This window comes from Uloborus diversus, chromosome 8 (assembly GCF_026930045.1).
Source record: "Uloborus diversus isolate 005 chromosome 8, Udiv.v.3.1, whole genome shotgun sequence".
NCBI classification, from domain to species: Eukaryota; Metazoa; Arthropoda; class Arachnida; order Araneae; family Uloboridae; genus Uloborus; species Uloborus diversus.
This window is the reverse complement of record NC_072738.1, coordinates 45834761-45953036: the sequence shown is the minus strand read 5'-3', so window position 1 is coordinate 45953036 and position 118276 is coordinate 45834761. Positions and strand designations below refer to the sequence as shown.

At 32.8% G+C, this 118276-nt stretch overlaps 3 protein-coding genes across 3 annotated transcripts; 1 reads left to right on the top strand and 2 right to left on the bottom strand.

The window, feature by feature from the left end:
- Positions 1-2897: 2897 nt before the first annotated feature.
- Positions 2898-26463, bottom strand: LOC129228264 (transmembrane emp24 domain-containing protein bai-like). The gene is made up of 5 exons (XM_054862934.1): positions 26146-26463; positions 14089-14209; positions 9509-9579; positions 7889-8015; positions 2898-3536 (listed from the first exon to the last, which is right to left on the bottom strand). Exons 1-5 carry the CDS (start codon positions 26329-26331, stop codon positions 3415-3417), a joined length of 627 nt encoding a protein of 208 aa, XP_054718909.1. The 5' UTR covers positions 26332-26463; the 3' UTR covers positions 2898-3414.
- Positions 26464-26685: 222 nt separating this feature from the next.
- Positions 26686-55943, top strand: LOC129228263 (uncharacterized). Its single transcript, XM_054862933.1, has 12 exons — positions 26686-26961; positions 29949-30056; positions 33973-34072; positions 35970-36057; positions 36901-37089; positions 41250-41420; positions 44693-44918; positions 46644-47474; positions 49080-49439; positions 50190-50402; positions 51297-51395; positions 55496-55943. The coding sequence occupies exons 1-12, from the start codon at positions 26943-26945 to the stop codon at positions 55549-55551; spliced, it is 2460 nt and encodes an 819-aa protein (XP_054718908.1). The 5' UTR covers positions 26686-26942; the 3' UTR covers positions 55552-55943.
- Positions 55944-90060: 34117 nt separating this feature from the next.
- Positions 90061-116109, bottom strand: LOC129228342 (leucine-rich repeat-containing protein 15-like). Its single transcript, XM_054863021.1, has 4 exons — positions 115335-116109; positions 95926-96117; positions 93238-93367; positions 90061-90109 (listed from the first exon to the last, which is right to left on the bottom strand). Exons 1-4 carry the CDS (start codon positions 116107-116109, stop codon positions 90061-90063), a joined length of 1146 nt encoding a protein of 381 aa, XP_054718996.1.
- Between the last annotated feature and the right edge of the window lie 2167 nt (positions 116110-118276).

Sequence of the window (118276 nt, the reverse complement as noted above, 5' to 3'; positions counted from 1 at the left end):
AATTCATCAGAAAATTGAATTTGATTACATACGCCGATGAAACGATGCAATTCTTCAAATTACAGGAGCACATATTCATCTCTCTTTATTACTTTTTCCAATGAAAAAGTTTTTCTCTCCCCCTTTTTTTGTTTAATTTATGTACTAAAATTTGAGAAAATACTTTTCTGATGCAGACTGAAAAATATATATCAATTTCTGTAACTAAAACTCTCTAGTGAAAAGGGTGGAGTGTATCTCTAAAAAACGTTCTCTATGAATTCCATCAGCGTACTTCCAAGAATGAAATGTACTGAACATAATTAGATTCTGTGAAGTAATGCATAAGACCCCGTTCCCCTATTAAAAATATCTATGTTTGCTTTAACTTGTAAACCTTCCCCATAGTTTATTATTGTTCTGGAGCACAGACCCGTATGAATAGTTCCAGTTTCTGTTCCAAAAGTTCTTACATTTCAAGTTGGTGAAAAAACGAGGAAACTTCAAGAGAAAATAACATTTTGACTCTTTTAGAGAAAATATTTTTTAGAGGCGGATATGAAGAAGAATAAGCAAAAACTTCATCAACATTGGTCAGTAGAATGATACTGTTGAGTCTCGATAACTTGAGTACTATCTCGAAGTTTACAATGCGTCCCAAACTTTTGAGAAGGTTGGGGAAACTTCCCATAACTTGATGATTTAAGCAGGCCACTTGGGACTTCAAGCTTTTGAAAGTTGACTGCACCGAAGCTATTGACATAATAAAATCATTTGGTTAAATCTTGATTAGAATACCATTACTAAAAATAATTTACTAATTTTATATTTATAATTGGACAAAGGTGAAGCATGGAGGAAAAAATATTAAGCTTTAACTTTCAAAAAATCAATCAATATTTTATCACAACAAATTTTTACTGAAGAAAATTGATTTACATAGATGATGTTGCTATTTTGGCATTTTAGAAGCATAAATATGAAAAAAAAAGACAAATTTTATATTTGCATGTGGTATATTTTTCAGTATAAAATTACGTCGTGTTATTCAAAAATAAAGCAATGTGGATGGACAGCCTTATTATAGAGTATTTTGCAAAAATAAGGACTTTACATATGAAGAACAATTTATTTCAGAAATAAAATTGCTTCAGGTTTTGTTGCGCTTTGAATTCACTTCAAATTTATTCCATAAATTGAGGCAGTGAAAAGTAAAGGGATGTAAGTGGACATTTTCAAGTTTTGAGTATAAAATGCGTTTAAAGATAACATCCTAGATAGACTTTCATTAATTTTTTCCTAAATCATGTTGTATAGCAGCAACTACCAATGCTACTAGTACCATCTCTTGCCCCCAAGACAGAGGAGAGGTTCACCTACCATGTGTACTGGTTATCGCCAATTTTTAAATTTTGCCACTTACATCCCTTTGCTTCTCACTGCCTCAATTAATCTCTTGTTTTTGTCATTTTTAAGTCTAAGGAAAACAGTACTTCGATTTTAGTAACCTTTTTTCTACTCCTAGAAACAGAATACTAAGAACATAAGAATCTCAACAATTTTCTGATTTTTTTGGCATTAAAATACATTTAGAGTAACAGCACCAGCAATAGACATGCTTAAGACATTGCTCTCAGGTTAACTAAATTTTCTACGCTTTTTAATGTATTTAGACTTTTTAAACTATTTTGTTTCTCATGAAATTACATCTCATCTAATGTTTGGCTGCATCTGGATCCTCTGAATTTGTCAATTCTATTTTTATTTGTCCAATTTCGAAAAAAGGTCCGACCCCCCCCCCCTCCCAGTGCCCCAGTAAAAGATACTGAAGAATCTAACGATACCCATTAACATGTAGGATGAGGAAAAAATGAGTTACAGATAAAATTCCCTTTTTTCTCCTCAAATGTGCAAAAGTTTCTTATTTTTAGAACTAAAGCCTCATTAAATTCAAATGTACATTAAACACCAGCAGACCTCGTGGTAGCTATTCATAACCTTCCACCACTGCCTTGTAAATACCAACTGGCTCATAACATTCACTCTTATAAAACTTGATGGTTACATCATGTTCATGGGCCACAACAACATCAGTTTTATCCGCTTAAATTCTTATTACTTAAATCCAAACTTATAACCGTGTGTTACTGGTGCCATTACCCTAGATGGTTCTTCTAGATAAAGGTTGGAATTTTCCCCATCCTTTGCACATGTTCTTTGCCAAGAACTTTTTTTTAACCATATTTGTTCAAAGTAGAACGGTATTCAATAGGATTTATGTGTGCAATGTTAAGTTTTCATGTAAGCACTCAAGTTGGAGTTTTCAAGATAGAGTGAAAAATCGCTCACATTTAAGAATGAAATACGGAAATGAAGGCATGTTGAAAAAGATTTTTTGAAGAAAAAAAAAAGCTTGTTTGAACTGGACCAATCCTTTAAGTTTTTTGGAAATACAGATGCACATTTCAACCTTCTCAAAACCCTACTTACAATTTCTTTGGGTATCCAATATTTATTTTATTTTTCAAGTAATTTTGTTTTTTTGTTTTTTTAAGGATACACATTTAGCCTTCTTTTCTACTTAGTTTTACTCTTATAAAAAAAGTTTTAGAAGAAAGCTGAAATGCAAAAGTTCTTTTTGAACCAAACTTAATTTTTGCTTGACATGCTTAATGGAAGACATTACTTAACATTTCGACCTTATTGCTGCTTTTCTCTGCCTCTAATTAGGTAGCATACAATAATTGCAACACATTTCATGATTTTTTGATTTTATTTTGCAACTATTGAACGTTATGCCTGTTTTCTTTTACACTTCTTAATTTCCACTGAGTGGATTATATATAAACCCATCATGCTGATTATCTTATAGCAGTAAAATCATTCGAACCATGAAAATATACAACTAAAACAAAATAGATACAATAAAAGTAACTTTATTCAAATACTTTTGCAACATTTGAGATATGTAGCAAATGATACATGAAATGAGTTTCAAAGTAGTTGTCAAAACTTACTATTGATGGTTTTGGACAAAATGTTAGAATGATGGGGGTAGTGCAGCCATAATGCAAACATACTACCGAAAACAGTTTTACATGATCAAAAAGTCCTTTTTCTCCAATAATTTGAAAAATGATAATAAAAATCTCACTTTATTCCAGAATACTTTTTTAATGGTAAGAAAAAAAAGAAAATAAACAAAAAAAAAAGTTAAAAAAAAAAAAATCAAATACATACATACAATGAGTTATCAATAAGTATCTTCAGTTAAGCTTTACAGAACATGAATTTAAAACCATATACAAGCCTGATATTCATTTTGTAAAAATATTGAATAGTTTTGTGCCATAAGTGTTTAAAAAAGGCTAAAGCAATTCTAGCTGTTTTGAAAAATGACCAACTCCACACAAAAGTTCTATGATAGAAATCACTTCATTCAATAAGTTTCTTTGCTTTGAAAAACCTTCTTAAATACAAGACTTGCCAAGTAGCTAAACCCAGTAGACAACACATGGAAAATATGCTGAAGTAGAGTACCCTAGAATTTGTAGACTCTGTATGGGGAGAAAAAAAAAATACATATCTACAAAACAGAAAAGCAAAAGACACACATTGTGCGAGCATTTAAAGAATGTTTTATGTTCAATAGAACTTAACTGTATACATAAAAAAATAAAACGGTACTTTGAACATCTATTTATAAATCAAAAATATGATTCAACTTGGCACTAGCAACATTGTTATGGAGTAATACGATGAGCATACTTCTTCCTTGTATGAAATAATTGCACCAAAATAGCTCAGCTCCAACAGTCGGGGAGGATAGTACTTTAAAAATTATTAATGTAATAATCCACTCATTTGTGAAGTTGCAATGGTTTTGCAATATTTTTTAAATTTTTTAAGTTTTCTTTTCAAACGGTAGTTAAATTTAGGTGGCATCTCAACTTTATGCAATGAACTAGCCAGTAAAGTGAAAAAAAGCAAGTTGTTAGTATAATGTAGTTGATTTTTAAAGCTTGACACGAAGAGATGGCAGATGACCTTGAAGTGGAAACATCATTTGAGAAGCAAAGGGATGTAAGTGGCAAAATCAAAAATTTAGAGATAACCTCTCCTTTGTCTTGGGTCAAGAGATAGCAGTCGTAAACCCTGGTAGGTGCTACTGTATAGCATGATTTAGAAAAAAAAAAATCAATGAAAGCTTACCTTGAATGTTATCCTTAAACCAGTTTTACTCAAAATTTGGAAAATATCCACTTACATCCCTTTGCTTCTCACTGCTTCATTTGTAATAGTTTGTTTGTTATTATTTTGCAATGCATCTTATACTACTCAGCATTCTCTGGCTGATTCAACCTATTAAAATGATACAAATGATGTTGCCACTTCAAGGTCATCCGCCATCTCTCCGTGGTCAAGCTTTACCTGTGCGTCCTAACCATGGCCCTTCTGTAGAAGCATGGGTTGGGATGTTTTTTTGGCAGTGTTTTTTGAACTGATTAATACGTTTTGTTCTAAATTGCTATGTATCAATTTGATAGCATTAACCACCTTTTGAAAATTTATGGATTGAGCTGTTTCATACTTAATGCCTGATGTATCAAGCTGTTTCATACTTAACGCCTCATACAGTGGTTGGAAAAATTATTTTTTTTGTAGCGAACTACAACTACTTTGTTACAAATGTAGTTAACTACAACTACTTTTTTTAAAATCTAGCAACTGCCAACTACTTTTGAAATGTAGTCGTTACTTCGCTATTTTTGAAAAAATAAGTAAATAAAATACGCACTAAGGTGTCACACAAAAAATGAAAGTTGATTTTTCAAGTTGCACATCCTCTTATATTTTTCCTCTTGTGTCAAAACAATTGTGAAAAAGTTTCTTGTAATTTGATCAATGGCAACCCATGCCGACTTGCGTCTCAAAGTATAAACCAACGCTTGCATGCAAGACCAAATAAAAAAAAAACTTTTTTTAGAAAATCGAAATTTCTGTTGATAAAACATTGCCCCTATACCCCACACTCCATATGTACCATAAAAAGGTTACTCCAATTAAAAAAACATTTAGAAATCCCACACTTGGCATAAAATTTATAATTTTCTTCAAAAAATAAATTTTTTCTATTAATCTTTTTTAAAATTGCATATAAATTTAAATAAAATATTATAAAGTTAAAAAAATATTAGCGAACACATGTTCAGATCAACATTTGCAAATGAATAATAAAAAAATAATATATATATAAAATGAAAAATTTAACTTAACTTGAAAAAATCCATATCTTTGAGTGCAACGTGGGAGATATTGCAGGAGAGCAAAAATTTCTATTTACGGCTAATTACCTACTTTACTGTTTATATTTTATGTTTTGACTTAAAAGGAAGTGTGCGACTTGAAAAATTGGCTTTCGATTTTTTTGCGACACTCTAAAATACACACAACTTGAGAAGATTGAACGAAAAAATGTTTAGATTGATAAATTAGCTCATCTGAACATGGAATACTACTAAGAATTATCTATTATTTCTTTTTTATCTTTTTAAACCCCGACACACAAAGGAAGGGGGTTATAAGTTTGATGTGTCTGCGTGTCTGTCTGTGGAGAGTTGATCGAGAATGTTCTTAGCTTGGTTGCATCTTTGGATGTCATTATTTAACAAAGATATTAAAAACCTCCAAAAGGTTTTTCATGATTTTTGCACTGAAAACATGTTTAAATATTTTAAAATTTAATACCAAAATAAAGAGAATTTTCTTCTGTGTCTGATAGAATGTGTTTGGAACCTCCATGTTTCATAGAATTTGAATCATAGCATTTTTTTAAAGCAGATTTTAATAACCGCTAAACCTTTATTCACATGATCGATCACCGAATTCATTGTTGGCCGACAAGGAAATAAAACGCTACGATTCAAAATTTTTATCTGTTGCCAGTTTCTATTTAATAGCAAATAAAATACTTGACATTGAGTTTTAATAATATAAGGCTTTTAAAAGGATTTTCAATTTTCCCTCTTGATTTTACAGCTGCAACTCAGTCAGGATTTTTTCGAATTTTTAATTTTATCATTGCTTGTTTCCAAAATTGTCTGTAATCATACTCTTATGTAACATTGTAAAGCTCGCATTTGTTGTAAACCGGCAAGGGCAGTTCAATATCAACATCTTCTATAACATTTACAGTAGCTTCTTTATTTAATGAATACTGTAAAAGCACTTATTTTTGCATGACTTTAATTTTTGCGTACCCGTCGCAATAACGAAAATTTAAACCTCGCGAAATATTTTAAATTTTAACTTTCAGTTTCACTGTATAAAATTCACAAAATTTTCTACTGGCAAAATTACCAATAATTCCATTTTTGCGAAAAAAGTGCTTTTACAGTATTGGAACAATAATCTCTTCGAAATCCAAAACCTTCATCCACGGGACATTCTCGGCAGCCAGAAAAAAAAGGAGTTACTAACTTGGCACTTATCGCTAATTCATATACTTTTCTTTTGAAGTGAATCTCTATTCAATACAAAGGTAAGCTAAATATGAAAACTAAGATAGGAAACAAACTAATGGCATAAAATGGATAGAAAGTATTGCCAGGGATGTGCACAGTAATTTTGGGACCTGTCACAAATGACTTTTACCCCTCTCCATATTGTTTACCCATGCGTCTCTGCATATATTTCACCCTTCATTTTGAAAATCTCAGACTCGGACCAACAGGTGTCCCTTCTCTACACCATCCCTCCCCCCTGCGCATGGCATCAAAATGATATGCCTGAGGTCAGCTCATATTTTTACAAGTTTCATTTCTCATTGCATCTGCTGATGTACTTGTGTAAAATTTGCACCAGTCAAATTCATTTGAACCTGGCTTCTTTTTTTTTTAAAAAGTTTATTTATAAGTAGTTACCAGAAATTGCTACAAATGACTTTTTTTTTGTATCGAACTACTAACTACACTACTTTTTCTAAGAAGTAGTGCGCTACACTACAAACTACTAAAAAAATGTAGCTACTACAGTAGCGTCTGTTGGCCCAACAGCGTCGATATTTGTAGCACAATATTTCCAACCACTGACCTCATGATTAAAATGAAAAAATGTTGCAAAAAAAGCCCATTGTCAGGAAAATGCTGCAAATAGCTATTTTAAGGCTATGATGGAGCTTCTTCATCAGTGCAAAAATGCTCAAAACAAATCATAAAGGAACACTTAAGTGTTTACTCTTGACTTATAGTGTGATCTATGGCATAGTAAAATATTTCAAAACAAGACTACTTCTCCAACAGGTTTGAGCAGGATTTTAACAAAAGTTAACCACATTTAAATAATGTACCACATTTTTTCTTCAGCTTTGAAGACATTGTACTGGAACCGTTGCTATTCACGAAAAGAGAAACATAACAAAGCAGCATTATGTGCATGAGAAACAAAAAGCAAAATAAGTGCCAGAGGAGGACGCAGCAAATTCACTTTGTTTCAGAGCAAGAGGAGTGAAAACGCTTATCAGGCGACCAGTTGGTAAAGCCCTCCTTTTCCTCTTAGAGACAGGATTGAAAACAGAAGCTCGAGATTTGACTTGTCTGTACATAGTAATAGAACACAAACACAGTTGCACCAAAGAGTGAATTTTAATACATTGCCTGATAATACCATAAAATTTCAGAACAAATTTGAAGGAATCACAATTTCTGTTCTTTTAATGGAATTCAAGCAACGTAATGGAAAATTAAAAAAGGACTCGTTTATTTTGTTGAAATGGATACTTTGTTGTTTTGGTATTCAGTGTAATGAGATTTTACTATGTTACAGCTTTAAATTTGATTACCGGAACAACAATTATGTAGTGAAAGTTAATAACAATCATTAAAAAGAAAAACTAAAGGTCAGACATTACCATTTGTATCACGCATTTCAGATTCCCTCTGACGCATATAAGCAAAATCTTTCACAATTGATTCAGAAAGATCTTCAAGTTTCTGCAGCTCAACTTCCAATGGCTTTAACTTACCAACTTCAGCTATCTGTAATGAAATAAAAATTACATCACTAGAGATGTAAAATTTCCGAAAATTTTGAAGTGGTGGGAAAAGTCTTTTTTTCTGGAAAAAATGATAATTTTATGAATAGGGTTTATAAATAGCTCTGTTTTTCTTGTTCCTGTCGTTCCTTAAAAAATATATGCAATCCACACATCTTTTTTTTCTGTTTGACAGAAATACACATAACGTTTAATTAGAAAAAAAAAGCCTTTTTTGTTTTATAACTGAGAGCTTTCTTCTTGGTCAAACACCAGATATAAGTCAAATTGTCGTTCAACCAATAAAAAATGGGGTAAGTGTGTCTATGCATTTCTACTAGAAAAATAATTATGACTTCCCTTCCTTGCAATATGACTTCACCGTCTGAAAATGAAAGCTATTAAGTTTTGATTTTTTCCAATCCAGTCTAAGTTCAAATCAAAACTAAATTTGTTTATCTTTATCTTTCCAACAGAAACCCCAAACCAAAACTGCATAATGGTTTCTAAAGTTCAACCAAAACTTAAACTGGAGTTTTAGATAACTCTACGGCCATGCTACCATAGTATATTTCAGTCATGTTTTAATGTGATGAGAGCTAAATGAACACTTTTTTGAAACTTCTTTTTAAATTTTTATTTAAATATTTTTTATTTCAAAGCCCTCTGAATATAATCCTATATGCAGATATGCTTTTGCATGTCAGCGAACTCTAATGGTCATTATAAAACTTTATAATGCCCCAAAATCAGAAAAGGGTTTTCTTGAAATAGAGGGCGAGATTTTACAGTGCAGATGGGATTCAAGTTCTTTAATTTTATAATTTTAATATTTATTTACAACACTTACAACATATTTAAACAGATTAGAACATTGCATTGCACCCTGAAGCTCCCCACGTTTGCGGTTTATTAGTTTTAGATGCCCGAGATGACCTGTACAAATGGGACCTTGGGGACATTTTGATCCCCACCCAATCCCATAAGAAAAGATTTGTGCTTTTGTCAAATGTCTTTTCATCCATAAGCCCACTTATTTTGCATAAAACAAATGTTCCTCGAAACCCCAAAACACGTGTCTGCAGAAATCTGTAATTTAGGCAGCTTAAGGCTGTTATTTCTTATTCTTAAAGCACAAGGGTATTGATTAAACTTTAAGAAAGCTCTTGTTTAGAAAAAATTCTGTGAGATACTATAGGTTGAAATTTGTATAACCAGCTAATTATCATTCATTCATATATATATATATATATATATATATATATATATATATATTTATTTATTTGGGGGGAGGGGGGTGAAATAAAAAATAAAACAAATAAAAATGTTTCATTAAAGTAATAATTCTCTTTAAGAGTCAGGTGTAACAATTTCGAAACCAAAACATCAGTTACTATTAAAAAATACCCTAGCATTTAATGAAAAAGATTAAGATTGATAAATACAAAATCATTCACAGCAAGCAAATAGAAAATTGATTTTTTTAAAAAAACTTACACTGTCATAACTTTTAGCTTCAACACCATGTTTCAAAGTGAGAACTACATCCCTGTCTTGTCCTCTTTGACCTATATAAATGAATAGTATTTTCAATCAACACAAGTCAAGAAAAGGAATACATATATATTTCGACTAGAAAAAAAAAGTACGAAATAAGGCTTCCAATAAACATTTCATTGGCAGACTGTGATTAGGTGATGGGCACTGCTCCTTTGATACATTCTTTGTAAAAACTTCCACAGCAAGTTACTGAGAATATTTGAGTATTAAATATTTCAAATTTAGTAGTGTAGATTAGTGCTAGATGGAATGTCTGGAATACATGCATTATCAAATATACTGCATGTTTTTTTTTTTTTTTTTAACCTTGCCCTGGCTTAAGCGTGGTAACTTGTTTAAAGTTATGAAGATCATAGAGCAAATTTTTTTTTTCTCTACTAAAACAGATTATGATACAAAAAAGAAAAAACATGTTCAGCATTAGGTCTCTTTTGTGTGTGTGTGTGTGTGCTTTTTTAAATAAAAATTCATCAGATTTTTGAAATAGATGTTAGCGAGTTCCTGGTTCAGAAAGGTACTTTCTGACCAATTGTGGATAGATTAGGGATTTCAGTTCTTACCACTTAAAAAAACACTTTTTACTTTAAAATAATGGTTCGATTAAATGTAAATCTGTCTTATTTCACTTTGAGCTGAGAATCCAGCCAAGTCTTCAAATTGTCACACTAGCTTGCAATTTCGTTGATATACATTCGAGTCCCGACTTATGCAAGGGGTGCGTTCCCCTTTTGCGTTGTGTAAAAGGGTATGCATACAATTTCTTTAAATATGCCCGATTATTTCAGGCACTTTTAAACACCACCTCAAAATGTTTTAAAACCATTCCTTAACTATACATTACCCTTTCTTACATAAAGCAATGAATTTTAACTGCATTTTTTTAAAGCTGTTTTAGTGAACATAAAAATACTGTTACGCTGCACGAATGACCAATGGGAAAGAGAGACATAAAATAAACTAGTACAGTACGTACAGTATGTAGTAATCAATTTAATAATGCTTTGTAACAGTAATGTGCAGTAGATTCCAGTAATAATATTTGTAACTTAAAAAAATGCTGAAGATGATTTATGCTGCGTATCAAACCACATTCTTCTAATATATTTCTTAACACAGTTGCTTCGCTAGTTCTTTTATAACCTCTTTATCTATGGTAACATCCCTATTTCTAGTCTCTTTAATCCACAATAAGAGAACAGATTCCATTTTCATATTGTCTTTTTCTTACTCTGCGAACTTTTACGGATTTCCTTTTCTTGACATTTAAATGTACATATAAAAGATTCATTTATACCTAATTGTCATGCTACCTTCGACACATTTTTTAGTTGTTCAAGCTTGTCGAGAATCTTTAGCTTTTCTTTAATTGTCAGAAACTTTCTCTTTTCTTTTTTGTCTCCACAAACTGTAGATGGAACATCATTCTTAGGTATCCTTAAATTTCATCAACGTTTTGCATTTAGAATGAAAAAAAAAGGCAAAATGGGGAATAGCTATTTGTATATATTAACAAAGCAAATGTTCAGACTAATACAATGTGGGAACTTCTGCTGTCAGTGATGCTAAAGGGATGAAGGTCTATTCATGTAAAAAATTTTTTAGTAGCCAATAACAAAACCGAAACTTACATTCTGTGATTACCTTCCAAAAATTTTCGTGTTGTGGGTGAGGAATTCGCGTTATGCCTAAAATTCGGTACTGGTGAAAAACTCGTTTTATAGCCATTTGGCGTAAGTCGAATCGAGTTGTAACGCAAGTCGACTGTACTCTTAAAAACAATTTTGTGTTTGAAAGAGTGGAACAATTATGCTAGAAATATTTTTGACTCTTCTGCTAAATTCGTGCTGATTATTTTCAATGGGTTATTCTTTTTATTTTGTTGCCCTGTCTACTTTAATTTCGTTGAAGAACAATTTGAATCTGATACCAAAAACAGTGGTACCGAGTTGCAGTGTGTAGTGTTTATGGTCTTGAATTGATAAAAATTGAATCTTCGAATTTTGTTCAAGAGTACTTTTCATAACATCTACACCAACCGAGTCTGGATTTACCTAAACATAATTACATAACTTTCTTTTGGAATAACTTCAGAAAATAAATTTTCTTATAGAGAAATTCGGTTTGTTAGTGCTAATTTTGATAAATGTCTATGTGACAGAAAATTATATGATGCAATTCTGTGCTAAATCATTTCCGTTATGAAAAAATTTTTTTCTTCATTTATTTGAGAAACTTCATGAAAACAGTTTCAAAATTTAAACTAATGTTATAATTTTTTAAAAAAATTGCTCCGAATCATTTTTAAAACCATAAAAAATATACAGTAGAAGATCATTATAATGCACACCTTGGGACCAGAGCTTTTGCATTATACAGGTTTTTGCGCTGTACAGATCATTTTACAACTTTTGAAACTAATATTCAGAATATATCTATATATTACCACTTCAGAACAGGGTTGGTAAAAAAAAAAATTTTTTTTTTGGTTTAAACCAGTTTTTTTTGTTTAAACCAGGTTTATTTGGTTTAAACACTACTTCTAAAAAAAAAAAAAAAAAACAATTTTATTTTAGGAAAATCATGAAGATATTATTAATTAATAGTTAAGGAATGTTTAATATTCCTATTTGTACCTTATTTCTTTGTAATTGATTAAATAATTAAGAGTAAAATCTTATAATTTCATTTCCTCATGTGTAGCGATTTCTATAGGAGAATATGGTTTCAAAATAGGAGAAATGGTTTTGAATAAATTAATAAAAGTAAAGTTAAATCACATTCTTAAGCATGGAAAGTATAAGGCATTATCAACAAATGAATCACAAGTCTGATGTACATTACAGAACTTTAAAAATCAATAGATCAACGCATATTGTGTTTAAAGATTTTAAAAAAAGTTACAAATCATGTTATTCATTTACCTAATGTATCAGTGACAGCAGTTATAGAAACAGGATAATTAGGTTTTAAGAAAATCATAATAGTATCCACTGTAGACATTATTTCTCCTGGTTTAATGCATTTAGGAATACTATATTTTTATCAAAGAAAAAAAATCATTTTAATTAAAAGTCTCAGTATGAAAATACGCTTTTGACATACTTTAATAATGAAGACTGTTATAAAAATTAATGTTTTTTGATTTTTCCACCATTCATGCATGAGACTTCTTTTGTTATATTGGGATCAAAAAAGTTCTTTCAAAAGGTAAAAATTTGGCATTATTATTTTTTTTTAATGAGAGCACTGAGTTACATGGATATTTTATGTTTGCATAATTTTATATCTTTTCTTTTCTGGTTCTGACTGCATTGTCTATCGGGGATGCAAAAAATGTGCAGGTATAAGCGAAATTTTACGCATACTCTAATTGGTCTTGGACTTCTTTAGTTATTTTTTCTCTCTAGCCATTTAAATATTTCAGTGTTAAGATTTACGTACACTATGAATTGCTTCAATGGTACATCAATACATCTTAAGTAATCATGCAAATTAGGTAGTAAATGAAGTTTTGGTTGAAATATGCTTTTTAGACTATTTTGAAATGCAAAAGACTTAAAAATAATGATAAGAATAAATAAAAAAAGAGCTGATAGGATGTAAATGTAATGCTCCATGTGATTTTAGAAAAACTTAGTTGGTCTGCCTTGCATATTTCTGTACCAAACAGGAAAGTTGCATTGATTTAAAAAAGAAAAAAAAAAAAAAAAAAGATAAACTACTTAGCCTTGCATTACCTTAAAAGTTTCTAAATTTATTAAATCTGTAATTTATTTACAAAACGTTGCAAGTTACTTTGCATTAATTAGATTTTATTCTTTGCAATGATATGCAAAATTTAAGAAAACATTATGGGGAAAAAACGATGAGGTTTTTCAAAAAAACCATTTTTGAAAAAAACCACACGGTTTTTAAAAAAAAACTGCTTGGTTTAAACCAACGTGGTTAAAACCAAACAAAACCTTGCTTCAGGATGAGTTTTATCTGCAATGAGTATTAAAGCACGAATATTACAGTTAGTCATTTACAAATAAATATGTTTTAAAATCAAAAGAAAGTGATTTATTCTGCACTTTGTCTAGCTTCATGTTTTGCATAACAACATTTTCAAGAAAAAAAAACAGAAGGATTTTTTTAAACTTCAAAACCTATTTACTTCTGAAAAGTTGTGCTGTTTATAGAGAATTGCATTGTACATGTATTCTACTGTATATTGAATTATTAACTACACAAAACTATGCTTTCAATGCAACCTCTGTGCTTTGTTTCTAATAAAAGAAGTTAAATATTCGGCGGCTGAATAGGCGAATATTCGGTCTTGATTGTGGCCGAATATTCGATATTCGTTGCATCACTAATAACTATTATATAAAATCTTATTGAGCTTCGAAAAGATCTTCTTCTGAAGCCAAAAATAACTAGATATTAACCAGAAGAATCCGACTAACAAACATGCATTTTTTATCAATCCTAGGAGTCAAATATATCAACAAATTGTAATCAACAATAGTTCATACCAGCAGGTGATTTTGAGATGAAACAAGCTTCAAAAACATCATAGTCATCTGTAACAAAAGCAAACTTTCCTTTATCAATATTTTCTCTTGATACCAATATGTGTCCTTTTGTATCAGTAAACTAAAAAATAGAGAATAATTATATAAATTAAAAAAAATCTCAAAAAACCACAAATTCATGAAAATTTTATAAAAATATTCTCCTTGATTCGCAGAGCAGTAAAATCCTCTTTTAAGAAATTGATATTTTTTGTTTAATTGCCAGTTTTTTTTAAACATATTTCTAGCCATAAGATAAAAGATTAAAAAAAAGCAAAAAAAAAAAAAACTTTAAGTCTCTTGAAGTAAACAAGGTCTGGAATGAGTGAAAAATTAAGAATATTAGGAAAGCAACTGAAAAGCACAGTCTACAGGAAGTTCAAAATTTCTTTTATATTTTCTTAAGAATTATTACTTAAATATTACCCAAAACTTTGGTTTGTATTTCAGAAGTGACAAAACAGTAAATTTGAAACAATATTTTACTAAGGGGTTCCCCCTCTGCTCCTTTTGCTTGCCAATATTGTTCCCTACCTGTAGTGGGTGACCATTGAGGCCATGAGAAGCAAAGGGACATAAGTGGACTTTATAAAGTTTTGAGGAAAACACATTTAAAGTTCAGATTCCACGTAGGCTTTCATTGGATTTCTTTTCTAAATCATACCATTTATCAGCACCTATTAGAGCTACTAGTACAATCTCTTGCCACAAAAACAGAGGAGAGGTTCTACTACTTGTACTAGTTAATTCAAATTTTTCAATTTTGGCACTTACATCCTTTTGCATCTCCCTGCCTCAATTGATGATTTTTTTTTTTCCCCTGGATGTCTAACCCTCAATGTTTAGAGGGGTGAGACAGGGCGAAGTGGCTTTCCCTGGATGTCCTGCATTCAATGGTAATTAATATTGACCTGGTAGCCCCAAAGCAGAATACTTTATGATGTTCTGCAACGGAAAATCATTTGACTAAAATTGTTCTGCAAGTACTTTAAGCATTGTACGCGAAAAAACGTGATATTTTAAACAAGTTGGGTGGCAAAAATAAAAATCATTTCACATAGTTTTTTTTTAACTGGACTGTTACTATTTATTTTTGTGGAAATGAAATATTTCCGGAAACATCACAGCTTTCAACCAAATGACTAATTAAAGAGCACTGAATTTGGAAAATTAGTTGATCATGAAAACTATAAAATCAAAAAAGCTGGGGATTCTCCAAAAATAGTTTATATGCTTTCCAAAATGCATAGAAAGAGCAAAGATACAAAATTTTATAAAAATCCGAACCTAGGTGTCAAACCACATTTTTTGGTTAATTTTACATGGCATGAAGGAGCAATTAAAATAATGTTACTAAACAAAGAAATTACTGAAATAATAAATAGAATGAGTTGAGTTTGAGTTGCATGTAATAAAACACTTCAAAACAATTAAAATATTTTCTGGATGCAAAAGGATTGAAATCTTAAACAAGACACGCAATTTCCAGCGATGGACATGTTGGCATGTTTCCTAAACATGCATGGCGGAAATTGTAGTGGATGAAGATTGATTGGGAAAAACCTACAAAGGACTAATCGAATTCAACATCACGAGCTTTCCCCCAAATTATCGTAATTTGAGACAATTTTAGATTTTCTACTAATTTTAAGAAATTTGCAAACTCTACAGATTTTCTGCACCGCAGTTTCTGCAGATTTTCTGCACCAGTTTTTGCAGATTTTTGGCACCGCGGTTTCTGCAAATTTTCGCCACCGCGGTTTCTGCAAATTTTCAGCACCGTGGTTTCTGCAGAAATTTCAATGAAATTTGCAGAATTTCTGCAGAAAATTTGTCAGCTTTCCTCTCACATTTGAACAGAATTGTTCTGCAGCTCAGGCATCTGTTCTGCGACGTACGTCGCAAATTTAGTAGTATTCTGCTTTGGGGCCTGGTAGGTTTTGCCATTCCAGAATATAAATTTGTTTGACTGCCAAAAGTTTGCCTTATAATTTACTCGAAGACTTTACTAAAGATAAATCTATATAAAGGAACGCTTTAAAATATTGGCTATATTACTGGAAATGCAACTTATTTTAACTACAAATTACTTCATTATATACATATTAGTTTAAGCCTAAATGTAAAGCTAAATTGTAATGTCAACTTTATTTTTGGCTTTTGAATAAATATATTTCTTTAAATGTTGATTCTATAGTCATAAATCCCTTTTTATAGAATTAACCTAGGGAAAACTCTAATTACCTATCTGCAGAATCGAGGATTTGCCACAAAACAGGATTCGTGATGTTTTTTTTTTTAAATCAAATTTTTTTGATTTAAATTAGATTTTTTTTTAAATCTTCAAAAATTTGTAGATATTAATTACTTTAAATTTATTAACATAATATATTTCATAACATAGATGAAAAAGCAACTTTTTAGCTACTTTCATTCAGGGTTGGCAAAAACCCGAGTTTTTTTAAAAAAGCCCATGGACCCAGGTTTTTTAAAAATAAAACCCAACTAAAGCTGGGTTTTTTAAAAGAAATGTGGTTTTTTTTGTCTTTTTTTAGGGAAAATGTGGGGTACTTGTAGCATATTGTAGCGTAAGTATATGAACAAAGCGCAAAAATTGTCTTGGGGCAAAAAAGGCTGGAAAACTAGTTAAAATTCAGCGGTTTCTGAAGGAAAGTATAAAAGAAGACGAAACCCAAGAATGGTGAAGTTTCAGATTTTTTAGCTTCCATGATTACCAACAGTTAAGGTAAAGTTACTTCTTGAGTGATAAAATCTATTGTTCGTTTTTAATTACTACATTTTTTTTTTGCATTTTACTTTATTGTATTTCATTTTGTTTTGCAAAACTACTGTAGAACCTCAAGTAGTTTAAATTCCTATTTACTGAATTCCAGTTTAATCAAGACATTTCTTTGAATTTTATGTTGCCTGTTTTTATATTTCTGTGTACAGAGTAAGAAATGTTAAACTTTTTCGTAAGATAACGAAAATACTGTACATCCTATTCTGTTTTCTGTCCGACCGTTTGTAAAACCTGTTAATTTCTAAAAAAAATACCTTGTTTATTCGAGATTTGCGACATGTTGGGTTGCAGAAAATAATTCACATGAAAGCCTTTTAACTAGAGTAGTTTCCTCTGTACAATCTACAAATATTCAGAAAATTAGACGTGACTTAGAGACATGACGTTAACTCAAATTATCTTGACTTAGTCAAGATAATTTGAGTTATTTATTGACCACTTAAAGAAAAAAGTTAAATACACTTATTTTAAATCTTTGAAGTATTTTTTTAATGCCCTTAAGAGTTAAGAAAAACTATTGAAGTTCAAAATTCATTTTTTTTGTCCATTATCTGTGGTGAAGAACAAATAAAAAAGAAGTTTAAATTGTGAAAGTATTTAAACTAATTAATTTTTTTTTAAACTTCTCGGAGAATTTAAAAAAACCCAAAAGTGGGCTAAATAATGGGTTTTTTTAAATGGGTTTTTTCAAAAAAACCCATTGGGTCCAATCCGGCCAACCCTGCTTTCATTTCATGGCAGTAACTATTTTTAATAATAGCTTAAGTGGACCAGTTTTAACACATGCATGATTCAAATTAACCCCCCCCCCCCCCCAGCTACAACCATCAGTCCTTTAACTATAATTATAGGAAACAGTAGTACCACTATTTCCTAGAATTATAATTTTCATACCTTTTGGAAAAAAAAAGATTCTTGAAATGTGGCAGTTTTCTATGTCTATCAGCAAATAGCCAACAAAAGTTGGGATGACGAAGGCAAAAAAAAAAAAAAAAAAAAAAAAAAAAAAAAAAACCTTGATAATGAAGCCATCTGAACTAATGAATCCATTCAGCTTACTTTTAAAAATAGGAAAAGTACTTTAAATATTCAATATTTTTCAAAGATATAACGTTTAGATAAGATTTGATTTTGTTTTACCCTTTGCAAAAAGATAACATTTCTATCATAACTTACATTTTTAGTATAAAATAATATGTTGAACAATTACTTTTATCGACTATAACATTTGTCATGGTGCATGAAGAAAACTGCAAATTTTTATTTTGTTCTGAATAACTAATTTTGCAGAAAACGCAATATTGAAAGAGTTGAAAACCTGTTACATACACAGAAAAAGGGATCCATGTAGTTTTGCCAGTTGGAGTTAAGATTGTATAATGAAGTATTGTTAAATTTAGAGCCACACATTCTAAAAATGCAAAATTAATTTATAATAATAAAATAATTGATTTTAATCAATGATTTTGTTAAAAAACTCACTTAATTAAAATACTTTATACACACTGCAGTTTAGTGTTAAAGCTGGGTTCAAAAGTTCATTAGCATAAAAGCTAAAATTGGAGAAAACATTTTACCAAAATGCTAAAATGTTACACATTCTCATATATTCACATATGCCTCAGTGTGTTTTGTCTTCAGTTGAAAATAAAACTCATATTTTATCTGTGACATCTTTGTGCAGCATTTTACAGCAGCTATTTTTTTAAACACAAAATAAAAGAAGAAAACAACATGATTTGTCTTTAGAACATTGCAGTCCCTCCTCCTAATAAAGCAGTTATTGGGGGACATAATGCCAGATAAGACAAAGTTTCATTGAACTTAACAGCTGTTTAATCAACTTAGCTAAGATTTAAAAAGATTAAGTTGATCATGGCCATGTATGCTTCCTCTCTCTAGAATCATACATTTTTTTAATGAATTTTTTATTTCAGTAAAAATGCATTGCTTTGTTTTCGCAATTGAGATGGTGTTTTCGCATTCTGCGAAAAATGCGATCGTAGCGGAAACCCTGCTGCAGTTAACATCCATGTAATACTTGGACAAAAATAAAATTATTCACTGCTTACAATTTTGCAGATTTTCTTCCTTAGAAAATCTGTCAAGACTTACCACTTTTTTTTTTGCAATGAATCACTTCTGCCGTAGTTGGGTAAGACTTTTTTTCACACTCTAAAGACAGAAAACGGTCTTAATCATAAGCGATAAAGCTATGCTGCATCTTATCTTCCTTACACAATAGAGGTTGTCCACAAATGGTTTCACGGTTTAAAGTGAGAAAAGAGTTTAGAAATTGTGATAGTCAAGGCGCCTTGATGGGGACTCAAAAACTTCCTTATTCGTAAAGTTTGAAGGCAGCGCATTGCAAAATTATAATTAAAAAAATATATATATATATATATATATATATATATATATATATATATATATATATATATATATATATATATATATATATATATATATATATATATATATTAGAATGATGCTGTGTTCTTATTTTATCATTCTATAAAATTTAGCTTCATTCAGCAAATTAAAAATTTCAGTTTGAGGAGTCGATGGTTGGGTTTGTGATTAGGGGCAGGGAGGGGAACATATTTTTTAAAATAAGAATCTTATATAATTAAAAACTGAGCGTATGTAAAAATTTTTAGTGTGAAGAAATCATTGAGAAAATTGAGAAAAAAAATTAATTGAATTGCCATTTTTTCTTTCCAATAAGATTAAATAAAATTCTGGCTTTTGTTTTGAGGATTTTCCTGTAGTTAAGAGGATGGATAATTTTTCCTTTTTTGGTTATTTTTCTGCAATCTGCCGCAAAATTGTCCTTTTTTTTTCCGTTGTTGTTGTGGTTCAAGCATGATTGCGGAACACATGTCACTTGTTTTAACTTTTATTTTTGAATTAGAAAGTGCAAAGTCGGGTGACGCAGCTAGTATGATTATGAAAAATAGCATGACGTGTGACAAAAGAGGTCAAAAATATTCAGAAAAAAGTATGACATTCATGGACATAAGTGGTGAAGGGCCATAAGTGATAAGGCCCCTCACCATTTTCTTCATTAGTGATTCTGGTCTGTAAGACCCCTCCCCCCCTCCCATTACTTTTAAAAAAGATTTCCAACACTATTATAGTATGAATGTTAATACTTTCATAAACACTCAGAGCTTGTGTTATTAAGGATAGAAATAGAGAATGGTGAAGGAATTTAGGCTTACAGATAACCCGCTTGCAAACAATGAAGTTTATTGTAAATTTTTTCGCAAAAAGAGGTCATGAATATTGTAGTTGAGTCAATTCATTGTATTTTACCCAAATGTAGAGTGTGCAAAATGACACTTTTTTTTGACATATCTATTTAATTTACTGTTTGACTAGCACATTGTTTTATTTTGAGTTTGTGTGTTGGTGACTAACTCAGAATAAAATTTTGTGCTAATCAAACAGTAAACTAAATAGTTATGGCAAAAAATTTGGACAAAATGCTGTGAAATGGCCCAGTTGCATGCATACAGGGTCATTCCATACAGATTCAACGGATGAGTTCGCTCGACCATTCTTAATTTTTTTGAAACTCATATCCCAAAATGATGCATATGAATGATGTTTAAAACCACTTGTATTTTTTCTCTAACCTTAACCCTTGATTTTTTAGGGGTCATCAAAAGTGATTTTTGCAGTCAAAAATGGGACTTTTAGACCTTTGCATTTTGGCCAAATTTTATTTGAATTACATTTATGGCAGTTAATTTTACGCTTTGATGTTAAAGTGCATAAGATGATAGTCTCACATGCTGAGTTACATGGGTGTAACTTAATAATTAAAATAATGGCAACAGGTTAAAGTTCAAGGTCAAATGTAAAATTTTTGCTCATTTCAAAGGGTCATAATTGCTTAGGGGACGAAAACACAAAATGAAATATGGCAAAAACTAATCACTGGAGTCACACTAATGAGAAAATATAGCTGTAATTGTGTGTTTGTTTACCCTTTACAAATTACAGCCCCTCAAAGATCAGAAAATTGAGAAAAATGACATTTTTAGACCCCTGTAAGGGTAATTCCATATCAAATCAACCAATGGTCAAAACGTCATGTCTTTAGATTTTGCTCATATTTTGTTCCAATGGAGTATTACCACAACAGAGAAAATATAAAGTTTTGGATTTTTGGTACAGATGTGACAACATCCGATTTTTTGCACAAAATTGAAATTTTTTTCTCGCCAATGAGGCGATAATTTTTTAAGCATGGCATCCCTGGTGAAACTAACCTGTGTTTGGCAATGCGAAGGCAATCTTGTTCAAATTCACGCAGAAGAGATACGTGTTGTTTCGTGCAATATACTTTACAGGAAAGCTTATTTTGTGTTAGTTTAAATTCAGTAGTTGTGTTTTGAAGTAAAAACATTAGAAAATGCCAGTTTTTTTTTTTTAAATTGAACATTAATTACAAGTTAACTCCAACGTGGTGCATAATCTGTAACATGCCATTATCATATGATGTTTTGTTTTGGATGACAACACTAACATACGGCATTGAAGAAGGAATGAAAATTTGTACTGCTTGTCGCATACAATTAAGTAAGCAAAAACATTCTTCAGTTCCTGAAACTGATGATGTTATGAATGAGTTCAGCAAAGATCCAAAACCAGGCTCTAATACAGAGGATTCCGAGTTCATGAGCCCTCATAATGGGGATGTACAGTTTGAAGAAATTGTGGGCTATATTGCTTGTGCCTATGACAGCAAATGGTGGATAGGATATGTAATGTCAAAAAATCAGGTAGAAGAAATCTAGGTTTCTTTCCTTCATTCCTAGTGAACCATCATCATCATTCATTTATCCAAGAAAAGCAGACATTTTGACCATTCCTAAAAATTTTGTTCTGTGCAAATTACATCATGTCACTGCTACAAGCAGAACATACCAAGTCTCGAAAGAGGAGATGGCAAAAGCAATTGAAATCTTACATAAGAAGAAAGTATATCTATACTAGGACTTACAAATCAAGTTCTATAGTAGCAAAGTGAGTTACACACATCTCAAACTGCTTCTTAATTCGCTTAAAAATATATTAAATTTTATATTGTAGCAATTAAATTATATATAAATAAAACTTAAATTTGCTTTTAAAATATGGCTAAAAAAGCTTCAGTAACTTTTAAATTAAAGTTTTCAAATTGAAATAAAATTTAGATTTTTTATTCAATAAGAAATATTTTTTCACCGAAAAAATTGTTTGAACTTGTTAATATGCTTGCAATACTGCCAAGTACTTGCTTTTTTACGCAATAGTCCCGGTTTAAACTTTAACTACTTTTCATTAGAACAAATGTTTTTTACAAATAAAATTAAAGTAACTGTTTGAAAGAGAAATTTTTTTTTCTCCATGATTTAACAAAAATGCCATCATGAAATTTTGAATTTATGTTGCTTAAAGAAGACTAAGTACCCTGTTTTTTTTTTTCAAGAAAATTAAAAATTTTGATTTTTAATTTTTACAAAATATTTTTTTTTTTAAATAAATGATTTTTTTTTTTTTTGTAGCTAGGTTTTGTAATATATTTCTTAAAACCTCGTAAAATACTGAACAAAACAGCACAAGTTTTAACCTTTTAAGTCAATTAGTTCTTTGATAATAGCCTTTTGAAGATTACTAAACAATGTAAAATTTATGATGCTTCCAGAGTTAAAAAAATTTATAACTTTGGAAAGAATTGTTGAAATAATTTGAAACTTCAGATTTGTCATCATGGAGGTGTGTATCATAGACAGATAAAAAATCATCACATTCTAAAACATTGACTTTAAAAATTTATTTTTTATTGGTTGATTTGACATGGAATGACCCATTAAAGCAATGTTGAAAGAGGAAAATTTTTTTTTCTGCATGATACCAAAAGAATGCCATCTTGAAATTTTGAATAAATGTTGCTAACAAAAGGCTAAGTAACATATATTTTTTTCAAGAAAATTAAAAATTTCGATTCTGAATTTTTACAAATTAAAAAAAACTTTTTTAATAAAAAAAATTATAAAATTTTTTTTTTAGCAACTGGGCATTGTTATATATTTTTGAAAACCTCATAAAAGAATGAACAAAACAGCACCAATTGTAGACTTCTAAGTCAAGTAGTACTCTAATAATAGCCCTCTTAAGATTTCAATCAATGAAAAATTTCGAATTCCTCCAAAATTTTAAAAATGTATAACTTTGCAAAGAATTGTTAAAAAAATTTGAAACTTCAGTTTTTTCATCCTGGAGGTAAGTATAATAAACAGACAAAAAATCATAACAATCCAAAACATTGACCTTCAAAATTTATTTTTTATTGGTTGATTTGATATGGAATGACCCGTAAACCAAAAGGGGATGGAATTAAAATGAAATTTCTTGGCCAATTGAATATTCCATTCAAGTACTATACATTTTATATATATTGTTTTGTGTATTTGGTTTGTAAAAAAGATACAGGTCTTTGAAATTGAGCAATTTCGATAGTTAATTTACGCACTAAAACAGAAATAAAAAGTGTGAAAACTTCATTGCACTTTCTTAAATGGCCTATATAATATATTATACTGAAAAAACATATTTTAAGTATAAAAAACTATTTTAATTTGATAACTTAGAAATATTTGGACATGAATGAGTTATTCATACTTGATTGACAGCTTAAGTAGTTAATTTATAGACTAACACAAATTTTCAATACACACAATTATATGCTCTGTACATTAACATATCTAAATTGCCTTAAACATATGCAAACTTGTTGGAGTGTAGCTTTGAAAAAATGAACTCACTTAGTAGTCCTATAGTTGTAATGGTGACTCAAGTATATGGCGTTTTAAAATGCTTTACCAAGGCACATTCATAATTTGATACTTCGAAAATGTACTAGGAGCAAGACAATGACCGGGGTTCTAAATTTAGTGATCAACACAAGCTATGTAATAACTTTTTTGACAATAATGGGCATTTTCCTTTGATAGTCTTTTTAGTAACAAACTATTCTTCATACCTTTTGCTAGGGGACAATAATTTTACAGTGATAATATTTAAATACGGTGGCAAAAAGCAGTGATTAAATGTTGTATTGGGAATTTCATTTGCAGAATCAAACCTTTCTTGCAGCATTTTTTCAGCTAGTTTAATATACTGAATGCTCACAAGGATACATGCAATGGTTAGTAGCAAAAATGCAGAAGGTATACATTTCTGTAGGAATTAAAATGTGACTTCTAGTAGTTCTTTGCAAGCTAGTCTTAGTAGTATCAATTCTTTTTATGGTTCTTCTGATTCTGTTACAATGTCCACTACCGTGTGATATTGCATAGAAATGCCATTCAGCTCTCAAGTTGACATCCGTTTCGTGATTACATAAATTAAGAAAGTTCTATTTTTGTTGTGCATTTGAGTAAAGTATTTCAGTACGCCACATGCTGTGTGATCACCAGAACTATAGTACTACTGTGTGATTTCATTTTCTTAAAACTACACTGAAGCAAGAAATGAAAAACTCACCCTTTTTTTCCTTTCAACTATGTAGATAATGCTTTTGCACGTGCTTAGGCAAGTTACATAAGTTAATGTACAGAGCGTATGTTTGTATGTATTAAAAATTTGTGTGTGTAGTTAGTCTATAACTACTTAAGCTGTCAACCATGTATGAACTACTCATTTATGTCCAAATATTTCTAAGTTATCAAATTAAAATAGTTTTTTCTATACTTAAAATACGTTTTTTCAGTATAATATATTATATAGGCCATTTAAGAAAGTGCAATGAAGTTTTCACACTTTTTATTTGTTTTAGTGCGTAAATTAACTAGCAAAATTGCTCAATTTCAAAGACCTGTATCTTTTTTACAAACCAAATACACAAAACAATATATATAAAATGTATAGTACTTGAATGGAATATTCAATTGGCCAAGAAATTTCATTTTTAATTCCATCCCCTTTTGGTTTACAGGGGTCAAAAAATGTCATTTTTCTCAATTTTCTGATCTTTGAGGGGCTGTAATTTGTAAAGTAAAGGTTAAACAAACACACATCTACAGCTATATTTTCTCCATTAGTGTGACTCCAGTGATTAGTTTTTGCCATATTTCATTTTGCGTTTCCGTCCCCTAAGCGAGTTATGACCCTTTGAAATGAGCAAAGATTTTATATTTAACCTTGAACTGTAACCTGTTGCCATTATTTTAATTATTAAGTTACACCCACGTAACTCAGCATGTGAGACTATCATCTTATGCACTTTAACATCAAAGCGTTAAATTAACTGCCATAAATGTAATTCAAATAGATTTTGGCCAAAATGCAAAGGTCTAAAAGTCCCATTTTGGACTGCAAAAATCACTTTTGATGACCCCTAAAAAATCAAGGGTTAAGGTTAGAGAAAAAATAAAAGTGGTTTTAAACATCGTTCATATGCATCTTTTTGGGATATGAGTTTCAAAAAAATTAAAAATGGTCGAGCTAACTCATCTGTTGAATCTGTATGGAATGACCCTACATTGTTTGAAATTCCATCTATTCTGCAAACATGCACCAAAAATCAAATTAAAGCACCTTAGTGATAAGGTGTTTTCCCCCACTATCCAAGAAAAAATATAATAAACACTTTTAGTTTATTTTGATTTTTAGAAACATTTTTAGTGAGTAAAAAAAGTTAATTTTTTTTTTTCGTCTTGAGAAAAAAAGAACTGCCTCATTAAAAACGAGCAACAGCATTCTGGGTTGTTAATTTCACAGTATTTGTTTGTCTTGATATTTGTTCATTTTAAATGTTGTTTTAATGTTCTAAAATTATTACCTTTCTAATAGAGACTATACCTACACGAATTTTAAAATAAAGAGGCGTAACTTTTTTTTTTCAAGTTCATAAGATGAAAAGCATTAAACAGTTAGACCTGAAAGGAATGCTGTCAAAATTAGGACGCCACATGTCAAAATTTACTCGATGAAAATTTCAGAATAACGTAGGACAGCAATATTGAAGAATGGAAAATTAAAGTGTATTAACCATTTGTTGAAGTTGAAAAATGAACAGCAAATTAAGAATGATGTTGATAGCTTACATCAAGACACAAGGGCTTTATGCAGCCCAAATTATGCATGCCGCCGGCATTTACTTACTAACAACTGTTTTAACATTAACTGCAATGGAAAAAGCTATTGAAATACATAATTACCATTAAGTCAGTCTTTTGGCCCGGTGCATCGCTCAAATCATATTCACCGCTGACTAGAACACCTTTATGAACTTCTTCTTTTAAACACCGTCTGCTGTTTGCGGGTAATCGAAACATTAAGCAGTTTGCTACAACTAAAAGACATGACGCAACACAAAAACGCTCAAAAATATGCATTGTCAGCATATTTTTACACTACTTTAGTTATTATAAATCTAAACAAAATGAAATGTGGCCATAAATATAGATAAATAAACAACGAGACGTGGCACAACGCTGTCGGAAAAATAGAGCTGCTAGAATTTAACTTTTAAGTTGAGATGTATTTATTGCTGCTTCTGTCGAACATTAAATTGCAGTATCGTTTTTCAGTTTCCCCTTCTGAGTCTCAGAAAACTAAAATTTAAAGTTATATAAAAACAATATGCAGTAATTTTAAAATTGATAAAACAATGTCGAGATAAATGAGTAGATTTTTTTTTTATTTTCCCAAAATTATAGTTGCCATCTGCAAAAGTAAAATTTGGTAAAAAAAATGTCGAAGGATCGGAGGAGAGGAAACGAAAGCGACTCCCTATTTATGCATTGTATTGATGATAAACCATAGCTTTAAAAGTGGACGAGGGCCTCGCCCGTCTGAACCGATGCGTAAAGAACAAACTCAGTCGTTGACATTAAAGTGGTTAAACTAACCCCTGAAAAATATGGGCAGCATAATGATAGTTGAAAGTAATAAATTGTGTAGGGCGTTAATGTACGATGTGTAAATTGTATTTAACAAATGACTATCAGTTTTGATGGATAAATGTAGTTCAGGTACGATCGATACATAGATCCCTTTTCTGTATTTTAGTATTTGTATTTATAAAATTATCCTTATCATCAATCATATATCAAAATTTTCTATCGATTATTTGTTTGAATCATGTATACAATTTGTTGCGAGCTTGAGTTGAAATAAACAGAGATAAATCATGACATCGCTAGTGATATTTGTTTATATTCATGCAATATTAGTTGATTTCATGTTAAAAACAATATGATTCCTAAACTTTTTAGTCCTTTAGTTTGTTTGATTACATATGGCCATGTCAGCCTGGCATCTACTTTAGTGTGAATTTTTATGTCAACATTATGAAGTGTTTACTATTTCAACTTATGATACAAGTTGATAATTGATCTTGCATTTTAGCAGTATGATTCTTACCTGGAGTTTGAGAAAGAATTTATGTTTAAATGAACAGTTGTCAAATAAAGATCTTTGCTAACTCTTAGCAAGTGAAGAAACATTTAGTCTGAATATATTATTTTGTCTGTTCTTTAGATTCAACCTACTTAGTCTTTTCTTTTAGTTTATTTTTGCTTGTTTCCGGAGAAATGCTGAGAATTTTATTTCTATTGGAAAATACTGCAGAAATCACATTTTATATTGTCAATATGATTACATGGATTTGTGTGTAAAATGATTCATTTCAGTTAAAAAAACATTTGTCAATGCAGTTTAATGAATTTAATGCTGAAATTCAACACAACTATGTAATTTTTCTTTTATTATTATTGATATATTTTAATTTTTGCATATTTACTTATGCACCAAAATGATTACTCAATAATTACCAGAACTGGATAAAATTTACTTTATTAGACAAGCTTAGAAGTCTGAATCAGTGAGAAACATTTATTAGACAGTGCTACCAAATTTTTTAAATTTCTGAAGCGCAGGCCATAACTCGAATAAAAGAAAGAAAATAAAGCAGTAAAAATGGCAGAAAATTTAGATTTAAAGGTGTTTAACTGAGTTCCTCGCATGCTAAAATCATGTCTTTATCTGCGTTAATTTATAAATTTTTCTAAAAAAGTTGTTTCCTCAAAATTCCACTTGTAAAAACAATAATGTCCTCACAAGATTTTAAATGCTATTTAATCTCAAATAAATATAAATTAAAATGAAAACTAAATAGATTTTTCAAAACAAAAAATGCAAGTTTATAAAAGTTCCACTGTAAAAGGGGAGCAATTCTCAACCAGGTAGTCTGGAAGACTGGCACCGGTTCTCAGCGATTTTTGCTTATCCTATGCTAAACAATTTTCCAAAAAAGAAAACAGCATAATAAAAATTAAAACACCAAATGCAAGATCTTCTACTCAAATTTTGTGATTAACTTTCTTTTTTAGCACTATTTATTTCTTCTTTTTATAATTATTACTTTTATTTTTAACATCCTAATTATTTTTTGCAACAATTCCTTAGCACTTAGTATAGTTTTAGTTATGCATTTATTAATTCATTGTTTAATATTATTATTTTGCAAAAAAATTAAAACAAACCACTGCCATTTGCAAAATGTTTGAAACTTTTAGTCCTAAAAAATTTTTTTTTTTTTGTTTATTTGTAAAGAAAAAGAGATAGAAAAAACATACAAAAATTCATACGTCTTTAATGGTCCACAAATGCAAGTTTTATTATTTTGTTTTGCATAAAATAAAGAAGAAAAGAAGGGAAGAAAAACAGCACTGCTCGGTGAATTTTTTTTTTCCAAAAAAACTTGCCTGGCCATGGATTAAAAAACATTGAGAAACACTGGTATAGAGAATGTTATTTCTTTTGACATTTTTTCTTTGTGTCTGATACAATCTTTTAAAACGCATTTTTTCATTTGTCTATATCTCCCTTATGATTCTTATCAGGCGTGGCTCTTGGGGTAGGCGACCTGTGCCACCGCCTAGGGCGGCAGATTTTAGGGGCATCAAATTTCATGATGACAAAATTGTAAGGAGGCAAAAAAACGAAGTTGCAGCTCAAATTGCAGCAACGAGTAAGAGTATGCTCAATGATTAAAAAACTACAATATTAAGAAGAGGGGGCGGCACTTGTCAGCATCACCTGCTGTGGCAAAACTTGAAAACGGCCCTGATTCTTTTCATATATCGCATATACTCTCATATTAGTCAACATCGCGCATAAGTCAACCCCCCTACTTTTCAGAGGAAAATCGGGAAAAAATCGAACCCGCTTATATGTCGAACTGCTCTTCGAAAAAATCGGGAATGTTTTGCTACTAATTTTGGACGTAAACATTATGAAAAGGGGGAAATTGAAATTTAATGAATATTTTTATATTAAAAAATGTCTGATTGTGCACAAAAAGGGATCTCTTCTGCGATTGTGATTTTTGTAAAGGATTCGATTTCGCTGTTATGATTTCTGTTATTTTTATTTTGAATAAATATCAGTTAATTATGTGCTGTAGTCATATTGTATTATTTTTAAAAAGATGAGCATTAGTTTGCGACTATCGGAAAAATTTGCAAATATGGCGACTCCCGCACTTTTCGCATAGTCCGCCATTTACTGTAATTATTTAGCCTTTATTTCACAGTCAGACCATGAAAAATTATAGCAGAATGTGTAAGTATTTACTTCTATAGCATCAGCTTTAAAGGGTTGGTCTAAAATGGGGTTTTATGTTCACGTTTTCGAGTGTTTTTCCCCCCCAAGAATTGTTTGGAAAAAATTTCCGGAAGTTCTTTCCCACGTATAAATCGAGTCCCTAACTTTTAATCTGATTTTATGTACTAAATTTCTCAACTTATACGTTAGTATATACAATATATATTATGTCAATGGAGCAATTGTTGTATTTATTGACTGAGCAAGTGTTCTTTTTTTCTTTTATTTGTTCATAATTTTTTTTATCAATGTTGTTTTTCTCAAACATTAAGCATTTTTGTATTTATAAAACATTGAAGGAATAAAGTATTTTTATGAAAAATATTTTTAATATGTTTACTCCCTTTTTTAGATGCTGAATTTGATTCATATTGGGATTATGAGGCTAAAAATAAAAATAGAAATAGAATAAGAGTTGGACGGCAATATCAGGCCTCGATTCCTCCTCTTTTAAAACCAGGTAAATGTTTAATAATTTAATATTGTGAAATATTTATTTTTGCAAATAAATTAGTATTTATGTGTTTATGTATATATATATATATATATATATATATATATATGTGTGTGTGTGTGTGTGTGTTGATGTCATCAGATCATGTATGACTCATGTTCAAGTTCATGTCACATGATGATTCAAAATCAATATTGTTAAGAGTTCGTGATACAACTTCAAACTTTCTTTGAATGACGACACAGTTCTTGAGAAAACACAGGAGATTTATTTATAACTATGTACAGGAAGCATAGTTACAACTGCTAAATTAACCATAGCAATTAGGCAAATATCGATTAACACCGTAAACTCAACGGTCAACCAGTATTTACATCAAAATATGCAAAAAACACAGCGCAAGGCCAAAACGCACTTTTCAAAGCAAGAACTAAAACGAGACGGACTCCCGCCGTTGGCCGTGGCTATTTATAAATCTGGAAAGAGAAGTTTCCACAAAATTCAAAATGCTTCTTGATTTTCTTTTCTATTCATTCATGAATCTTATCAATGAAAAATAGAGAAACCGTATACTTCAGTCAAATGTTAGAGGGTTGTATGTACATTACAAGAAACTATTTACAGGTTATGTTACTACAATAATTTTAGATGAAAGATAATGGAATAAACATCCAATTTAGCCAGATTCCAACAAATTAATCATAAAAATAATTACTATTTACAGAATTTGTAACAATATATTGTTTGACAACCATTTTTTTCTTCTTATTTTCCTTTGCCTATCCTTGAAATGCAATATAAAAAATTTACTAATCTGAGTAAAAAAAATTTAAAAAAAACAATTGCTTCGTAAAAATTGTTCTTGATCTTGAGTAATACTGTAATTTAAGAAAAAAAGGGGGTGGGGAGAGGGCAGGAACATTTATTAATTTTCTCTCCTTCAAACCTTATTAGTTATATTTAACTTTCTATCACACAAAAAAGCAGATTCTTTTGTTTTTTTGATTTGAAATAATACAATAAAAAAAGGCATGTAGTGCAATCCAATGTATTTGTCGGGTTTTGAATTTTTTTATGAAGTAGATTCTGTTTCATTGGGAGTAAGGGTACGCCACGTGACTGACAAATCCAGATATGGGGCAGTTCCGCTTACTACCCGCTCTAACAAATGTATAAAAACATATATTTTTAGACAAATGATTAATGATAATGTAAAAAAGCCCTTGAATTATTTTTTATTATTGAACTATACAAATAAGAAACATAAGACTATAAAGAGCCGAAATGTGCAGCTTTTGCTTTGAGACAAAGTTTTTAGTAGAAAGATAAGTCCTGCTTTTCCCTTTCAGCTCTTTGAGAACACAATGTCAATTATTTTTTCTCTCTTCTGATTTGTTTCTTTTTTCTTTCTCCCTTCTTTCTTATTTTTTTTTTTCCCAGTTTATATGAGGAACTCCCTCCTTTACCTCTCATAGCAAGTTCCAACATTCATATTTTTAAGCAGTAAGTTACTTAAGCCAGGGTTCGTGACTTTTTTCATTTTTTTAAAAAAAATCAAAAACATCGGAGTTTTTTAATTTGAATTGGATGTTTTTAAAAATTTAAATCAGATTTTTTTTTTTTTTTAATGTTCAAAAATTTGTAGATTCTAACTACTTTACATTTTTAAACATAATATATTTCATACAATAGATGAATTGATTTAACTTACTTTTGAAATTATGATAAGTTCTCTAACTATTCAATAATATTTTTAAGATTTATGTTTACGTTATAATGCTTAGATAAGAGGTGAGTTTGTTTTATGCTTTATTTAAAGATAAGGTTTCCATTATCATGTACGTTTTTAGTGTAAAATAAAATGTTGACTTTTCTGAACTACACTGGTGTGCAAAAATTAAGGACAAGACGGTTTTTTCAATATAACTTTGTACAAAAGCTTTCCAAATCAGCACATTTAATAACGTAAGATCCCCAATACGTAAGAACATGTGTAATGTAAGCAACACTTACTAAAAGAGAAATCAGAGGGATAAAAAGAAGCTTTATTGAAAAAGTAGCATGGAGCGCAATGCGACTGAAGGCCGAAACATCCCTGTGATGTGTGTCCAGCAAGAAAATCAGGTCTTTAGTAGGGGATATGATCTCCCCCGACTGTTAGGCAGGTTTCACAGCGTCTGCCCATGCTGAGAATGAGGGTGTCAATGAGTTGTTCAGGCATTGCTGCCCATTCGTCTTGCAGCGCCAATCGAAGCTCCCGAATCATTACTGGCAGTAAGGTACGAGCTGCCAAGCGTCTGCCTAGAAAATCCCATACATGCTCGATGGGAGATCCGGAGATCGTGCCGGCCAATCCATACGTTCAATATCCTCACTCTCTAAGAGCTGTTCGGCAGCTACTGTGCGATGACATGGTGCATTGTCATCCATGAAAAGGAACTGCGGACCCATAGCGCCTCTAAAAAGACGCACATATGGAAGAAGAATCTCTTCCATATCTCGAACACCGCGACCTCCATACCTGTCCCTTTCAATGATGTTCGAGGGATGATTGCGGCTTCCCCGCTCTCTCCAGATGAGAATCACTACTCAGACTGAATCTGCTCTCATCTGTAAAGAATACTCGTCCCCATTCATTGTCTCTCCAATTCCGGTGTTCCCGGCACCACAGAGAACGCCCTTCCGATGGGCAGGTATTAGAGGTACACACCGTATAGGACGTCATGCAAACAGACCACCACCGTGCAGTCTTCTGGCCACGGTAAAATGCGATATCGGTCGCCTGTGTCGTGTGTCTAGCGATTTCTCCCGCTGTCTGCCGCCTGTTTCTTCTGGCCTGTAAGACAATATACCAGTCATCTGCGGGTGTGGTTCCACTACTGAACCCCCGGATAGCTGTTCCTGTAGTTTGAAATTAAGTCGTGAAACGATGCTGTGAGCAATTCCGAACTCTGCAGCCACACTTGTCACACTGCGGCCTTCCTCCAACTTCCCAATGATTCGACCTCGGGTAAAAGCATCCAGATGTCGTTTAACAGATTGATTATTCGCCATTTCTCGCTGAGGCAGCAACTCGGTGTGATTTTAACTGCTATACGGCGTGCAATCTCTTTGCCAGAAATACTGATCTTACACCGACAAAATGCTTTACTCTACTCAGACACTCCCCCATTACGTCTGCCTGCATATCTGCGCATGTGCTACCGTACATCACCTTACTTAATCTCCTGATTGGTCTTTCTGTCCGCTCTGCCTCTTTGTTCAGCTGATATGCTGATTTTTCTACTTTGTCCTTAATTTTTGCATACCAGTGTATATTAGTCATGGTGTATATGAAAAACTCCAAATTTTTATTTTGTTCTAAACTAATTTTGGAGTGAAAGCAACAGAGTGAAAATATGTTACACACACAGAAAGATTGATCTATGTAGTTTTGCCTGTTGAAGTTAAGATAGTATAGTGCAGTGTAGTTAAATTTGGAGCAATACATTCTAAAAATGCAAAATTAATTTATAAAAGTAAAATCAACTGATTTTAATTACTGATTTTGTTAAAAAAATCACTTAATTCAAACCATTTGATTTAAATCAATATTTTTTTAAAAAATCACTTGATTTGAATCATGATTTTAATCACGATTTAAATCAAGCTGATTTAAATCAACAAACTCTGCCTTAAGTCAGGACAAAGGCAGAACTGCAGGCAATATACCAACTGCCTGGTCATTCGTTCCAGAGACTGCAGTTTAAATTTTGTTACTGACACATCAGTCTGCAATTAGACAATTACTGAACTGGAGGCAGATGTTTTCTCACTTTGTGTTTGTCTTAATTTTTCCATTAAACTAGTTACTTCAGTACCTTTTATTTAGACGAAGTGTTAGACGAATCATTTAGGCTCATTAAGTATTTTTTTGTTGCAGGAGAGAAAGATGGCAGAAAATGTGAGGATTTGGAAACTATAAAATGGAAACCAGATCAGTTAACTGATCAAGAAATTGAGCAGTACTTGTCTATGGCAAAGTAAGTACAATTCATTTTATTTACAAACATTATAATTTAAACCCTTGTACTTTTACAGTAGAAATAGCTTAATAACTTCTATATCTTCGCTTCAGAGCAACGTTAAGATATCTCAGTGTTATTTCTGGGACTAGATATCTTACTGTTGCTCTGAGGCGACGATATTTTCACATTGAACCTTTCTTTCAATTGATGTGTAGATCTTCTACACGTGTGATATTCTGGATTTATTGTTATACTTTCTGTGGCTTCCTCTGCAAAAATTGTTTGATTGATATATCATCCTACAAAATGTTTGATCAATTTTTTGCACTGAACAGTGAAATTTTTGGAAACAAAACTGCCATTTTCCTCAAATTCCCTTTGAGTTTTCAAAATTGACATTTTTGTTTTACAGATCGTTTTTTAGGGAATTCAAATACCTGTTTCATTTGTTTTCAGTGCATGACCCTTTTCAAAATGTTTTACAAAAAATGCACAAGTAAAAAGAATTCCAAAGCGTCCTAATAAGTCCTGAGCACTGTGTTAAATATGTAGAGATATACTCTTGTTAAGTTAATTTTTAATTATATTTATAATTTACTTTATCTAGATTATTTCTTTTTTCTATGAAAACATTGTGAATGCATTATCTAGTAATGGGAAATTTTATATCAGTGTGAAGTTAGTAATATGAAAAACATTAGATAAACTAATTTAGAAAATTAAAATGGAGTATTTAGGCTGTTATAGACTAAAATTTACAGGTCATTTTAGGTAAAACATCCTGAATAAAAATATTTATTTAGGATAGGAATTTTTGATTGATTTGGTGGTTTATACCTGCCCCGCAGAGGAATTCTTATACCACATCAGAAAGAGATGTGCGACTAGCATGGGGAAGGGAGAGGCGAAAAAACACAGAATAGGACGGTGCTAATACTCATGCAATGCTTCCAAGTACAGCTTCCCCTTAAGTAATAAAAAAGTCCTATAATCTACATAAATAAAACAAAGAATATATTTATATGTGTATATAATATTCCCTAAACAAATACACTGCTTATGTCAGTTCTCAACCAAATTTGGATGGGGTTATTTGGGCACCCGAGAAGGAGGGTAGGGGGGTTTCAAATGTAGTAAAAGTACCGAACCGTTCGGAATTTAATTTTAGGGCCCGAAAATGGCATTAAATGGCTCTTTTTACTCAAAATCATTATTTGATCAGTTCAAATTTTGCACCATTCGAAAGCCCACGAAAACTACCCCTGAAATTGATTTGTTTCAAAAAAAAAAAAAAAAAACAAGGCTGTAAAATTACCAGGAAAAAATTTAAAAGCATTTTTAAGGTCTAATGGAACGTAATTTCATATCAGAAAATTATCGTTTGCCCAATCTCGTTTTAAACTAGCGTTCAGAAGGTTACCACTTTTTTCCTTGACTGTGACTAAATAAAATTTGTTTTTGTTTTGAGGTAAAAATATCTCTTTTTGATTATTATTTGGGGATTTATCTTCTTTCTTTCTTTTTGTACTGCCAACAGAAGATAATCAGGAAGGTTGCCTTTTTTTTTATTAAGAATGATTATTTTGACGGGAAGTATTTACATTATTTTTTTTCTATAACTGAAGCTTGATTGTAGAACATGCGCCACTTGATATAACTTTTATTTTCGAGGTATGGGCAATGCAACTAGTATAGAATTAAAAATTTTCCTGGGGTACTTCCATTTTCCACTTTCATACAGCTTTAGTAAATTTTAGTTTATGCTGAAGATATTTCTTGACAACAGTAAAATATGAATTTATATTATTCATGCAATGTTTTATGTGTAGCCAAATTGGCTAAATTGTTCTTACAGTTATTTTTGTTCCCTGCAATTTATGAAAGTTACTTCATAAAGGTTGTCTAATTTCAGGGGCATTGGATTGTTTGCTAAAGCAGTAGATAATCCAAAAAATGCTGAAAAATCAGACAGTTCTTTACAGTCAGCAATCAAAGGATTGGTATGTTTGAGCTGAATCTTTCTTTTGAGATTTTTTGACTAAATTTCTATTTTATGTGTACAAGACAACGAATATTTGTAAGTGCATATTAATTCTCTATGATTTATTTCTGAAGAAAACGTTAATAACTAATTCATCTCCCAATAATTTCGTTGTCGTAATTGCTCCTTATTGCTATTATTTATTTCATAATAATAATAATTATTATTTTGTTTATTAAAATTAAAGGTTTTTTGAGGCTTAAAATCTTAAAGGATGCATTATTATAAGAATTGTAGTATAGACTGCTACTATTAAAAATTCCAGTAGCAGTGAGAGATTACAAAAAAAAAAAAAGTTATGAAAAATTGTATGAAGGTTCTACTGGAGTATATTTTTTTATTCATGCATTTTGTGTGTAAGGAGTAACAAAATCCAAACACAATTTCATAAGTTGTGTAAATTTCATTTTTATCAATCATTTTTATTTTTTTGCAAAACTGATTGCAAAAATTATGCTTGTTCATTGTGTGTGATGACCATTTTTTCATTTCTTCATTTCCGTGAAATGAGTCTTACCAGTAAAACAGTAAGGTTTCCAGACCCAGTTCAGCCTTGTCAAAATAAAGCAGTTTCCTGCATTTCAAGCATTGCCAAAACACATTAATCAAATTATCATACCCCAGTGCGAGTTTCATTATTGTTGAGGTCAGGTCGATCATTGGCTATGATATAGGTGAGGATTTATTTTTGCCACATTTTGATAATTCTTGTTAAAAGTGTATTTTATATTGCTAGAGCTCGATTCAAGCTTTTTAAATAAAAACTTTTCTTATGTATCTAATTGCTGTAACTTTTTTCCAGTCTGAATTTGTCGCTTCTCATCATCCCTGTCATCATGATGATGGCTGTCAAGTGCCGAAACCATCATCATCTGGTGAATCTGAATGTAAAATCAATGTTGCCAATGACTGGTCACCATCTGAAGCTCAATTATTTGCTCAAGCATTGGAAGCCTGTGGGAAGAATTTCTGTGCAATTAAGAAGGAATTTGTAAGTTTGTCTTTGAAACAATTTTTTGCTGGTTATGTGAAAATTTCTATATTTTTCTATTTTTTATCTCTATATATTAAAAAATGTCTTGTCAAGAGAACTGTGTCTGTGGTTGCCACATGTGCAGGAAACCTTATACAGGGTTTGTACGGGGGGGGGGGGGGATCAGACCTAGAAAAATCATGGAAAATTAATATTTTTATTAAAAGTCATGGATATTTATTTAAATTCATGGAAAAATTTGTTGAGCAGGAAGAAAGTAACAACAAAAGAGCATTAAAAACCTTGAGTGATTTAAAAGTATTGCTTGTAAAAGATATTAATACTGGAAAATTGAATGATCCCAAAAAATAAATCTGAGTTTTGGAATCATGTTGCATCTGCTTCTGTAACAGCCGCCCGCCATTTTTTTAATGTGATTTTGCTGCAGGGACTCGGCCAAATTTTGATCAGATACTCGGCCAATACCGTGTAGTTGTGAAATATTGAATATTGTTCAAGACAATAATTAAATACTTACAAGTAATAAAAAAGTGCGAGCATATAATATACTGCAATTATTTACAATTCAAATTTAAATTTTGAGAATAAGGAAGTTTGTTATGCTTCAATGGAGTAAATCTTTATTTTAATGTCCCCAAAGTTAATAAAACTTATTTATTAACACGAAGTTCTGTCCAGAACTAAACGAGCCTACTTTCCCATATACCCATACTACTTTCTACTACCTGATCAATATTCTCAAAAATAGCAAAAATCGCAAATTGTTTCAAACATATTTTTTTAATATCATAAGCTGATTTCTAGGAATAAAATATTCCTCACTCATCTTTAAAAAAAAAAAAAGCACCTTTCAAACAAAGCAGCTAATACACTATTTTCCATTAAAAAAATTCTTTAACAGTTTTCAAAACGAAAAAATAATAATTAAAATTAATAAGCTTATTGAAATAAACGCATCATATTAAAAAATCGTTTCTTTTTCCCCTGTTGCCAAAAATAATTTTTTAAATGAATTAATGCAATTACTAAAATAAATAAAAACAATAAAATGTCAACTTAAAAGAAATAATTATCATTGTCAAAAAAAAAAAAAATCGTCTGTGTATATCTTTATGTAGAAACATGAATGACTTCGAGTTTATTCGCCGAAAACTGAATGCCTAAATTAAAACTTTAGCGTGAAAATAAAAACAAGTCATATCAACAATAATTAGTTCACAGTTAAAACCATAGCTGAGGAGCCAATCTCATTTTGGGATAAAGGAGTCGGAGTCGAATATCCAAAAATCGGAGTCAGTCATCTGTCCTCCAAGTATAAATTTTTGCCAAAGCCAAGAAGTCAGACTCGAAGTCGGGGAGTCGGAGTCCGATTGATTATCGGGCACAGGAGTCGAGTCGGAGTCAGGTGCCCCTAAATTCTCGGAGTCTGGAGTTTGGCGTCAAGAGCTGTTTCCAACAAAATTTGTTTGAAGTAAATCCGCCTTCAAGTACGGAATCTACATTGACTTTCAGTTTCCCCGTAGGCGCTAATGTTAAGGGATTTGAACTGTTCAAAATTGAACGGAAAATTGTTCAAATCAAAAAGATATTTTATATACAAGTTTTTCATCAAAAGCTTTTTCCTACAAAGTTTGTTTGAAGCAAATTCGCCTCCCAGTTCGGAATTGCCTTGAATTTCCCCGTAGGCGCTAATGTTAAATTTTTTTGAACTGTTCAAAATTGAACAAAAAATAGTTCAAATCAAAAAGTGAAATATGGGAATGAGGTGTACTCGCCAAGATCTTTCGAACAAAAAAAAGTTTGTTTGAATCGGACTATTCATTCAAAAGTTATTAGGGGGGGACAGACAGACAGACAGACCGACAGACAGACAGACTGACCGACAGACAGACAGACTGACCGACAGACAGACAGACCGACAGACATTTTTCCCCATCTCAATACCCTACTTTCCAATTTTTAATTTTTCAATATTTATTTAATTATTTTACTTATTTTTGATTTTTTTTTTGTTTTTCGCGATATTTTTAAGATGCATTAAGCCTTCTTTCATGCTTTTTTCTTCTTTTTCTGACTTTTACTGGGAAAGTAGGCTAAAAATGGGGGGGAAAAAGCCAAGTATAGAAAATATGAAATTTTTATATTGTTAAATGAATTTTTGCTGCAAACAAAATTTTATTCATTAGAAATATAAAAATACCTTTGTTTAAAAAATAAAACAATGTTAAAAGCACAAATGAGGCAGTGAGAAGCAAAGGGATGTAAGTGACAAAATTAAAAATTTGGAGATAACCAGTACAAATAGTAGGGGAACCTCTCTTCTGTAAGAGATAGTACTAGTAGCCCTAGTAGGTGCTGCTGTACAGCATGATTTAGAAAAAAAAAATCAATGAAAGCCTACCTAGGATGTTATCTTTAAATGCATTTTACTCAAAACTTGAAAATGTCCACTTACATCCCTTTGTTTCTCACTGCCTCAAATGTGCAGGAACACTGCAGACACGTGTTTTGGCATTACGAGGAATGCTTGTTTCAATGCACAAAATGTGAGCGTATGGATTTAAAGAAATCTGACGAAAATTGGATTTTTTTGTCGGATGTCTTTACATTCATTAACTCACATTTTATGCACTGAGAAAGACGTTCTTTGTAACGCAAAAACACTTGTCTTCAGTGTCCCTGCACATTTGTGCTTTTAACTCTTTTTTTTCTTTTCTTTTAAAAATTATTTGTTTGGTGAACTAGAACTATAATAGATAAATATAATACTTTAATTCCAACTTTATTAATCATACCTTTTATTTATTTGTTTACTTTTAATTTTAAAAATAACTTTTTTGTAAAATTTTTGACACAAACAAAATCTTTTTAATAATGCGTAATTAAATTTTTTCCGAAATTTTGTTTTAAAAACTATTATATGGTACTATGAGGAGGTCTATACTACTATTCCAATGAGTTCAAAATTCATCATGTGTGTGTGTCAGCGGTTTTTCTTAAAACATAATTGGTACTTGGCTACTCAGCCAAAGTGCTACTTGGTACGTCTCTTGCAGGGACATCACTAATTTTGAATTCACCTTTATTTTCAGCACTTCTTATATTTTATATTCTGTAGTGGTGGAATTACGTGTTCTTGATTTTGCTTCACCCCTTCAAAAAATAATTCAATTGCATAAGATTTCATTTCAGCCACTCTTAAAAAGAAATTATTAAATTTATCATAGCTTATCTTAATTAGTTGAAGGCTTTAGGAAATCAACTTTTTTCAGGTGATAGAACATTGAAATAGGGGAATTCTAATGCTCTAAAACAGTGATGAACAACATACGGCTCACAAAACTGATTCCCCCATGTGGCTAGCTGAAATATCTGGTTTAGATAAATGAATTTACTGAAAAACGTGGCCTTACTTTAAAGAATAAAAATACTGTCAAGTTAAATGGATGGTTAGATGTGCTGTTGACACCTAAGGGCAATGTTTTTATAAAGTAAATTTGAAACTTTAATGACTCATGCAAACTTTGTCCCATTCATTACTATTCTGCCCTATTTATTAGACGTATAAGCATCAGTATATTGCAATCTCCTATATTTTTACTTCACCTAAATTTATATGTTAAAGACAGATAAGAACAGTTTTTATTTAGTTTCTATAGTGTGCACTGACATTTTTTCAATCACAAGCACAAATAAGCGCTTCAATGAGGTAGTAGCATTCACGTAAATGTTTTGCTAAATGCCTATTTCCGAAAATTGGAGAGTTTGGAATTAAATAGTACTATTTTCTTTGTGTAACAAGGTCATGAAAATTTTTAAGCCATGAAAAAAGTTTTGGAAAAGTGATGGAAATTTTTTATCCGAAGTGAGTATGAATCCTGTAAACTTTCTAGAAGTGCGTTCTAAGTGTGTTGGTTAAAATGTAATGTTAGACAAATAAGAATAAGATAGATTAATGTAACTAAGGAATATGAGATGTTTTTATATTGAGAATAACTGTGGAAATTAGGGGATTAAAAATTGTTTGGTAATTCATTTATTTATTTTATTATTTTTTTTAAACTCAAATCATTATATAGTATTAGAATTTTATCTATCATCCCCCTATGTTTCATTAGAAAAAAATATATAATGTTTACAAATGTTTGACCTTACAGCTGCCATGGAAACCAGTCAGAAGCATAATTGAATATTATTACCAGGGTAAAGGTGAAAAGCCTGAAGACTTGCCTGAGGAAAAGCCAGAAATTCCTACAGATCTCTTGACAGTCGTCAAAAAAGAAGATGAGCCTGTTCCTTCTTGTTCATATAACCTTTCACCAGTAGAAGTATGTTTTTAATTATGACATAAAAAACTTCATTTAATAAAAATGAAAACAAACATTAATTTAAGTACAATTTAATTCAAAGTATAACAAATTTAATTTCAAGTTAATTATTATTTTTAGTAATACCGTACAAGTATTTGAAGTGTAGGAGAAATAAATAACAAGTGAACAACTATAATTTTTAAGGTCGATAAAGTCAGGAGATTTTCTGGAAAATGTTTTGATATTGTTAGGAAAAAATGAAAATGTTTTAAAATACCTCTCTGAAAAAAATTGTGGAATTTTCAATGTGTTCTCCCTTTATTATGTGCACACAAAAATTTATTTTGCTTGTTTACTTAATTTTATCAGTTTTATTTTGCTTCATTTTAGCAGTAATAATTTTTGACGTTGAAGCAGGCAGCTTTCAAAACTTCAAATAGCTTAGTAATGGTTGCAATTTTCAAGGAAAGTTTGTTTTTACATTAACTTGCATACCTGAACTTCCAAGTTCATGGTGGTGACAATTTCGAATAATCATATTTGATTTTCAAACCAATGTTTTGTTTCTCAACGAAAATTTCATAACATCTTTATGGCTGAAAATAAACAAAGTTGTCCTCTTGTATCACATTAAAAAAAATGTGATGCCATTTGCCAATGAGAAATAGAATTTTATGTTTAGGTAATGGAGGGGAGAATTTGTGTGAGGTAACTCATTATCCTACTGAAACAAACCAAATAACAACATTTAGTATTTGAGACACTTGTGGATGACATAATAAATAAGTAAATAAATAAATACTTTTAATTAAACTAGTTATTAAGCAACATTAACATGCCATAGTGGTGAGATTTGAACCAGAAAGATGTTAAAATAAAAATTATTGTAAAAAATGTTGGCAGGTTAAATGTTGTTAATTGAACTATTCCTTAAAATGTTTACTGTAAAATGCATGTCACAGCAATCTTACACTTTTTGAAGAATAACTCATAAGCATTCAAACTTTTCCACTTACGCCTGATTTAACTCCCTTAGACCATGTGTTGAGTCCACTGCAAAGTATAAGGGTTGCCCAAATGAAAAGTGGACTGGTGCAATAGCATCAGCATGAATGATTCAGTTAGAGCATCACTGCACAAATATATAAAGGGTGGTATGAGGTATGCATCTCAAATGCCGTTCAGTGGTTAAACCTGTTTGCAGTAGAGGAAATTGTACAAAAAGAAAGTCCTGCTATCCATGGATGCGTCCAGATCGGAAAGCGCAGTGGTGCGATTAAGGGCAGCAAACGACCTGAGATCTGCCGAGGCCGGGCCAAACAAACACCGCGATCACCATTGATTCCATTACCTTCGTTAATGAAATGTTCTGAGCTAATCGTAAGATTAAGAAAACCATGGAATCCGTGACGAACTCAATCTGAGTAAAGGAACGGTTCACACTATCATCCACAAAGATCATCTCAGGAAAACCAGACGAGCATAAACAAATTTTGCGTTGAGAAGTTTTGGAGCCGCCCCCGTATAATCTAAGCTTGTCAACCTCTGAATTCCACATCTTTGGGCCACTTAAGAGAGCATGACAGGGGAAATGTTTCCATTTGGACGATGAAGTGAAGGAAGCCATGCAGGACTTCATCAGGAATCAGCCCCGATTTTTATACATCGAAGGCATCGACCTGCTGCTGCAATGCTAGGACCTGTGCTTAAATGCCCATGATTATTTCTTTTGATTTATATTAAAAGTATTATTTTTATTCGACTTGTCCACTTTTCATTTGGTCAACCCTTATATTATTACCATATGTTCTAGGAGAAAGCAGGGTAATGTCCGTATTGGAAGGCTATTTTTATGTCTTTGGTTCTGATTGAAAAAGGTAAAAAAAGAAAATAAATTTAAAACAGGAAAAAGTTCTATTGAAAATAAATAAATATACAAAAGGGGAAAAGCAAGTTGTCTAAGACTGTTTTAATGTCTGCATTGGTTTTATCTGTTTGGAATCATTGAAGTTTAAAGATAAAAGTAGCTATAAACAGGGTTGGCAAGTTTTCGCCGGAGGTGGAAAAAACCAAGGGAAAAACCACGGTTTTTACCGCCCGGCAAAAATAGGTTTTTGCCAGTTTTTGTCAAAGTGGTAAAAATAGATTTTGTGTTAACAATTTACGGACAGATTTTTTTCCTTTTACATAAAAGTAAAAGCATGAAAAGATTTTGATAAAAGGCTTTGCCATTTTCTGTAGAGTGAGCTAGTATCACTAAAAAGTAGAGTGAATATAGAATGCACATATTGATCAGCTTTTTTTTCTTCTTTTTAAATTCTTCTCTTGGCTATCCATTTTCCCAGTAAGTGAGAAAAAATGCATTATTTCTTTAGTGAGGAAAAGTTAATATTTTTCTATATTCAAGTACATATTCTGTTATTAATTAAATAACTTAAAAATCTTAGTGAGATCAAAAAGAAAAGTGATTAATTAAATATATGTATATATATATATATAATTAGAATTCAATTTTTTTATTAATTTACTAAGCTTAAGTAAACAGTCTTTGTTTTAGCATTGAAGGAATTGGCTCATTCTGAAAAAATTGTTTTAGCAAACATTTAAAATCTTAAGTTTTGCAATCCCAACATTTGTTTTTTATTTATTTTTCAGCTTATAAATTAGAAGTAACATGGAGAGACATAACTAAAATATTAAAGTGCATTATTTATATTATATTGTCACTATTTCTTGATTAACACTATAATGCTACTTTATTTGCAATTAGGTTTTTGCCGTTTTTTCCATTTTTGCCGGTTTTTTCCATTTTTGCCATAGTTTTTTCCACTGTCCCAGCAAAAATACCTTTTTGCCGGCAAAAAAACCTTTTTGCCGGCAAAAAAACCAACCCTGGCTATAAATGATGTTGAAAAATTCGAAACTGTCAAAATATTATTAAAGTTTATCAATGTATTGTAAATTCTAAAATCATAGGAAAAGCAAAAAAAAAAGTTTGAGTTACATACAATATACCGGACAGCTCGGATATCACATCCTGAGACTGCAGTTTCGTTCTTATTAGAACTTCTCAGTCAGGAATAGTGAACAACTGAGCTTAAGGTAGATGTCATCTCATTGAAGCTGAGAAAGCCAACAAACTGGTAGATAAAGAGAATTTATCTACTGTTTGTTTACGTACTCTCTCTGATGAGATAAATTTGTTTTTGTTGAAGCTATTGTGTTGTACTATGTACTTTTATTTCTAGAACCATAGGAATTTCTATTTATTTTTTAAATTTTTCATGTAGCCTTTTGTAGAAAAAGAGGAAAAAAAGGAAACATCTTGTGAAGCCATTACGTCTGAAAATACTGAAACAGCACCAACAAAACAACACACAGAAACAGCACCAATTAATTTTTTAGCAAATACCAGAGTCACTGATCATTGTGGAGCTGTGCCTGAAACTAGAATAGTGGGCAGCCAAAGTGAAAACATAGCCTCATCAACAGTTGGAAGTTTGAACTTTTTTTTAGGTAAGCTAAAGTTTTTCTTTTCATACTGTAAATTTGTTGATACTGATTGTCTTTTCGTTATTTTTCACTGAAACTTCTATGCTATAAACTGTTTGAAGTATATATTAGCCATAAAATTATGGTTTATTATATCAGCTATAGAACTCATGCTTATATAATGCATATGAACATATGTGGAAGAAAATTAAATGACTCAAAGAGGTTAGATATTTTTTTGTTCATATTTTTATGTATTCGTGCATTTATTGTGTTCACCTGAATTTAATAATGCTGTCTTTGAGATTTTTGTAGCAAAACCTCTCATTTTAGAGAGAACAATTTGCAGTTTAAAACCCCTTCTGATGCAAGTCATTAAAATTTTTGAAAAAGAATGAAAAGCACTATGAATATATTTAATTGATCAGCTATCCATAGATTTTACAATCCAAAAAAAATTTTTTTTAATGAATTTCTCTTGCATGGTTGGTGTCTCTATTTGTTCATACAGCCCACCTAGGGCAGTGTTTATGCACTCAAAAAGGAATTTGAATCTTTTACAAAAATATGATTGAACACCTCTGCGTGAATGAAGAAAAATAGTTTACTGTTTTAGTGCAAATTAGAAAATTTTGAATCCTACAAAAACATCCATTTTTGAACTCAAAATTTGTTGTTAAACATGAAATTTACCAGGAGAAAAAGCCATTTTTGTAGTGCTGCGACTAGTAATTGTTAAAAAGAACAAAATACTACCTCTGCAACAATTTTAAAAGAAAACAACTTTAGAATTTTTTGAAATTGTTGTCTTTTTGTAACCACCATGCTGGAAGAGGTTCAAAATCTTTGCCATTTGACCAAGAAACGGAGGAAGCACTTTTGCTTTATATAGTAAGTTTATTCCATTGCTTGATATTTGAGAAAATTTTCACACTTAGTACTGAAATAAATTAATCGAAAACAAGTCATTCTCACCAAAAACAATAATAATGAAATTTACGCCTGTGTCTGATTAATCAGTCGTTCTACAAAATCTTCCTTTCAACTCACCTTCCCTTCCATTTAAAGCAGTGGTGCCCAACCTGCGCCCTCAGGCCACATTTACCCCTTGAAAGTGATCCATGTGACTTGATGTTTTCTTTAAACTTATAAATTTAAAAGCCTGATTAATGACAATGTATGAATTTGGATTGAATAAAAAACACATGCATTTAATAAAAGAAGTATAGCAATGATAACAACAGTTATTGGTTCTTATTTTTATTTCCTTTTCCATATTTTCTCAAAATATTTAAATATTTTAAGAAAATTTACACATGTTCTGGCCCGCAAGAATTGTTTTAATGTGAGATGCGGCCCTCGGATAGAAAAAGGTTGGCCGCTACCAATCTAAAGCATTAAAAATGCCAATCATTTAAAACCTTAACCTGTATAGAACTTCAGATTCAACTTGTATTAATTTTATGATGTGCTCTTTGTGATTCATTTGTACATGTCACATGTAGGTATAGTACTTTTAGTATTAAAAAATCACTTCTATTTATATGTGATCATTATAATTGATAAATTTTGGGTTTAATGAAGTTCTGTGTTTTACGCGAACTAATGTTGTTTACACTTATTTCCGTTTTTCTTAAAATACTTATAACTAATAATATTTTGCAGTTTTCTATATTTTTTTAAACATATTTGTACTGCCAGTCTGTAATATAATTTGCTTTTTATACATTAAAAATATTGCTCTTTTAGGAGGTCGTCTCGTACTTAAACTTGATGCTCAACAAGACAGTGGCTCTGGATCCAAGTGCCAATGGGTACAGTCAAATGACTTGCCAAAACATTCAAATTCTTCTAAAAAAGTCAAACACAAGAAAAAAAGCATAAATGATGGATCATTTGTGATTGCTTCGCCTCAGAAGAAAAAGAAAGCTGATGAATCAGTGGCAGTTGCCAACAAACTCTTGGATCATGATTCATTAGTACTGAAAAAGCCTAAATTGCACTCAGAGTATGACTTTACAGAAAACGATCAGCAAGGATTGCTGCTGTGCAGCTATTCTTGGACTCCTCCTGTTGCAGATGGCCAGGAGACTGTTGAAATGGACGATTGCTCATCCAAAACGAGTGAAGGTTACGTGTCCCCGGTTCTTTCTAATTCACGTTCCTCCAAGTTGGATTCTAGAGGAGATATTGCAGGCAACCATAACTCAGTGAGTGAACTTGGTGAGCAAAATTGTGATTCAGATCATTGCATGGTCAAGTACGAGCCTAGAGCCAACAGTGCCCAATCTGAGAGTAGCTATATGGATGACAGTGCCTCTAAAAATATATGCTGCATAGGAGGCAAGAATTCTCCTAATCAGTTGTACAATGACAAACAAGAAGTGCTTAACCATAAGAGTGCCTTGACTCATAGTAAATCTCGTGTAAAAAGTCCATGTTATCAGTCTCGTGTAAGTCATTCCAGTAGCCCTTTGCTGAAGCAGTGGAACAAATGGTCCAACACTTCATATCCAGTCAAGAATTCACCCAATTCATTGTCTCCAGTGTCTCATACTGATTCCAAAAGTCCACTTAAAGGTAAATGCAGCTATTTTAATCTTGTTTCTTTCCTTTTTTAACTGTTCCGAACCAAATATATTATTTCTCCATCTTGTTTTTCTGTCACTAGGCGAGATCTTCCTTATTCCTTAATCAAATTCCATGATTTACTCTTCATTTTAAAGCTTATCGTGCCATCTAATGAGGAAAAAAAAACCCACGGTCTAAAGAAATTATTATTTTTGTCAAAAAAACTTTTTTTTACGCCTTACTTCCATTAACAGCGTTTGAAAGATGAAGATGCATTTGTTCTGTTGGTTGGGGTGTCCTGCTAATAATAGATAGGGTGCAAGCTCAAATCCAGGACATTAATTTTTTTTCTTCTTCAACAGAATTTTATTCATTTTTTTTTTCACTGCTTTTGGGGGGACCCTCATCCCCCCACATTTTGCCTGTTTTTCAAGAAATTAATCTTAAAAGCGCTGAACTGAGTTGTTCGCTTCCCTAACACTTCATAAAATTTCAAAACTATAAGGAATAATTTTACTTTCCTTTCCTACACCATTGGCAAAAAATAAGCAAACAATTCACATTGTTAAATGTTTAGAAAAATAATTCTCATTGTACTTCAAAAAACTGTCGTAAAAAATTGGATTTTTAAATTAAAGATGTAAAGTGCAAATGTTTCGCACAGGTCAGTTAGTTTAGTTTATACTACTAAGCCAGATACACTATTGGATTTACTGGCTTGGGGACCCTTTAGAGATAGAACAGAATTACGTAAAGCATTTTGTATGTGTCGTTTTGAATTCCCCCTTGGGGTCCCTATGTCATGGGGGGGGGGGGGCTTTTGCAATTGTGGCATAGTAAATCTTCCACTGGCCGGGTACATGGCTTCAGATTTGAACACACAAGTCTTCAAATTTCAAAAACATTTTTTATATTTTATTTAAAGTTTTTTCGGCTTGAAATTTAAGGTAAATTTTTTTTGAAATTTAAAACATTTTCCTGTTACCTACCCTTCTTTAGAAAACAAACCGAAAAACAAAACAAAAAAAAAGTATTCACCGTCTTTGTAATATAAACATATTGCACATAAAGAGAATAGCTTTTATTTACTGTTAATCTACTCTTAATATTGCAAATTTGCGTGCTTGAATTTTAAAACAGTTTTGAACAGGTATATGCAGTGGGGAAAAAAACTCTAAAAAACACTTTTAAATTGATGACTTGACTTGAATCAAAGGTGCTTCAAAAATCTGTATTATTTAAAAAGTTTCAAGTGTCAAAACTACACAAATCTTTGCTTACATAATTTAGTTTGTTACCTTTATTAACAAAATTAACTTTATAATTACTATTATTCTTCATTGTTTTTGACAACATTAAAATGTGACAGAAAAAGTAATTCAAGAAATTGTCTTTAAAATTAAAAAGATTAGTCCAAAAAAGATTTTTTTTTTTAAAATCAAGTGTCATCAAAATCCTGCCCTTACTTAAGCCAGCCGTTTATTTTGGTTCTATATGAAGTAAATGTCATAAAAAGGATTATGTGCGCAGCATTTTTGACCAAAATATCATTATTTTTATTTTAGTGTTAGATTTTGTGATAAAGCTTTCATTAAATATTTCTTTGTTTCGTAGATATTCCACTTGATTTGTCATCAAAAGAAAGCAATTCCACTGACTCTGACCTCTGTGAAAGTCAAGCAAAAACTGAATGCTATGATAAGTCTATGGTTTCAGAAATGGGTTGTCTTGCATGTAAGCAATGTGCCCCAGAGTCTTCCAATCATCAGTCGTTACCTGGTGGCGCTGAGCCTGCAGAAGAAACACAGTGTAGTGATGGAATTAATTCGGAGCAGCAACTTTGTGTCGAGTCTTTAAAGGAAAGCAGCGATTGCTCACCGTGCAAAAGTTCTGGAGATCAAACTTCTTATGCATATATTAATCTTCCTTATCCTTGTGCTTTACCCAAATGCACCAAAGAATACTCTTTAGAAGGTAGTTTAGCATATAGCTTTATATTTTATTGTTTTAATTGGGGTTGTCTATAAATATTGCACTTTTTTCTACATATATGATCCCTTCCTCTGTTTGTCACAAAGTTTCATACTTCACCTTATTCTCTCCTTTCCTTTTGTCACATGTCACACTATTTTTCATAAAACTTATATTGTATTAAAAAATTTTGATGTCACGGTTTTTGTTATCCCTCTCTCTTCTTTGTCACACACTCATAATTTCACAACCCCCCTTAACCCCCTCCACCTCAAAGTGTGGCATATTTTGTGGACTAGGGAGTTTCTCTGTTTGTATTTAATAAATTTAAAAAAAAAAAAAAAAAAAAAAAAAAATCCGTACTTTTTTAAAGGAATTTTTTTTTTATATGAGAAAGGTTTATAAAATAATTTGCTCTGTTAACAAATATTTGCTTTTCGAAAGTACATTGTGTAATTTCTGAAGATGGATATGAAAGGGGAGGATGGTGTAATTATTCCAAATAAATATGATTTAGTATTTTCAATAAGTTTGGAACAATGTAATAATTAAAAATAATAATAATAAATAAATAAATCCAAAATTAAAACCATTGATTTTATTTACATAACTTAGAAATTAGATCCTTGTTGCTTTTATTAATTACACATGGCTTAGTGCTATGCTATCTTTTTATTATTTAGCTGTTAGTGATTAAAATCCATTAATATTTTAATTGATATAATTTTAATAAAATTTATTTTTTCAATGCAGAACACCTGTGCAATAAAACCAACTCTGAAAAGAACGAAGAAAATGGGCCTGACTACATTATTCATGATGTGGATGAAAGCATATGTAAAAAACCTTCTGCTTGGTGTAACAATACTATGGCATCTTATTTGCAATATTATCCTCAGTGCTACCCTTATTATTTAACGTATGGGATAGCGCAAAATGCTATCCCCTCTGAACCCACCGTTACAGGTTAGTACCTCTGTCGAGTCTTGATTTGCATTAATAATTAGGATTAGAACTGATATCTATATATACAAAAATCATGGGTGCAAGACCTTCCGTCTCAACAAAATTTCCAAGATGGAGGTCGAGACGAAAAGAAATTCTATAAATTTCCTTCAGTTTTTACTTAAAAAAGAAAAATTGAGTGTTTGAGAAATATGCTTTAATTACTGGACCATTCCATAACCATGAATTTACATCAATATTCTCTCAATTTTCCACCATGGGCTTGTTTTGTTTGCAACAAGCTTTTGAAGCAGTGCCTTTTAGACTTGTTCTGTTTGACTTTTTTTTAAGTTGCACTGTTATTTCCAACTCACTGCATTGCAGACCTCAGTGTTGTTCACTATTCTCCCTGATTTATCAAATTAATCGTCTCTATTTGAAAATTTAGCCTTTTCTCTTTCTATTTTTGATAATCTTTTCGTTTTTTTTTTTCATTTGCGTTTTTTCCCCCCAAACTTCACACGCATAAATGAAAATTATGTGCGCTCTTAAAATGTCAGAGTTGAATCTGAATCACCGATTGAGAGTGATTGCTGACGGGATGAAATTTTTACACTGGAGCAAAGGGCGTCCACATACCAGGCAAAATGGGAACTATCAGGGACTTTAAAGATTTTAATGAAAATGTGAATTTTGGAAAGAATCTGGGGAAATTTTCAAGCTGGTTCGAGACACCAATGAGAACTGTTCCTGCATTCAACTGTTCCTCAAATAGTTGAGTGCAAATTTCTTGCCGATACATTATCCTTTTTGTAGATTTTTTGCTTAAAATGGTGAAGCATTTACTGTCTGTTGAAGAATAAGAGAATAATTTAAGGTGTTTTTTTTTAATGTTCATTTAATTTTGCTTTACAGAAGTGCCATTAGATTTGTCTTCTACTGAAAGTATTAAAGAAACTACTGCACCAGAAACTTTATCAGAGGAAGTAAATTCTGTACCTTCAAAAAACACAGGTATGCAATGAAAATATATTACAGTAGACCCTCATTTTATGCGGGGGTTACGTTCCACGGAAATGCCGCGTAAATCGAAACCGCGTAAATTGAGACCTTATACTAGTCTGGGGGTTTGGTTCCATAGATAACATAACTCATAGGTAAAATAAGTTTAATGTGTAGTTATATCGACTTTTATGCACTACATGCATAAAGAAACATAAATTAATTTCGTGTCCTGTTTATAAAGAGGAGCTGGCTATAATAGTCTTTTGGCAGTCATTAAGAATTTTTCTCTAATTCTTTGCAGAGCATTAACGCACCCATGATCACTTGCGTTATTTCCATGATAGAATCTTCCTTCACTAACAAATCAGAAATATCATTTCTATTGTCTAGGAATAGCTCAAAGTTTTCAATGTGAATGTTTTTGGTTGTGCGTCATCGACCTCTGTATCCTCGTTGGTTTTGGCCTCCTTTGTCACTCCTAAAAGTTCTTCCAGTGAGTTCTGAACTGTGTGAGTTTAATAACTTTACTTCTGAAAAGAGCTCTGGAACCAATCGCATAAAATGTCTCCAGTGGCCCAAGCTCGATTATTAGCACGCAAAAATGCAGTTAATTACACTTAATCTGCAATCTTTAGGAGTTTGGATTTTGAAAGAGGGGAAAATTTTATCTGTTTGCATTTCAGCATCTGCGTAAAATAAACCGTGTATAATCAAAACAGCGTAAAATAAACCCGCGTAAAATGAGGGTCTGCTGTATTACATTTCTATCTTATGATACAACTTTTGATCGGTAAAATCAGGCAATCCAGAAAACAAATTCCATTTAGCAACATCAAAAAAAGGAAACAATTATTTGAGACTAGTCATTAGCGCAGCCAGAAATATCTTCTGGAGGGTTTTTTTTTTAATCAAAAATACCTCCTGAAGGGTTTATTTTTTTATTAAAAACATCTTCTGAAGGGGTTTTTTTGATCAGAACAGCCCTTTCATATGCATAAGCTACTGTATTAGAATTTGCATTTTTGTTAAAACCAATGGGTTTGGGTGGTATTTTCACCCCCCCCCCCCTCTTTGCGCCACTGGAACTAGTTTTTGTTAAATAATGAAGTACCATGTTCAGATTATTTTTTAGGTTTGCTTGTAATCCAAAAATATTTGGTTGCCGTTTCCAAAAATTTTGGACTGATAACACATTCTTAAACTGAAAAATCATTAAAAAAAAAAACTTTTAAAATGTTCTTTTTTTTTCAATGATTTTTGTACGCATATTGAAGGGTTTTACAGTGTGTGTGGGGGGGGGGGGGTAGAGGTTGAGCTTTCTCATAGTTTCCGAAAATTTCACGCTGTCCACAGAAAATTTTACTTGAGTTCACTATCAACCCTGTACCGGCATTGTTTGGCATTGTATCGTAGCACAACTGTTTAAGTACTCTTGTTGAAGCTCAATGCCGCCTGCAATTCGTGAATTGCTTGTAAGAATGAACTTCAGATACTTAAGAAGATGAAAGTTCACTTAGTATGAGATCCTAACTGATAGGAATGGTGGATCAAAATTTCCCCTTCTGACTATGGAGTCACTCATTGCATTGTATCTGTAAGCTTTATGAGTTTATCTGTGAATTTCACAAGCTTTGGTATTCCTCGCATTTAGAAATCCGAGGATTGTATTGTTTCTTATGCTACGGGGTCCATTATTTTAAGCTTTTCAAAGTCTCACTAAACAAGTGCCATGTAAGTCAGCAATCTTGTCTGAATTGGCTGGAAGAATGTGCATACTTGAACTAATAAGCGTAGCTATTCTGTGATAGACATTGAAAACAGAACTTGCCTTTCTGGATTACCAAGTACATATCATCACCTCAGAGCAACAGTAAGATATCTTAGTGTTATTCTTGGGATTAGATGTCGTACTGTTGCTCTGAGGCAACAATATTCTTTATTTGTGTCATCTAGTAATTTATTGGATATTTAATATTTACATGAATGAAACTTTGATGTAGCAAAAAAAAAAAAAAAACATTAGCTTATAATTTAATTAGAATGCCTAGCAAGAAAACTACTATACAACTTGGTTAATTGGCATGAAAGCAGAAAATATGTCAAATTAATTCTTTGAAAGCTATGTGTTGTAAAATGTGATTTTTTTTTTTTTTTTTTTGACTTTCTTCATGTAGTTGTACATTTTTATAAAAATGTTTAATGTAATTTTAAATGAAAATAATATGACTAAGTTTCTGTTCAAGATACATAGATAATATGTGTTAGATTTTTTTTAAAAATCAGAAATTTATATTTTTCGAACCATATCCATATATATATATACATATAATTTTCAGTTTTCTCTGGACAGAAGTAAAATTTTCCAAAGTTGATGCTGACAGAATTCTAATACTTTTCAACTTTTCATATTGCAACATCACAAAGTAATAACAGTAATTAAGGGCATCCACACCCTGCGCTTTTCGTTTTATCAACATCCCCTTAATCCTTTTGCATCATATAAATATTTCAACTCTTTTGAAAATTGTCAGTTATTTAAAAAAGTAATAAAAAAAAATAAAAAAAAAACTAGGCTGGATTGTTTTTTTAATTGAAAAAAAAATTTATCTATGTATTAATTTTGTTTTGAACTTGATTTTAGTTCATAAGTTAGAAAATGTCAATGGGGGGGGGGGATAAAATCTAAAAGATTAGTACTTCCTTATTTTGTTTTTGATTGGTTTTCAGGAAAAAGTATTTTTACAAAATAAAAAACTTCTTTAAAAAATATATTTTTTTAAAAGTTGGTTTATTGATTTACTACTAATTTCTAGTAATGTATTTAAGAACTTAAAATTTTAATTTTTTTTTTTTTTTTTTTTTGAATTCATGCTGTTTTTATTTTTTGGACAGGCATCATATTAAAACTACTTATTTAAAATATTCAATTCAGTGGTGCAGCAAAGGGTTTTGGGGGTAAAAACACCCCCCCCCCCGAGGCCTTGATTTTTAAACGTTATGGCTTGTCCTAATATAGTAGTTTATATGCATGTAAGCAGTTTTAATTAAAAAAAACACAGAAGGTAATTCTGGCTTCTCTAGTGATTCAATGTAATGAACTTAATTAGATAAAGGCATCAGAGTGAAGGCGCTGAAATTGTGACCAGTAGCTATGTGAACAATAATAGCATTAAAGATTGTGGGGAGAAATATAAGTGTCAGATATTCCATATCAACTCATGCAATAATAACAATCATGATAAGTTTTCATAGTATCAAACTCTCTTTGTATTTTCAAACAGATATAAACCTGGCAAGAGTAATTTTTGTACCTTCACCGGTCCACTAAAACACAAAACTTTTTGTATGTTTAAAAATAATAATACAGTGGCTGCCACTTATATGAATCTCGTTTGTTCTAAACAGTGTTAATTCCATAAAGTGCCTGACTCAATAAAGTGGCTAATTTAATATAGCTGAATTTTGTTCTGTTTTTGATGATTTGATTAATGAAAGCAATTGATTCAGTTAACCGGGGTCCACTGTATAACATAAACTGATAAAATTATTACAAGGGTTGATCCAAAAGTAAGGTTCCCATCAATTTTACAAATATTTAGCACTGTCTATTCTCATTGAAATTTACATCTTCTGTATCAAGTGTCACAGAATTCCACCGCCAACCCGTTGAGGAAGCATTTCACCCCTTTTTTTGACTTTGTCGTCGTTCCTAAAATGTTGGAAATCCAAGTGTTCCTTAAACTAAGGAATCAAGTGGCAGTCTCTACACTCGAGCTCCAAACTGCAATCAAGAATGGAGTGGTTTGTTGACTGTCATGTCCCACTCTGGCGGTGGAATTCTGTGACATTCGATACAGAAGTTAAGTTCACCATCAACAATAATGCACAGAAAAAAATAGCGATTATGTATAAAAATAGAGAAACGTTCTTTCCAACAATGTAACTTTGAATGAGAATAAATACACGGTGCTGTATTTGTGTAAAAGTGATGAGAACCTTACGTTTGGATCGACCCTCTTGAGAAAACTGATGTTTGATGGTTTTGATTACAACAATTGTATAGTTATTTCTTCGAAAGTTTGATTAATGTCTTCTATTTGCTCTTTCAGAAGCAATCGAAAGAGGTATGCTGTATCAGTTGTTGAAGAACAAAACAAGCAAGTAGCTTAGCTCATGTGGGTTGGAAATTCATCTTGTATTATATTACTATGTAATTGTTCTGAGAACAAGATGAGCATTATTATGCAGTACTGCACCAGTCATAATCTGAATATTATTTTTATAGCTGCAGAATAAAACACACATCTTATTTTGGAAAAAGAAAACCTTTTTCAAACTGTCATTGATCTGTTGTGTACAAACATATAGTCTTCAGAGTGAGCTTTAATGTGCTGTTTCTTTTCCTTTTTTGTACAAATAGCTTAATGTGGTGCCCTTTGGGCAGCATATACTCATTTATTTTATGTACATATGGCCTTCCACGTGAACATTTGTTTATATATAATATATATTTACGGACATTCTCTTTAGTTGTAATAATTATGGCCCATTAAAAGAAGAACTACATTTATTTAAAATTTTGTGTGTTGGCATTTTCTTTTCTTTCGAATTTTTAAACACACTAAATAAAAAGAAGTTAAAAAAAAATCAAGGAGGAGGGAAATATCTTGATGAAAAGTGTTCAATTCTAATGATGGACAATAATCCTTTCACTATGCCGCTCTGCTTTGGGCAAAAGTCTTATCTGTAGCCAAGTTCGAAATGAAAAATTATATTTTTTATGCCTCCATGTATTTGATTCGAATGTAACTTTTTCAGATTAAAAAAAAAAATATTCCATTGACAAACGACAATAAAACACTATGTTTCAATAACATATGTGACAAAAAACCACCTGGTGACCATAATTCAATTTTTTAAAAAACGTGCTGTTAGGACTTTTGTGCTTAGCACGGCAGTCATTGACATGAACAATGAACATAATTTTAATTTTTTTTGTGATGTATTTTGTAGATAAAGTGTTTTGTAGTTCATCCTTTGTTTAAAATTAATTTAATTTTTAATTTATTTATTATTAAATTTTATTTATTTATTTTTTACTTTATAAAATATTAAGTAATTATATATTTTTTAAATTTAAATGCCAGTGGGTGCAAGTGCAACCCCCTGCCGACATCCATGGAGACATCCGACTGATGGAAAAGTCACAATGTTACAATGTGTAAGAGGAGCAAGGCATTCTATGGCATGGCCCGGCCCCCTGTGAAAAAAGCCTTGAATTTACAATTGTAAATATTTGTTGGGTTGAGGAGACCCAATTTTTGTTTGTGCATGGGCTCCTACTTGCCTAAATCAATCCCGCCACTATCACTTTTCATGAAGCAGTATACAATAAGATATGGAAGTATTGCCTGGATAAGAACTCGATAAGGATTTAAAGATTATGTTGCCGGACCAAAAGAGAACTGGAGAAGAATTCTGAAAGGTTCACAATGGAGTTTCTGTATTATGTTGATGATCAAAATTTATTTATTTGTTGGCTAATGTCAAATCTCTCTGTCCGGTTGTTCGTACTGAAGATACAAATCTTCTATCGGTTGCTATGGCAGCGAAGAAAGTACATCTGTGTTCCCTTCGCCATTTTGAACTCTTGGAGAATCTTTGCTTGGCATAGCGAACTTTAGCATTTCTCAGAACAATTTTTGCTTGAAGTGCAAGCATTTTGTTGTTTTTATGGCAGCCCAAGGATTCTTCCAAGTTCAAAAGTGAGGGAAGCTCTCCAACTATGATCAAGATGAGTCGATAGAGCTTTTCTTTTAGGATGATGAGAATGCCAGTTTGAAAATTTCCTTTGAGAATTGATCTTGAAAGTAGTGCCTATAGGGCAGAAATATTTCAATCAATTGAATAGTGAATTCTGCTTTTCTGTCTATACAACGTTAATGAAAACTAGATAAAAAATGAAAATTTTCAGACAAATTTCGCCCTTCTCTCCAAATTGTAATTTTTCGCTTCAAATTCCTGCAAATTGACTATGAAAACCCGTTGTCCAGATATTCTTGCTGAAATCTCCGGAAGTTAAAAATCTGTTTGTTAATGCAGCTAAGTATTTATAAAAGTAATATATTAATTAAAACAAACTTATAGCTGTACATATAATTAGTATTGTTGAAACAACAGCAATTAATGGTATTAAACTATCCCATTCATCTTGAACAAATGTCGGAATGTGGTTTACATACATTACAACCTCAACATCTCGAATCTCTCGGATCGGGGAAAAATATTCGAGGTATTGAGTTTTCAAGTTAACAAGGTTTTAAAAAAATTACACAAGTAACTCATAATTACGCACACATACGCTATGTGTACTATAGGATCGCTTTGAATTACGATTAAAGTTAAGTCTTAATATTTTACTAGATTTGACCTTTTATGATTGTCGAAACTGTACAGGATGAGATTTTGAACAACGGTTTCAACTTTTGTTTTTCATCTAAAAATTAAAAAATTCTAACTTTATCTTTAAATAATTCCCCCCACATTAAAAAACTTTTTGGCAGCCATTTTATAAGTGTTAAAGAAGCAGAGTGAGGGAAATGACGAACGCATTTTCAGTTTTCGCTTGAAAACTGACAAAAAATCGACCTCCCTGTCCTCAAATAGGACAACAGGTTCAAAAAAAAAAAAAAAAAAAAGCACAAAGATTCTAAACCCTGTGGAAAATACTGAGATAAAAAGAACTACAGATCCCCCTTCATGCCCACAGCCACACTCACCTATTATCTTGTCCTGATCCCCTATTGTCGTTTTTCCAAGAAAAGGGATGGAAAACTTCCAGCAGTTGTGTCTTAAAATGGTTTTATGGCAAAATTTGCCAAAGAGAAATGACAATTCAAACTTGCTTCTGTGCAAAAATTTCGACATATCAAGTTTTTTGAAAAATAAATTTTGAGATGGCTATTGAAAATATATAGGAGTTTTTATGGAAAATGCAGGGCATTTTTTTTTTTTTTTTTTTTTTGAGACATGAATTGTTTTGAGATAAGGAGGTTCAAGATATCGGGGTTGGACTGTATTTTTAAATATTTAACTCATGTTACAGTTTGCTCAGCCCCCAAATCCAAGTTACATTTTTGTAATAACCATTTTTAATTTACTGTGAAACACTGGCCAATGAAACATACAGGGATGTCCTTAATTAAAATTTTTGGAAGGGGGAAAGGCAGTTCTCAGTTTACCAATAGATAAAATGCAAGTGTGCTCACATATCTACATTTAATGACAAACTGCATTAACTGGTTAAAGAAAAAAAAACCCAATATTGCAATTCCTCCGAATTCGTCTAATCTTCAGAGAGAAGTTTTATCATCCACAGTTGGATCTTGATAACTCGAAGCTTATAACTTGAATATTCCTTTATCTCAAAGTTTTTATTTGGTCCCAAACTCTTGAGACTGTTTTGGAAACTTCCCCTAACTCAAACTACCAATCACTCAAACGTTTTAGCTTGTCCTTTGGGACTTTGAGTTATTAAGAGGCTGTAATATCTTTTTCCAAATTTTTTTTTTCTTTTTTTTTAATTCTCTAAAGGAAAAAAAAACCTTCCAGAACTCTCGCGTAAGAATTGTTTTCGTATCACTCATCACTTATTTCCCTGAAGTTTAACAACTATAACCTCACATTCCAAAAAAAAAAAAAAATCCACCAGAACTCAGGTGAGGAGAAAAACAGTCACACTTTGGTTGCTGTGGCTAGCTCGCCCCCCCCCCCCCCCCCTTGCGACAGTCAAAGACTAATCATTTTGAAATACCCAGGGCAGCGAAGGAAGTTAACAAGAAGCTAAAGGAAGCAGCAGTTTTCTCTATGGCAATAACATCAGATATAACTTTCTTTTTCTTAGTGAGAATAGTTTGCTCACGACTCGAATTCTGGGGGGTTAAAGACTTTTAAGAAATTGTGGCTGTAATTTGCGTCTTAATAAGAAAGAAAGTTAGAAAAGATCTCTAAAATAATAACACTTTTGCTCTTTTTGACTTCTCTTCCATCTGTTTATCAATTTCGAATTCTCCACATAGCATATCTCTTCCTGGGACGTACAAAGAGTAATAGAAATCCTTTTCTTCAAGTTCTGAAAATGATAGAGAACGTAATTATTGTTGCTTTCAAATAAAGAACATGCGAACAATAATCATAATAATTATACTAACCAACAAAATTTGGGTTGTGCCACATTTCTTTAACTTGGATAAAAAATTCTTTTGTATTTTTTAGCTTTGAATCCTGAAATGGTATCATTTCTTCCCCCTCACTTAAAAATGTGTTGCTAAAAGTAAGATTTTAAAATAGGAATGCAAGAATATGCGGTAAATTGTGACTTTAAAAATGTCTATTATCAATTGTAATATTGTATTTATTTTTAAACCTACACTATGTACTATTACAAAAAAAAGAAAGGAAGATCTGAGGAAAGGGTGAACTTATTTTTCCTTTAAGTTCTAATGAAAACTGCCAAAGCGAACCTAAATTTCTTTTTCACTGCATTTAGTAACCAAATGATTAAAAATCATTTATCGAGGTATTCAATGCTTCTCCAAACCTTTCCTAACTCACTCTAGAAAATGAAGTATCTAAAGCCAGGTATCAGAAACTTCTTCAGCATTCTGCGATGTATAGTGCATTTAGCTAAAAGTGATTGTGGAAACAAGCAAAGCAGCGTGACGCTTGGCGATACCATCTACTTGGCGTTGGGACAATAGAAAACTGAATTGTACAAGCGAAATGTTCATGGACAGAATCACCAATTTAATGAGTAAGTCATGTTTTTTAGGGCTCGACCGATGGCATTTTTTGGCCGATGGGCCGATGCCGATTGTTGGCCGATTGTTCAAAGATGGCCGATGGCCGATTGTTTTCCTACAAATGGCCGATTGCCGATGGCCGATGGCCGATGCTGTTGGCCGATGGCAAAAAAAAAAAAAAAAAAAAAAAAAAATATCTAACAGAAATAAATTGTCAGGATTTAAAGGATCATTGATTCATTTCACTTTACTTCCTTTCTACGAATAAGGAATTGTTTTCCCCAAAATAAAATATCAGATTTCGAATTAAATTTTTATTTTACGATCATCCAATTTAAACTTCACAAGTTTTTTCGGCCCATATGTACATGCATATGCACTTAAGAACATATATATGATCGAAATATCCATTTTGAAAGCCTCCTTAGTTAATTATCGCAAATTCTCTTGTGATATCTTCATGCTCGTAAACTTACGTCACTCAAAAACGTTATGAAATAGTAAGTTGAAAACTCATACGTACGAAGTATGATCTAAAAGTTCGAGGACAAGTTGTATAAAAATTTACCGTAAATAATTCACATTTCCGAAGTACATCTATCTACAAAATAGTCACCTTGAACGACTATGCACTTCTGCCAACCTTCGTATAGCTTTTAGAAGGACTCCTGGAAGATATTTATCGCAACCTCCTGTAAGGACTGTTGCGCTGCAGCTTTAACTTCAACGTGGGGAAGAAGGCGACTTCCATGTTAAGGATGCACGGTTCGATTAGTCAATACTCTGATATGGCAAACAAATAGCATAACATTTCGTCGGACTTAGCTCCGTGTGACTTTTACCTGCTCCCAGCAAGAAAAAAACATTTGCATGGACGCCGCTTTCTACCGTCAGGAGAAGATGAAGCTGCATCACAGAAGGTACCGAAAAATGGCTTCCACGAGTGTTTCCAAAAGTTATATGAACACAGGCAGAAGTACATGGTCTCTCATGATGACCTTTTGAAGGTGCATGTGCTTCGGTAATGTGAACTATTATGGGTTATGTTTTATACAGCTTGTCCCCCAAACTTTTGGATCGTACTACGTACAATCTGTATAGGGTGTAGTTATGCTTCTCCTTTTTTGACTGCTGTATGACGGAAGACAAAGAACAACAGCCAAAAAAAAAAAAAAAAAAAAAAAAAAAAAAAAAAAAAAAGAAAGAAAGAAAGAAAAAAGGAAGAAAAACAAAGAGACTGTTTAATAAACGATTGATATATTTTTTTTAATTGAACATTTAACTAAGATTTCAGTAATATTGTAATAATGTATGGATTTAGGTAAACTAAACATAGTTAAAAAACATTCAGTTATGTTGTTTAATCATTCAAAAACAAATTAAAAATTAATCTATGAAACCGTCAACAATTTACGCAATTAAAGCGGAAAGATTGCACTTAGACATTTTTTAGTCATCAAATTAAACAAAAAAGGTAACAGATAAATAACAATATTAAATCACAATATTAATATTTTTATACTTATTTGAATTTATGAATAGAAAAGTTTGCATTTTTCATAAAATGTATAACAATGACATAAATTTTGCGGAAAAAAGAAATAGCCATGAAAAGAGCGAGGTTCTTAAAATGCAACTACAATAAACAAACTCAATATTTACACCAAGTTAATAACTGAATACATATATTACTTGATCTGACGTTTGCACACGTAATATTGAACAATTTGATTGTTTAATCTTTTATGAAGCACTACAACCAAGTTCAAATTATTTTTTTCAATTGAACAATAATTTTCTGAAATTTAAAAAATTGCATATTAGAAAATCCTTGAAACTTTTCTATAACTTATTATTAAACATATGATGAAAACGAAAATAACTTATTCATTGATTTTATATTAATACATAAAAATATATACTTACAACAGAAAAAAAAAATCGATCGCTATTAATGATGCAAAAAAGATGACGCATTACAAAATATAGGTGAAACGAGTATAAGAAATACGCAAAATGACATTTCTTTACCAAAATAAATAATCGCTAAATATTTAAGAAATGCTTGAAACGACGAGGGTGGGTTAGGGAGTCACCCTCTGATTTCGGAGTTACTTCACAACGTTAAACTTCGGCTTATTTTTTTTAGTACGGAACCGCTACCACCAACGCCTCGGAAGAGTTTCTGAATCTACTTCAGCACTTCCGAAGAAAAAATTCAAAAGTCCCTTTGTTTTCCGAATTATGTCACCATTCAAAACGTCTTTAATCATTTTTTACATTAATGCTCTAAATTCTTCCTAAACAATAGATAAATCTTGAAAAAAAAAAAAAAATCTATTTTTATGAATGGTGTTAGTTTTAAACAACTCAGAAGTACAACTAGAGTTTAATTTCAGAAATTGAGGGAGTGGGAGGAGGGGCACGCAAGTGTTCTCGGAAATACAAAAAATAGTCGTAAAGAATAGAGTTTCAAATAATCATAAACATTGAGCAGAAAAAACCTTTTAAAAATTGCACCCGAGTTTGTTTTGACGTGCAGTGGCGGATTTAATAGCAAATGTTTCAATTGCGAGAGAGGCCCCATAACCATAGGGGCACCGTAGGAGTTGCAAAAATGCTTGTGATAAATGTTTTTCAATTTCTGTGATAAAGAAATACTGCCCCAAAATGTATTTCGACGGGCCTCAAACTTGTAGCTCCGCCGAAGCGATACAGAAAGGACTGCATTACTGTGGTTCATATTAAAAATATCGAAAAATTTAAAATTACCGTCGGTTCAACGGGAATCTAACAAAATGAAATTAATTTGAATTTTGACATTTGGTATTCAAATTATGTTTTTCGCAATCAGGAGTGTGTGTGTATGTAGGCGTGTGTTTATGTGGGTAGGTGTGCTTGTGTATGCGTGTGTGTGTAGGATATGGACGCAACCTGGAGACGGTTTTCGTTAGAGGAGCAACATCGTGAGGCCGGTCGACGGTGGTGCTGCAAAGGGAGGCGGGAGGAAAATAAAATCATAGGAATTCAAAACAGTCAAATGAGAACAACAAGCAATGTGATTGCTCAAAAAAACGGTTTCGCCATCTCACATTTGTTTCCACGGTCTCCAATTCTGCAATCTATCACCAAATGATCGTCAGTCTGAGACGCTATATTAGTTTTGCATTGAAATAAGTAATTAATAGCCACAAAAAATCAGTTGATAGTCTTTTTCGAACACCCGATCAAAAACAAAAAGGGAAGTGCACAACTGGAACGTGCGCACATCCCACATGCGAAAATTTAGCCTTCTACAGCTTATCATTTTTGAGTTATGACTTATGAGAGATACATACGTACATCCAGCCGCAAGAAAGAACGCAATAATTAACTTGTTTGGTACCTGAATGCAGTATTAAAAACTCTTTGGCCCTGTTTATGCATACTCCGGCTTCACCCCGGGTTGAAGCGGAAGGTGGATAAAAGGGGGATTGCAGCCGGGTTGATGGGAAGACCCGTGGATTGTCAAATCGTGGATTCTCCTTTACGTTCCCATCAGTCCATGTGCTTACATTCCCGTCATTGTACAATATCCTTTTTTTGTGTGTTTGTCTTTTTTATAGTTAAATTCAGCATTAAAAAACATATTGCAGAACTTTTCTGATAAGAAATATGGGCATAATGGGTTAATTACTTATCACAACTACACTGTGAATAATATTATATTTCAATATGAATCTTATTATTTCATCCTTTTAATTTATTACTTGAATTTCATAAATGTAATCAAAAATAGCTTGTGACAAATGGAATAGCTTTTACTAATTTCGACTGGGGATCATCATTGTGAGAACTAGCATTAATCAGTAAATTGTGTAAAGATATGTCTGGATCTTCTAAATCTATTTCTAAATTAAAATTTTTGCCTTTTGTGATTGTTAATATCGTGGCCGCACTTAAGGGGTGGGTTTTTAGGGTTCCAATCCCTTCCAAAATTTTCACAACTGTTCCGAAATATGCTTTTATTATACTTTTTTCTGAAAAAATTGTTTCAAATTGATTTATTTTTATTAATTAATTTTATTTTGGTTTTCAATTTCATTTAAAAATAAAATTTTTATTGACGAAACACATATACAGAACATTATCCCCAGTAATTACATTTAATTTTACTTCTTGTGGGAAAAATCCGCCAATAATCCTTCAATGTATATGGAGGGAATTCCCTCCTGTATTGAACGCGGCTTGAAGCCGGGTTGGATGCATAAAACGGCCTTATTCTGCGAATCCGGGTTGACGCCGGGTTGAATCCAGCTGCATAAACAGGGCCTTTGAGGGGTGACTAAAATAGAAATTCATACTGAAATTTATGTAAACAATTTTGTTTGAAAACAATAACTCCCTTTACTTTGTATTAAAATGTAAAACAACAAAGGTCCTTTTTTTTTCAAAACAATCGGCCAATTCCATCGGCTTTTCGATGTTTTTAAGGCCGATGGGCCGATGTTTCCTGCAAATTAGCATCGGCCGCCGATGCCGATGCCGATGGCAAAATTGTTGAACCATCGGCGCCGATGCATCGGCCAGGCCGATGCATCGGTCGAGTCCTAATGTTTTTTGCAAATGTTGGCGCCGAACAACAACACTGTTTGTCTACTTACGCTATCACTTCTCTGTGAATGCACTATAGATTAAAAACCTTATTGTAAATGATCACCAAGGAATACTTGAAACGAAATATGCTAAATTGTAAAATTACGAGTAAAACGTAGGCTAAAAAGATGCGAAAATAAAAAGGAGTACTGGGCCACAGGTGGCTGCCGGAGCAAATGCTGTTGACCTCTCAACCACTGAGGACTCTAAGATAAATAAATACCTTTGTGCTGAATAGTAAAGTCAGACCAAACAACGTAAGTGGAAGCACAAATTTGTAAATTACAGCAATTGCTGTAATTTACAAATTTGTGCTTCTACTTACGTTGTTTGGTCTGACTTCACTGAGGACTCTGTTATAAATTTTAGCGTTCTTTTGTTTTTTTTTACTTTTTCTTTCTGTTTCATTCAGAATGTTGTTTTTCTGCTTTAAATTCTACAGATTCGTGCAGAAAGTTAAAAATAACTTTTCTATTCATAAACGGTCTGCAGACCTATTCAAGAATCTGCGACAGGTGTTGCAGTGTTGTGCTGTTTCTGCTACTGTCTTCTTCCTTTTTTTAGCAATTTTCATTAGAATTTTTGAGGCCATCGCATTCTCCACCCTCGTTTGAAGACTTCTTATTTATTTAGAACTGTATACATGGTTTCAGATAACAAAACGAATAAAATACAAGGAAAATTTGCTTTGAAAGTTGGGTTTTGAGAACATTTTTGAGTTTTCAGGGGAAGGGGGGGGGGAGCTGGAGATAAAGTTCATTTACAGATTTAGCAATAACAATTGCATTAGAATCAACTAACAAAATCTTATAAAACAAACCACCGCTGGATAATGTTATTATTTGTAAAGTTAAAAGCGTGTATTGTATCAAAGTTATTCTTTTCCATTCCATAAAATACCTGTAAGAACGTAACAATGGATTTCTTTTAATACAACCCCCCCCCCCCCCGCCGCTTATTACACTAATGGATTTCTCTTCAGGTTAGCACCTGGTTTCTATCTCGTAAACAAAGAGACAGTCTATGTAGTATATGAGATACACCAGCAGCTCAGTCATTTCCAGCCGAGGACTGCAGTTTCGCGCTTATTAGCACTTATTTGTCCGGCATAGAAAAGTGACTGAGCTGGAGATGGGAAACAAATTAAGGAAGCCAAGAGTGCCAAACAAACTGGTAGCTAATATAGAATTAGCATGGACCAGACAAGTGACCGAAGCAATGGTTCGGCTAATGGACTGTAATTTACTGAATATAGTCTATGTAGTTTCTGATTTTATTCTTTTTTTCTAATTTTACTGTAATATGCTTAAAGTTTTTAAATTTATCGTTCCACATATAATCTAAAACGCAATGCATGTATCTAAAATGAAAAAAAAAAAAGACATTTTGCAAAGTCACTTTTAACGTCCAAGTTTCAGTGTCTTCGCTTGAAACCTTTTGAGTCTGTTAAATTTGTTCAGTTATAACTCTACTTCTTTTACTTCTTACCTGGTGTCAAATATCTGACAGCCAAATGCAAGTCTTCCTCTGCTGCAGAAATGTACGCGTCGTGCAGTTTACCGAAGTCTTGGTCTTCAGCTTTCTTGAGCCACGTCAACCCTCTGCAGTAAAGCCACACTTTCAAGTGGTACCGGTACTTGGAATTAGTGATGTGCCGGATATCCGTATCCGCGGATATCCGAGGGAAAATAAAGATCTGTATCCGTATCCGTTACATTTTTGACGGATCTTTTCTATCCTTAAATTCTTAAATATTTAAACAAAACACTTAAAATCTGTTTAAATTAGGTTATATTCCCTATTTAAATTATAAGGTATTATTTACAAAGCCAATTTGTACCCCCCGTCGCAAAAAGGAAACCGTAATAAGTTTTAAAAGTGTATCTGTGTGTCTATTTCCGGCATCGTAGCTCCTAAACAGATGAACTGATTTTGATCTATTTTCTTTCAAAAGGTGACTTGATCGAAAGTGTTCTTAGCTTGGCCTCGTCTTTGCACAACTTTAATTACCAAAGATATTAATTAAAAACCGACTTAACTTTTTTCACTTATGGTAGTGAAAACTTACCCGTACATTAAAAATATTGACACTAATGTCGGCTCTCTGGGACATGATTTTTTTTTTTTTTAATTTTTAATTTAATATTAGTTATATTGTTATCGATTTGGGGTTTCTGTTATTCTTCATTTTGGTTTTTCTCGGCATTCTTAAAAAAAACCGAGGCTAATCTCTCTATTTACTGGTTGTAAAGGTGTTCTCGGCTCTGTTATTTCGTCGGTAAGGGCAAGTTGGGTGGAATGGGTCAGCGTAGCATTTATGCTGAAATAAAATGCGAAAAATTATTTCTAGCCTCTCCAGTAACATCTTTAAACTCTTGCTCCTGTATTCCCTACATCTACCGAGCAAGCACACATTTCATTTAAGCATTAATGCACCGCTGTCCTATTCCTCCCAACTGTCCCTGAATTTTAACGGATATTTCTTTAAAGAGTAAATTATTGTCTTGATTTTATTTTCGCCGTAGATGACATTCTTTGAAGAAACAGTGCCGTTACCCTGACGGGAATACCTTAAATTACGAATTTTACTCAGGGATAGTTGAATTGGGTAAATAAATTTTGAGCTCCGTATCTGTATCCGTATCCGCGGATCCAGACACTAATGATCCGGATCCGTATCCGCGCTTTTTTAACGATCCAGCACATCACTACTTGGAATGCAGCAAGATGGTGGACGTAATGGCCAGAACAGAAACAAGAGAAATCAATGGAATTGGGAGTTCAGGGGATATTAAAATATTGGATTGAGGAATGGGTGATGTTTAACTGATTGAAAAACGATAACTGCAATCAATGAATAACTCATTCAATAATCTAATCATCATTGTAAAATGTAAAGTATGATTCCTTCTCGACTTTCATCTAGACCAGCGATTCCCAAAGTGGGTACAGCGGAACCCTAGGGTTCGATCAAGGGATAAGAAAGGTTCCGCCACAAGTTAGCTGTTGCATAGATTTATTATTTTAAACTAGTTGCGGGGAAAATAAAAGAATCAGTATTAGGAATCTGAAACGTTGCTCCAGATTGAAGTAATTGTCTTCATAGCATTTTGCATCATCATGCCAGCATACCATCCGACTGTCCAGTGGTGTAACTACGTACCGCAAGACCCCGCAACGCTGGGGGGCCCGGAGTCGGAAAGGGGCCTGAAAATTTTTGAGCTTTGTTTTCATTCAATTTTATTAAATTATTCCGTAAAAAAAACTTTGTTTGAAAAGATTACATTGGTTTGGAGGCCCCCTAGAACTCCAGAACCTATTGACTTAGGGTCCTGATTTTCTGTTTATCTTTTTTATCAGGGACCCTAGACCAAACACTTTTTCGGGGCCCTCATGTAGCCAAACATTACAATTTTTGATATTTGTTAAATCAGTTTTAGGAATTTGGGACCCCCTAATAGCAGGGGCTCTAGGCATACCCTAGTTGGAATATTCAGTAAACAGGCCCCTGAGTAGAGAAGAGGGGGTCCACGGCCCAACTTCCCTGCGCAGAAACCAAATCTTAGATCGGTGCAAAAAGGAACATATTGCCCTCCCTAGGCCACCTCTGCCACCGAAAGAAGAAAAATGCCTGAAAGAAAAGGAAAAGAAGGGAAAAGTCATGACCGTTCCGTAGACCAGAAAAAGACAGCCAAGAGAGGTTTTTGAGTAGGATCTGGATTGGGGGGGGGGGGGGGGGGGAATCGGAAGAGGTCTGAAAACTTTTGAGCATCACTTTCATTTAATTTTTCTGTAAATTAAACTTACTTTTATATGCTTGTATTGGTTCTGGGCTCGCTAAGACCCCTGAACCTATTGGTCTAGGGACTCCGATTAAGATATCAGAGGTCGCAGGCCAAACACTTTTTCGGAGCCCTGTTGCAGCCTATCATTACAATTTTTGCTATTTGTTGAAACGGGTATCGCCATTTGGGACCTCCAAATAGCAGGGACTCCAGGTCACGACCTTATTGGCCTATGCAGTAAACAAGTCTTGATATTAGGTGGCGGAAAAGCGCCCAACTCCTGACCTCTCAATTTAAAGAAAAGAAATGTAATAGCTACTTTGTTTAAAGAAAAACTTTTTTGGGGGGCAATTGCTAATCTATTACTTACTAAGTTTTCTTACATTTTTTTTCTTCAAAATAAATAAAAGATAAGGACTTAGCCAAGAAGGTGGGAAAGAAGGGATCCTAAAACTAAATAATTTCCTTTTACTTCACCTAAGAGTAGACAGCCTATTATGTTTTTAAACTTCAATTTCGGAAACATTCTGGGAGAGAGTTTGGAATCCCTCCTTTTCCCTAATATGTCTAAAAATCGCTTAAATTTGCTCTTTTGGAACTTCGATTTCGAAAAATTCCTTGACAAAGTGTAGAACCACATCACTTCCCAAATTTACGATTTTGAAACTTTTATTTTCAAAAAATGCCGGGAGAGCCCCGGAGCCCCATCCTTTCTCGTTAGCAGGTTCAAAGGTGGCCTGCAAATGCGTTTCAGGAGTTCAATTTGAAAATTTTCCGGGGAAGAGCCTCCGAACCCTTGTTCCTGTTAAAATTACCGAAGTTCCTCTAAATTTGCGTTTTGGGAACTTCAATATCAAAAAATTTTCCGGAAGTCTCATCTTTGTACACTTCTCCTTACAAACATCCTAAAATACGCATTTGTGGACCACTTTCAATGAAGTTAGGGGAAGAGATGAGAGGGTTTGAAACTTTGCCCATTAATTTTTCGAAATCGAAGTTCCAAAAAAGCTATTTAAGGATGGCTTACAAATGTATTTTTAAAACTTCAATTTCGAAAAATTTACAAAGATGGCTCCCAAACTTGGTCTCTTCTAAATATCACCCGACTTCACCTAAAATTGCGTATTTGGAACTTCAATTTCAAAAATTCGGGGACAGAATCCCCCATTCTCTCCATTTTGCAACGTCATCAAATGCGGCCTACAATTGCGTTTTTAGGAGTGACATTTCAAAAAATTTCCTCCTTGAGAGCCCATACCCCCCTCCTTTTATTAACATTAACGAAAATTGTTTAGGATTACGTTTTTGGAATTTTAATATCCAGAGATTTTCAGAAGAGTCCCTGACTCTTTCCCCCAAAGGTGACTCACAATCATATGTGTAAAAACTTTTGAAACTTTCTGAAATTTCGTTTCTTAAACTGGAATTTCAGAACAATTTTATAAACTCACCCCAAAAATCTATTTCTCAACAAAATCGAAAAACTGTACTACAAATATAGATTAATACAATTTTTACTATGGGGCCCAAAATCAAATTTTGCGGCGGGGACGAAAATTTTTAAGTTACGCTACTGATCCGACTTGAAGGTAGTTCTTTATGAAGCTTCAGAAAAGTTTATTTTGTCAAGTTTCAATTTCTGTAGTCAGGATTATTCAAAGAGATTTATAAGGAAAGCCATGGTTAGGCAGCACAAATCACTATCCATCGAAAAGAAACGTTTTTAAAAGATTGTATGAACTTAAAGATGAGCTGATGGTTTTTTCAACTGGAGCAAAAAGCACATTTGCACCAAATTTCTTTTAATTCCAAGCACTACGTTTTAATAAAGATCGCACGTAAGAAATCGATCAAATGCATTTTAAGCACAAACAGAGAGAAAGATAGTTTCCAAAAATAGTTAAAATAGTTTCAACGCACCTTAAAACGTGACAATCTACAAAAATACGAAAATTTTCATGTAACCAGTAAATTTTCAATGTAAGCGAAAGTAATTAAATGATGATTATTTTTCAACGTTATCATTTGACTCCTAGAGTGTAAACATTTTGTCCTTTTTTCAAACAAAAATGGGGTTCCTCCTTAAAGTAAAGGCAAACCACTAAGGGTTCCATGGCTGAAAAAGTTTGGGAACCTCTGGACGAATATGCTATGATTAAGTTCTAATTCTTCAAAAAGTGCTGCGAAAAGTTTGGGAACCTTTGGCAAATATAATTTATTTTTTGTTGATTGCTAAAATAAGTCAAGGTTCTTTAAATATTGTCATAAGATTAATTATACAAATACAAATATACAAATACAAATGTGACGACCAGCAACAGGCACTGGGCCCAGCTAGGCTGGTCCTAGTCAATTAATTAGTCCCCAATGAAGATCAATGGCCCTCTTAAAGCTATCCACTCCCTTGCTCATTACCGCCTCTTCCGGTAAGCTATTCCAAGTGCCCACGACCCTGCTAAAGTAGTAGTTTTTCCTGATTTCCAAGTTAGCCTGAGATTTAAATAGCTTAAAACAATGACCCCTTGTCCTGCTTTCCCCGCAAAAATTTAATCCATTTACATCTTTCATTTTGATAAATTTAAATAACTGAATCATGTCCCCTCTGACTCTTCTTTGCTCCAGGCTATACATGTTAAGCCTATTAAGTCTGGTATCATAATCTAAATCTGAGAGTCCCCTTACTAATTTAGTTACCCTTCTTTGAACCCTTTCCAATACAAAAATATCTTTCTTCAGATAAGGCGACCAAAACTGAACAGCATACTCCAAATGAGGTCTTACTAAACTCCTATATAAAGGCAGAAGAACTTTCTTAGATTTGTTTGAAATAGATCTATTGATGAACCCAAGCATTTTGTTGGCTTTGTTACTAGCAATACTGCACTGTTGACTAAACTTGAAGTCCTGATTTATAAAGACACCCAGATCCATAACATTTTCTGCCTGATTTATGACTGAACCCTGTAAACGATATCTCATACGCTTATTTCCATGACCTAAGTGTAGCACTTGACATTTCCCTACATTAACTGCCATACCCCATTTATCTGCCCACTTAGTAATATGATCTAAATCCTCTTGCAGCTGTTTTACTTGTTCTTCATTTTCGACAATCCCCATAACTTTTACATCGTCAGCAAAACAATTCATGCTTCCAGAAATATTTTCATTGATGTCATTCATAAATATAATAAACAAAAGAGGCCCTAAAACTGATCCCTGAGGAACCCCACTTAAAACATCACTCCAATTTGAATGATTTCCTCTCACAACTACTCTTTGCTTCCTACCAGTAAGCCAATTTCTAACCCAAAGTAAAGTTTTTCCTCCTATTCCAATGTCAGCTAACTTGCTGAGAAGAGCAACATGCGGTACCTTGTCAAAAGCTTTTTGAAAATCAATATAAACAACATCCACACATTTTTTGTTATCTAAAGCTGAGGTAACCTTGTCGTAGAAATGCAATAAATTAGTAGTACAGGATTTAACTTTTTTAGATTTCATGAAACTTAAAATTATATTTGTTTGTTTCTTTTAATGGGTTCTTAAAAGTGCAAAATAATTTTCGGACGTTTTGTATTATCTTATTCGAATGTGTTACATAGCAAATTGAGTTAAGTATTTTCCCATCATATCCAAAGTCATTCATGTAAAGCAAAAATTCATTGGGAATAAGTTCCACAGGGGTACCTCACCTGGATGGGGGGGGGGGAGGTCATGGCACAGACTGCGTCATTGAACTTTTTAGGGAGGTTTGTTCTAAAAGGTATTTTTCACTTTAGGGGGGGGACTCTTGCTTTTGGGGGTGTTCAAGATATTTAGAAGGGTGCACCCCTGAGTTTCATGTGATGCTTTCTTCAAACCGATTTTAAATGAAACTGCTCTCGTTCATATTTTCAGAAACGTGCAAGAGTCTTGAAACATCTTTTCAAAATTTCCATTTAGTAGAGGCACTTGAAATGAAATAAATCACTGCTAATGTTAGTTAAACGTTCTTCAAAAATTTCGAAACTCATTAATAATTCCGCGTCCTTGCGATTTAACCAGAGCCTGATTACCGCAGGGCGGGACACAGGCCACAACTCTTCGATAAGGGGACCCAAAATCCCCTTGGAAGCCGAAATTGGAGCCGAATATTCAGATATTGGACTCGGAAAAATATGCATTTATAATAAGATAGGTATCTAGTAGTTGATAACAATAATTTATTATAACTTTCTTTCTTTGTCGATATTTTTCCATGTTATTCAAAAAAAGAAAATAATTTGAAATTTTATTTTTGTCTTGCGAGAATGATTTTAATGTGAAATGCACACACAATGACCGAGGAAGTAAATAGAATAATAGTATTTAAATTATAATTAAGAATGGACAAAGACTCAACTTAATCTAACACCCAAATTAATGTTTTGTTAAATCTTTGACGAAGTCAAATAAAAAAAAAGTTCACAATTAGCCACAACTACTACTTTCATGCAGAATACGGCTCAAAGCACGCGACCCAATACTGCGACTGACATTTCCTCTGCTGGATCTTAACACATTGAAAATCATTCAAACACTATACAAAATAAATAAATAAATAAAATAATTCCTAAAAACCAGTAAACTTATCTAAGAGCAGATATTACCTATTGACCCATCTAGATACTGTTAAAGGCGAAACTTCACACTGTCGGCTATTTTTCGAGTGCTTTTTCCCGATTTTGACAAGGCAATAATATTTCCTTTTAGCAAATTATCACCGGGAAGGGCCATTAACTCTACACTGTCTATTGCAGCATGACTAGCAAGACAATGAGGTTTTATTGTATGTTTCTGTGAAAAAGTTGTGCATGTTAATTTTTTTTCATAATTATTGTTTTACAAAAGGCAATGGCTAAACGCAGAAAAAAAAAAAAAAAAAAAAAAAAAAAAACCGGAAGCATTTTAAGTGTAGCTTTTAATTTAAAAAGTTCTATAAAATATTCTTTCATTAGACAATGAAGTAATGTTTCGCATTATTTACACATTCTCGTTTGAACGACATCCACAAAAAATTGACAGTTGCAATATTGTGTTGCTCTTCTGTAGAGACAGCGAATAAATTTATGCATTTGAAAAATTCATCGACGTAACTCTAATGTAGAAAAACCACGTTATAATTGGTTTGCTTATTTTGTTGAACATTTTTTTTTTCTTTTTTTACGAAGAAACCAACTTTCATAATTTCTGTTTTAAAAAAAGTATACGGTCCCCTAAAGTGGGAAAAAATGAATTTTTAAACATAGCGCGAAAACTAATGGATATTTTGAGCTCAAATTTTGGATTCCCACATAAAAGCTCTTCTAGATTGTTTTTCTGTTAAAATTTAATATGGTTTCAGATCATATTGTTTTCAAAAAATATTAAAATAATTCATCAAAAAACTAAAATTACATTTTAGGTGTTGTAAATGATGTTTTTATTATTGGGTCAATTCATTTTTTGATATAAAAAAACAATCTTTACCGTGCCTAATCTAGTTTTTGTGCTGTGAGTAAAAATATCAAAGTACGTTTCAACATTACGAGAGGAATTTTTCAAAACTCGATTTTGAAGTAACGGCTGGATCGAATTAAACAAAACTTCGTATACAAAGTTAAAAAAGGATGCTGATCACAAATATGTGATAAAAAAAGGTAGGTTCTCTTTGGAAAATTTAAAGTTGATGCTCGTTTTAATATGAAAACGACCCCTTAACAACAGTTCATTAACCTAATTATGTAGAACTCAATATTCCTAAAAAAAATAACACCTTACACGTGTCTCTAGTGTCAATAGTCTTTGAATACGATCGAGTGTTTCGTTTTTTTTTCGATGACTGTACCACCAAACTTAGCAAGGTTGTGTAAAAACGCAAGTATCAAACTATTTTATAGCTTCTGTAGAATAAGCGGGAATGGGGGGGGGGGGGGGGCACAAAATGAATTTTATGCTCACTCTTTTCAAAAATCTTAGTCGGGCCTTATGGGGGCCCTGAAATAGAAATGTGCCCCATGTCAAATGTCAGAATGATCGGGCTCTGGATTTAACGATGTCCAAATCGCAGTTTGAAGCTACAAGAAGCGTAAATATTTAAGATTTGAGCAAAATCGATACCTTTTAAGATTTTAGCGGCGGAAACTAACTTAACGGATTTCAAATCTGTTTATCAAACTATTCCAGAATCTTATTCATTATTAAATGCCAGCCATACTTCTGAAACCTTCAGAATAAACTTAAGTAGCTTTTCGCCATCCTAATTTGGCAAGACAGCAATTGCAACTAGGGCCAGCTTTAAGACATAATGGGGTTGTTTCCAAAATTTTAAAAGTATTTTTTTCTGAAAGAGCATGCTTAAAAACATAGGATCTGATCATTTTTTAATAAATTTGTTTAATTTTAATATTTTAAAAAAATTACTTAAATCGGAGCGCTTTCATTGCTTACATTTCTTGCGGATGACATCACAAATGATGAAATGCCATTCTGTGTTGCCATTCACAGAGCAAAATATTTAATTCGCGTCTTTACTCACGTGTATTGGCAAAGATATGGTTGATAGCAAGCGCAGAGCGCAATTTTGATTCGCTGCTTGATTATCATAACGTGGAAACGTAGTAGAAAGATGCGGCAAAGTGCATCATTTGTGACGTTTCCATACCACGCCTTGTTTGAAAAATCGAACATTTTAAAAAATGAATTAAAAAAAAACTGTTGTGAAAATAAAAGTATTTTCTGGGTCCATGTTATTATTTTTTGCTCATTCTATCCATTTCAGTTACTAAAAGTACTACTTTTGACTGAAGGAAACAACCCCATTGAACTAAAAACAATAACTGTAAGCAACCATAAGTAAAAAAGATTTAAAAATGAAATTACCATACTAAAAATGTTCTTAACTTCTTTTCATAATAAATTTTAAATTCACATTAATGTAAACGATAAGAAGGGAAAAAATGTTTTATGCAAACGTTTTTTACACTTAAAGGACTTTTGTGTGTGTGTGTGTGTGTGTGTGTGTGTGTTTCATTTATTTATTTATTTATTTATATTTTTTATTTATTTATTTATTTATTTTTTGACACACAACACAGCGTTCTTGAGTTGATGATACCTAGTAATGGGTCTGATAGCTGTTTTTGATGAGCGCAAAGAATCTAGGGTGACATGGAATTTCGGTTTCACTCGAAGTAAACACAAAGTCACTTCTCCCCGAAAGTCTACTATAAGTCTGATTAATTTTAAAACAGAATATGCTGATTCACCTGTATCAGATAAGGCATGGAAATATTCAATCGCTTCTTGCAATGGTAAAAACTATTTCCACTGTCCACTACTTCTTGCAAAGCAGAAAGCGAAATTTCAACAAAGAGGGGGGGGGGGGGGGTGTAAAACATTGACCGAGGGCCGAGTCTCTAAAAAGTCTTACGTTAAAAGGGGAGTGGCATTTATTACTAACATATGGCGCTTAAAACCAGGATTTTTTTTTTTTTTTCAGATATGGATTTAGATGTGCCGTTTATGAACCTACTAACTAACTAATTATATTATCATGGCCTGTATCGAGTACATTCTGATGATTTTTTTGTTATACAATTACTAGTAACGTTGCAAACAATTGATTCTGCGTAAATTATAAATGTTAATTTCGAGAAAATTGATAATCAAAGGTAAAATTTGTTCAAATTAACATTAATCAATTCAATTAACTTTTTCGTATTGCTACCAGTTATATTTTATAATGTACTAGCTGTACCCGACGCGCGTTGCTACGCCAACAAAAAAATACATAAATACTACTGATTTTCATGACGATCGGTTGAACGGGGCAGAAGTTGCTACTCTGCAGTGCCACCTGGTGGCGAGTGGCTTCAATGAGCATGTTATGCACCTTCTCCGTGGAAAAATACATATATATAGCAATTTTCATAATAATCGGTCCAGGTATCCAAGTGAAGCCGTAACTATACTCAAATTTTGTACTCACGCAGTTTGCAAGATAATCAATGGCTAAAAATATCAAATAGAAAAAGTTTTAAATCCCCCCGTTGCATGAAAAGCCATAAAACAATAAAGAAAGAATTTATTTGTTCAAACTCAAGAAAAATGGCAACAGCTAACTTCTTATCAATGAGATCTTTCACGCGAATTAATTTCTGCAGCCGATAATTTTATTCGTTTTTATCCAATGGATTGTGACTTAAATTGGAATAAAAAAGGAACTATCGATCGGATTTTTTTTCGAACTGGTCTATAAACATTCCCAATACCAAAAATAACAAACGGTGAAAGTTTCAGCCAAATCTGCCGGGTAGTTTTTGAGTTCATGGATGACATACAGACAAACATTTATTTATTATATAGATTGTATATATAGCTAAAAAAAAAAAAAACTCGCTGTAGTGCGGAGTTAACATATTCTAATGAATGTGTATTTGAATGAGTCTGCTTAGCAAAATGCTTAAAATAGAGGATTATGCCAATTTCTCCCGAAATTTTTTTGAAATTGGTGGATCTTCATAGGCTCAAGGAGAAAAGAATCGGGAGAAGGGGTTCTAAGTTCCCTTCCAAGTGATATTTTTTAAATTGATGTCAAAAACCGAAATTTTACAATTTTAGGTAACATTGGAGTTGAGGGGAAAAAGGGGGTTCCCCAGGAAATCTTTCTTTTTTTTTAAATTTTTTTTTTTCAAAGTTGAACTCGATTTTAGTCTATCTTTGATTGCAATAGAATGTCGGAAGCTCTTCCTGGAAGTTCTCCGAAATGTTAAGTTTCATAAATGCAGTTTTAGGCAACCCTTGCTAAATTTAATGAAAAAAAAAAAATCTCCTAGGCAACAGGACTCTCCTCAGTATTTTTGGACTTGTGGATAGTAATATACTGGAAGAATTTTAGCTACCTATTTCTACTGAAAGAGGGTACTCCCCCCTCCCCCAAACATCACTAGTATGAGTAGGGGGGTTAAAAATACATTGAACTGAAAAAACGGTGCTACATATTATAATATACACGAGTAATATGCATATACATTGCAAAAAAAAAAAAATCATTTGAAAAAAAAAAAAAAAAAACAGCTGGGAAATTATATATTTTTAAATTTTGTGACAATTTCTATGCTACGTCTAATGTTATATTAAGGGGTCATTGAACACCCTCTTAAAATCTGAGTAAGAAGATAAAACGTTTACAGCATAGACAATACTATTAGTAAGTCTATAAAAACAAGAAGTTCCGTCTAGAACTAAACGAGCCTACTTTCCCGTATACCCATATCTACTTTCTAGTGCCTGATCAATATTCTCATAAATAGCTAAAATCGCGCATTGTTTCAAACATATTTTGTTAATATTTTAAGCTGATTTCTAGGAACAAAATATGCTTCACTCATTTAAAAAATTAGATGCGTAAAAGAAAAAAAAAATAAATAAATAAACGAGCAAATAAAATAGCAGCACCTTTTAAACAAAGCAGCTATATAGTCGGTGGAGTTTGTGCAAAAACATTTCACTTCCAGATACCAGTATGAAATTCTGTACAGCACTTATGTTCATATAAGACAGCAAAAAAACGCCGGGAGGCAATTGATTGGAGGTCAAGACCCCCCTGTGGTGACGTCATCAAAATAGCCGCCATGTATCGGTTAGTGCGTTGGTTTAGCTGCTTAGAACTACATAATGGGTCATAATTTTGTAAAATTCAAATACATTATATGAAAGCCGTTTAAAAAAGCTCTTTAACAGTGCTTAGTTTTATTTTCTACTTGCAGTACCCGCACGGCTTTGCTCGTGGTAGAAAAATTAAAAGGTCATTTGATTCGCCTGTATATTTACAAACAATGGATGATGATTTTTCCTTAGTTTGCTATGTTAATTTGCTTGGCCATTTTACGATTTCTTCCTTCTTTCCTCAGTTGCACGACAACCCTGGGCCCTGGTCTTCTCAACAATTTTTTTATGTTACGGTTCCACGTTATGATAATTTTGTAATTTACTCGTCCACGTTATGATAATTTGCTCAGTAAAATGTTCTTAAAATTGAATAGAAGAAGAACAAAATTGAATTTTCGACAAAAACGCTTCGAGGTGCACACCCTCATGCTACAAATTAATTCTGTGCCAAATTTCGTGAAAATAGGCCGAATGTTTTAGGTGCTCTGCTCGTCACAGAGAGACATCCGAACAGATATCCAGACGAACTTTGAGCTTTATTATTAGTAAAGAAGACAAATAGTTTAATAATTATAACAATATCAACGCGAAAATTGATAGGAAAACAATGACTTTCCTGTATTCTGCGATATTGGAGTAAAATTTTTACTGTTATATCTGCAATATAAAAGAACCTTTCCAGTTTCATTAAATTTAAATTTGTACTTCATGTTTTAACACTTTTTGTCAGTATTTTACTTTTATATTGAATGAAAGAAAGGTTAAAATGCAGAAATAATCAAAGTCACCACCCAAAATGGATCGAGAACTTAATTATTAATGCTATCGTATAATAAAACAATTTTGTTAAAATGCTTACATTTTAAACATGTAAGAGAAATAGACGAAAATTTTACATGTTTTAATAACAAAGAAAAAGTACCTGTTATAACAAAAACTGAATAAGTTTTTTTAAGGAACGTTTTACGTATTGCATTGACCCTCACAACAACGACAAAACAAAGAAGTGTACAATTCAGACCTGATCTGACGGCATCGACAGCGTGTAGACATCTCTTTGCACTTGCATGATATAGGTTCCTGTAATTTCTCCATTGTTATTTCGAGGTGTGCATACCAAAGAGGTTCAAACACTTCACCGATTTTTTTCCATGCCCACTGATCCCCACTGGATCCAAGAACTGAAAATTTTGCAGAAGACATTTTGTCCATAGTAAACACTGCAATATTGCTCTCTTAAGGTGATGCAGAAGAACGTTGCTAGATGGTGGAATACAATCAACTGGTCTGTTTTGCTGGGTGAAGAAAATTCTCATAGCCTCATTTACGGTTTCCACTGAGCTTGATGAATGATATGTCAGGACTACGAAGCGCTGACTAAGTAGGAAATGCTCATCGTCTTCATTGATGCTCTCGGGTACTTTAGTATAGTACAAAAAACTTTGTCAACATCTCTAATTGCCATCCACATTTTCCATGCAGTACCCAGTTTTATCAATGCTGGAAAAACTAGACACCGTGTGCTCGTGTAAAGGCATAGGAAAAAGGCAGAAGATCTGGAACACCTTGTGGAACTTTACGGTGCAAAACGTGGATGGGAAGATACCGCAGATATTTTCTACTTCCATACTCCATCCATAGCTCTTGCAGTTTTGGAACTCGGAACATAGCAATCACTACATCATCACTGTCAACAGTTTCATGGTGATCTTTGCATAACCCGAGTATTCTATTGCATGATGCACATAAAGGAATAGCCACGCATCGGCTTCTTCGTGGGATACGAGAGACATGTTTTCAAAATTGTTCTTGACTGAAGTAATTACAGTGTCTTTGTAGGAGCATACAACCTGCTTCCCATAAGGTGAGATCCATCTTCACGAGATTTTCTGCCAAGAATCCGAGAAGCTCCTCTTTATTTTTTATCTCTCGCAAGAAATTTAGTAAATGACTTTGGTATCAATATATAGGATTTAATACTTATTCTTGGTCCAGATCCTCTCAATTGTCTCGTGTCGCTTTTTCAAACTTCCTTTTGAATACCGGTCAAAAACTAAATCTACCCTATGAACGCTTTTTAGTCTCATTAATATGTACGGCTTCACAATCTGATCGCAGTATTGTTGGACAGTTGGAGTAGACTGAGGAACAAGCATGTGAATAAGTGCAGTCCCATCAATGAACAATTTGGTTCCGGAATAGTAGTCAAAAACCAGTCTATTTGATTGGACAATACAAGAAACCTACGTCGGACTTTTTTTCTTGGTTTTCCTAAATTTGCCAATGTTGGATATAGAAGGGTGGACACGAGCTGTTTTCATGAGAAATTTTTTTTTTACATCAATTTGAATTGCTTGGCAGGTAACATGTAGCTTAGCAAAAAGAGTGCTGCCCCTCTTCAAATCAACCATGCTTTGCTTGTCCTTGGACTAAACAAAAATATTTTTCTGCTCTTCAAGAGGAGATTGTTTCTTTTAATAACATCATGTATAGATAATTTTCTTAACACTAAGCGATCTTCTACAAATGTATTGAATTGTCTTGCGCTGTCATCACAGAAATGGCACTTTTTCCGAGAGAATAATTATGTTGCTGTTTACTGTAGTTAAATTCGTCATCTTTGAAAGGATTCCCGGATTCCTGTGTCCTCTCAAATGTTTCAACTAGGCTGGAAACATGAGTTTCATACCGAATACAAAAGCTTCTGGTATCTTCATGTATCCAGTATCTAGCTTTACAGTAATGACGTCAGACTTCAGGCTCTGATTTTCTTCAAACTCCCCAATCATGCGCACAACTTCCGGTCCTGCAACCATTCATTGTATTAATGACACCTCATGAATTAAACGCGATAGATTAGTTAATAATTTTAAAATTAATTTGTTGTTTTGCTCATGCAAATAGTCGTGTGCCATCCTGAAAAATTTCCTCTCAGTTTTGGAGCCAGATATTTTCCCCCTATGAAACTCCTGAAAAATAGTTGGATGCATCTCTGGTAACTGATTAAAATTGAACAGGAATACTGAAGGCCATCGGGCATAATTTGTATGATCAAGAACAAACATCCATGATTGATCATCCATGATCTCAAGATTGACAGTAAAATCTGAGAAATTTCCTTGACGAATAGTGCGCACCAGATTTAAAAGTATACATTAGGTTGGTCACAAAAAATCGATTTTCGAATTTTTTCCGCGGCACCCCCCTAAAATGTGCCAATGGACTAGAAAACATGATTTGCAAAGTTTCAGCTCAATCCGATAATATTAACACGTTCCGCAAAGAGGCTGAAGTTACGAAAAACAGTGATTTTTAGCAAAAAAAACGTAGTTTTTCTTCTTTAAAAACCAAAACTTTTCATCCTAGAAACTTCGTTCAAGTCTCATTTTTATAGAAAATTCGATTCTCTCGTGATGAGTTATCTAATTCATTTTTTAAAACAAAATTTATAGAATGGTACTGGGCATTTTTCAGGTCACGTCATGGATGATATCATCAATAAGGAATTTTCATGCAAAGACCTAAAAGCATTACAATATTCAATGACATTTATTTGCTCCTTGTTAATTTTATTTTATCCATTAAAAAGGCTTCATTTGGAGGTACTTTAAAAATTAAATGCAACAAATTGCTGATTTAAAATAAAATAATTAAGTAGTTCAAAAGAGAAAGCAGAGTTAAAAAATTACAAAAAAGAAAAGAAAAAATTTAATGCATTTTATTGCTTACACTGTTAAATAATACATCATTATGTTATTACTTTTCATTGAGAAGTTAAAGTGGTAATGGCATCGATATGACAGATTTTGATGAATGTGGAAAAATGTGCCTGCATTCGGGCATAACTTGTAATAGAAACTGTCGTTAGTTAGAAATTAGTTTTGCACCTGTTTAAGCTGTGCCAATACATTCTAGCTCCATGGTGATCTTCCTATACTTAAACTGAGGCGATTCTTCTGATCTTCGCTTAACCCAGGCTTTATATGTTTCGTTTATATCTCTTTTCGACTTTGAAATGCTTTCTCTAACAGAATTTGGAGAGTGGTTACTGCAAAATCGTGAGCGTATCGACTTCTCTTCATATGCGAAACTTTTAGCGTTCTTTCTTGCCCCCCCTCCTCCCGCCCCATGTTGTTACGTTATTGCAGTGAAATTTTTTAATTATTTACTGGGGGGGGGGGGGGGAACAAATGCATATTTTTTTATAGTTTATTTTAGAGCTTTTATTTAGAGTACCTTTTTTTTTTTACAGAAGAATGATTTCTAATGACGTTTTGAGCAGTTTAAACGAAACTTTTCACCTTTTCACAACGGCCATTTTGATGACGAAAATTTTAATAACTCCAAAACTATTTGTCTTAGGAGAAAAAATCAACCCCTTTTAAATAGCTCTTTTAAAGCTCTTTCAGATGATACACATTCATATCACAGTATAAAGATCTGTAATAGTGTTCTAAGCAGTTGAATGTACGTACTTACCTTTCCAGGCGGCCGTTTCGATGACGTTAATTGTAATAACTCTTAAACTATTTGTGATAGGAAAAACATTCAATCACTATTAAATAGCTCTTTTAAAGCGCTTTTAAATGGTATACTTTAATATCGCAATATTAAGATCCATAATAGAGTTCTAAGCAGTTAAACGAACGTACTTTTCTTAATAAGGCGGCCATTTTGATGACGTCATCACAGGGGGTTCATGACCTCTGATCAAATGCCTCCCGGCGGATTTTTGTTCTTAGATATGTACATAAACATTGTGAAAATTTTCAGACTGGTATCCGGAAGTGAAATGTTTTGGGTATTTTTGTCACAAACTCCACGGACTATATAGCACTTTTTTTTCCATTAAAAAAAAAAATCTCTAACGGCTTTCAAAACGAAAAAATAATAATTAAAATTAATAAGCTCATTAAAATAAATACACCCCTGTTTGTGAAAATTGCAACACCATAAAGGAAGCATCATAGTTGAATGAAATTTAATACACAGTTGAGTGGTAATGGTTTTGGTTGCATTCGTGTGCTTCTAAAGGGGTCTTTTGCCCCTTTTTAAGGGGACATCATTGTTAATTTCGATGTAAACTCAAGCGGTGCTGTAATTTGGTGGTCACTTAGCGATATATCGCCAGTCTTTTGGTCGCCAAGTTTTGTCGCCAACGGCGATTTTTTTTTTAATTTTTAAAATCTGGTTTTAATTTGACCACTGTTGGTGATATTTAGAGAGTAAACTATTAAATCACATTAAAAAATGCCAATAGTGGGGAAATGACATTAAATTGGAGTAAAAGGAAGTCATGTGATGCACACATCAACTCGTTTTAAATATAATTTCATTCTAAAACGCCCTGGCAACTTATTTTTTAACGAAATAATACTCATTATAGTAATTTTTAAATAATTTTGATTAATAAAGTCTTAGTTATACGATGGTGATCAAGAAATATTCGTTGAGTTTTTTTTAAAGAAGATTATAATATGTTAAGCATTTAATGTTTCGTTTAAATGAAAAAGCTGTTTATGTAGTTTTAGTAAAAGCGGATATTTTGATTATTACAACTGTAATTTTAAGTTGAAGGACTGATAGATAATATTGGCCTTGTATGGAGCCCTGTTCCTTATAGGGCCATTTGAAAGAGTTTAACAAAAGTTAAGTTTAATAAGTAGTGATTTATCTAGAATAAAAAAAAAGTAATTTATAAGATACACAATAAAACGAAGCGTTAATTAATAGTTTGTTTCTTTCATTTATACTATAATTGAACTGATAAAAACTTTATTCGTTACAGTGGCCTTCCATGGTTTACCCACCTTACATAGAATTGTTTACAAAACTTATCAAAATACTGTCTCCCATCATTTAATCACAAAGAATTAGTCTACTGTTTTCTGTTTAAAACACGTGTAGAATTTGAATCTTTTATTTTTAACAATCCAGCTGGAATGGTTTTAGGCTGACTCTCTAACGCTCCTCTAAGACGAAATGTTAGTTCGATACCATAATTTACTGTACAATCTGTGCAGAAACTGTACGTTTATTGAAAACGAGCTGATATGTGCATCACATGACTTCCTTTTACTCCAATTTAATGTCAATTATTATCCCCATGACTGGCAATTTTAATGTAATTCAATAGTTTACTCTGTAAATATCACCATCAGTGGCCAAATTGAAACAAATTAAAAGAAAAAAACACACACGCCAAATTGGTCGCCAAGTTGACGACAAAACTTGGCGACCAAAAGACTGGGGATATATCGCTAAGTGTTCGCCATATTGTAACACCACTTGAGTTTACATCGAAATTAACAATGATTTCCACCCGAAAAGGGGCAAAAGACCCCTCTAGAAACACCCGAATGCAACCAAAAGGGGAGGTGCACAACTAGATCCTACTAGGAGTCTATGTACCAAATTTCAACTTTCTAGGACTTATCGTTCTTGAGTTCTGCGACATACATCCGCACATCCGCACATACATACGTACATACAGACGTCACGAGAAAATTCGTTGTAATTAACTCGGGAATGGTCGTTTTGGATATTTCGCGTGTCTATACGTTCTTAGGCACTTATCCACGTGTGGTCGAGTCGAAAAAAAAAAAAACTCAACATTCATTCGGGGGTGAGCAAAATGGAAATTAAGGTCAATTTTTGAGTGAAAATGTTTTCGCGAATACAATACTTCCTTTTTCGTAAAAGGAAGTAATAAAAAGCAACTGCTTGGCGTACGTTTTCTTATAATCTTTTGCTATCCATAATTTTAAATAATTTATGTGAATATAAATTTGTTTGCGAAAGTCTACAAATTCGTCCCGGATAAACTACGGCTGGAGTAGAGCTCCTTGAAAAGGACAGGCTGACTTATCCGACATTTTGGTTCCAAGACAAAATTGGATTCAACCTCGTTTCTAGTATTTATAAATACGTTATAATATTCGCTGGTTGCTATGTCGTAAAGCAATTGATGATAAGTTGAGTAAAATGTCACTTAAGGTAAATCTAGAAAGATTACTTAGTTCACAAACACAAGAAAAACGTATCAAGAAATGTTTACTGTAATAAACCTCATCTTTTCACCTTATTTGTTTTCAATTTGTATAAATTAAATCGTCTTCAGCTACAGAATAAAACAATCAAACATCAATCAGGCAACACATCTAAAGCTTTGACACCACTTTTCTGAAATGAGACTTTTGCACAAATACTATTTTTTTCGCCCTACAATTTTGGAACCAAAATGTCGGATAAGTCAGCTCCCCTTATATAGGAGCCTTAGGCTGGAGTACAGCAGGCTCTACTGCACCTCGAAGTGAACAGGAAAATAATATAGATTTTCATCAAACTCAGAACCCTTCTTCATTTGCAGTCATACTTTGCGTATCAGAACCTCTTGCATTTTAGAAAGAGGGACTAGCTTGAATCAGTTGTGAAAAACTATCAGTTCTCGACTTCAGGGTTTTTTTCATTCATATACAGGCAAAAGTAATAAACATGACTGGTAGTTGAAAAAAATCTAACAATGTATACAGCGCGTTCCCGTTTAACCTGCAATACCTCTATTTTCACAACCGTTAGTTATAGATGTGCAATTCAATTGCAAAAATGGAAAAATCAGATCCAGAGTTAAAATACATGTCCCAGTGAAGAATATGAAACTCCAACAGTGGGCAGCAAAGTGAAAACAAAATCTCATCAACAATTGAAAGTTTTGTTTTTAAGGTAAGCTAAAATTGTGATTCAAACCCATTAATTAAAAGATATGGAAGTATTGCTTGGTATAGGACTTTGTTGTTTGGATGAAGAATTAAAGATAATATTGCTCGACAGAGAGAGAACTGGAGATGAATTTCGAAAGATCCATTATCAAATTTTTGGACTATGTTGATGATCATAATTTATTTATGTATTTATTTGTTTGTTGGATAATGGTCAATATATCTGGGCAAATGTTCTTATCTGAAACACATATCTTCTATCAGTTGTTATGGCAACAAAGGAAGTACATCTGTTGTCTCATCGCCATTTTGAACTCTTGGAGAATCTTTTCTTGGCATAGTGAACTTTAGCATTTCCCGGAACAATTTTTGCTCGAAGCGCAAGCATTTTGTAATCTCTATAGCAGCCCGCAGATCCTTGTTCAAGTTCGAAAGTGAGGGAAGCTCGCCAACGATGATCAAGATGAGTCGATAGAGTTTTTCTTGTAAGGATGATGAAAATGCTAGTTTGAAAATTTCCATGCAGAATTCATCTTGAAAGTAGTGCCTATAGGGCAGAAATATTTCAATCAATTGAATGTAGCGAAGTTTGGTTTTATTCTAAACAACGCTTAAGAAAACTATACATCAAAAATGAAAATTCTCAGTCAAATTTCGTCTTTCTCTCTAAGTACCAATTTTTTGCTTTAAATTCCTCCACATTAACCAATGAACTCCGTTTTTCCGAATTTCTTCCGAAAATCTCAGGAATTTCGAAATCTGTTTGTTAATGTTGCTAAGTAATTGTGAAATTAATATATGTGTACTAATATTATAAAGAAAGAGAGCGGATTTTATATGTTTATATGTTCTGGGTAATCTGCGGAACCACAGCACCTATTTGAAAAATTCTTTCCCTATATGAAAGGTACATTCTTACAGAGTGACATAGGCTATAAATTATGCATATATGCATTCATAACAATTATTTTAACGAGCAGTTTGTCTTCGTTGCTAGTGTATGTTTCGTACTGTCTGTTGTTATACCAGGTGCGGATTTACAATCTATTCCAGGGGGTGGCGGTTGAAAACCGTAAAAGCCATTCCTCCCTCCAAATCCGTCATGTACGGGGCATGGTGTCAATCGCCCCCTTCTTTTATCCAGTATTTTAAATACTCATCGCCCCCTTGAAATGTTACATCTCCCTGTGGGGGCTATCACCCCTAAAGCCCTCGATCCGTCTCTTAAGTGGCGACACGCTCCAGCGTCCGCCATTTTGTGTCGTTTCGCAACTTTCTCCCTATCTCAATAGTAGAAAAATGCAAAGTTTCGCCCATTGAAAAGTATCTTTTTATCAACGAATGTTTACAGATTTTTAGTCGTAATTTATGTAGCTGACAATATACGTACAAAAATGTTGACTTTTACCTTAGTAAAACATTTTTTTATTATTATTTAACCGAATATTAGTAAAAAGGTGTTTTGAAGAAATTTTCGACTATTTTTAAGAGTAATTTCTTCCCCCCCCCCTATATAGACCTAATGAGCTACAAATTACTTGAAGTGTTTTAAACATGCGTATTATTATTAGAAAGTTGGTGTAGTAGAACCAAGGTCGGATACAGAAAAATCTCTCGGAGGGAGCCCGGGAAATTGAATAGCACCTCCTCCTTCCCCCTGACACATACGATGTTTCATAAAAGTTTTCATTACTTTATTTTAAAGTGTCTTTTCTTTAAATTTTTTTTAGGATGCCTTAAGCTAATGATCCACTTCTAAGAACATACATATTATGTATCAATATACTTTGAATGTGGACGTAAAACATCTTTAACGTTTCAAGCCAATTAAATACTAAACCATAATAATGTTACCGAAATGCTATACAATTAGCGGCTTTAATTTTAGGAACAATGTCGTAATGATTATAACACGAGGGCAAGGTTATTCAATAAAAAAATATACCCATATCTCATTTGAGGTTTTAATATTATTTTATAGTATTTTATAACTATAAAATATTATTTAATTAAGAAAATCATAGCTATTAAACATATAAGTTTTACTGAAAAATTCAGGACAATTTTTGTGTGGATTTCGAAGCAGTTGCTGATTGTTCTAGAAGCTATGATACAGTTGAGATAACATATTCATATTGCATACCGCCTCCATTAATATCATGGTTTTCTCAAAAAACTACGATATGATTTCTTTCATTTTGCATTTTTTATTAGCTGAAAAAGAAAAAGCTATTATTTCGCAAATAGCTTCCTAGATCAAAATAATTCTTTTAGGCCCGCCTGCCTTTTTTTTTTTTGAAGAATGTTAGTTATTGATTCCATCAAAGAAAAATTAACGGACGGATCGCGATATTACGTTCCCTTGAATTCAGAACCAGCGAGTTAAATGTATAAATGTATTCTGCCACTCTAGGACTCCAGTATGACTTCTTTAGCAAACAAAAATACTATTAAAGTAAGACAAAACAACATTAGACGAAGCACTTACTTTTCTGTTCAGCACAAAGGTATTTATTTATCAAAAATGCTATTATTCAAAATATGCTCTATGTGTGTTTTGTGTTCTGTTTAATTAACTATATAAAAAAAAAATGCTATGGAGGAGTCAATTAAAAAATAGTGAATAAAATAGTTAAATAAATTCATCCTTTTGGGGCGGCACGGGCCTCCTGCCCCCCTTAAATCCACTACTGAGTAGAACAGTAGTGAGCTAAATTAATTATGTCATAAATTATTTGTGGGTAACAGTTTGAACTTATTCATGCAAAGCAGTATCATTTATACTCGTATTATTAATGTGTGTAGTTTTCTTATGAAAAAATATTCACTTCTAAAAAAATTGCAAAAACTTTCTTGTTTCTCATGGCGATTTTACATTAAAAAATGCCTTTCATTTAAACCTGATTTTTAAGGATACTACTAGTTCTTAAAAATTCAACGAACTGATAATAAAATGTAACCAGTTTTAAATCAATATTTAAAAAATAATAATAATTGAATTATTTGATACCAATAGAAATTCAAATAAAAGAGTGCAGATTACATCTGTAACTGTTATGAATAGTAATAATGGATTTGTAAATTAACAGATACTGGGATAAATTATATATATATACATTTTTTATTAAAAAGGTTTTCACATCAAAATAAAAATTAAACGAAAACAGATTTTTTTTCCGGGCAAAAAAAAAAAAAAAAAATCTTCACGTAATTATGTAACTTGGCTTGAGTTACATGTTACTATAATCTCAAAGAAGCTTAATTTTTTTAATGAATAATTTCATTCTTTTAATATCTCAATTTCTTTTCAAAATAGATAAATAATTAATTTGGCAACACACTGAAACTGATGGCTATGACACAATTAAAAGCAAAACGACGTGTTCTTAAAATAATTTTGCTACAGTTATTGAGACATTTTGAAACTAACTAAACAATAGAAAATTTACATAAAAAATAAATAAAATAATTAATATATTTAAATTTTGACGGTTTTGTTATCTTAAACTCAGAAAAATCAGTTTTGAAAACAGGGCAAATATTTTACTACTGCTAGCAATTTATTAGGTGCCGTTACATAGTTGAGCTTTACAATATTTGAAGGAACTATTTATGATAATTTTAGTGAATGTCCTTATTATCCCATGAAAATTAACAAACCATCCGACAGTTTCATGAAAAGTAAAAAATATTACAATTTCAACAAGAGTTTCATAAAGTATCTGAAATTGCGCAGCAGTATTGATGAAAACATTTAAAATACATAAATATTCTTTCAATGTACTTCGATATAGTAATTTTGAACTGTTAGAACATCTTAATGCACTACACCAAGGCATCTTCACATTAAAGATAGCGTTTGATGAAAAATACGAATAGCAAAAGAGAAAATATCTAATATTCCGCACAGTGAAATCACACAGGCAACGACACAAAATGGCGGACTGAACCCACGTGACTGCCCGCCTCCAATCGCAGTCGAAAGCTGCGCGCAGTGCATGGATCAAAGTGTGTCGCCACTTAAGAGAAGGATCCAGGGCTTTAATCACCCCCACGGTTGGAACTACTGTTTTAAGTCATAGCAATGTATTATCATACCAGCATACTGTAGTCTATGGAAGAAAAAGGTTGGTAGACACGTATAGAAATATAAAAATTATTAAAGTTCAAAAAAGGGGGGAGGGTGAGCTTAGGTTCAAATTAAAAAGTGGGTAACGCTGTCCATTCTCGACTATACACTAACTAAGCGAATTTGTGGAATGTACTTGATTGAAATTTGTAACGATTGCTAGTAATTCCTTCAATTCTATATTATTGGTTTTAGAAAATGACGGTCACGGAGGGGACGGTCGCCCCCACCGCCCCCTAGTAAATCCGCCACTGTGTTATACATGCAAATTTGTCCAACATTCGTAATGACAGATGAGTTAAAGGTTCTCCTCGAACTGGATGCGGAGGAACGGAAACATGTGAAAGGAAAAAAATCGCTAAGGAAGTATTACAACTCAAAACTGCCAAAGGCTTTGCATGTATTTGAGACTTCTGGGGATAAGATACATAGCATGCTATAGCCTTTGACACTGCGAACCCATCAGAGTCACAGAATGTTTAAGCTTTAACATTTACTGAAACGAATTATAACTGAGATTCAATAAGGTATTAATTCAAGTGGTACAGTCAGACGATCTGACTCCCCGTTTCTAACAGCTGTAATTTTGCATGCATTTCAAGCTATTCTTTAAGGTTTTCTATTCGTACTAAAATTGAAATGAAAAACATCTGCTAATGAATTCATTTAAGTAAATTCAGTATAGAAAATTCCTATGTCAAAGAGTAATTGCACACTTTTAAATCCCATTGTTCTGTGACAAATATTTGAAAAAAGAACCCTGTGACGATGTATTGCTAGGAGACCGTCAACAGAAAACTATGATTGTCAGTCAATGTCAAACGATATAAACCAAAGTTTAATTTAAAGAAAAGACAAAATTTCTCAATGAAGCAAAAACTCAATAGGGGCCAAAGGGAATCAACAAAAAAAGATTATATAAGAACAAAATTGGTTCATGATTCTTCTGAATGCCTACTGAATGAGTACGTTTCTTATCAAGTACCCAATTTAGTACCTGATCAGCGACTCGACTATGACACAATTGAGAGCCAGGAACGACAGTTAATGTTAATTGGCACACCCGGTGGACCTGGAAAAACCTAAAACATTTAACACTAGCCAGAAATCGTTCAGCAGGCAGACTGGCTTTTGTGTTTATTTTTACGGATTTGCTGGGGCTTTACTTAGCGGTGGAAAAACTGACCATTCCATACTTAAACTACTTTGAATGTCTCCTCCAGAAAGACTCCGTATGTTCCATAAGAAAAAACGTGCTTTTGGAAGAGCTTCTTGAAGAGGGCGTCTCATAATACAGGACGAATGTTTGGCGTGACACCGTTCGGAAATAGAAGGCCTAGATAGAATCCTAAAAGTCCAAAAAAGGTTTTGACAAATTATGAGAGGTGTCACCTTCGTATTTGACGGTGACTTTCGTCAAACTCTTCCTGTGATACCCTAGTGGAACGCGTGCAGATACACTTTAAGCCTCATTAATGTCGTCTCCTTTTAAGAGCTCTGTATAATCTCTGTATCTTAAGAACAGCTAGAAGACAGTAGTGGATATAGCCGGCGGGCATTTGCCCGGTGGGCCGGTCATGCTTCGGGCAGATCAACCAACAGCAAACTATTTTGGGCCTGTCTACTAACAGCAAAGTATTTCGGGCCTGTCAGCAAAGTATTTCGGACCTGTCTACTAACAGCAAAGTATTTCGGGCCTGTCTACTAACAGCAAAATGTAAATTTTGCGCGCATGTGTTTAGAATAACGCAAATTCGCAAAACGCAGCCTCAGCTCCTCTTTACGCATGGGCTACAGCTTGAGGGTGGAGGGAGGCAGGGCCGTCACCAAGAGGGGGGTGGGAGGGGGAATTTCTGAAATGAGGCTGCTAGGGCCTGATTACCACACAGGCTGACTAGACCTAGGCCTGGGACCCCATGTTCCTATGGGACCCCAAAATTTTCAAAGAATTATGCATATCATTGCTACGATATGAAAAATACATGTATTTAAAAAAAATTATCACTTATTAATTGGAAAAAACTTCTTTAAAGGGAAATTTTTAATCATACTGCCAGTAATGAATTTCCTTGGTCATGATTATGGGGGGGCCCAAAGGGGATTTATAAATGCACATAAGTGATTTATACATAGTTGTGTGATTAGACAAAGAGGCCTCTAAAAGTGCATTCGTGCTTTAAAAATGTAAATCAAATACTGCATAGTCTTCAGGCTAATGCATAGTCTAAATTAATGTGGGCCTAGAGCCTCACTTTTAGTTAGTTGGGCCTTGGGGCTGGCAATGTATTTTTAGTGGCGTAATAAAAAATAAATGAATAACTTTTAAAAAAAAGCAAAAAAACATGGAAACTGTAGCGGTTGTAAAAAGTTATAACACTTTTGGTTTTTTTGACGCTTTTATTTATAAATGACAATTCACAATTGCTCTAAAATGCAAATTACAACAAGGGCTGACGTGAGGTCATGTCAGCTTAGTTGGAGTATAGGGGCCCGGCTCGGAATTGAACTCGTGCAGAGGATAAAATATCCTAATGGTGAAATGTGTAGAAGGGGGGCCTGTGAAAAAAATTGACCTATGTCATTTTTTTTTTTCATTTTTGGTCTCGGCAACCCTGTTTATAACAATTGGAATAAAAGTGACAAAATATTTTTTCCGTAAAATTATTTAAAAAAAATGCAATTTTAAAATACCATTGAGGAGAATGAAAGACTCTACATTATTAAGATTATCAAATCAGAGACGCAAGGCAAGGTATATTCAGTAAATTACCGCCAATTAACTGAATATACCTTGCCTTGCGTTCAATCTTCGAGTTGAACCGAACCATTGCTTCAGTCACTCGTCTGGTCAGCTAATTCTATATTAGCTACCAGTTTGTTTCGCACTTTTGGCTTCCTTAAGAGGTTTTCCATCTCCAGCTCAGTCATTTTCCTACGCCGAGCTGATGAGTGCTAATTAGCACGAAACTGCAGTCCTCGGCTGGAAATGACTGAGCTGGCGGTGTATTTCGCGTAAGGAGAGAGTATTTTGATCTCGGCGAGAGATCTAATGACTTAAGAAATTATGGCTTAAGATGCCAAATCAGAGAAGATTCATTCATCAATACATACTCTGAGAGCAAAATAATAACCCTTTTGCTCTTTTTGACTTCTTCCATCTGTTTATCGATTTCGAATTCTCCACCTAACATATCTCTACCTGGGACATACAATGAGTAATAGGGATCCTTCTCTTCAAGTTCTGAAAATGAAACAGAAAGTAATTATTGTTGCTTTCCAAACAAAGACCATGCAAACAATAGTCTAGTCGTAATGATCATACTAACCAGCAAAATTTGAATTCTGTCACGTTATCATTTGCGTTTGTCGCGAATAATTAAAAAAATTCGTGTGTATTTTTTAGCACCGAATCCTGAAATGGTATTCATTTTTCCCACTCACTCAAAATATGTTGCTAAAAGTAATGTTTTAAAATTTGCAGGAACACTGTAAACTGCGACTTTAAAAAAGAGTCATATTTTTTTTATTATACAGGGTGTTTCTGAAATCATGGGCAAATCTTTAAGAGGTGATAGTACATATCAAGACAAACAATATAATGGGTAAAAATAAGGGTCCCAAACGTCTTCCGAAGGAGAGAGGCGCCATTAAAGTTTAAGGTCCAAAATTTAAAATGATCTTAAAAAACAGAAAAATTGGTCGATACATTTGTGATTTTCACTAAAACTCTCTTTTTATCAGTGTTTTCTAAAAAGAAATTTTGAACATGTTGTTTGAAAAATGCCGATAGAGGGGCGTTTTAGACTTTGGAGCAACGAACAACTATTTGTTTACCGCTATTTTTGAATCTGATTAAATGTGTTTTAATGTTCGGACTGAAACTTAAACTTGCAGCTCAAAATCAGAATCATTGGGCGTGATTAAGTCGCGCAAACTGAACTGTGTTCAAAAGTTGAAATACACTTTGTCGCAAAAAAATTTATGCGTCAAGAATAAATTGAGCTGCAACCAACAAGCTTGGCAGGAATGTAGTTTGGTAAGAGATAACTTAGCTCAGTAGGAGCCGAGAATAGGTCGTCAAGAGATATTTTCTGCAAAATTTTTTTGAAGTAAATCCACCTTTAAGTTCAGAATCTATATTGACTTTTAGTTTCTCCGTAGGCGCTAATGTAAAGAGATTTAAACTGTTCAAAATTGAACGGAAAATTGTTTAAATTAAAAAAGATATTTTCGTTACATGTTCTTCATCAAAAACTTTTTCTTTTCGCAACTCCAACAAACTATAGGGGGCGCTGCAGCCACTGTCTAATGGCGGATGAAAAAGGTAAAACAAACAAATGCCGTAACTTATCACTTGCTTTGACGTTTGTCTATGACAGTAATTTTTCATCGTGTTGTGAAAAGTTTTCTCTTCTATTCTTCTGAAATTACATTGCACCATAAACTGTCTAAAGCCTGTAATTTGCCCCAAAGAAAACACGTGGAATGGAATATTTTACCTTTTTCCTTAGTTTTGTTAACCACCGCAAGGTAGCGTATTCGAGCTCTGGAGTTGCGAATTAAAGTTTGTTTGAAGTCACTTCGCCTCTGAGTTCAAGATTTATTTTTGCTTTGAATTTCCCCGTAGGTACTAATGTTAAGTTGTTTTGAACTGTTCAAATTGGAACGAAAAATTGTTCAAATCAAAAAATGAAATATGGGAATGAGTTGTCCTCGCCGAGGTCTTTCGATCAATTTTTTTTTGTTCGAATCGTACTATTCACTCAAACGTTATTAGTTGCAGACAGACAGACAGACCGGCAGACAGACAGAATAATAGACATTTTCCCCCATCTCAATACCCTACTTTCCATTTTTTTTTATTTTTTGATATTTATTTAATTATTTTGTTTATTTTTGACTTTTTTTTTTTGTTTTTCACGATATTTTTAAGATGCACTAAGCCTTCTCTCATGCTTTTTTCTTCTTTCTCTGACTTTTACTGGGAAAGTAGACTAAAAATAAGCAGATAGGCTTTTAGCTACAATATGGTTAAAATGAAAAAAAAAAAAAAAAAAACCAACGTTATTCTTGGGAATTAGTGCTTTATTTACGTTAGTTTTTCAATTTAATCACGGTCTTTTGATATAGACCCCCCCCCCCCCCCTTACTCCGCTTACTAGATTTCTCTTCATGTTAGCAGCTGGTTTCTACCTTGTAAACGAAGAGGCAATCTAGTCTTTGATTTTATCCTATTTTTAAAATTTTACTTTATTATACATAAAGTTTTTTAATTTATTAATTTCCACATATAATCTAGAGCGCAATATACTGTTTATCTAAAAAAAACCGCAGACCCAATTAAACGCACATCAATTAGTACTGATATGAAAGTTTTACGTATATTTTTGCACCTAACTTCCGAAGTCTTCATCTTTGCCTTTTAAATGTAATATGTTCTATTAAAAGGAACTATGATATGTCATGATAACAAATTTTGTACTTGAAAAATAATGATTTGCGGGTATTGCGGGTGCGATCGTACGGTCACGCAAGCAACTCGTACAAATTACTTTTTAAGTACAAGAAAACTTTTTAGAAAGTTGACACTTCATCTAATGATACTTAATGTTTCCTTTCATTTGAGTATATAAAACATAAAAGTCAAGATTTTAAATTCCATTGATGAAGTGCAAGTGTAAAAAAATATCTCCTTTGTGCATATGTTCAAAGTGATTTCGGAAATGTCCAAGTTTACGTGTATTCACTTGAAAATGTTTGGCTCTGTTAAATCCGGCCGACTACAAGTCTACTCCTTACCTGGTATCAAATATCTGACAATCAAATGCAAGTCTTCCTCTGCTGCAGAAATGTACGCGTCGTGGAGTTTACCGAAGTCTTGGTCTTCAGCTTTCTTGAGCCACGTCAACCCTCTGGAGTAAAGCCATACTTTCAAGTGGTACCGGTACTTGAAATGCAGCAAGATGGTGGACGTAATAGACAGAACAATCACTGGAGAAATAAATGGAATTGTGAGTTAGGGGGATTATCTATCTATGTACTAATATTATAAGCAGAGAGAGAGCGAAAATTTGTATTTTTGTATGTTCGAGGTAATCTCCGCAACTATTGCAACTATTTGAAAAATTCTTTCACTACATGAAAGGTGCATTCTTACTGAGTGACATAGGCTATAAATTATGCATATATATGTATTTCTACTATTTTTTTAAGCCAATAGTTTGTATTCGCTATCAGTTTATGTTTCGTACTGTTTAATTCTTATAAACCTAAAAACATTAACCGATTGAACTGCATTTTCAATAAAAAAAATGACAAAAAAAAGCCTTCGCGCAGAATGCTGAGGGATGGAAACACGTGAGAGAGAAAAAATCACGATCATTAAAACCGCCAAAAGTTTACATGAAAGACTGCAGAGGATAAGGTGTATAGCATTCAATTAACCTTGGACATTGCAAATCATTTAGAGTCACCAAATGTTTATGCTTCAAAAATTATTTAAACAAATTATAACTGAGTTTCGCTTTGGGAAATTAGTTTTTGAATTCAAGTAGTGCAGATAGTCTATATTAATCCGTGTTTTTAAAAGTTGCAATTTCGCATGCATTTCGTCTATTATTTAAGGTTTTTTATTCATACTAAAATCGAAATGAGAAACATATGCTAATGAGTTCACTGAAGTACATTCAGTTTAGAAGGTTTATAACTGAAAGAGAAACTGCACATAAGTACCGTATACTCAAAGTTAAGAGTTAAAACAATTTCGAATAAAGATCATCCGATTGGAAAAAAAAAAAACCTGACAAAGAGAAAATATTAAAAAAAAAAAAAAAAAACTATTTGGAGAAATATTTTTCATGAGATTTTAAGAGATATTTCAAGGATACTTCTTTTCCTGTAAGGGTAGTAAATCAGCCTCAAAGCGCAAAATATCGGAAGGCGTGCTCCTACGGAGCTCCGTAAAAATGTACGTAGTTCTCAGTGTTTTGCGTTTAGCTCCCCAGTTGCTTCCAGAAATTAATTTCAGTATATATAATTGAATAATACTGGTTGAATTCTCGAATTGAAACTCAACTTAAAATCTATGAAATATTTTAAGCTAAAATTTTGTATATTCGTAAAAAAACTCATCTAGATTGTTTTTCTATAAAAATGAATATTTGGTCCAGATCACATTGTTTTCGAATGGTAATTTCATAATCCATAAAAATAAATCAAAATTTCATCTTTGATATCGGAAATGACGTTTTTATTGTTAGATTAATTTATACTTTGATATATAAAAAAAACAATCTTTGCCGTATCCAAAGTGGTTTAGGTATTATACGCAAAAGTATCAAAAATCTTTTTAACACTACGAGATGTTTTTTTTCTCATTTTAGTTGTGAAGCAACGGTTGGAGCAAATAAAACAAAATTTGGCATACAAAGTTAAATGATGATGCTGACCACAAATAAGTGATAAAAAAGTATGGTTCGAGTAGGAAACTTGAAAGTTGATGCAGATTTTAATATGAAGACGGCCCCTTAACAACAATGAAGAAACTTAATTATGTAGAGTGCATTATTTCTGAAAAAAAAAAAAAAAAAAAAAACTTTACACGTGCCCGTAGTGCTAATAATTTTTGAATACGAATGAGTGTTCTGTCCCCTCCCCCCCATTTCAGGCACTTACTTAGAAATCCAACGGTCACTACTATGACTAAACTGACTGATGTTGGACAAAGTTGTGCTTCATGTAGGAACACGATGATTTGACCTCTGAGGCCTTCATTTTCCGTTTCAAAACTACACCGAGTTTCGTTGACATCAAGAATCTAGAGAAAAAAATCTTTTTGAGGAAACTTCTTTTAAATTTGTGATGAAAGAGGAAAATTTTTTAGCACAAAGGTAGACTTTTTATGACTTGAAATGTGTAGTCTTGTATTTCATTTCCAATCGGAGGAAAAATTATTTAATTATTTCAGAATATTTTAGCTATGAGTTGTTAGTTTAAAGTTAATCTAACTTATATTTAACCATTACAACTGCCAGCAAAACTATATATATATGGACCATACTGACGAGTGGTTTGTGCTGCTGGTTACTTTTGCTGACTTTTGAGATGATCCACCTTTGCTCTAACATCTTCCAGTAGCTCTTTACGCAAATTAGGAAGTGATTTTTATATTGATCTTCTGGGTTATATATATATATATACTAGCTGACCCAGCCACGCGTTGCTGTGGCGAGAAATAGTTAGATTAAAATATTATTTTGCTCAATATTTTGATAGAATCTAATTAATATTTTTAGTAAAGCTTAAGATATTATACCCAATTTTAAAACATATGAGATTGACAATGCTGTGTTAGGCTGAATTAAGTACTTATTCACTTTAGCAAGTATTAACTAAATTTTCAATGGTAAAAGCACTATACCTACGCTTAGTAAATTTTGCAAGTATGACTTCAATCAAAAATAAAAGCAAAATAACTTGAAAGTGATAGTAAATATCGAAACTGATTGTAAAATATCGGAATGTAGAAAATTAGCGTAAACCAACATAAACTTTTAGAATGTACGCTACATTTTATTCATCTCAGATTTCCCTATAGTTTGTAATAAACAACATTTTTTCAAAATACATTAACTAAATTAAAATCATATAAAAATGAAATTTTATAAATGAGGTAGATAACATTGACTTCAATCCATTGTTTCTATTATTTGTCTTTTGCTAACACGAATAGGTATGATGACTTTCCCAATCAAGAGTAGGCAATAGATAAAGGGTGTCCTGAAAAAGTCTGTATGTTTTCAAAAATTTATAACAGGAAAATGGTTAATGATAAAAAAAAATAATTTTTGCAGAAAATTCATGTGATGGGCCGTAAGTTTCGTCCCACCAGAGCTCTAATGTTTAGTTCAAAAGTTTTTCAATAGATGGCGATGCAGATAGTAAGCCTCTAAGTCTAAAAATAATGATTTGAATTCACCGATTTTTCCTCCAATTACGACATGTGGTTGCAGCCTGTGGCAGGCATTTTGAAAATATTGTTGCGAAATTTTATTTATTAAAATTATTTTTCAAAAAACTATAATGTAATTTTCTGTCTTTCTTTGATTCACGGTCTTACATCTGCTGCGCCATCTACTGGAAAATTCTTGAACTAAATTTTGGAACTTAGCGGGATTAAACTTGCGGCCCATCACATGAATTTTCTGCAAAAGTTATCTTTTTATCATTAACCATTTTATTGTTATGAATTTTTGAAAACAGTCTTTTTCAGGACACCCTGTAGTTGCCCATGAGAGAAAAATGTATGTTTCAAGTCCAAACCGAAAGTAGACATTATTTGGTTTTGAGATCTATGTATGGTCTCTTCAAAAGCTAAACAAATCGGAAATTGAAGCCTTCGAAATGTGTTTGAAAATTATGATGCTATAAATGGATTACTTGCAACACAAAAATTTCTCCTTTAAACTTTTCCGTCAAAATTGTTGAAATTTTGATGAAGAAACGGGTACCGTTGCATAATGTAGGTGGGGTTGTGAAAAAGAATAATTGGTGAAACAATTTTCAACAGGAAACCAGCTAGTAGCATTCCTGGTATATCCAGAGAATTTAAAAATTCAGTTGGAATGTTTGCTGCTTTGTTTTATTGACAACTGTATAGCCTTGTTCAGCATCAACGGTCAACACAATCTAATTATATTTTTTTTTCAGCTTTCAGTAATGGCTCATTATTCACAATAATTGTAGCTAAGACAGCGTTGTTGCACTGTTTTTTCTCGTTGTAAATCAGTGTTAACTAAGTCAACACTAACCAATCAATCACGCGATATCACCCCATAATGACTAAACAACAAATTTGAAACTGAAATGCATAAATCTTCAATTAACACTAAAGCTTCATTATACATCTTGGGTGTAAAATCTTGATTTGAACATCGGTGTGTTTGTTTAACCCTATGGAGTACATCTTCAAGCATAAAATTTATGTAGCTTCCCCACAGAAATGATAATTGTATTGGATATTACGTCGTCAAAATTATGTTAAACCGTTGACGAATACTCTTTCTCGTTATGCAAAACCTGCATTAGAAAATGCAATTCCGAATGATTGTGTTCTACCAATAATTACAATTCGTGAAATGCATCGTGATATGTTTTAAATAATCGACAATTAAGGGTTTGCAAATATTTTCGTCTGTTAGGGAATGTTTAAGGAAAACAAAAGCAAAAACAACATTCTCTTTGTTTTGGCTGCACAGTTTTGTTATAGATGGAGTTTTGATCCCAATGTCTAGACTTTAATTTTTCATTATGCCCGAGATTGATGAATGTTGTGTTCTTTGTTTGCTTGGCATGAATGATTTTTTTTTTTTTTTGATTTTATTCAACACTGTAAAAACAATTAAGAAACGTCTTGAAAAATAATGGGCATCGAATACGCGCAATTTCTGACAGTAACGTATCCCACTAAAAGTGAGAAACCTTCCTAAAATTATCCTGAAGTCTTTCCTAAGAATTCCGAAACCTCTCCGACTCGAGACAATCATTTCTCTGAAACCTTTAGAGAGAACCGAAGTAAGATTAAAAATAATAGCTTGGCACATTTTTCGACTCACCAAGAAAGTACCAAATGCATTTTCGCTACCATGGCCACAGCTAAGATAAACTTGCAAGCATGCGCAAAGTATTCCACTTGCTTGTTACTCTTGGAAAGTTACGGAATCCAGAGACTCACTTCCTCTCATTGGGAGTTACTTCAATCTGGACGGACCACGACGACAGTAGTGAAGTCAGTTCTTCACTAAAATTCATTAACCTTCCTTATATTATCCGGGAACCTTTTTGAAGCATTCAGTTATCTCCCTGGCTAAAAGCCCGTCGGGCCGCTGGACCTTCAGAGAAAATCTTAAGTAAGTTTAATACAAAAGCTTGACACATCTCTACTTTCAATTAAGCTCCACCAATAATATCGCAAGCATGGCGAAACGTACTTGTATTTAAGTATCCTAGGTCTAGCTCGCATGCGATTCTTGCAACGCTACGGAGTCCAAAGGCTCATTCACTCCCTCTGGGAGCTTTTAGTCATTGCAAACGGAACGTAATTGACTTGAAGCCGATACATTTAATAAATGCTCTCACTTAATCTTTAAACTGGGAGCTAAAATATTTTTCGGAACAGTGAGAAGTCTGCATTCATGGCGTTTGTAGCAATTCAGGAAACTTTTTGACGAAGATACTTCATTTCCCAATAAAATTGTTGATGACCTGTGAAATCCCAACATGTTCCACGGAAAAAATCAGTGACATTTTGGGATTTTTTACGGTGCGTATAAAATAGCGTGGAACATTGGTAAATAATTTTATTTTTGAGAATCGGGCCAAACACATTAGGTTTTAGACAGTGTAAAAAAAAATCATTGTTGTTTTTGGTGATTCAAGTGCTTTTCGTTGAAAATATCTTCGGAAAAATATATTCGTTGACCGTTTTCAAGATGTATTGTAAGATGCTGTACAGATGGGTCTCTTTCGTACATGGGGAAGCCAGATAGCTTCGTTGCTGTTTTTATGTCTACTCATTGCGTTATAACGTTAATTTCTCGTACCTCTACTGCGACCTAATAAGAACCATTAAAAACGTACTTGACAAAGTATTTTGTTGACCTCACGGAATTGCAAAAATCGACATTTATATGAGACTCATACGTTTTTAAAAGCAGTGGTGAGAATGGAACTTCCCGCTGCTTATCAATTTCAACTTGATTTGTAGAATTTGACATTTACATTGAAAAGTGTACCCTTAATACTCCCCCTTTCTCCGGCGATATTGTTGATAACCATGAATATCCGTGACATAGCATTATTTGTAAATTTTAATTAACTTAAGAATACAACTTTTGAGGATGAATTAACTTACAGCGCCATCTATTTAGAATTTAAAGAACCAAACAATTAACACACACTACTAATACATAATAAACATTTTATTTCCAATAAAAAATTATAAAAGCCACCCTATCTTTTAAGTTGGACCAGATTACAGAAACTTATGAAATTTGATAAAAATCGGCTCAGTAGTTTCAGAGTTTACCCCGAACAAACATCGTGACACGAGATTTTTATATATATAGATATATATATATATATATATATTTCCAAACATATTATAGAGGAAATCTATCATCAAATTTTTATCGTCAAGTTTTAAGCATCTTTTTTTTTACAATTTAAAGTTGTAAGTATGAACAAAAAAAAAGTGCTGCGTTAGATATTCAAGAAATTTCTGTTTTTTTTTTAAATCAAAATGCACAAATTTCTACAAAGAGAACAGACCACTGAATTGATAAATTAGTCTAAAGTTCATGAAACATCAAAACAGTTATAGAATTTTTTTTCCAGAACTCCTGCTAAAAATAGGGAGAAGAGATCTTTTTGAGGAGTGAGATTTGAAATTATGGGCAATCTCTTCAACATTGTGCATGTAGATCCTTTGAAAGACATCAAAAATGAAGAGGATAGGAAATTCCTAGTTCTTCAGAGCAAAAAGGACTCCCGTGCTCCATGATTGATGCTGAAAAAATAGCACAAAAGGGGGAGAAAAAAATTGATGGGAAAATAAAGAAGTTATCCGAAAAGAAAAGAACTTGTGAAGAAAAGAAAAGACAATTCATCGTATAAATAACTTATGACTTAGTTTCAAGCAACCCAAGCTATGATGGTTTTGACTGTCACTGATAAGCAAACACCAGCAACTAACACATCAGTCACATTACAAGTACGAAAAGAAACATGAGGCGTATTGCAGTTTTTACTCCTCGTTCTTCTGAAGTATCACTAATAGACATGAAATTTACATATTGGTCAATGCTGCAGAAGCGTGTGCGCATGATGCTGAGGATCTAATTATAAATCGATCATGTCTTCAGTGCCTTCGAAAAATATTTAGAGAAGAGAGACATGAAAAAGTTCTAAAAAAATGCAACCTTAACGATTGCCAAGAATTAGTGTTACACTGGGATGGAAAATTGCTCCCAGCATTCACAGAAGTTGAGAGGATCAATAGCTTGGAAACTATAATAACTTTTCATGGCATGGAGCAATTATTGGGAGTTCCTGAAATCCCAACATCATCAGGAGAAGAAAAAATCCTGGCTGTTTATCAAAATTTGAGCAGTTTGGCCAGATACAACAGCAAGAAACATAGGTGACAAAGACCCTTCAACTTGGAAAGATGACTTTGGTTGTATCAGAGGAATTGGAAAACCTGAAAAAATAATTGTTGTGATTGATACTGCAAAAAGAAGTGTAAAATAAATTCAGGAACACTATATAATATTCTCACAAAAGAAGAAAGTGAGAAAAAATTGGTTTTACGCATTGTTGCTAAAGACCCTGAAAACTGTCCTACTGTTACTAAATGCTCACCTACGGAAAAAAATAATGTTCAACATTCGCTTGTTCAAACTTTGTTTTGATTCTATAGAAATTATTTGACACAATAATTTGTATTTATTCTCAAGAAATTGTTGATTTATTGAAGAAAAATGTAATCTTGTAAAAAATTTTACTAAATTTCTAGGACTGGTTGAGTTTTAAGACATTTGAGGCACCCCTAGAAATTGTCCAAATGAAGGGATAGTTTGTGCAGCCTGTTTTTTTACTTTCTTCTATATCTAATATATAGAAGAAAGTATTGGATTCGTGCAAATTTTCGAATTTCGAATTTTGACGGATTCGAACGTTTTGAGGTGTGCTGAGTCCATTTCGACCATTTTTGGAACATGTCTGTCTGTCTGTGTGTGTGTGTGTATGTGTGTGTGTATGTATGTATGTGTGTGTGTATGTATGTGTGTCACGTCTGTGTGTGACCAGTTTTTTGTGGCCGCTCTACAACAAAAACTACCGCATGAAATCGAACGAAATTTAGTACACATATGTGCCCCTATGTGAACTTGTGTCCATTAGTTTTTGGCGCGAATTCCTCCAAGGGGGGTGGAGCAATGGGACGTTTTTCGAGTTACGCATGCTTGCTATTCCTCAGGAAGTAACTGGCGGAATCAAACAAAATTTGGTCCATATGTTGGTATTAACAGGAACAGGTGCTGATTCAATTTTGGTGTCAATAACTCAAACGGGGGTTGAGCTATAGAACGTTTTTTGTCGTCAATTGTGACTGCTGTATCTCAAGAAATAATGAACGGAATGAAAGAAAAATTTATCGGCAAGTAGCCCTTAGTGGGTATAAGAACTGATTTTATTTTTGTGTCAACAGCTAAAAAGGGGGGGTAGCGCAATCACCCGTTCTTTTTTTCCATTTTGAGTGCCCTATCTCAAGAAGTAATGCTACGTTCTGGTTGAAATTTGGAATATATGTGAATCCATATGTAAACAGGCTTTGGTTCAATTTTGACGCCGATCGCTCCAAGAGGTGTTGATTTTTTTTTTGCGAATAAAAAATATTTTTATTAATGCAACAATAAGAAAGATAAATCGTAATAGATTGTCGTCTGCGTCTTTCTCGTGATTTTAATTGCATGGAAATGATCGGAAATATTATCTCAATGATTTAAAATTTTTAACTGTTGCCATCTTATTTTTGTTAACAAATAAAATATTTGTAATTAATTCAAGCAAGGCTTTTAAAATAACTTTCAATTTTCGCTCTTTGCTTTGCTTTTGCAATAATTCAGACATTGGGATGGTCGTCAAGTTTTTGCATGTGTAATTTTGTTTTCATTGGGAATATTGCTTCCTCGTCAAGCATGGGGAGGGATCAGAAAAAAAAAAAGAAAAATATAGAAGAAAGTTTCGTGATGGCCACAACATACTAGTTGTTATTTATCGGAACAATATAAGAGGGTGCGAGCAATGAAATTTTAACTTTGGAAAAATGCTATAGTTAAGGGCCGCCCTAATATATATATATATATATATATATATATATATATATATATATATATATATATATATATATATATATATATATATATATATATATATATATATATATATATATATATATATATATATATATATATAAAACAAGTGAAATAATACAAGTGATACGAGTGAAAGATGGACATTTAGTAAAAAAAGATTTACCACAGAAACCACTCTCAAATAAAAATTAATGATAAAGGCAATGTTATACTTGGTTAGAAAGTAAAAAACGATGCACATTTAATAATAATGGAGTTAAAAATTAAGTTTACCTAATCATATGAAAATAATCACGGATTTATTTCATAAATATATATATATTACCTTTCATAACAGAAAAGGGAAATATCAAGTGTTTTCTCACATTCAGTTAACAAAAGCAAATGCCATGTTATGGAAAACACTGCATTTTAACAAAGTTCATAAAACTTATATTAACTAATCAATTTTAAAAAACACTCATAAATTTATGTGTTCTTACAAAAAAAAAAGAAAAAAAAACTCAACTAAAAACTAACAGAGAAACTTTTGTGACATTGTTTCTGAAATGATTGCAGCACCATGAAATGTCGTGCTGGCGAAAAAGCTTTATCGTGCTGAAAAGAAAAGGCCTGGGCCGGAACGTGGTCGCTGCTCTCCGTTACTTTCGCGGCAGTCCCGACCGGAATCAGACTGGTATACTAGGGCACAGGAGAAAGCAGTTTAAGTAAAAAAACACTTGTAACAAGAAATAAGGTCATCAAAAATGTAAAACTGATACTTTTTTTTTATTTGAAAAAATGATGAAAAAAACTTTTTTTTTTCGGTGAAAATTCAATAATTTCATGCTATTTGAGGTACCCTTTAAACATTTCCGATTAATTTAAGTTATTGGTAGGTACTGTCCTGCGGGAGGCTAATTATTGGAACTCGTTTTTCCTAATTAGTCGAGGCGAACGCCTCTGCTTTTAATTTTAGGTTTAAGTTCTTGTTTATAGTTTAACATGTGGTGCGTTTAGTCAAATGTTACTCTGTATTGCATAGACTGGAGCTTAATTACTCTCTTTTTAGTTTGTTGCTAAACGTTTTTGGTCTTTTGACCATATTTATTGTATCCTCCACGGCTTCTGATCTCTGGATTCAACTTTTCGTCTTTTTCTATTAATTTTCCGCTTGTATTTTCCTTTTTCTCGTCATTATTTTTCGTGTATATATATATATATATATATATATATATATATATATATATATATGTGTGTGTGTGTGTGTGTGTGTGTGTGATTTAAACTTTATTCTGCCTATGCAGTAAAAGATGATACGCAAGGACCATCGCATAAGGACGAACTTCGAGTTTCCTCGCAAAAAAGTGAATTGTAAGGTTCTTGTCAAGCAATATTTAAAGGAGTTCGAGGAAAATATGATGAACTTGAGACCTAGCATAAAGCCAAGAGGGTGGCGTAGTGGTAAGGCGCTGGCCTTTTATGCGTACGTTTGCGGACATCAAGATGGTGAATAATTAAGGCAATTAACCAGCGTGCATGTCGTATGATTTGATTATGCAGCATAATAAAGATCCTTTGCACATGAGCTTGGCTTGGATGCTTTCGGCTAAATTAAATTCTTAGTTTAATGCACAATGTACTAGCTCAGGTGCTACCCTCTTAAGTGAAAAGGGGCAGCAAAAGTCTCAGGTGGTAATGCTATGAGCTTATAAACGCTAATGAGGACTTCAAGTCTTTGGAGGTTTTGGAGATGGAAAGTGCCATTGTGCCATCCCATAAAAGATATTTCAATGAAGAAACCTAATAGAACATCCGAAAGTTCATGTCATCATTAGTTATGCGAGAACATGTACATAACCCGTTACGCAGGGCAACGAATGCCAGTAAGAATATTAAAATGCATTTTTCTCCTTAATTCGGCAAAAAAGTTTAAAAAATTATTGCAGTAAATTTCAAAAATATGAATTAATAATTCGTTTTCAAAAGAAGCTTCCGCGCAATCTTGCCACTGAATAGAAAACACTTGCTATTATTCAATAAGTTATCGCCCATAGGCCAAGGCTAAGGCAGAACTACAAGCAATATACCAACAGCCCGGTCTTGATACACAGAAAGTGCAGTTTTGTCCTTGTTGTGGACTTATTAGCATGGAATAGTCAGTATCCAATTCTATCTACCAGTTGGAAGGTAACCTCAGCCTCAAAAAGAAGACATCTACATTCAGCTCGTTGACAATTCTAGTCGGATGAGTCCGCAAACAGGACGAAACTGCTGCCCCTTCCTGTAAAAAAATTCCGAAACGTTACTGAGTATATCCGTGTTACGTTTCGGGGTTTCAATGGTTTCTATTCATTTCCTGGAATAATCAAGTATCATTGTCAAAAAAATTCCTGAATTGCTACACGTTGCACGAATGCAGACTTTACATTTTCTGAAATTTTTTTAGCTCTTAGTTTAATGTTTAACTGAGCGTATTTATAAAGTGTATTGGCTTCAGTTCGATTGCAGCCCGTCCAGACTGATAGAGCTTCCATAGGGAGCGAAGAAGTTAATGAACTACGTAGCTCTGCGTGAAATACAGGCGAGTAAAATTCTTGATGGTACTAAGAAGTTCTGTCTTGGCTTTGACCATGTTTGCAATACTGTTTTTGGAACTTCCTTGATATATCAGGAAGGTGCCACGCAATTATATTATACCTTCCTTAGTTGACTCTAATATTCCAGAGACGCGACTGGCTTTTAAGCTGGAAAATTTCTGAATTTTTCAGGAAGCTTCCAGGATAATTTCAGGAAGGTTACTGAATTTTCGCGGAAAACGTTCCTGGTTTTTGCAAGATATGTTACTGGCAGAAATTGGGCACATCAGTTGCCCATTATTTTCCAGGAACGTTTTTGAATTGTTTTTACAGTGCTGTATGTCATGACCGAAAAAACCATTGGTATATTGCTAAAAGTTCTGCCTTTGCCTTGGCTTATGGATTGTAACTTACTTAGGCTTGCCAGACGTCTCGGTTTGACCGAGACAGTTTCGGTCTTCAAGCAAAACCCCGGTTTCCCGACCTGTTTACTTCACATCCGGTGAAGGTAAATTTGATTACACATGATCAAAAAAGTCTAAAAATAATCAACTGTGAAATGTTATTTAGGATAATTACTTTGTCATTTGAAACATGGAGTTGTAAAATAATTATTGAATCAGCTTGTGAGAACTTTTACAACAAGATTAAAACCAAAAACACTTTCTGAAAAAAGTCCTAGTAATGGAAGATAAATGTAAATATTGTTCAAGTTTTTATTTCTCATTCAAAGCATCAGTATTTCTTCTTACTAATTAAACTTGTTACTAAATTTTAACATATAAGAAATAAAATGTTTAAATTTATCCGCTTGAGTCATTTATTATAACCTCTGTTTTAGGCTGATAATTAGTAACCAATTATTCATTGCATTGATAGTGAACTTCCCTGTAAAACACGCTAAAAATTAGCCAGGGGTGTGTTCCCTTTTGAATACTCACGACGGGGGGGGGGGATCGGTGTCCTAGTTGAACATTTCAGAAATCTGGCTAGCCTAAACTTAATGCATGTTACCTAGGCATTTGCTTTCAATTTTCAAGTTGAACTGCACCATTGTTTGCAAACGGATGCTCGTTGGTTTGGTAAATTAATTTGATCTTTCAATTTGAAGGTAACATCAACTTCAAGGAGAGGACATCTGCCTCAGGGTGGTTGATCGCTTCAGGCTGATGAGTCCAGACCAAAGACGGAACAGCAGTTTCTGAACGTCTTGACGGGGTTGTTGATATATTGCTTATGCATTTGCTATTAGTTTGTTTTGCAGTTTAATGATCAAGGTCAAAAAAGCAAAAAATATTGCCAGGACAAGTTTAAACCTCAGTTTCCAAAAAAATGTTTACAAGATGAAATTATTTAATTCTGTAGACATAAATAAAACTGAGAATAGCTTTAGTATAATCCTCAGGTTCGCGACGTTTTTTGACAGCAAAAACTTAAAAAAAAAAAAAACCTAGGCATTGAATCGCAGTGGAAGCTGTAAAGGACAACCAAAACACATGACAACAAATACACATGGTGAGTTATCACCGAAAAAAGTCGCAAGAAAAAAAAAGGAACTCCTTCCAACCTGAGGACTATATTGAAGCTATATCTCAAACTGAATTTGAAACGATCTTACCTTGTTCTTTTCTGATATCATCCACTTTTTGAAATCCCGTGTTTCACAGTCGCAAATCCATGGATTGTCTGACAAACTCCAAATTTGAATATTCTCGGACGGTTTGGAGTTGAAGAATCGGGTAAGGTTGTTTGAAGCCAATTTCAACACGGTGAGATTCTCAGGCAAGTAAAAGTCTAAAATTTGTAAAAAATTCCTTTCCAGGTCCAAAGACACGAGTTCGCCAAAGATGCCCTCGTCGAAGTTCAGGGGATTGGTCAAGAAATTGTCTTGTAAATAAAGTTCTCTTGTACGGATCGGAAGTTTTGCTGGGACCTATATATAGAAAGGAAGGTGAAGATACTTTTCCCTTAAGCACTGCAATCTTTTTTGCACCAATTAGACACATTTGAAATAACCATCGTAACGAGATAATCTGAAGAATAATGTATGTAATAAAACAATTTTAATCAATTACTCTTTAACTAAACAGTTGATATAAATACATAAAAGTACCTTTTAAAATTATTTTTCTATTTTTCTAACACGATGAAATAGGTATTAGAAGGAAAATACTTAACTGAGATCATTGAAGTACTTTTCGAAAACAGAAGAACTTTTTTTTCATGGAATCATCATTATTATTATTATTTTAAATTAGAATATGGGATAATTAAAAGCACTGACTCTTTCAATTAAAAAAAAAATGAAAATTCATAAACCTGGCGATGAATGATGAAATACTCCCGTATGGTTCAACCGAGGTCTTATGAGGAATCTCCTGAATTTTAGCTGATTTCTTTTGTAACTTGTCATTCCTTGTCAGAACTCTGAACAATCTAAAGCTGAATAAATATCTTTGTGCAAAAAAGTAAATTAAGAAATAACAACGTATGATTGCACAAAATTTCAAATTACTGCAGACATTTATTTCGGGTTTACAAGAGAACCCCTTTTCCAATTTCAAAAATAAGTGAGCTCATGGATGAAAAGACCCCCGACAGGTCGCGAACTACTGAGCTACGCAAAAACAGTATATTATACATAATACAAAATGCAGACAGCCCGGGTATCACATTCAGAGACTGCAGTTTCATCCTTGTTATGGAGTCATCAGCCTGGAATAGAAAGTAGCCGGGATAGAGCCAGATGTCCTCACAGTGAAGCTGAGAGTGCAAACAAACTGTAGACTAATTAAATTTAGCACACCAGACTGCTTAAGACCCAAGCTAATTGCCAGCAATTTACGGGTTAAACCGCACCGTAGTTGCGGACTTTCGCTGAAAAACAAAATTTACTCTAGCAACCAGTTTGTTGGCACTCTCAGCTTCAAAGAGATGACATTTTCCTATAGCTCGGTTGTTGCCTTTCCCATAGTCATGAGTCCACAACAAGGGCGAAACTACAGTCTGTGGATGGTATTACCAGGTTGTCGGTATATAATTCGTGGTTCTGTCTTAGCCCTGGTTTAAAAGCAGTAACTTAGTTTTGTATTTTAATTAAACATTTAGCAGCAACTCTTTTAGTAAAGATCATGGAGTCAATGGTACACATATTAGTTACGTGAAGAAGACCTGGAAGACTCACCCCCGAACTATGAGTCACCGAATTAATAAGGAAGTGCTTCGGCATCCTTTTCTTTCACAACCGATTGATCGAAGCTAATAGATCTTTGCCACTTCAGCCTAAATTTCGGGGTGACTTGATAAACTGAGAAGGAATCGTGGTATCCGTTTGTACCTTAACCTTAATTTTTTTTTGAATTCCTGTTTTTTTTTTCTTTTATAAAGAATATTTCTAAAAATTACTTTTGGTTTTGTACTTCTTGTTCAAGTCAAGAGGAAAACTTAAAAAAATATATACTTAAACTTATACATGGCTTACAACCCATTTGAAAAACATTCCTTCAACTGGAAAAGCAATAAATACTGTCAAATATTCAAATTGATTGCAAAAAAATATTTTAGTGTTCAAATAGTAATTTTTTGTTTTTCTCAGATAAAGAATAAGTTGCAAATTCAAGAGTACAAATTTAATACAAACAGGAAATAGTTGAGAAAGGAAATCTATTTTTACATTCCATCATCATTAAAGCTGTTATCCATAAGTTAACTATCAATTTTATAGCATCTTCAGAAAGGCCAAATTTCGCAATAGGCTCTTACGGTCCGAGGATAAGGAAAGCACTGTTTGCTTAATCAATCCAGCGACATTAATAAAAAAAATGCGTGTAAACTAAATTAATTTTCATTAGGTTGCTGCCCGTGAGAAATTGCTGACATGTGTATGTAGCATAATTGAAATAAAGGTTGAGTACCAGACGTTTACATTTGGGTACTGCAGCTTTATAGCCATGCATACAGCGCCGTGTCCATGGGGAGGGTTTTAGGGGTTAAACCCCTCCCTTGGAGGAAAAAATAAGCAAAATGAAGAAAATGTATATTTGACTTAAATTTACTTTAATCAGAAAGTTTGCGTTCAGCGTTTTTATTTTATTTTAATTTTCTCTCTGAAGTTTTTTTGCGATTTACAACTGCTAAAGCCTTACAAACTGATGTAATATTTCGGAAAAAGTATGGCGGACGAACCGCTGAATGATCTACGAATGCAAAGAAAGAATATTGCTTATTGTAAGGAGCTTATGGTGAATTTGGCATATGTTACATCTATGAAGATGCATTAGTGATTGTGCTTGGCTATGTAATTTGCATCTGCAAAGAGCTCTTTTTTGTTTAGTTTATTAAGCATTGTTTCAGAACATAACAACCTGATATACATTCTACATTATAAAAGAATTTGTGAAGAGTTTTTAATACTCATTGCAATATACTACATAGTAAACAGATTTAATTAAAAAGAAGCAAGCAAAGTTTGATTAAAGCGAATCTGTGAAACGAAGGAATACTTTGGTAACTTGTACAGCTAGAGGTATCCTTCAAGAATACAGCAGTCCTTACATGTGAATAAACGCCATACTGGGATCGGCAATTTGTCGTAAAACTAAAAGCTGTAAGGGGGTTGAATTCTCCCCCCCCCCACTGGTAAGATTAAAACCCCTCCCTTTATGAAAATCTGAACACGGGCCTGCATGCATATGCAAGGAAATGGGATTGTAAATGTACACAATTTTCATGAACTACAGTTCAAGGTGACGCCTGCAAATGTGTCGGACTTAATGTCCCAAAACTCCAAAGTCGGACCCCGATTTTCAGTGCGTGTGCAATTTATTATTATTTGCAACAGGGTTTCAGGTTTTTCTCATTGTATTTTATAAAACTAAATTGGGGACGTTGCAAAATGGACACCTGCGGCGTGTAAGTGTTGCAAGTCTATGATACAGATAGTATACAACAAAAAAACTTACTTTTTGTCGTCCCCGTCCAGAGCAGTCTACTTTAACGTGAAACTCGTCGTCGTCAGAAACGCAAGTGCATTCGCAATCGTTTGGACAGTCATCCGGCCACGAAAGGAGGTCTTGGTTTGACATATTGCTTAATATTTTGCCACGATACCTCATAGGAAATGTGCAACGCATCGTTGATGCCCAATAAGTGGATGAGTTCCGTTGAACTATCCAATCCCTAAGCCATGACAGACGACAGTCACAGATCCATTTATTGGCTAATTGGAAACATAATAAAAGTAAAATCAACCAGGGTAACTTTGTATCACACTCTCTCTATCTTAAACTGCCCAACTTATTGTATTTGCTTTTATAAAACGTACAGTGCTGGTAAAAAAAATTGCATCACCCTCGCATTTTCACAACAATGGGATTATGTGAGAAGTATTGGTCGACCGATTAACGTTGAATGTATGTGAAATTCGGCAAAACTTTTGAAATAAACATTTAACAGCAGGAATCCGATAATTGTTTATGTAGATCGGGGCTGTTTCCGGGCCAAGGCAAACTGCTGACCCCATGACCATTTTTCTATTTCTGGACCTGCGTGTGAGTTTAGAGAACGAATAAAATATTTAACCCCATGTCGATTTAAGTCTAATGGCAGGATAAAGGTTTTTAAATTGTTACTTACCAGTTTTGTCCTATATGGCACGGAGCAGAATCATCCTAGAAAATGACGTTTGGAACTGAAGTAAAGTGATCCCGGATAGTAGGAAGCAATTTCTCCTCCAAAATGCCAATATACACCTGAGCGTTTACTGTTCCTTGCACAAAGTGAAGCCCACCAACTCCTTGATCAGAAATACATCCCCAAATCACCTGGGATACGGGATGCTTGACTGTGTATTGAATGCAGTCGGGATGATATTCCTCTCTTTGCGGCGCGAGTGATGCAATTTTTTTTACCACCACTGTATGAAAATATCAAAAGCATTGCATAGTTTACAAAACTAAAAAAATAATAATTAATTAAGTCCATTATAGTGAATTTTTAATCCACTTCAAAGTTTTCCTACTATTTAGCATTGCTTTGAGTTAGCAACATTAGAAATGGATGCGAAATAAAATATTTTAGCAAAAGTAGTGCAATTTCAAAACATAAAAAATAGTTTTTGAAAATGTTTAAAAACTCTCGATTATGTTACACAACTCCACACGATGTCCTTCATTTATAATATTGCTTAGAGCAGTGGTGCGCAACATTTTTTTTTACTTCCTTTTACAAAAAAAGGAAGTATTGTATTCGCGGAAAAAATTTCACTCAAAAATCGGCCTTAATTTCCATTTTTCTCACCCCAGACTGAATGTTAAGTTTTTCCGACCCGATCACACATGAATATATGCCTAGGAACATACAAACACCCAAAACATCCATTTTGACCACCCCCGAGTTAATTACAACGAATTTTCTTGTGACGTCCGTATGTACATATGTATGTGCGTATGTGTGTATGTATCTCGCATAGCTCAAAAACGGTATGTCCTAGAAAGTTGAAATTTGGTACGTAGACTCCTAGTTGGGTCTAGTTGTGCACCTTCCCTTTCGGTTGCATTCGGATGTCCCTAAGGGGGTCTTTTGCCCCTTTTTGGGGAGGGGGAATCATTGTTAATTTCGATGTAAACTCAAGTTGTTTTATAATTTGTTGGGCACTTGGCGATATATCGCCAGTCTTTTGGTCACCAAGGTTTTTCCCCAACTTGGCGACAAATTTGGCGATTTTTTTTAAAAAATTTGGTTTTAATTTGTCCACTGTTGGTAATATTTAGAGAGCAAATAATTGAATCACATTAAAATTGCAAATAACGGGAAAATGACATTAAATTGGAGTAAAAGGAAGTCATGTGATGCACACGTCAGTTCGTTTTCTCGAGGGTCTAGCATCAAATTAAGATAAATCTCATGGGCGACAATATATATAATATTTAAATATATTTGATTTTTTTTTCCTAGATAGCATGCAAAAACACGGAAAAGGGAGGAAAACTGCAAACAGGAATTGTTATCATCCTGCCTGCTTGCTTTATTTAGTTTCCTTTCGTATTTTATAAACCAATTTCTGACCAATAGGCTCCAAATTTGCAACAATCGTTCTTAATACTGAACGAAGATGATTCGTTGTTTTGGAAGATACCAGAACATAGATTCGTAACATTGAACAGAGCATCGGGCCACATGAATCGTGGCCCGATGGCCACGTGGGCCACATATGTCCCGCGCATAGATCACAATGCAGAAAGTTCAATTTGAACAAAATTTTATATTTGAAAATTATTAACCAAATGTTTTCCTGAAAAAAAAAAAGATTTCAAAGGGAAGCACGAAAAAGCTATTTGTGTTTCGAAAGCTGCTTTTTCTTTTGCTAAAAAAAGCCTCCTCTAAACTTAAACATATGGTTAAGAGCAAATCAGTAATTTTGGGTTAATTCATAAACAACTTCCCAACTTTATGAAATTTTATCAAAATATTAAAATTTTTACTATTAGTAAATGTTTATTCTTATCATCAGAAATATTTATATCAATTAAAATTAAAGATGAACCAGGCACAACAGAATAGGTCATAATGTAAGGAAAATGCAGAATTGTTTCAAAAAACAGTTGGGTGATGCAGAATTTAGTTGATCTTCGGTTTAAAGAGATTCATTATTTCATGTAAACTGTTAAACATCAAACTTTTGTTAATTGCTAAAATAATATATTTAAAAACTGCTTACATGCTAAACCAAGTCTCTTCACATTAAAGTCCCGTGAAAAAGATATTCTTGACAATGTCCTTAATTTATTTCCATTAATCCCTAAGGAAATTAAACTATGAATGTCCCTGAAAGCTCCATTTACTGTTTTTAATTTGTTATAACGTAAATTCAAGTACTTAAGTTGGGGCAAATTCTTCATTTCATGTTCATCTATCTGAACTAAATTGTTGCTCATGAGATCCAATGTTTCTAATAGTGGTAGATTCTGGATAGAGTGGTTGAGAACCACCAAATGGTTGTAAGCTAAAGAAAGATACACCAGTGCGTTTTGATTTGAAAAGGTATTACTAGCAATTACAGATATATAATTGTGCATAAAGGACACTGATCGAAGCTTTGTGTAAGAGGAGAAGTCATCTTGGCTAAGACTTCTTATTTGATTGTGGTACAAGGTCAGGTTTTGTATTGACGTGATGTTATGAAATACGTCTTTTAGAGATGATATCTTGTTGCAGGACAGTTTTAGTTTTTCCAGTTGGATATTACCATAGAAAATATTCTGTAGGTGTTGTATTTTATTTCCTAGCAAATAAACTCGTTTTAAGTTTCTTTGATTGTGGAAAAATCCTTCCGGAATTGTTATTAAGTTATTAAAGCTAATGTCAACTGTGACCAGTGCTGCAAGTGGTTTTAGAAGTTCAGATGGCAATTTCAAGAGCTGGCAACGATCCAAGTGAAGTTCTTGTACGAAGCGGGTGTTGCTGGAAAACGTATTTTCCGTCAACTCATCCATGTTTTTATTTCCTCCGAAATCAATTTTTTCTACCACCGTATAATTTGTAAATAATCCATTTATGGTCTGGAGGCCATTTTTTCTTAAGTTGATCATCTGAAAGTGGAAACCAATATTTTGAAATTTTTTTCTTCCAAAATAAACAGATAAATAAATGAATGGAGAAAAATAAATAAATAAGTAAAATAAATAAGTTAAAATAATAAAATTAAATAACAAATAAAATTTAAAATATAAATAAGTAAAATAAAAATAATAAAACAACAAATAAAATTTAAAAAATAAATTATAAATAAAATAATTTATGCATGTAAATAAATATTTTATGCATATGATATTTATGCATGAAAAATAAATTAAAATTGAACTAAAATAAATAAATGAATGAAAAATTCACAAATAAATAATAGACTACAACAAATAATAAAATTACATAGATCACCTACAATTTTTTCAATCGCTTTCTGGTTAATTTAAAGGAAAGAAACGCAGCAAAACCTACGAGACAAGTATAAGGGTCATTCTCCAAAAATGAGTAAATTTCAATATCATCATCTTTTAAAGAAAATTACTTTATTAATAATGCATGTTTCTTTTGTGGTTATTAATATTTACAGTACATAAGGCCTACTTACGCGATTTAACATAGTTTTGCTGCGTTACTTCAAATTGAATTCTAAGGTATAAATGAGAAATCTCACCTCCGTGGCTTCTCCCCAACCATAAGTTTGTTTATTTTCGTCTTGCAGAGGTATAAAAGAAATGCTAAAAATATTTAATTGTGGATTTCTTTTCACAAGAATGTTGCTAAATAAAAAAAAGCATTACAGTAAAAGAAAATACTTTATGCAAATATATTTTAATAATTTTGATGACGTTTTTGTCCCAAATAAAATTGTTAGCTCCATTACCGATAAGTTTGATTTTAAAGATTAACTTACAGAGAGCAGTATTAGTTAATGAGTGTTTTAGAGCAAGTAAATTACGAAATTTTGTGATTTTGGGGGAAGAAATTTACCATATGCTTTAGGTGCCCCATTAGTTTGCTGATAAAAATTTAAGAAAACTATTTGGTTGTTTGAGCTACTCCACTCTATTACCACTGGCATAAGGTACATAAAATATTTTGTTTATTTTTTCTACTTTAGAACTTGAAGCATGTAGCAGCATGTACAGTGGTGGTAAAAAAAATTGCATCACCCTCGGACTTTCACAACGATGGGATTATGTGAGGAGTTTTTGTCGACCGATTAACGAGGAATGTAAATGAAATTCTGAAAAACTTATGAAATAAACATTTAACAGCAGAAATCCGATAATTGTTTATGTAGATCGGGGCTGTTTCCGGGCCAAGGCAAACTGCTGACCCCATGCTCATTTTTCCATTTCTTAACCTGCGTGTGAGTTTAGAGAGAAAAAAAAAAAAACTTAACCCCATGTCAATTTAAATCTAATGGCAGGATAAAGGTTTTTAAATTGTTACTTACCAGTTTTGCCATATGGCACGGAGCAGAATCATCCTGGAAAATGACGTTTGGAACTGAAGCAAAGTGATCCCGGATAGTAGGAAGCAATTTCTCCTCCAAAATGCCAATATATACCTGAGCGTTTACTGTTCCTTGCACAAAGTGAAGCCCACCAACTCCTTGATCAGAAATACATCCCCAAATCATCTGGGATACGGGATGCTTGACTGTGTGTTGAATGCAGTCGGGATGATATTCTTCTCCTTTGCGGCGCGTGTGATGCAATTTTTTTTACCAGCACTGCACAAGGTGTAAAAGTGACATTAACATTAGTTCATATCTTTCCAAAATATGCACTATTAGTTAGAATATTCACTATTACTCTCTTCTCCGTAACCTTTATCATTCATGGAGGTGAGACAGATAAATGGAGATAAGACTAAATTGTAGCATAAACTCTCTGTAAAATAAACGTTATTGTACTGTAAAAATATTCCGAAACGTTACTGGTTATTTCAGTGCAACGTTTCGGGATTTCACAGGTTTTCACCTATCTCCCCGTAAAATCAAGTATCTTCGTAAAAAAGTTTACTGAATTGCATGAATGCTGACTTTTCACTGTTGTGAAAAATATTTTAAGCTACCAGTTTGAAGATTGAATGAGCGTGTTTATTAAGTGTTTCGGTTTCAGCTCGATTACG

Bases quoted from the DNA above. Each gene is read 5' to 3' on its own strand.
- LOC129228264 (XM_054862934.1), bottom strand. From the start codon at position 26,331: ATGCTGACAATGCATATTTTTGAGCGTTTTTGTGTTGCGTCATGTCTT. The intron at 8,016-9,508 runs GTAAGTTTTTTT...ATTTCATTACAG, and splicing joins AAGCTAAAAGTTATGACAGT to ATAGCTGAAGTTGGTAAGTT. The intron at 3,537-7,888 runs GTAATGTCTGAC...CTCCCCATACAG, and splicing joins TGAAATGCGTGATACAAATG to AGTCTACAAATTCTAGGGTA.
- LOC129228263 (XM_054862933.1), top strand. The intron at 30,057-33,972 runs GTAAATGTTTAA...TTTTTGTTGCAG, and splicing joins TCCTCCTCTTTTAAAACCAG to GAGAGAAAGATGGCAGAAAA. The intron at 49,440-50,189 runs GTAGTTTAGCAT...TTTTCAATGCAG, and splicing joins CAAAGAATACTCTTTAGAAG to AACACCTGTGCAATAAAACC.
- LOC129228342 (XM_054863021.1), bottom strand. From the start codon at position 116,109: ATGGATGAGTTGACGGAAAATACGTTTTCCAGCAACACCCGCTTCGTA. The intron at 96,118-115,334 runs GTAAGCAGTTTT...TTATTTCTCCAG, and splicing joins GAAGAGACTTGGTTTAGCAT to TGATTGTTCTGTCTATTACG. The intron at 93,368-95,925 runs GTAAGGAGTAGA...TTTCATTTTCAG, and splicing joins TGTCAGATATTTGATACCAG to AACTTGAAGAGAAGGATCCC.